Raw genomic sequence first — 121,896 nt, 5'->3', positions numbered from 1 at the left:
TACGATCATTTTAGAGGGATGGAGATTGTAGAAACCACACTGTAAAAGAAGAAATGACTACTGTAGTAGTCATGAAGGCGGTACACAAATATGTTTCTCACTGTCCCATCACTTTGAAGTCAGCCTTGGCCACATGACTTGCTGTGGCCAGTGAAATGTGGGCAGAGGTGGCACGTCTCGTACCCAGGCAGAAGTTAGACAAATTATCTCGTTTTCTGTTTTCAACTGTTCAATGTCCCCAGTGCCTGCCTCCACTCTACATGAACAAATAGAGGAAATGAAAAGAAAGAAATTCCTGGTGTTTGAAACCTCTTCAATGTAGAGGTTACTACAGAATACTTTAAATGACTAAAACAACAACAGAATACCCTAGTCTCCCTAGATTAGTACAACCAGTAAGAAACAGTAGTGTAAGCCACGATTTTGATGTGTTTTTTAAATTAACTTCATTGAGGTATAAATTATGTACAGTAAAATGTATCGATTTTATGTGTACTGTTCAATGAGTTTTAATGAACATACACACCTCCTTAACCACTATACTAATTGAGATATAGAACATTTCCATCACCTGAAAAACACTTCCTCATGCCTTCTGGTAGTCTAATATTTTCCCTCATTTCTCCCAGCCCCCAATCCAACCTCTTTCTGTTAATGCCGGCTAGTTTTGCCTGTTCTTGAATTTCATATAAATGAAATCATGTAATATGTATTCATTTTGTGCCCTCTGAGAAGTTTTTAAACTATAAATTGCCTGTATAATTCAACATACCTTTTCACTCGGAAAAAATGAAGTTTAATTCAGTCTAACTAAGGTAATTAATCTGTACCTCATTGAATTATTTTTTCATTTCAAAAAGATACACTGTATTTTCTCATACTAATTATACTTTAACATTACAATAGAGTTTACATGCATCATAGCAAAACTATTCTTTTCTACTTAGTTGAGAATTTTACAAGACTTTAAGCTCCATGAAACATCCTATTTTGTTGACCATGTATATACTCAATGCCTACAGTGCCGCCTGGCACGTAAATACTCGATTAATAAACATCTGTGGGCTGAACGGATGTATTTCCCTTGAATTGCCTTTATATAAGTCTGTGTTAAATTAGGGGATTTAAAATCAGTATGTTAAGTATTTTTAAAAGCAGGGATGCTTTAAAATCAGAATTTTAATTACCAAGCTCTTCTAGAGGAAACCGCGTCTTAAGTGCGTCTGTTTCACCTTAGGTGAAGAAACAGCCTGGAGATTAAGGCTGGAGGAAGCCTGTCCACAAGTACTAACTGTCCATTACGTGTATTTCTATACATCGTGGAACATCATAACTGTATTTGTAGTTTGGTTGCATTAAAACATTGACCAAAAAAAGAAAATAAAATTTCACCAGCATTGTGTCCGAATATCTTTGATCACTCATTCTCTATTTTACAGTATTCATGTCATATCGCTAGAAGCGCCGCAGCCAAATTCTTAGTGTTTGGTTCTAAAACTGGATTTGTCATAAACGAATTGTATGACCCTTGACATTCACCAGTAAAATAGAAACTCTAATCTCCTAACCTCTGAGCAGCGTGATGAAAATCAAGTGGGAGGAAAAGTGAGCAAAGAACTTCAGAAAACATCGAGGAACTGGAAGCGGTAGTACTTATTTGACTGATTACCACCCCTCAGCCTGACCTGTCCGCAGGGGAGGCGGCTGCCCGGGACTGCGCAGGCGCCCCCGTAGGCCCCGCCCACACAGTCGGTCCCGCCCACCTTCGGCCCCGCCCAGCCGGCGCCCTGCGCGCGCACGCCGCCTGGCGTCCTCGCTCCCGGGGCGTCGCCCCGCGTGCGCTGGAGTCACCGAGGCCACCCTTGGCACCGGAAGTGACCCTGGCGGGTCTGCCTTCAAAGTCTGGGCTACTGGAAGCAGCATCTGGGGCTCGTGACGGTTGGACCAGGCAGTGCTGGGTCCGTGAGCAGAGAGCAGGGTGGTTGGGGTGGACAGGGGAGGGCCCTCCTTCTTCGCTGCTCGGAACCCCGCTCGGCTCCCCCACTCCGCCCGGCCGTGGGCGGTTTCCCGAGAGCCTCTGCTTCGCAGGTGAGTGTCGCGGGGATCCCGGACCCCCGTGATCAGGGCTTGGAGGGACTCGGGAGCCTGTGATGCGATCCCGCTGCGCATTCTGCTTGTGAGCCTGCCGTTGCCTGCGCCGAGATTCTAGGTCCTCGCTGTTGTCGCTGACACCTGTGGCTTGGGTGGCGGTCCTCCTACCTGAGGAATCCTGTCTGGCCGGAGACTTTTGGGGGCCCCTGCCGATCCCATTCTAGGCCTGTGTCGTTAGAGACGTCTCCGGTCGATGAACCTGTTTTTATTTCTTCGCTTTTTTGACACATTCCCCGCCCGAAACCCTCTCCCCTGTGGGGGGGGAAAAAAGCAAAAGCCTTGACTTTGGGGATTACGTTTTGTTAGGTAGCTGTGATATTGTTAAGGATGTTGTTTCGTACTTATTTTGGAGCTGGGCATCCTACAGGAGGCTAACGACTCTGTTTGTTTCAAGTTGGTACCTTTTAGAAAAAAGTATCCCTCGAAACTTTGTTTCATATTGTATATTACGTGGTGATAAAGTTAGAGATGGACGTGGATCCTTAATGCCTTGTGGGGGATAGACTCAAGCCCTCATTTACTCAAAAATAATTTTCTCTTTTAAGTACCAAGTGCCATTTTTATATCAGTTACTAACTTATGATAACACACTGCTGCACCTCTCTCTTTTGCAAGCACTCATGTATGTCTTCCTCTTTGAAATCAGAGCCTTAGGTACTGCTGAGGACATTCTTAATATTTAGAATATCTTTGCCACATAGTCACAATGCTAGAACGCCAAGGTATCAAGAAGGATTCTTGTGATGTTCATACAGGCCAAAATATCTCAGTGTGCAGTCCTGTTTTCTTTTCTAAAGGAGATGGTTTTTGTAATCAGTGAGTTCTTACACAAAGAAACAGTGGCAAACTCTTTGTATTAACACTTGTATTAATACAAGTATTAACTTGTGACTTGTTTCATGCCTTAAAAAAAAAATAAAGAAGTAGTGCCAATCAGCGTGTTTTTTTAATTCATGTTTTCCTTTACTTATTTTTCTTTCAATGACAGTCAACTTTCCAACATTCTTAGACTATGAAAAGCTATATAAAGGTCCTTTATGGCATTATTCAAGTTGCTTTTACATTTTAAAGATTCAGTGCTAGGTCCATAGTCTACAATGGATTCTGCATCTTATTTTGAAACTGGTATCACAGTTCTGACAAATACTAAGGATAAATTTTGGTTTATAACAATGGTTTGGGCTTGTTTGCTTTTTAGCTGCTTGACTGGTTTAAAAGATAGTGTGTCAAATCAGTATGGTCAATATTGATAACATGCTAAATAGGTTCTGCCTGTGGTGTTTATTGATATGGCTTGAATATGGCTTTTAAGTTACATTTTGTTATATTCACTGATTTGTTTTGTTCGAGGTAAACTGAAAGTTTACCAAATACATATATATGTTTTTGTTTCCTTGACCAGGTCTCTCTTGATGCTTTTTTTGTAGTGATAACTTTCTTGTGCTTCTTGAGTATTTATCATATGATGATTATAAAGGTATGAAGGTATGCCATGCTATAATTGGTCATTGGTCACTATTTATTGTGCTTATTTGTAATCATCAGTGACTGATTGTAAATTAGCATTATGGTTGCTTTCATATTCCAGAGATGAACATTCTGAAAATTGCTTCACAGTGTATTGTCACTGCTGAAGTTACACACACTCAGCTTACTGAAATGCATGAGGGAAAATGCATAATTGAGCCTCATCTGTTTTTAATTTAGGACATTAGTTTTGCAGATAAATATTTTTTAACATTGATACTGATTTTTTAGCCTGTGCTTAATAATGTTCTGCGCTTGTTTCCTCCTACTTAGCAAAGAAAAAAACACTGAGGATAAATAAAATGATATCCCACTAAACTTCAAGGATTTCAAGGTCTGTCTTATTTTTGTATTCAGTGCAATTCCTTGTACCTCAGTATGTGTTCCGTAACATTTCTTGAATGAATGACCTTTGCACATTACAGTAAAAACTGTAGTGAGAGTGGAACCCTGTCTAAGATTCCTTTAAAAATTAAGTGGGCATGGTATCCTGTTTAGGTGTGAAATTGGGAAGGTCCGGTATTTGTTCTGGGCAGAGAACAGAAATCTTGGAACTCAGATATTTGCATCTGTAACCTTTTTCAGTCTCTTTGAATGCTTCTTTCCCTAATCCTGGAGGAGTAAAGATACTTTGTCTCTTTAGAGAGATACTACGGAGAAGGAAATGGCAACCCACTGCAGTATTCTGAGAATTCTGTGGACAGAGGAGCCCGGTGGGCTGCTGTCCATGGGGTCGCACAGAGTTGAACACGACTGAAGCAGCTTAGCAGTAGCAATACTACACAGCATTGCATCAAGTTTGCTAGAAATTTTGTTGTAATACTGAGTTTTTAGTGTTTAAAATAATTTGACTCTGTTGTTCAGTTGCTAAGTTGTGTCTGACTCTTTGTGACTCCATGGACTACAGCATGTCAGGCTTCCCTTTCCTTCACTATCTCCCAGAGTTTGCTCAGACTCATGTCTGTTAAGTCGATGATGCCATCCAATCATCTAATCCTCTGTCGACCCTTCTCCTCAGTTGAGTTCAGTTCAATCTCTCAGTCGTGTCTGACTCTTTGCAACCTCATGGACTGCTGCATGCCAGGCTTTCCTGTCCATCACCAACTCCAGGATCCTACTCAAACTCATGTCCATTGCATCGGTGATGCCATCCAGCCATCTCATCCTCTGTCGTCCCCTTCTCCCACCTTCACTCTTTCCCAGCATCAGGGTCTTTTCCAGTGAGTCGGTTTTTCACATCAGGTGGCCAAAGTATTGGAGTTTCAGCTTCAGCATCTCTCCTTCCAATTGATTTCCTTTAGGATTAACTGGTTTGATCTCTGTGCTGTCCTAGAGACTCTCAAGAGTCTTCTCCAACACCACAGTTCAAAAGCCTCAATTCTTCAGAACTTAGCCTTCTTTATGATCCAAAACTCACATTCATACAGAAAGACTGGAAAAACCATAGCTTTGACTATGCAGACTACGGCAAACTAATGACTTTGCTTTTTAATATGCTGTCTAGGTTTGTCATGGCTTTTCTTCTAAGGAGCAAGTGCCTTTTAATTTCGTGGCTTCAGTCACAGTTTGCAGTGATATTGGAGCCCAAGAAAAAATCTGTCACTGTTTCTACTTTTCCCATCTATTTGCCGTGAAGTGAATGGGACCAGATGCCATGATCTTAGTTTTCTGAATGTTGAATTAAAGCCAGCTTTTTCACTCTCCTCTTTCACCCTCATCAGGAGGCTCTGTTACTTGAATTAAAATTTCATGTTGCATCTTACTTAGGTTAAATGAATGAATTTCGTCATAAACTAAAATAAATACTCAGGACATTTAAGGAAAAGGGTGGTTCTTACAGGATCATATAAAGGAAAAACTTACATTTTTTATCCAGGTAAAGTACGTATAACCTATACTTATGGTTATTTTTCTTTTTAATAATCGCTCTTTAAAAACCAGCAGTGTGTTTTTGGACAGTCTCATTTTTATAATTTTACGATTTCATTTTCTATTAATTGAATCAATAGGTAGCATTTTCAGTTCATTGTGGTTAAAATTTGGTCTGAAGGCTTTTCTTCATATATATTCATTTCTTCAAGTATTGCCAGATACTGTGTCAGGTAGACCCAAATTCTGTCTTCCTGAAGTGTAATTTTGGCAGTGATAAGGATATATTGTTGTTTATTGGCGAAGTCATATTCGACTCTTTGTGACCCCATGGACTGTAGCCCGCCAGGCTCCTCTGTCCATGGGATTTCCCAGGCAAGAATGCTGGCGTGGGTTGCCATTTCCTCCTCCAGGGGATCTTTTTGACCCAGGGATCAAACTTGCATCTCCTGCATTGACAGGTGGATAGGATTCTTTACCACTGAGCCACCAGGGCTTCCCAGGTGGCTCAGTGGTAAGGAATCGGCCTGCCAGTGTGGGGTCGGACATGACTGAGAATGCAGGCACTGGCTAAGGGTATATATTTGGAAATTGAAGATTCCTGTAAACTTACAATGTTGACATTCATTTGAGAAGAGTGTCTTAGAGATGCTAAAAGAATTGGAAAATTTATTTTTTGTCTGACATTTAGATTTTGAGTGGTATTTTAATACATTTTCAGTAAACCCATCATTTCTTTGATAACCAAGAATTTTTAGGTCATTTTTAATGTGGCCTTGGGTTGACTTGACATTTGTTTGTTAGGAAATACCCATTCATTAACTCCTTAGGAATTTTATCTGAGTAGAAAGAAGTATCCATAACACAGAACCTTCAAAGAAGGCCTGGAGTGACTTCTGTGAGTATTGGGACAGTGAACCCTGGCCCTCAGAAAAACAAAAGGGCAATAATTTAGATTTTTTTTTTTTAAGTGGGGGTGGAGTGGGGTGGGGAGGATGAAAGAGCCAGAGTCTGTTTGCTGTCTGTGCTTATCCAGATCAAGGATGTTCTGCCAGCAGGACGTCTTCTGACAGCTTCTAACAGGCCCCAGCTGTGCTCTTCTAACATTGTTGCCCAGACTGGGTGTCGCTCTAGGGCATATGTAGCTTCAGAGCCAAGCAGTGCCACAGCTGCGGTAGGGATGGGTTGAGGATCAGGGAATGTGAGAGAGCTGAGGCTAAGAAACTGGACAAAGGTAAGACATCTCAGTAGTGAGACAGAACCTGGCAGCACTCATTCATTCAGAGATTTCCCGAGTGGCTGCTGTGTGCGAGGCCGCGTGGTGCTGGGGATATATCTATAAAATAACAGAGAGCCGTGTCCCTGACCCAGAGCTTTTATTCAGGTGGAAATTATCTGTGTCATGACTCCAGAAAGTCATGGGATTTGTTTGTTGTTTTTTTTTTCCTTTTCTTCTGGACCGCAGATGATCAGTCTTGAATTACTTATAGAGTCAGTTCATAGCTGTATTGCTTCATAACAAATTACCCAAAAACTAAATGGCTTAAAGCAGTAAGCATTTATTATCTCACAGTTTCTTTGGTTAGGCTCTGGGCATAACTTAGTTGGGTGCTTCTGATTCAGAGTCTTTCACAGGCTGTAGTCAAGGTACCAGTCAAGGCTGCAGTTATCTCAAGGGTCGGTTTAGGGAAGATCCACTTCCCCGCTCCCTCACGGCATCGTTGGCAGGATTCGGTGTCTCTGGACCATTGGACTGAGGGCCTCAGTTCCTCTGTTGCCCTTGGGCTTCCGTCAGATCTTTGCCTCATGAGGCTATGCATGGTCAACTCGAAGCAGGTTAGCTTCCTTTGGAGTGATCCAGCCAGAGAGCAGAAGATGGTGAGCAAGGCAGATGTCACAGTGTAATCTCAGAAATGACACTTCGTTATTTTTGTGTATTCTGTTTGTTACAGGCTCAGGTTCAGGGGGAGATGATTACACAGGGGTATGGACACCTGGAGGCAGAGGTCGTTGAGAGCCGTCTTACAGGCTGTCTGTGATTAGTGAGAGGCATAAGGCACTTCTTTTGTTGTAGTTATTTAACCCTAACCCTACCCTTCATCCTCTTTATCCACTCATATTTCCCTATCTTACCCTCCATAGACACTGTAATATATTTATTTTCTTGGATGTGTATGTGTCCTTTGAAAAAGTGTTTTATATACCACATATAAACATAGCATATTTTTAAGTCTATAAAATGGTATTGGGGATTTAGACCTTGTTCTGTGTCTAAGTTGTTTTGTTTTGTTTTTTTCACCCAAACCTGTATTTTTTGTTTGTTTTTCGGCCGAGCAGCTTGTGGGATCCTAGTTCCCTGACTAGGAACTGACTCCCCAGGCCCTTGGCAGTAAGTGTCAAGTCCTAACCACTGGAGTGCCAGGAAATTCCCTTAACACTGTATTTTGATAATATATCCATGTTACTATTTGTACATTTTCTTCATTGCTTCTGTCTGCTACATAGTATTTGTTAGTGCATGCAACATACTTCCTTATCTTTTCCCTAGCAGGAAATAGATTACCTCCAACTACTGGATATCTCAAACAGTTTTGTCATTAACATCCGAAAACAAGTTCGTTGGTGGGTCTCTGTGAAACTTCGCCTGGAATATTTATTGAAAAGTAGGGTGGCAGCATCATAGGACAGCTGCGTACATAATTTTTCTTAAGTACTACCTGATCGCTCTCCAAAATGATTGTAGGAGTTTATGCCCACAAATTGTATATGAGGGGATGTCTTTTTCCCCAAATTCTTGCCAGTACTAATTTTTTTTTTTAATCTAGTAAATGTAAAAGAGGTCTCTCACACTTTATTTGCATTCTTCTATTACTGGTATCTGTACGTGTTAACCATTTGGGTTTCCCCTTCATAAATTGCCGTTTATGTGCTACTCTTTTTTGTATGAAGTTCTTTTGTCCGTTAGTGTGAGGAATTATAAGGTAGATTTTCTGATCTTAGGTTATCCTCGCATTCCTGGGATAAACCTTCTTGATCATGGAGTATATGTGTGTGTGTTGTGCACGTGCATGCGTGTCCTTGTTGATACATTGTTAATTAGCTAATGTTTTATTTAAAATTACCACATCATGGTCTTAAGTGAAATAGGCTCTGTATTGTTCTTAATTAGTTTTCAAAATTGAGGTGGTGGCTTCCTGGTGGCTCAGCTGGTAAAGAATCCACCTGCAATGCAGGAGACACAGGAGATGTGGGTTCGATCCCTAGGTCAAGAAGATCCTCTGGAGAAGTGAATGGCAACCCACTCCAGTATTCTTGCCTGGAGAATTCCATGAACAGAGGAGCCTGGCGGGCTACAGTCCATGGGGTCACAAAGAGTCGGTCACAACTGAGCGACTAACACTTTCACTTTCTACCTCATAAAAAGTTGACCAGTTTTCCCTTATTTTCTGGACCAATTTTTATGTCATTGAAGTTATCTGCTGTCTGGAGGGTAAGTAAAAACCCACCTATGAAAACCCTGTATCCATATATCCACACGCTACTAAGTACAAAGACTATGCTTGGTTTTTGCATCTGGAAAGTTTCAGGGAAGGTGCAGTTAGCATTTACTGAAGACCTACTCTTTGCCAAGTAGTGTGCTGGCTACTTTAAATAGTCATTTATTCCTCATAGTGCAACTCTTGGAAGTATGGTTACTCAGGAAGTCCCTGGCAGTCCAGAGGTTAGGACTCCACATTTTCACCACTGAGAGCCTAGATTCAATCCCTGTTGGAGGAACTAAGATCCCACAAGTTGTGTGGTGTGGTTAAAAACAAAAAAGAAGTAGTAACAATCCCAATTTACAGATTTAAAAACTAAGGCTCAGAAAAGATAAAGGGCTTGACAAAGGTGGCAGGATTACAGTTCTACCAAGAGTCTTCTAACATCAAAACGTGTTTTCTCTGTTTCACACTGCTTTCCAAAAACAGCACCTAACATTCTACATTTGTTCTGCAGATACTCCATAAGACTTGTATTTCATGCACTGAAGTTACCAACTCAGATCTTTTCCTGCTCTCAGAGATTCAAGGTGGACAAGTGCCTTGAGATGAAGGTCCCCAGTCACGTACCGGGGGACTTTAGAAGGGGGAGGGATATTCTGAACTGACAAGTTTGGAAGGTAGACATACTGGGAAAATTGGTACTGATCTGAGTGGGACTTTGACACATAGGTAGGGTTTGACTGTGGGAACTAAGAAATTTCTCTGAAGGAGTGGATATTATCATAAGCAAATGTACAGAGATAGAAAATATAGTGTGTGTGAAAGCAAGCTTCTTCAGGGATCCTTGGAAAGCATGCTTTTAAAAAACTCTTTGTAGTACTTATTTTTAAAAGACTTAATATGAAATGTTTCTTTCTTTTTTAGCTTGTAGTTGAGCATGAGTCTTCTTATGATTAGTGAGAATGTGAAGTTGGCCCGTGAATATGCATTGCTGGGAAATTACGACTCTGCAATGGTCTATTATCAGGGAGTTCTTGACCAAATGAACAAGTATCTGTACTCAGTCAAAGATACATACCTCCAGCAGAAATGGCAACAGGTAAGATTCGTGACTGCTGTTTGTTTCAGTGGTTTAAAATACTCAGATTTAAATAGATAGTGCTTTGCAGCTATGCATAAAGACTGTATAATTTATTATATGGATTTGTATATAATGTTACTTAAAACAGTGTGTCATATTCACCATCATCAGTATGATAGGTTCTACTCAATTATTCTAATTTTTGGAATCTAATAGGAATGGTTTTGAAATTTTTTTCTAGATCACATTTTGACCTGGTAAAATTAGAATTGACTTTATTAAGCCATTGTTGAAACTGCAAATGACACCTGAATCTCACATGTACCATATTCCCTATAGAACATCATAAATCAGACCATACTTGAATCCCATGTGAGGAATTTTAGCCACTGAGGAGCAGTAGAAATTTATGTGCTTGCTAAGTTGCTTCAGTTATGTCTGACTCTTTGTGACCCCATGGACTGTAGCTCACCAGGCTTCTCTGTCCATGGAATTCTCCAGGCAGGAATACTGAAGTGGGTTGCCATGCCCTCCCCCAGGGGATCTTCCCGACCTAGGGATGGAACCCAAGTCTCCTGCGGCTCCTACATTGCAGGCAAATTCTTTATCACTGAGCCATGAAGGAAGAAATTTATAGGTAGAAACTATAGAACTTACACGTCCAGTTGGATGTGTCATTTATAATAAGGTTCAACAATGTCCCAGGAGAGAAATGTTATAGAAATTAATAGTCTTTTTGAGCTGATCTTCTAGATAGAATATTACCTTCAAGTTCTGCTAAACTGCCTTTTTAATAATATTCCATATTTGTCCTTAATTTCTTTAACAGAAAAATAGTCTACCTCTTTGAACTTAACCTCATTCCTTAAATCTGCCTCTTCATATTTTACGTTAGAAGGGGAAAATATTTTGTAAAGTGTCTTAAATTTGCCAGTGAAAGACTTTTAAGACCTTTTGTTCTTAGGCCAGCAACTTTTACTTAAGAAGTCTAAAGTTTTTTATGAGAATATTTAAATTGGAAATTCCCTAGCTGTCCAGTAGTTAATATTCCACATTTCCACTGTAGGGGACACAAGTTTAATCCCTGTTGTGGGAACCTGCAAGGTACGTGCTATGGCCAAAAATAAATATAAATAAAAGATTGAGTGTGTTTTTTAAAATCTTTATTGAATTTGTTACAACATTGCTTCCGTTTTATGTTTTGATTTTTTGGCCCCAAAGCGTGTAGGATCTTAACTCCCCAAATAGGGACTGAACCTGCATTCCTGCACCCCCTGCATTGGAAGGGGAAGTCTTAACCACTGGACCACTGGGGAAATGCCAAGATTAAATGTGTTTTTAAAAGAAAAAGCAGAGAGAAAGAAAGGATACTTAAATCATTTAGTTTTAAAACCAAACATTGCTAGCTTCATTTCTTTCACGTGTATATATGTATATATATGTATGTATATATATATATATGAAATATATATCATTTTAAAGTTGTCAAGGCAGCTTTTAAGAATATATATATAGGTTGTATGTAAATTGAGCCATTTGTCTTCTGAAGCTTTATTTTTCAACCTGTGGGATGCATTCCATTAGTGAATTGTGAAATTAGTCAATTCTGATGAGCGTTTTTAAAGTCAGTTAAGTAGCATAAGAACCATCAAAGCACAACTTGCAGAAGTAATATTTTTACCAGACTTTAAAGGTACAGCTAACTTTTAAATTTGTTGTGCACTTTGACTTACAATGCACGTCGTCACAAGTCAGTGACAATGGCCTAATTAGCCAGAACACTTCATTCATTGTATCAGAATTAATTTTGTAATTAAAAATAAAGAATTTATGAGCCATTATTAAAATTTCAACAAAACATTTTGGTATGGTTTCCTGGATACCTGATGTCAAAATGGAGGCTTCTAGCATTCTTAATAAATGGCCCAACTTAATTTGGCAGTGATTTATTAGTTATAGAAATGTGAAGAACCATATTCTCCTTTGAAATTAGGTTTGGCAGGAAATAAATGTGGAAGCGAAACACGTTAAGGATATCATGAAAACACTCGAGAGCTTTAAACTAGACAGCACTCCATTAAAAGCCGCACAACACGAGCTCCCAGCGTCTGAGGGAGAAGTCTGGTCCTTGCCCGTTCCTGCCGAACGAAGGTAAGTGGAGACCCTTTAAGAAACAAACTGACACAGAACGGATCCGCATCGGTCCTGTCCAGGAGGAGGACTGAGGGGCTGAGACGGGAATGGGCAAGGGTTTGTTTTTTTAAATACCGTTTGTAACTTAAATTGTGAATTGTGTGATTCTGTGACCCATTTCAGTAAATGAAATTTAGGTAGACATATTCTTTTGTGAACGAGCTCAAAGGAGTAGAGATCCACCTTATGGAAGGAACATGGGGATGGAGACTGAAATATCTGGGCTGTGAGTCTGTCTTTGCCACTCTCTGTAGCTTTGGAAAAGCGTATAACCATTCTAGACCTCAGATTTTGTTACGTAAAGTGAGGAAATTAGACTGAAACGGTAGTTCTCAAAAAACTGTCACAGAACACTGCTGTTTATCAAGCTACACTGCTGCTAAAATTGAAAAGTGGGCTTTTTAGTTAACAGGAAAAAAAGATAAAATGTTCTCAATTATAGGTTTTATTCTGACATTTTTATTTCCAGATTGCTATTACCTGGTGCCAGCAAATGAACAATTAGTGAAAGTTTCTATTTACTGAAATGCTCAAAAGAGCCAATTATGCTTAGTTCCACTGCATATTTTTTTTAACTGACAGGAGTGCAAGTGGATGTCATTTATCTGTTTTACTCACACAATAGATTTCCTAGTTTGTATTGTGTGTTTAAATATATTAGTGTATAATAGCGGAGAAGGCAATGGCAACCCACTCCAGTACTCTTGCCTGGAAAATCCCAGGGACAGGGGAGCCTGGTGGGTTGCAGTCCACGGAGTTGGACACGACTGAAGCGTCTTAGCAGCAGCAGCAGCAGTGTACAATAGCATTCTACAAAGAACAGTGACTTTCATTTTCTTTGCCCCTTAACCAGTTTGAGAGCCTTGCATTAAAACATTGCTCAGGTGCTTTTTAGATGTTTAACATTCTATCATTGCAACTGTTACTCCTTGACTACATTTTATGACAGGTGCTAGGTATTGAGTACTCATGTGGTTCTGAGCAGTAATACAGAATACACATGTTATCGTATTTATTTTTCACAATAAGCCTTCCAAATAATTAGTTATATTTTCTCTGTGTTTCAGGTAAAATAGTTGAGATACAGTGAAGTTAGGTAACTTTTCCCCATTATCACAAAACTAGTAGCTGGTGGAGTTAAGATTTGAACCCAGATGTGTGTGGTTACAAAGCTAGCACTCTCTGCCATATTGGTCATTCTCAAACTCTAGCATACATAAAGATCTCTTGGTGAACTCATTCAGAATGTGGATTCTGGGGTTTCAATCCCAGAGAGTCGGGTATAATAGCAGGGGAGCCCAGGAGTCTGCAGGCGATTCTAATCCAAGTGGTTGGTGGATCACACTTTAAAAAGTACTGTACCGAAGTGTATCTTCTCCAGTTTAGGATTGACTAATGGGCATTGATTGTTTTTAGCCACTTTCATTTTTTTCAGCTCCAGATACAAGTACTACTATTCTGTTATTGACGGTGATACCTTCTGAATATTTACTACGTTTTACCCTTACTCTTAAGTACTTTTATATATGTGTGTCTGTGTGTGTGTGTGTATATTGTTTTATTTTAGAATTCACTAAAAAAAAAAAACCCTCAAAACTACAGCAGTAGGCTCATTAAAGAAAAACAGGAAAATTCATAAAAGTAGAGATGAAATGATACAGTCATCCTAGTGCAACTTCTAGTCCTTTATACATTGTTTATTTTCATGGTTGTAGTTGTGCTATACCCATAATATATAACTTTGTATCATTTTTTTTAATCCTAATAGTAGACAGTTGCTGTACATTTACTGTGTTGCCAAGTACCATGTCAGTTGTTTTACATATATTATTTAATCCTCAAAACTGACTTAGAAGGTAGGTACTAAACTGTTAGCCCCAACTTCTGATGAGAAAACTTAAGCTTAGATAGGTAAAGTACCTTGCTCTTTATAGTTACCTAAACATAGGTGATTTATAAGCCATCTTAGACCCTATTCTTTGCTGTTTTTAAAGGGTTGTTTGCTGCACTTTTAAGGAATATAACCTACACTGGTTAACCCCTTTTATCTTATTATAAATAAATTGAAAATTTTTCCACATCTATGTTTACTTTTTCTTAATTTCCAAAGTAGAACTAATAAAAGATGAGTGAAGTTGTGTTTTTATTTTATCTTGCCTATAAATATGTTTTACTCCTGCTTAACTTTCTTTTTGTCCCTCCTTCTGCAGAATCATCATTTTCCCCTTGTATTGGTCACTCTGGCTGCCGTAACAAAATCCCACAGACTGGGTGACTTAAACAACAGAAACTTATTTCTCACAGTTCTAAATCTATAGAAAGTCCAAGCTTAAGGTATGAGCCAGTTTGGTTTCTGGTGAGGAGTCTTCTTGAGTAGCTGACCTCCTCTCTGCATCCTCACATGGCAGGGGAAATAGCAAGCTCTCTGGTGTCTCTTAATAAGGACACTAATTCTTAGATCAGGACCCCACCCTTATGACCTTATTTAACTTGAATTACTTCCTTACTCCAAATGATTACACTGGGGTTTAGGAATTCAGCATAATGAGTTTGGGAGGAATACAAAAATTCAGTCTGTAACAGCACCATAACCCCTTTCTCAGTTACTGGTAAGAACTTTCCAGTGAATAGATGTGCCCAGTGATTATTCAGGTGATTTCAGATTTAATGAACTGTTTGATTGCTGCAATCTTAACAAGAGGAGGCAGGAGGTTTCTCTCTTTGGGGTAGTAGAAAGTTGTTAAGTGAGCTTTTCATCTTGAAAAGTCTATAATGATGAGCTGTAGGGTCCCTCCTTATTGCTTCTGGCTTTCTTCCATATTTTGTTCTGTCTCTGATTTTAAACGCCCTGGATAGCTATTAGCTACAAAGTCCTCCTCTTTGACTTTATTTGCTACACCTTTCTGTTTCTTCCTGTAATTTATTTAACTTGGCTTCCTCAGCTGAATATCCCTCAAAACTCTTTATTTTTCTGTTAGTCTTAATCTGTACTCATGCTTGCTGCTGCTAAGTCACTTCAGTCGTGTCCAACTCTGTGCGACGCCATAGATGGCAGCCCACCAGGCTCCCCCGTCCCTGGGATTCTCCAGGCAAGAGCACTGGAGTGGGCATTTCCTTCTCCAATGCATGAAAGTGAAAAGTGAAAGTGAAGTCTGTCAGTCCTGTCCAACCCTCAGCAGCCCCATGGACTGCAGCCTTCCAGGCTCCTCTGTCTGTGGGATTTTCCAGGCAAAAGTACTGGAGAAAGCTTATTCTTTCAACTCTGTTGGGGATTGTAACCATGACATCGCCTAAATTTTAATCCCATTTTAGGAACAGAGTCAGTCGATCCTGCATTCTCTTCTAGTGCTGTGTACAAACATGTCTGTACAAGGAGTTTCATTGAAGGCTTTCAGAGGGACGATTAAAAATAGTGTAAAGCCATTAGGTATAATTCTTTTAAACTGTCTTTTAAAAGTCAGCTGAAGTCCCTCAAACATCTTCTCACCTCACTGGATAAAACCCAGTTTTCAGCATGTCCCTCAGCGCCACCCCGTGAGCCCCTGTCCCACCACCTCTGTGGCCTCACTGCTTGCAGTTCTGCCTTCTTGAATGAGTCAGATGCAAGCACCTCAGTTCTCTGCACTCAGCTTTCCTTCAGCTCAGGTGTCTGATGGCTTGTTCTCGAATTTCTTTGAAGTCTCAACTTAAATGTTGCCTCAGTAAGGCCTTCTCTGATCAGCCTGCCAGTATCATTCCATATCGCCTACCCTTCTTTGTTATACTTTCTTAGATGGCACTTAGCATCATCTGATGTACTGTTTATTTCTTCATTGAAACCCCATCTGCCCCCCATACACACTGCTGTGTAAACTTGTGAGAGTAAAGGCTTTTATTAAAGTTTTTTTTTTTTTTTTTTAATTTTTATCTTGAATTCAGAGTGGTGCCTGTCAGTAGTAATAGTTCAGTAAATTATTTCTCGGGTGAATGAACAGCAGTAAGAAGTGGATAAAGGGACTTTCCTGGTGTTCCAGTGATTTGGACTCTGCTTCCACTGTAGGTGGCACAGGTTCGATCCCTGGTCAGGGAATTAAGATTCTGCAAGCCATGTGGTTTTGCCCCCCAAAAAGTAGATTAAGTGTGGTACATTTTCTGTGACTGACTGCCATCTAGCCGTTAAAAGTCATGTGTGAGGTAATGATGGAAAGGATACTAAAAATGCTTCATGATACAATGAGTAGAGAAAAATAAGAGCATTTGTATGTATGTGTGTGTTAGGCACTTAGTCGTGTCTGACTCTTTGTGACCCCATGGGTGGTAGCCCACCAGGCTCCTCTGTCCCTGGGATTCTCAGGCAAGAATACTGGAGTGGGTTGCCATTTCCTCCTCCAGGGAGTATGTATGTGTAATGGTTCCAGTTTTGTTTAAATGAAAGGCAACTATAAGAAAATAAACTAATATGTTAAGTGGTTAACTCTGGATAGTGGGGATACAGGTGACTTTTACCATTTGAGCTACTCAAAAACGATGAGAATCTGCCTGCGATGCAGGAGACCAGGGTTCTAACCCTTGTTGGGAAGTTCCTCTGGAGAAGGGAATGGCAATTCACTCCGGGATTCTCGCCTGGAGAATCCCCATGGACAGAGGATCCTAGCGGGTCTAGTCCATGGGATCGCAGAGTCAGACACAACTAAGTGACTGACACACACACACACACACACACACACACACACACGTGACTTTTTCAAATTCTTTATTACTTAAATATATTTCAGTGTCTATTTTTTTTAAAGGGAAAAAATATATATTTTAAAACAGTATCCCTACTTGGCTACCCAAGTTTCTAAATTCAAAATTGAACCCCCATCATTCCTTTCATAAAAATCAGTACATTGGTTTGGCTTTATCATCCTCCCAAATTCTCATTTCTCAATATGAAAGATATCTAGGGGTCTCTTTTTTCACAGTGTGTCTTTTATACTTTTATCATCACTCCATAAGCTAGGCTCTCATCTTATGCCTTGATAATGCCTCCCTGCTTTTTGTGATTCTTTCATCAGTGTATCTTATTCATTATGAGACTGGTCTTTCTAAAACCTTTTCAATGACAGTCAGCTAACAGCCAAGCCTCTTGAACTGGTGATATTTAGATCTACTTACTGAACCAGCTTATCTGTTCAGTATCATCTTTTTTTTGTTTGTTTTTAGTTCATTTTTCATTTATCAAAAAACATTTATTTGTTTGGCTGCACGGGGTCTTCGTTGCGGTGCGAGGGCTTTCTCTAGCTGTGGCAGGTGGGGGCTATTCTTCATGGTGGTGAGCAGGCTTCTCTTTGCAGTGGCTTCTGTTGTTGCAGAGCACAGGCTCAGTTGCTCCGTGTCATGTGGAATCTTCTGGGACCAGGAATTGAGCCTGTGTCCCTGCATTGGCGGGCAGATTCTTAACCACTGGACCACCAGGGAAGCTCCAGTATCGTCCTTTAGTGTTTATCGTTGTATCTTTATAGTTTGTCTTTATGACCTTTATGTAGATTAAGCTTGTCTTGCTTTCTTGCTTTTCCTCATTCATTTTCTTATCTGCAGTTGTACCATCTTATTTAGGTCAACTCCTAAAGTAGAAGGGTGTTTCCAGATCCAGTTTGCTTTGTGTCTTCAAGAGGCCATTCCCATTGCCACAGCACTAGGTCTCTTTCACATTTTCTGGTATATTTGCCTAGTCTTGTGTATCTTCTTTCTTAACTCTACCTGAGGTATTTGAGTACAGGACTCCCCTACCATTTTTATTGCTCGTCTTACCCCAATCAAGTCTAGAAGCATAATAGTAGGAGCCTAATAAGTATTTGAGAGATCTCAATTCTGCCACAAAAATAAAGGTGAAGTGATCTACATAAAGGCAAAGCACCATACATGAGTTCTTGTAACTATCCATAGCCAGTGCTTGTATCGGGTTTTTTTAATGGAAAAATGATTCGGATCAGATCAGTCGCTCAGTCGTGTCCGACTCTTTGCGACCCCATGAATCACAGCACGCCAGGCCTCCCTGTCCATCACCAACTCCCGGAGTTCACTCAGACTCACGTCCATCCAGTCAGTGATGCCATCCAGCCGTCTCATCCTCTGTCGTCCCCTTCTCTTCCTGCCCCCAATCCCTCCCAGCATCAGAGTCTTTTCCAATGAGTCAACTCTTCGCATGAAGTGGCCAAAGCAGTGGAGTTTCAGCTTTAGCATCATTCCTTCCAAAGAAATCCCAGGGCTGATCTCCTTCAGAATGGACTGGTTGGATCTCCTTGCAGTCCAAGGGACTCTCAAGAGTCTTCCTCAACACCACAGTTCAAAAGCATCAATTCTTCGGTGCTCAGCTTTCTTCACAGTCCAACTCTCACATCCATACATGACCACAGGAAAAACCATAGCCTTGGCTAGACGAACCTTTGTTGGCAAAGTAATGTCTCTGCTTTTGAATATGCTATCTAGGTTGGTCATAACCTTCCTTCCAAGGAGTAAGCGTCTTTTAATTTCATGGCTGCAGTCACCATCTGCAGTGATTTTGGAGCCCCCAAAAATAAAGTCTGACACTGTTTCCACTGTTTCCCCATCTATTTCCCATGAAGTGATGGGACCAGATGCCATGATCTTCATTTTCTGAATGTTGAGCTTTAAGCCAACTTTTTCACTCTCCACTTTCACCTTCATAAAGAGGCTTTTTAGTTCCTCTTCACTTTCTGCCATAAGGGTGGTGTCATCTGCATATCTGAGGTTATTGATATTTCTCCCAGCAATCTTGATTCCAGCTTGTGTTTAAAATGATTTAAAAAAATGATTAATGAAAAATGATTAAATTTTATTAATTAAAACATGAGAACTATGATATATTCTAAATAAAATGGTACCAAGCTGTGTGTATGTTAGTACATAAATGTGATTTCTACACCTTGCTTTGTTCTTTTTCGTTTGATAAAACTCCCTTCTCTGATTATTTTGCTCTCTTTTCAGTTTTCAAGAATCAAGCTATTTTTTCATTTATCCTTGCTATACAACAGGTGTTTCGTTTCAAAAGCGAGGTGGTAATCACTTGCCTTCCTTTGTTTCTGCCATGTAACCATACTGCACCACAGACATGTCCAGTTTCAGTGCTGGATCTTAGCTTTCAGTGACCTGCAGTTCTGTCTTGTGTTCAGTTATTGCCATTGCTTCAAGTCATAGATTGATTTACACACTGTGTGTGTTCCTCTATATTTGTACCAACTCCAAGAGTTGATTATGAGTTTCATGATCTTGTCTTTGATTAGACCATCACCAGGACCTAGAAAGCGCCAGTCTTCTCAGTACAGTGACCCTAAACCACAGGGTAACCGTCCAAGTACAGCTGTCAGAGTTCACCGTCCATCCACACACAATCTTCACAATGACAGAGGGAAAGCTGTTCGTAGTCGGGAAAAGAAAGAACAGAATAAAGGAAGAGAAGAAAAGGTAAATGTTACTGATTTTTATAAGTTAAAAAGTTATTTATTAACCTTAAAAGTGAAGACTGTACAAATATTAATAATTTTTAGGAATTAAATCTGCTACTGTAATAAAACCATAGTCACACTGCACCTGGGGTAGGATTTTTCCTACTCAGTATTCAACAAATATTTTTGGTTGCTTTTTGTAACTTTCTATCTTGGTAATAAAGAAACATATTCTTTACCCATTTTTACCGTTTATTAATATTTTACCCTTTTTGCTTTATCATTTACTCTCTGTATACTTGATCTTTCCTGAAGCATTGAGGGTAGGTAAGTGTAGGAATCATGCCTTTTTACCCTTAAATATTTTAGTGTTGGTTTTCTAAATACTGGGACATTTTTTTCATACAAACACAAAGCAGTGATCAAAAATCATTAATTTTGCATTGATACAGTACTGTTATCTAATCCACAGACTTCTGTAAAATTTTGCCACTCTAATAATGTCATTTATAGCCCCCCCCCCCCCCCCCCCCCCCCCCCCCCCCCCCCCCCCCCCGCCTGCCAGGACCCAATATAGAAGCATATGTTGCATTTGGTTGTCACGTTTCTTTAGCGTCTTTTAATGTGAACATTTCCTCAGCCTTTATCTTTTTTGGCCTTTTTAAAGAGTTATTTTGTAGAATGTTCCTCGGTTTGGGTTCACCTCATGTTTCCTTGTGATTAGATTAAGGTTGTGCGTTCTTGGCAGGAGTGCCACTGAAGTGAAGTTTTGTTCTCCTCAGCGTATCATATAAGGAGGCACACAGGGTGTTTATTGCTCTGTTACTTGTGATAAATTGGATCACTTGGTTAGGGTGGCGTCTGCCAAGTCTCTCCACTATAAAGTTACTCTTTTTCCCTTTATAGTCATTTGTGGGGAGACACTTTTGAGATTATATAAATATCCTGTTTCTCATCAAAATTTTATTTGTTTCAGCATCCACGAGTTCTTGCCTGAATCATTTACTCCTCTGACAATTGAAAAATCATTTTCTAATGCTATTATCTCTTCTTTAATTAATTGACTTTGAATTGTAAGAAAAAGCTCTATCTCTTCCCCTTTATTTAATTTTATCTATATGGACTCATGGATTCTTATTTTATTCAGTGAATTAAAATTTGTTACTATCTTTCTGATGCTTAAATTGTCCAGGATTTGAGGAGCGGGAGACCCTTGAAGCTGGATCTTAAGTCTTTTTAACATGTACTCACCATTCTCTGACAAAATAGTGTGTTCCAGGCTCCTCCTGTATTTACCCTTGCTTCTCCAGGAAACAAGGTTCCTGTTAGTTCCTGTTAGTTCCCTGGTTCCTGTTAGTGAGGAATGAGCTTTATAAAGCGGGATTTCAGTGCAATGCTTACGCTCCCTTGCAGTAAGAAGCAGATAGGACTCTAAGAATTTAGTTTCAATCCTCTCTCTTCCACCTCCCCACTCCCTTGACTGAGGCACATACCTAGCCTGTGAAATGGTAAAGCACCGGATCATTTGTTTGGCTCGTTGTACCAAAAGGCCCCTCCACACCACCTGGGCAAAGTAAAAACTGGGTTATAGCAAATGTAAAGTCCCCAGTGCTGTTCTTCTCAACCATCTAACAGTCTATGCTGAGTTAGTCTACTCTTCTAAACAGTCGCTGTACAAGCTGACTTAAGAAAAGGAAATAAGAGCACAGAACCAAGACTCTTCAGAGAAATGTCTCTTCTATAATGGGCAGGTCTGTTGCCCATTATACAAATGACTTTTTTTGGTTACTGTTGAGTTTTAAGAGTTTTTAATATATTCTAGAGATTAGTTCTTTGTCAGATATATATTTTGCAGATTTTTTTTAAGTGTGTAGTTTGTCTTTTCATTGTTTTAGCAGGATCTTTCACAAGGCAAATGATTTTAATTTTGGTAAAGTGCAGTATTTCCTTTTATAGAATGTATTCTTGTTGTCAAGTTCTTAACCCTTTGCCTATCCCTAGATCCCAATTTTTAAAAATTTTTTTCTTAAAAGTTTTATAATTTTATGTTTTACATATAAGTCCATGATGTATTTTGAGTTGATTTTTATGTAACGTGTGAGGCTTAGCTCAAGGTTCATTTTTTGCCCATACATATTCAGTTGCTCCAACACCATTTGTTGAAAAGGATTGTTGAAAAGCTCAGGGAATTATATTCAGTATCCTGTGATAAATTATAATGGAAAAGAATATGAAAAATAATATATATATGTATAACTGAGTCACTAGGCTGTGCAGCAGAAATTAATACATTATAAATAATATATATTTCAATAAGATTTTTATACCATTCTCAAAAATTTGGGGGGAATATTCGTGTGGACCTGTTTATGGGCTCTCTATTAGGTTTCATTGAGCTGGCAGTCCACCCAGTGTTCAAATAGATGTTTTTGTGTTTCTCTCAAAAGTTTGAGATATCCTGCAGTGTCCTGTAAGTTTGTCATTGTGCCTTGGAGTGCTTTAGCATGCAGCTTTGTGGCCCTAATGACTGACATCACAGAGGATGGGAGGAAATCTCTTCTAAGGGATGAGGTGTCTCTTGGGGGAATATGGGAATAATCAAAAAGTGTTTTTGGAGCATCAGTAGGAACTGAGTAGGTGTTAAAGATTGACCTATTATCTTACCTAAAGAAACCATCTGTCCTTAACCTTATCTCTTCTAAAGCTTTGAGATAAATATACATATCTAATATTCACTAGTGACCACAATTTATCTCAATATTAATTTTTTCTGTTGTCAGTTCATATGCATAATATTTTTGTTTAACACGATTGTCATACTTTTTACATAAAAATAAAAATTCAGTATGAAACTCTGATGTTGATGTAGAATGATGACTTAACAGTCTTTGATTCTGTCCTTATTACTTGTACTGTTACATTAACTTTTATAAAAATGTCACTTGAGTCCAGTCTTTCTTTCTGATTCATAGAAATGAAATACAGTGTTTGAGTTAATCTTAAGCTCATGTTTTTTTCCTCTGTTTGTGTAGAACAAATCACCTGCTGCAGCTACAGAACCAGAGACAAATAAATTTGATAGTACTGGGTATGATAAGGACTTAGTAGAAGCTTTGGAAAGGGATATAATTTCTCAGAATCCCAATGTTCGATGGTAAGTTATAGCACAGCAAAACAACTGGATGTTGCTTTTTGGAACAGAAATGGGCATGCGCTGAAGATCAGTCTTTGAGGATAGAACCAGAAGACACATAATGAAAGACTTCACTTTGATTCAGGCTGTACCAGTTTTTGTTTAAATTTTTTAATTTAATGAAATAAATAATGAAACTTTTATTAAATTTAAAAATCCTATGTACAGAATGTCAACAAGATCACAAAAATTTCATCTTCTTTTGGGGACATTCTTTAAAGGTAAAACGGCAGTCACTCGTATGCGTATGTATTGCTGGTTATCTTTAGGTTTATACAATACATATTGCTCCTATATCCTCTTACTTAGGGCAGTGGTTCTCAACTTTATTAATATAAAATTAGAAGTTTGGGATTAACATATTACACACTGATATATATGAAATACATAATCAACAAGGATCTACTATATAGCACAGGGAACCATACTCAATATTTTGTACTAATCTATAAGGGGAAAGAATAAAAAAAAAAAAAAGATGCTCTATGTATATTTAACTGGATCACCCTCCTGTACACCTGAAACTAACATAACATTGTAAATCAACTATACTTCATAAATTATTAAAAAATAGATACTATATCTAATTGAACTAAAATTTATCACAAGTTCTAAAGTTCCATTTCCCACAAAGTTAGGCACATTCAGTTATATATTTTTTGTTAAAACTTTATTTTTAGGTGCAGTTTTGGGGATATTTTAAAATATATTATCACGTCATGTATCGTAATATATTATCACGCCATGTGTACTCGTAGTTGCAGTAGTGGTGGTCTTGTGGTTGATGATGATTTTGTGGCAATTTCTACTAACCTTGCTGTCCACCTCTTGGTAGAGTAGGGGGCGAAGCAGCTGAATTACAACCTGTGTCTGCTTTCTGCTATGTTTATTCTTATGTTTGTTTTTTAGTGGGCTCATTATTTCTAAACTATGGAATTTATGGAATGAGCATTTTAAGAACAGAAATTTATAATAAGATGGCATAATAATAAAGAGTAGGCCTATAGACCTGTGTTCTCATTCACCAAGCTGAAAATCATCAGTGCCAAGACTTGAAGATGCAGATTGTGCCCTGTGTGTGTACTGGCCGGTGTGGCAGGAGCTCGTCACAGTGTGTTAGTTCACGCGCGCCTAGGACGAGGCTTCACGTTCTGTCGGCAACATAAAACCATGTGCTTTCAGTGACTCTCAAGAATGACTGCACTGAACTAAATATGTGGTCTATTTTAATCAAATATCTTCTCTTTCAGGGATGATATTGCTGATTTAGTAGAAGCTAAAAAGTTGCTTAAGGAAGCTGTGGTGTTACCAATGTGGATGCCAGAATTCTTTAAAGGCATTAGGAGACCATGGAAAGTAAGTTTCTTACTGTTAACAACATTGTCAAAGCAAACGGCAAATGCGTTGTGTAGAGAGCCAATATTTACCTGTGTTGAGGGAAGGGGGAGTAGAACGTAGAGCAGGTACAGAAAAATTTAAATATGTTGTGTTATTCAGACGAAAAACTATTGCAAGGTTTCCAGAATAGGAAACAGATGCAGTGTGATCTTTGAAAAGATATACACATAGCAGATTTATAATGAACTTAGCAAATATGAACAAGTTGCCTAAATACAAAAATACTCCATTTTACATGTTGTGTTGCAGAACTTGTATCTGTATTTCTTGGAATTGTTCTTAAGAAATTAATAAGACGTATCTGCATCTAATGAGTACTCCTTTTTTAAAAAGTTTATTTATATATGGCTTCACTGGGTCTTCATTTCTGCACGTGGGCTCTCTCAAGATGAAGCAAGCTGGGGGCTGCTCTAGTTGCGGTGCCTGGGCTTCTCATTGCGGTGCTTTCTCTTGTTGCAGAGCACGTGCTCTAGGAAGGTTCTTAGGCTTCAGTAGCTGCAGCCCGCAGGCTCGGTTGTTGCGACTCCCGGGCTCTGGGGCACAGGCTTGGTAGTTGTGGTGCCTGGGCTTAGCTGTCCTGTAGCATGTGGGATTTTTCTAGAGCAGGGATTGAATCTGTGTCCCCTGCTTTGGGAGGCAGATTCTTTACAACTGAACCACCAAGGAAACCTTAATGAGTACTTCATAAAAGTCACACGCTGATCTGAAAAGTATCCAAATAACTCCTGGATTTGGGAAATGTGCTAATGGCTCGCTCTGTACTTGTTTTTTGGAATTCTTCAAATGCTAAGTAATAAGCAAGATACAAAATTCTAGACATACCTTGAGTTACAACCATGTAAAAAAAAAAATCAACTAATTTGTTTGAGCAAAAGGACTAGCAGGAAATATATCTAGATCCTAATGGTACGTGTGTTAGGGTATGATATCAGTACTATAATATTGATTATATTTTTTCTCATCTCTTAGTTCCAAATTTTTAATAATGTGTAATTACCTTACTTTTGTAATGCAAAAAATAAATTTGTGATAAAATATCCTTCTGTTTATCTTTGTCTTTAACTTACCTCAGTATTACGTGTAAGTTGGTTGAAGACTGATTCTTAATAATGGAATTCTTGTGAATTAGAACAACGACATACAAACCTTTGCTGACACTGTTATATTCCCAACAGGGAGTGTTAATGGTGGGCCCACCTGGCACAGGAAAGACCCTCCTTGCTAAAGCAGTAGCAACAGAATGTAAGACAACATTCTTCAATGTCTCTTCATCAACTCTGACTTCCAAATACAGAGGAGAGTCTGAGAAGCTTGTTCGTCTTCTGTTCGAAATGGTGAATGCTTGAGACAACTCTAATGATTCTTTACTTCTAGAAGGGAAGAAAATTAATTGTAACTAACTCCATGGTGTAGAATCACCAGGCAGGATGCGCTTGTGCCCAGGGTATGGTTCCTGTGCCCTTGAAAGAAAGTGAAAAAGAAAAAGTGAAGTTGCTCAGTCGTGTCCGACTCTTTGCGACCCCATGGACTGTAGCCTGCCAGGCTCCTCCATCCTTAGAAACTTTTTACTAACATGGATTACTTGTGTTTCTCTTTGACTCCTTTTCTCTGGAGGAATGGCTGTTAGCTTACAGACATGCTTATGCTATGGGATCTGCGTTACTGATCTGCTGCTATAGGAATGTGAAATTATTATGTTTTTTAAGCCAGGCTTTGTTTTAATATAGTAAATTCAGTATTGGTAAATAATGGGGAAAGGTGAAAATCACAAGTAAATATGGAACTGAGATTACCTCTGATCTATTCACTGTATCAAATACCTGGAATTTAATGACATAATCTTTGAATTCAGTTCTTTGCTTCTTCGAGTTTCTTTTTCTTTCTTCCACTGCCATTCATCTGAGTATCAGTAGACAAAATATAATTCAACAAGTTCTGACTGAGTGGGTTGAATTCAGTAGCTTTTAGACTTTGGACTTTAAGTTTCACTTAACTGTTTCCATCTTACCTCATTTAAGAAATTGTTTAGTTATATGCATGAACACAGAGTTGCATTTATTATATAAATAGTGACAAAGATGTACATTCTTAGTCATGGTGGCCAAAATCTCAGATGATCATGCTAACATTATACTACATCTTCCTTCCTAGGCTCAGAATAAGACAAAACAAAAACCCTTAAAATTTAACGTTATCCATTTTCTGTAAAGGCTTCTTCCTGTTTCAGTTCCCATTTTTTTCTCCTTCAACTGTGATAATTCATAAGGCAGGATGTAAATTCTGACAGGTTCTTATGGATTATTAATAGTCCATCCCACAGTAGGTGTCTGATAGAGAACCTCTTAAATAATTTTGAAAAATTCTCTTCAGGGGAAAAAATTACCAGTATTCCAGAATAACTTGGTGTTTAAAAATGTAAGCTCAGTAGAATGAATGGCTAAGTATGGGGTCATTAGAGTCAGATGGCCTGGTTTAGATCCCACTTCCGTCACTTTCCCAGCTAGCTACCTGTGGGAGAATTCCTCTCCTATTGCTCAGTTGTTTTATCTATAAGAGGAGGACAGTAATTTAGGACCTACCTCTAATGTTTATGCTCAAGCTGGAATAAACATTGCCGGGAGAAATAACAATAACCTCAGATATGCACATAACACCACCCTTATGGCAGAAAGTGAAGAGGAACTAAAGAGCCTCTTGATGAAAGTGAAAGAGGAGAGTGAAAAAGCTGGCTTAAAGCTCAACATTAAAAAAACTAAGATCATGGCATCTGGTCCCATCACTTTGTGGCAAATAGATGGGGAAAGAATGGGAACAGTGACAGGCTTGATTTTCTTGGGCTCCAAACTCACTGCAGATGGTGACTGCAGCCATGAAATTAAAAGACGCTTACTCCTTGGAAGAAAAGCTATGACCAACCTAGACAGCATATTAAAAAGCAGAGACATGACTTTGCCAACAGAGGTCTGTCTTGTTAAAGTTACAGTTTTTCCAGTAGTCATCTATGGATGTGAGAGTTGGACTATAAAGAAAGCTGAGTGCCAAAGAATTGATGCTTTTAAACTGTGATGTTGGAGAAGACTCTTGAGAGTCCCTTGGACAGCAAGGAGATCAAACCAATCAGTCCTAAAGGAAATCAACCCTGAATATTCATTGGAAGGACTGATGCTGAAGCTGAAACTCTTAATACTTTGGCCACCTGATGTGAAGAAATGACTTACTGGAAAAGACCCTGATGCTGGGAAAGATTGAAGGCAGGAGGAGAAGGGGACAACAGAGGATGAGATGGTTGGATGGCATCACTGACTCAACAGACATAAGTTTGAGCATGCTCTGGGAGTTCGAGATGGACAGGGAAGCCTGGCGTGCTGCAGTCCATGGGGGTCGCAGAGTCAGACACAACTGAGCGACTAAACTGAACTGACCTCTAATGTTTGGAGGGTGGATTCAGCCAGTGCACTTCAGCTGCTTAATATAGACCGTGACTCATAAGAACTCATTAGTATTTACTATTACTGTTTAAGAATTATTTGATTATTTTTTTAATGTAGGGAGTTTATTTTTTACTGTATTTTTTTAATTTATTTTTTTAAATTGGAGGATAATTACTTTATAATACTGTGTTGACCTCTGCCATACATCAGTATGAATCAGCCATAGGTATATAAGGTAGGGTTTTGTATTGAGGAAAAAGGACTGTTTTCTTCTATGAGGGAAGGCCTCTTACAAAGTGCTAATTTGTAGTATTTCTTTTTATAGTGCAGTTTATAAAATGTATCAAACAACTTATTTTTTACTGGCTTCCCTGGTATTGCCTAGGAAAATCTTAACCATCTTTAAATCTTATCCGGAGGGTGCTACCTTGAGCTGCTCACTTGATCAGAGGTTCAATCACAAACCAGTGCCTCCAGTTTAGAGCTCCTGCCTCTCTGAATTTTGTTTATGGCTCCCTTGAAACCAGCTTGATTTTCTCCTTTTCATCATGTGGACTCTCTCAAGGAGTAAAATTGTACTGCCTCTTATGTCTTGGTTTTGACTGCTCTGCAGATGACTGCCTCTCTCTTATGTGCCCTGCCCCACCAGAATCTCTCAGAGTGAGCATGGCTCAAGGCCTCTATTTTGAATAAGCCCACTTAAATATTATCATTACTATTTTTAATTAATTTATTTTTAACTGAAGGATGATTGCGTTATGGTATTGTGTTGATTTCTTCCATACATGGACAAATACTGTTTTTTAAATGATTTATTTTCAGTTGCACTGGGTCCTTTTTGCTGTCCAGGCTTTCTGTGTGCTGTGAGGGCTACTCTCCAGTTGCATTGTGCAGGCTTCTGGTTTCAGTGGCTTCTCTTGCTGTGGAGCACAGGCTCTGAGGCTTGGTAGTTGTGACTTCCAGGCTTAGTTGCTCCATGACCATGTGGAACCTTCCCAGACCAGGGATCAAACCACTGTCCCCTACAGATTCTCGCAGGCAGATTCTTATCCACTGTAGCACTAGGGTAGTCCCACTTAAATATTAAAATCTGTCCAGGGTTTTTCACATGAGTTGGTACAGACACTTAAAAACTTAACTGTATATTGTTTTGTTATATTGTCAAGAACTTTCATTTTCAAGTGTCAGAAATCTAATCCCGGGTGATCCAGTGGTTAAGATTCTGCACTTCTAATGCAGGGGTCATGGGTTCCATCCCTGGTTGGGGACTGTGAGCCCACATGCTGCAGGTGCAGCTGATAAAGGGGAAAAAAAAGTAATCAAATCAATTTAAACAATAAGAATAGTATGTTGGGTGACATAACTGGGAATTATCAGGTTACGTTTTAGATTTTTAGGTCTAGCAGGATCCAGCAGTTCAGATGTCCTTGGGAATTATTTTTGTCTAAACATTTGGCTCTTTTTACCGCTGGGTTGACTTTGACATTAGCAGATCCATATGGTGACTAAGATCACCGTTAGAGGTTTAAATCTTATTTTTGTTGTCCTAATGGTAATCCCTGAGAATTAGTCCTCATTTCTCAGTTGTTCCAGCAAAACTCCGGTGATTAATGTTTGGCCTTGCTTGAGTCACACGCTTGTGCCTAGACTCTCCTGGGACTCCAGCAGAGGTTGGCCTTACTTGAAGTAGTGGAGTAAGAATGAGAAAGAGATGATTTATGTACAAATGAAAAGGAGAGCTTCTCTTATCATAAGAAGGGGTGCTGCGCAGGCAGAAGAAACAGTTGGTGTCCTCTTCCACATCTCTCTATGATATTTTCCCAGGTCATCCAAACCCAATTTTAAGTGTGCCACATAGCCTCTGCTTTAATTTAGACCTTTCTATGTACCCTTAGTATGGGGGAAAACTCAAATCTAGTAGTTTTTGCTTGAAATTTGATTTTGTCATTGGTTCTGATGGTTGCTAGCTAAAATTTCAGTTACAAATTTTCTTGCATGTTTGCTTTTTTCTTTCCCTCCATCCAGTTTATCTTCCCCCTCTGTTTCTTGAAAAGAAAGTACCAAATTGTTTGTACATAGTGCCTAAAAATCCAAGTAAAAAGATACCTTAATTTAAAATGGTATTATCCTTTTGGAGCGAATCAGTTCAGTTCAGTCACTCAGTCGTGTCTGACTCTTTGCGACCCCATGAGTTGTAGCACGCCAGGCCTCCCTGTCCATCACCAACTCTCGGAGTACACTCAGACTCATGTCCATCGAGTCAGTGATGCCATCCAGCCATCTCATCCTCTGTCGTCCCCTTCTCCTCCTGCCCCCAATCCCTCCCAGCATCAGAGTCTTTTCCTATGAGTCAACTCTTCGCATAAGGGGGCCAAAGTACTGGAGTTTCAGCTTTAGCATCATTCCTTCCAAAGAAATCCCAGGGCTGATCTCCTTCAGAATGGACTGGTTGGATCTCCTTGCAGTCCAAGGGACTCTCAAGCGTCTTCCTCAACACCACAGTTCAAAAGCATCAATTCTTCGGCACTCAGCTTTCTTCACAGTCCAACTCTCACATCCATACATGACCACAGGAAAAACCATAGCCTTGACTAGACGAACCTTTGTTGGCAAAATAATGTCTCTGCTTTTGAATATGCTATCTAGGTTGGTCATAACTTTCCTTCCAAGGAGTAAGCGTCTTTTAATTTCATGGCTGCAGTCACCATCTGCAGTGACTTTGGAGCCCAGAAAAATAAAGTCTGACACTGTTTCCACTGTTTCCCCATCTATTTCCCATGAAGTGATGGGACCAGATGCCATGATCTTCATTTTCTGAATGTTGAGCTTTAAGCCAGCTTTTTCACTCTCGTCTTTCACCTTCATCAAGAGGCTCTTTAGTTCCTCTTCACTTTCTGCCATAAGGGTGGTGTCATCTGCCTATCTGAGGTTATTGATATTTCTCCCGGCAATCTTGATTCCAGCTTGTGCTCCTTCCAGCCCAGCGTTTCTCATGATGTACTCTGCATAGAAGTTAAATAAGCAGGGTGACAATATACAGCCTTGACGTACTCCTTTTCCTATTTGGAACCAGTCTGTTGTTCCATGTCCAATTCTAACTGTTGCTTCCTTACCTGCATACAGGTTTCTCAAATGGCAGGTCAGGTGGTCTGGTATTTGGAGCGAATAGATGACTGAAAATTCAAGTTTTTAACTAGGAAAGAAACTGAGATTTTAATATTAGGATTTTCCAAGTGAACAAACTAAAAGTAAATCTGTACTTTGGAGGCATTATCTTTCAGCACAGTGCCTGTTCAAGGGTACTGTATTGTAACCTCATGGTCAGAAGAGTTGATGGACCCAGTACAATTGCATGGTCAAGTCTGTTGTGTTCATTTGCCATTGTGGACTTCTGTTTTTAAAATGCTGTTTGTTCACTTAACGCTCTGTTTTGAGAAATCCTTGCCATCATTTAGTTTCAAGCTTTCTTGTGTGGTGATTCTGTAAGTGTGGATATTTCATTTAAAAAATGATTAACAGTAAATATTAGTTACTATAATAATATGCTTCTTATCAACTATACTCCAATAAAAAAATAAAGTCTACTAAAAACAAAAAAAACCCACAAAAATAAATAGATAAAATGCTGCTTCTGTCTCCTTTAAGAAAAGGGTGATACTACTGAATCTTATACAGCTGTTTATTAGGTTAATACTTGACCAGTGGATCAATCTCCCCTGTCCTTTGATTTGAGGAAAAAGAAATGCATTTAAGGTACAAAAATAAACTTGGGGGATATTATTCAGCCATTAAAGAGAATGAAGTACCGTACATGCTATAACACAAATAAACACTGAAAACATGCTGAGTGGAAGAAGGCAGACACAAAGGCCGCATGTTGTATGATCCCATTAATTTGAAGTGTTCAGAAGAGGCAAATGCACAGGGACAGAAAATAGATCAGTGGTCACCAGGGGCTGGGGAAGAGCAGTGGGGGTTATTGGGCGGGGGAGGCACTGAAATCTTCTGGAATTGACAGTGATGATGGTTGCATAATAGTATTAATATGCTGATTACTGAATTGTGTACTTTAAAATGGTTTAAATGATGAATTTTTTGTTATATGAATTTTATCTTAGAAAAAAAAAGGCCATTTTTATTGACTCTTCTAATTGACCCTTGGAGAATGTGAAGATTAATCTGCATGTAACTTATAGTTAGCTCTCTGTATCCACAATTCCTCTACACCCTCAGATTCAACCAGCCTAGGTAGTAATATAGTATTTACTACTGAAAAATATCTACATGTAAGTAGACCCATGCAGTTCATACCTGAATTGTTCAGGGGTCAGCTGTACTTGTATTAGTCAAATGAAAAATGGCAATTTACTTAGAATTCCTTAGAGAGAATTTATATTTATAAAAATTTAAATTTAAATATATTTATACATTATATATATAATACTGTATATATTTACATTAAAATAAATTTACATATAAACAAAATATTAAAATTTAAATATATTTTAAATATTTTTAAAAATCTATGTGATATTATTAATATAGAAGGTAGTGGTTCTCTTTAACAAAATTTTTCTTCAATTTTAGAACACTTGTCAGTATCTATAAATGTCTTCCCACTATTGTTATCCGTATCATTGTAATGTACAGGATAATCCTGTATTTATATGACATATATAGCCAATTAGAGTATTGAATAGTATAGAAATTGCCGTATAATATTTAAGTATACAATAAGTCTGTATTAGAAGCTGTATTTTAGCTCTTCCAATTCTCTCCTCTCTCCTCAGTATTAGGACAAGAGGGAGAGATGCACAGTGTGGGAGGCTCCTCCACTCTTTTTTAAGCGCTTAACTGTAGATTACTTTTAAATGGAATTAAAAACCTGGTGTTGCCTGGTTTCTTCCTGCAGGCTCGATTTTACTCTCCAGCTACTATATTTATTGATGAGATAGACTCCATTTGCAGCCGCAGAGGGACTTCTGAAGAGCACGAGGCAAGCAGAAGGGTGAAGGCCGAGCTGCTGGTTCAGATGGATGGTATGCGTGTGTACAAGCATGATAAGCTCCACGCACAGTGCTGACCCCCAGCTCCAGTGGCCAGGGGCTGGTGAGGAGGCCCTGGAGATCGACAGCAGTGAACTGGGCATGCTGACAGTGGGGACACGCCGGAAATAACGGCCGTTCTTCACTGAGCACCTTTTGTCACACACGCTGACCTCATTCTTAGCCACGAAACTGAAACAAATGCAGATAAATTGGCCTTAGAGGGGGATATGTATGGTTTTGAAGAATTTTTTAAATTATTACATTGTTTTGCTGAACTAGTCTTTTTATTAAATCTGTTTTTGAGTCATATTTTCTGCATGCTGCAAAAACTCATTTTTCTTGAACTGCAAACTCACACATGTAACCAGTTTGCTTTGTAAGTCTTAAGGAGGCTTGATGATTACATTGCTTTTAACGTTGTGCTAAATATTTGAGGATCTTTAAGTATTTGAGCTTTGCTTTGCTTTGCTTTTTTTTTTTTTTACTATGTTCTTACCCTTCCTCAAGGTGTTGGAGGTGCTTCTGAAAATGATGACCCTTCCAAAATGGTTATGGTTCTGGCAGCTACTAATTTTCCCTGGGATATTGATGAGGCTTTAAGACGACGTCTTGAGAAAAGAATCTATATTCCATTACCATCAGGTATCTTCATTTGAGTCAGGAAGCTCATGTTAACTTTTATTTTTTTAATATTTTTTTATTTTATTTATTTACTCAGCTGAACCAGGTCTTAGTTGCAGCATGCGAACTGTTAGTTGCAGTCATGTGGGATCTAGTTTCCTGACCAGGATTTGAACCCAGGCTGCTTGAATTGGGAGTGAGAGTCTTAGCCACTGGACCACCAGGAAAGTCCTTCATGCTGACTCTTCAGTAGTTTTGCTAAATTTTGAAGTTTGGTATTACTTTAAAAGACAAACCAGTTCAATTAAAAACATAAAAACTAAAAAAATTTCAATTAAAAAAAGTTTTTTCAATTAAAAATTTAAATTTAAAAATAAACTAAATTCAGTGAGGAATAGCTGTTAAATTTTTTAAGCAAATGAGCTCTAAGAATTGAAAAACAAAAAGTAGACTGGAGAAAAATAGAACATTGTTTATGTTGATATTTATGTTTATATTGATTTATATTTCTGTATATGTTTATATATTTTTATATATTATGTTTATATATATTCATTTATATTTTGTTTTTCCCAATAGCAAAAGGCAGGGAGGAACTGTTACGAATAAGTCTCCGTGAGCTGGAATTGGCTGATGACGTTGACCTTGCGAGTATAGCAGAAAACATGGAGGGTTATTCAGGTGCGGACATTACCAACGTGTGCAGGTATGAATTATTTTCAAAGTATAGGTTTTTGTTTCTGGTTCTGGTTTTGTTTTTAGGAAGCATAGATTTTTGTCAGTGTAAACTTCTGTTATGAAGTTTTAATGCTAAATTTAGATGAATAAAGACCCACATTATATAACCTAGTCAGAGACACACGTTTTGGCATTAAGCTAGTGTTAGCTGGTGCTAGTTATCTTGTTTGGTTATCTTGTATGTCACTGAAGACTGTGGTTCATTTAAAAGCTACACGTTCAAGAAGGTAGTGTTAAAACAACTGATATAAAATAGATAACCAGTAATTGTCTTGGATTAGAAAAAAAAGTTTTAGGTTTTAACACTTTTTATTTGCATACTTTAAAAAGTGTACATTCTAGTAATTAAAATCATTTGAACAAAAGAAAATGTTATACTGGTTACACTGCATTTTAACAGCCCATGGGACACCTTGGACCAGTTGCTTTTTACTCTAGATTTCACTGCCACCCCTCCCAGCTTCCTCCTTCACCAGCATGTAAACTGGTTTTCTTCCCCACTGGCCAGACAGGCAGATGGGAGAGGCAGGAGTGGCCTTCAGCCCTCCTGTAAGTAGTTCTCCTTTCTTTGACATGAAAAGGGCAGCACAGTCATTTAAATTTGATCCACACTCTGCATCTTACAAAATTAAAACAGCTAAAAGTAAAATAAGAAGGCAGAGCTTGTGGAATGTATGGTGCTTATTGGCGGCACACACCTTATTAAAACTTGCCTGCTTACTTCTGTTGTCATTTCTTTTGAAAGCAGTGGATTTTCCTCTTCCATTTATTTCTGTCTTCAATTTTGACTTACCAAATTTTATAATCTCAGCCATATCAGGTATGTCAGACATGGTCGCAGAGGAAGCAGAGCGAGGCATGACTGAGCAGAGTCCAGTCTGCACGGTGACTGCTGCAAGTGCCTGGGTTAGAAAAATTAACATTGGTGCATTCATTCAGTATATTGTTCCATAGGAGACGTAGTCCAGTATAGATTGATTTGGCACATCAGAGGGGAGTACAGTCTCATTTTCAGTGAAGTGTCATAAATGTGATAGGAGTATCAGTAACAAGAAAAGATGGTCTCTACTTCAAAACGTTATTGAAGTAGCTTTGGACCTAATCTTAGTATTAGCTTGGACATTATTAGGAAGGTACTTGACTGCACTGGTTTACTCACCTCCAAAGTAAACATTCTATGCAGGGCTGATGTGAGGATTAGCAATAATGTGTGTATGAAACCCTTTGTAGCTGTCGCTTTGCACATGTGGTGGCTGCTGTTAAGGATCAAACTGGGTGAAAGCAAGGAGGTAGTTGAATCTGAAGTTTCTCCTTAAAAAAAAAATAGCACTAATACAGAGGAGGGGAAAGGAGAGACCACTTGACTGTTTAGTTTTTCTTACACATGCAGTAGAAAATATTTAATTTTCCAGCCAACAAGTTCTCTCCTGTCCCTGTGATGCTTATTCTTTATGGTACACCTTTAATTAAATTCAGTTGCCCTCATGTTATATCCTTCTACTACTTCTTGGGCTTTTTGCTCAGATTTAACTGCTAACAAAACAGCTCAAAAACAGGCCTAATTGTCCAATACTAGATTCTGTGCAGTACTATTATGTATATATAATAATTACAGAATAACACATGCACTGAAAAAAATCTTCTGTTCACAGTTTTGTATTTGCCTAGCACATCATTTTATGGTTTTTGTCTTTTTAATTTAAAACCTAGGGATGCATCCTTGATGGCAATGAGAAGGCGTATTGAAGGTTTGACCCCGGAAGAAATCAGAAATCTTTCAAGAGAAGAAATGCATATGCCTACAACTATGGAGGATTTTGAAATGGCTTTAAAAAAGGTTTCAAAGTCAGTATCTGCTGCAGACATTGAAAGATATGAGAAATGGATATTTGAGTTTGGATCATGCTAAATTCTCACATGTAAACTGTGAGCAACCTTGCATTAAGTGTTTGAATAATTAAATGTAGTATTTCATTGCACCAAGCGCTATATTTTTTTAAACTTTCGTTATGGTAAGAGTGAAAAAAAAGTATGATTCTGAATAAAGGCAATTTTTTCAAGTTACAAGCAAACTTGTTTTACTTTCGCATTACTGTGTTTCTCTTTCACTGACAAGTGTACCAAAAGTGCTGTTACTTAGCTTGCAAAACTGTCTGTATGCGCACCGTGCGAGTGTATCCTCTTCCCCTGCCTGTGGCTGCTGTTGCTTCTGAAGAATAAGACTGGCTCTAGCTCTGTAGGTGCCAGGGGATAACTCAAAGTCCCTGAACATTTTTACACAAGTAGCCGGGCGGACCACACCCAGTGTACTTTCCTTCCTGCCTGGTGTTATGGCCAGTTTACCTCCTCATTCTGAGAGAGCTTTAAAGGCCCCTTCATTTTACTGTGCAATTTAAAAGGAAAAAAAAAAAAAAAATATATATATATATATATATATATATATACACACACATCTGTACAGTCTTGCCTGCCTGACTGTATTCTGCCCACATGTAAAAGGCTGCACTGTAGGCAAGAAGCTACCTTTATGTTTGTGCTGCTCACTGTACTCTTAAAAGTCACTAACCCATTACTCATGGATGCAAAGTTAAATAAAATAATAATTAACAGTACAAATATAAATGAAATAAAGAGTAATGGTATAAAACTTTAGGTAAGATTTCTATTTATAATTTCTTGTAAAGTAATACTTTCTGTATCACCCCAACCATAGAAAACAGAGCCTCAGGAAGCCCGCATGATTTGCCACGGTCTCAAGTATCACGGGTAAGGAGAGAAGGCAGGCTGGGAACTGCTGACCGCAGCGCCTGTGCCCTCCGGTGAAAGCCTCCTACGTTGTTCTCCTCACAAGAGGCTACAAGCTTATGCTTAAAGGATGAAATAAGACCCTGTCATTGTTGAAAGTTAGAACTGGTGATTTCTAGCAACTTAGTGAAGAAGGATATAAAAAAATAAACTGTTAATTGCTGGGTGACTTTAGGATCAAATTGTAAACTATATTATTTGTCTAGAAGATGGACATAGTACATTACACAGGGCTGTTATTCCTTATTAAAAACAGCTAGGCAAAATGAATGACTCCTTTACTAACTACCATTCTTCCACTACACATACCTATTTATAGCCAAAATTGAAGGTGGTTTTAAAATCGAGTCATTTCCTTCTAAAGTGTTTTAAATGATGCTTGCTAAATCACTTCAGTCATGGCCCAACTCTTTGCAACCCTATGGACTGTAGCCTGCCAGGCTCCTCTGTCCCTGGAATTCTCCAAGCAGGAATACTGGAGTGGGTTGCCATTCCCTTCTCCATCTTTCCAACCCAGGGATCGAACCCGTGTTTCCTGCGGCTCCTGCATTGCAGGTGGATCCTATACCACTGAGCCACTGAATAAGCCATTTAAATGATGGGTTACAATTATAAAAAAACTTAAAAAAAAGAATTTTAATAGAACAGAAAGTAAAACATGGAGTAAAGGTAAGAACTATATATCCTAGATCATATTGTAAAATATACGTCAATATGGGTGATGGTTAAAAAAAGACCAAACATTATTGTAGGGGAAACAGGACTATACTTAGAACCACAAGAGCAAAGCACATTCTAATTTGGCAACATTGGTGGACTTACTAACTGATGTGACCCTTGGTTTCAGCCAGTGTTATGAAAGGAGCTCTTAGAAGTAACTCACATGGGCAAAGATTTTATTGCAAAAACATTGTACTTTTATCTTCAAAAAAAAAAGTTTATTTTTAGAGTGAGAACATGTCACTATTTTAAAATCCTGGTTCATTCAAGGTAAGTAGTTTTGGTACAGGATACAATCAAATCATGATATACACACTTCAGTGATTTTTATACTGAGTCACATACTTAATATTAAGGCACATTTTACTGAATAAAAAAATAAGTGTTAAGTTCTTGAGCTTTTAAATTAGAATTTCATAAAGTGCTTTTCAAAAGTCTTATATATTATAGTAATTAAGTGTATATAATTTCCTTAACAAAGGCACTTTGAAAAGGATTGGCACGTTGGCATTTTGTCTTGCCCTTTTTTTTTCTTTTTGGTAGTTTCAAAGTTTATTCACATGTCTTCTGTTCCATTGCATTTAAATTTTTTTTTAATTCACCACCAGAACAGGCAGCCTTATTATAGAATAAGGTGAACTTTAACTGTCACTTTAAAGATCAAGTTTTAGACAGCTTTAGGAGTTTAGCAATTTCTCTAGTGTACAAACCGATTCTTAATGGCTTAAAGAAAATTATATTTAAGTGGCAAATTTGAACCATTAGGCTAAGTCAGAGTCCATGATTTGAGATGGTGTTCTAAACACACGTTTTATCTCCAGGGTTTTCTGCTGTTTTCTCAGGTCCATCTGGATATAAGTTGACAGCTGTGAGAGGTATAACATTGACTTTATCCAACTGCAGAATTCCTCTGAAATATAAAAATTAAAACTAAAGTAAGACAGGGCTACTTTGAGGTTATAATTAAATGTATACCTGGGATTAGGTATTTTTGCTTGATTTTATTTATGATGGTTAGTTCACTTTAACCAAACTAATTGGTTTGGAGGAGTAAGAGGAAGATCCTTAGCTGGTACTGTAGGAGATGACAGGGTAAATTATAGATCTCCATGGCATACATAGTCCTAGATTTCACAAAGTGGGCAAGAGGACTAGGCCCAAGTAGCTTTCTAATTAGTACTCCACTGGCATGCAACCATGGATCTTTAAACAGCATTTCTCCTGTTACTCAGCTCAGTTGGTAAAGAATCCGCCTGCAAAATTCTCTGGAGAAGGAATAGGCTACCCACTCCAGTATTCTTGGGCTTCCCTTGTGGCTCAGCTGGTAAAGAATTCACCTGCAATGCAGGAGACCTGGGTTTGATCCCTGGGTTGGGAAGATCCCCTAGCGAAGGGAAAGGCTACCCACTGCAGTATTCTGGCCAGGAGAATTCTATAGTCCATGGGATCCCAAAGAGTTGGACAGGACTGAGCGACCTTCACTTTTACTTTCTTTCACTTTCTCCTGTTACTAAAATACCTTGCTGGTCTTCAAAAATTTACTGCATTTTAAATTGATAGTTTGCAGTTGAAAATACATAGTGAAGCCCTCTTGTTTCATTTCTTTCTTATTATACACAATGCATTTTCCATTACAGACACTTGTTCCCTTTCTCTCCAATACACTAAGGTCTTACAGAGCAGAGTTTGTCCTAGCCACGTGTGAATTCCTAAGACAAGTGTCTTGACCATATAAGTAGCCAATAAAAGTCTTTTAATTTTGCTAAAGCTGAAAGATGGGCTAGAAAAAAAGAGATATATTATTTTTCCCCCCACTTGTCTTACTCTTCCTAATTTTTCTATTTTCTACGCTATAGTAAATACAACTACTTTTTAATCATTAAGAATACTAAAGTTGATCAAAAATGAGAAATACTTACTTGTATTCACAAACTGGGAAAAGCACCTTTAAGATGGTTATTACTATAACTGCTCCTATAATTCCAACCACCATGACATTCAAAAACATAAAGAATATCGGGAAGATACTGCTCCAGAACCTGCATAGATCTTTTCTGAACTTTTCCATCCACTGACACATCACCTAAAGAAAAAAGTTTTTATTAGATACGCAAGTTTCATTTGAGCTCAAGAAACTCTAGTTTTAGGTGATGGTAACACTCATACATCTTGACTGTAAGGTGGTAACATGTCAAAACTTATCGAACTGTACATTTTAAATGGGTACATCTTATTTTTTTAATGTACCTCAAAGTTATTCACAATTTAAAAAATTATTTTCTAGCAAAAGGGGCATAAGTGTTTGTTACATGTTACTATCCTTTACAATTTATACGTGTTGTCTAACTATAAAGGGCTTCCCAGGTGGCACTAGTGGTAAAGGATCCACCTGCCAGTGCAGGAGATGTAAGAGACATGGGTTTGATCCCTAAGTCAGGAAGATCCCCTGTAGAGGAAATGGCAACCCACTCCACTATTCTTGCCGGACTGGCGGGCTACAGTCCCTGGGGTCCCAAAGAGTCAGACATGACTAAGTATCAGCATGCATGACAAGAAGGCTAGTCCACTTACGCAGAATGGACCTGTCAACTATGTGTTTCCAGTATTTGGAAGACAACAGAAGGAAAGAGTGACAGACATATTCGTAGCTTTTGGAACCCTATAGGGAGTTCAGTTCATTTGGTCAGTCGTGTCTGACTCTTTACGACCCCATGGACTGCAGCACGCCAGGCTTCCCTGTCCATCAACAACTCGTGGAGCTTGCTCAAACTCATGTCCATAAAGTCGGTGATGCCCATTGGTGATGGGGAGTTCACTGCGTACTTCAACAGTGATAGAAGAAACTTGGGCAAGGACTGAAGAGTCTGTTCTTCCTTGCTCTGAGAGAGATGGAGTAAGATTAGTAAGGGCACCAGAGTTCAGGCATTCAAAAAGTGACAGAGGTTTCTCCAGTAACCCAAAGCAAGCAATCCTAACCTAACCTTCAGCGAGAACCTCTTCAAAGAATCATCTCTGGAATCTTTTGTTACTAAACACAGATCCTGCTCATTTAAATGTAAATTATTTTGAGTAAGGGGCCTAGCTAATAAAGAGATTTCACCATACTCTCTGAACCCTGTCTCCCCGGTCAGCAGTATACTATTATTATCATATGTGAGTACTTAACAGGTGCCAATGTATATTTACATTTGCACCCATCATATTTAAACGCTTACAACAACCTCATAGAAAAGGCATCACTTTATGGACTTTGCTGTACACGTAAAGAAAAAGGTTAGAGAGGCTAGGAACTTGTCCCAGCTGACACAACTAGTCAGTGGCAGAACCAGGATTCAAACCTAAGCAGTCTGATTTCAGAAAGTACACACAACCAAGTGTGCTGAGTCACCGTACAAAGTCTTGAGGGGACTGTGCGTGTGTGTACATGTGTGCATGCATGAAGTCACAGAATAAACAGACCAATGGGGATATGAGAAAGACCCCCAAACAAACTGAAATCTAACGCCTTTACCATCATCATCTGACTACATTACTAAGAAGGAAAACAGGAATACCTAAAAATGTCACATTAAAACCGTGATGAGTTCATTATTAACAATGTCCCATGGATCCAATTCTCATGGTTTCCACCTCAGTTTAAACACTAGCACTTACTTTCTTTACCATAACCATAAATGCTTGTAACACATATAAAGATAATCCCATATACCTGATTTACCTTATATGAAGATGGAGGCTCAGCTCTGAGAGGAGTTTCAGGTAATTTGCCAGGCAGAGCTTCATTTACAGTGGTTTCCACATTCCTGATAAGATACTGGCTGGTGGTCTGCAATGAACTAACGCTTTCTCCTGAGAAGGAAGACCCAAGTTACCAAAATGCCAAGAACGTGCTGGTGACTCTCCCACTAGTTCTAGGATTTTACACCAGTGACATTTAAGATGGTGAGAACATCCACTTTTTTGATAGGAGAAAAAGAAACATTTGATTGTTTAGATTTAAATGCCAGAAAGGAACCTCAAATTAAGACAGTAAAAAAAAAAAAAAAAATTAAGACAGTAAGAAGGGAGCTATAGCAGTTATGATTCTGTCACACAGAAAGTCAAATTTTTTAAGTTCTGTGTTTCAATGGAAAAAATGATATTTCCTCTTCTAAATGAACTTAAGTGAATGAAATTCTTATTATGTATTTTTAGACGATTTCAGCAAAATGTCCCTCTGTCATCAGCACAGACCACATCTTACAAAATGGATACATAAAGCAATTCATGTTATAAAGCATTTTTAAAAGAAGCTTACTTCCAAACATTAACTATGATGAAAAAGTTACCAATTAAAGAAATCATTTCCTTAATACTTTAAATAATGGTCTTTGAAGTACCTTTCTTGGAGAGGTTGGGAAGGGTGAATAGAATGTCACTGTCTCGGGAAATCGAGTAGAGCATGCTTTCTTCTAAAGGCAGGGTGTAGTTTGAACGTCTGACTATTCCCTGATTCTTAACTAAAATATCAATTTCAGTAACGTCCTTTTGTTGAGCCTATGAAAAAGTAGAAGCAATTCTCTTTATTTTGAATAGTGACACAACCTGGCAAGAGTCTAAAACTGAATTTTCTTCCCTGATTTCTGAAACTAACAAACTTGTGCTATTCACAGAATTCCTCTTTAAGACAATTAATTTGCAACTTTAATCACACACAGTGTGCTTTAGCGCTCACTATGAGAGGTTTCCTCTCAGTTTCATTTCACTGACTTAAGAGAGACTTGGCCAGAAGAAATGGCAGCAGAGCTACGAACCAAATTCAATCTCTTCACTTACTTGCTCTATTTAATAATGATCATAATTTTAAGACATACAAACATGTATGAATATGATCTTTTTTCAAATTAAGATTTTAAATTCTAAACAGGTAAATGCTAAAACAAGTAAGACAATTCTAAATGATTAGATACAGGCAACATTAGTGTAGCTTCTTTCCTTATCAAGTCAGAAATAAATAACTGAATGTGTGCATAACACTGAACACAAATCTTTACAATTAATTCCCAGATGGCAAGCACACTATCTTACCTGTTTTCCATCTATCTCTACTACTTCTTCTTGAATGACAATCAGTTGCAAACTGGAACCAGATGTCATTGGCCACTCATGAACTAAAATCCTTACACTGACAATTCCAAAATACTCTTTTTCCTCCAAGTTTTCCAGATTTTCATTCTTCACTGTTCAAAAAAAAATAGTGATAGCTTTGAACAAAAAATGCCACCAAATCAGTTACTCAATTTGATCATTTTGTTGACATTTACATGGAACAAGACAGGTGTACACCATTATCTTTGCCTTTATTTCTGACCTCACTGATGTTTCAGATCTATGGCAACAAAGACAACTTGACAAACCCCTACAATTCTTATACTCATTTAAAGGGAAAAATGCCTGATGACTTTCAGATTTTGTATGGAACTTCACACTTGCCACACCTTTCCTATTCTTTTACATAGATTAGCTACGAGGAACCAGTAAGGTGTAACTGTTTACACAACAGGGTTAATGGGGAGGGCGGGAATGGGGGTGAGGGAGGGAAAGCCCCGTAATTACTCCCCACTTACAAAGGATGGAGTGGGATAGGCTACTGGCCCTGTTGTCCTGGCTGAGAAACCCCACCCCCATCCCAGCAGCAATGGAGGGTGGCAGTTGCAATTGGTTTATAAACCTGAGGAGTGCTATAGAAAAAGATACTAGAAACCAACAAACCTGCTGCAAAAGCAGCATTTTGTTTCTGTTCCTCCAATGTTATTGGCTAGGAATAATCCGCCAAAAAGGAACCCTGACGGATATCCTGCATGCAGGCCCAGCCGTTTAAGCCGACGCTGTGCCTTTACAGAGCTGTTCCCTTGATCCAGCATGCTCTCCGTTACTCACTCTCCTCCCTTAGGTTTTTAAATTTTATTATTTTTTGATGTGGACCATTTTCAAAGTCTTTATTGAATTTGTTACAATATTGCTTCTGTTTTGTGTTCTGGTTTTTTGGCTGTGAGGCATGTGGGATCTTAGCCCCACCTAGAGATTGAACCTGTACCCCCTTTATTGGAAGGTAAAGTCTTTAACGACTGGATCTCCAGAGAAGTCCCCTCCCATACATTTTTAATTAACACCTACTTAATAGTTCTAGATACCATATCCTTAAAATGCTGACTTCATGCCTTTTTATAAAAAAAATTTGAAGCACTAACAGTGTAGTTCTTAGTTTATAAACCTGTCTCAACCGGGCCGAGTTCCTTGCGAGGACGAATTAAGTTCTTATTCTATAGCCTATGTGAAGTAGTAATTCCACCCAGAATTATAAATACATAATTTAAAACAAATACCTGGTCTAGTGGTTCTAAACCCTAACTATATATCAGAATCAACTGGGAACAGCACAGATGCTAAAGCCTCACTCTAGTCTTAAAATTTCAGGGGGTACAGGCTAGCATTTATAATTTTTAAACAGGTACCTACATTTTTATTGAGAAACAAGTGGCCTAACCCCTGGTCTCAATCTAAGTTCACAAACCTGTTCCTCCTTGACTTCTCTGTTTCTGTTAATAAACCCCTCCGCCTTCTCCAAACTACCAAAGACAAGAATGACTAGGTTGCCTCCGACTTGTTCACTCTCATCCTCTATCCAGTCAGTTGTTCCCTTTGGACCATTCCAGATCCAAAGTACCTCTTCTGTGTGTCCTTTCCAGCTCCACCTACCTCCCCACCCAACACCTAGTTCATTAGCCTCTTACTCTTGAGGTATTTACCTAACTATTCTCCCCTTCTGTAATCCCTCCCTCTTCAACCATTCACAGGATGGTGCCGGATTAATCTCACCATCACATGGTTTTGATTACACAGTGTCCTTGTCAGTGCCTTCAGCGGCACCCTATGACCTCGCTGGTGGTTCTCTGCCTGGTCCTCCTCCTTCAGGCTCATTACGGTGCCCTCTCTCTCATCTGCCTAACCTCCCTCACATCCTCTGAGCTTCTATCTGGAAAGCTTCCCCTCTCTTGTGGTCCATTTCAATGTTTTCCTGTTTACCCAGCAGTCTCCCTCAGGGAAGGGTAGGCTGCTCGTCAACCTACTCGTATGCCCAAAGGCCAGTCACCAGAACAGAGACTCAAGAGATGAGAAAAGGCAGTCATGTCAATACATCAAAGCGTACTGATGCATATGACTCTTCCTCCAAATCTGTAATGGCTGCTACAGAATAAAACTAGTAACAACAAGAGCCCTCTATATTCTGACTTTTTGCACTGAGGGAGACGGCTTTCCAAAATGGCTCTCAATGACTCTTGCCCCTCCAGCCTTCCTGCCCCTTTGTAACTGCCTTCCATAAAGTGCGAGCTGGACCTAGACACTTGTTTCGAACAAAGAGAATACAGTGAACGTGCTGGAATGTCACGTGTGTGATTAGATTATACGGACTGTGACTGGTGTCTTGCTGGTGTGCTCTCCCTGACAGTCTCTCTTGTTCTGTGATAAAGCCAGCTGCTATGTTGTGAGATGCTCTACAGAGAGGCCCACGTGGCAAGAACATGAAGGAGGGACTCCAGCTAACATCCTGTGAGGAACAATTCACAAGGAAATGAACCCTGTCAAGAACCACGAGTGCTAGGAAGCAGACCTTTCCCAGCTGAGCCAGAGTCAGAGGACCCAGCTAAGCCAAGCTCACATTTATGACCTACAGGAACTAGGAGATAATAGTGTCACAGGCTACGACGTTTGGGTTAAACCGTTAAAACAGCAATATAACTAATACATCTACAAAGAAGAATTTTTTTAAGAATTAAGGATAGAAGACTCTTGCTGTAGTTGCATTTAATGTTTTAAAGATTCCTGTGAAATGATAAGACAGGCTTTTACTTCAGCTTTCAAGGAAATATACTCAATGCAACTGGGATGACTAGAAAGATGACTATAATAAATAAAGCAAGCAGACTGCACCCCACATCAAACTCCTAATACATACAACATCAGTGGAATGTTATTCAAGCCAGTAATGGCACTTCTTTTCCTTGCTATGATGGATTAACTTGCAGTACACCAACTCTCTCACTGAGAACTATAGAAAACATGTGAGACATGAACGCGCACATGGACACTGAAATCTGCACTGAAAAAATGCTGAGCAGAATTCTTTAGGTAGAGGGGAAATAACTCCAGAGGGGAACACAGATATTTAGGAAGGAATGAAAAGCAAAAGAAAGAGTAACTGTGAGGGTAAGCACAAAAGAACATCGGCCTACAGGAGAACACTAAGAACGACTTATGGTGCTCAGGGTTAGGAATCCAAAGAGTTACAATTCATGAAAATAGCAACACAAAAGCAGCAAGGGGAGGAATTCCCGGGTGGTCTGGTGGTTAGGACCTGGGGCTTTCAATGCCATGGCCCAGATTCAATCCCTGGTCAGAGAACTAAGATCCCTCAAGGCACAAGGCTAAAAAAAAAAAAAAAAAATTAAACTGAATTAAAAATTTTAAAAGCAGAAGAGAATAAATGGAGTTTAAGTGTTCTAAGATTCCTGCAGTGGTTGGGAAATGATAAAAGTACGAGTTTACTCATCTCAAGGGTAACCATTAAAACAGTAAAATAATATAAAAACCAACAAGATAGAGGGGGACAATGAAACAAAAAGTAAATAACCCAGAAGAGGAGAAAAGGAGAAAAAAGGAAAAAAAAGAAACAGAACAGATAAGACACAGATAGAAAACAAATAATTAATATAGACTATCTAAATCTAAACGTATCACTTATTACATTAATATAAGTAAATTAAAATTCCAATTAAAGACAGAATGATAGCCTGAATAAAAAAAAAAGAAAGAAACCACAAGTATATGCTGCTTGTAAGACATTCACCTTAATTATAAGGACCCAGGAAGACTGAAAAAAAATGGAAACATACCACAAAACAATCCACCACCCTCCTCCACGCCCAGCCAAAAAACAGTGACTGGTAAAATAATATATTTAGATAAAGCTGATTTTAAGGCAAGAATATCACTAGAGATAAATAAGGACATATTATAATGACAGAAGAGTGGATTCACCAGAAGACATAACAGCTCTAAATCTGCATGGATTTAGTAATGCTGTATGGCAAAATATACAAAGCAAAAACTGACAAAACTCAAAGAACAGACAAGTGTTCGTGGTGCAGATTTTAACATACCATTCTCAGTAATTCACAGGGCAAACAAAAAAATCAGTACATCCATAAAAGACTGAACGTGATTAACAAATTTGACCTGACAGATACAGAACATCATATCCAACTAATTATATGATTAACTTTCTTTTCAGATACAAATGGAAAGCAACATTTATGAAAACTGACCATATGTTAAGCTATACAGCAAGTGTCTAAATTCAAAAGGTTAAAAGTATACAGCTACATCTCTGATGATAGAGATGGAATCAGTAAAAAAGAAAAAAAATCCCTCAGTGTTTGAGAATTAAGCAATATACTTCACAATGACTCCTAGGACAAGGAACTATCACAATAAATACCTGGAAAACATGAATGGAATGATAATAAAGACACAAAATGAATTAAATATAGGACACAAGTGCTCAGAGAAATATTTACTGCCTTAAATCTGTATATTAAAATAGGTAACAGGAATACTATACAAATTTCTCATATTCTTTATGTCATTCAAACAATGGGTATATTCCAATGTAACATGTTTGCTTGTCTTTAAACAACTCAAGGTTTTAAAAGGTTAAAAAGGAAAATGTAATACAGACATAAAGGTAGAAGAAGCAGAAAGACAATTCACTTTTCTCTTTGCTTTTTACAAATGTGAAGAGATTTTGCCTTGCTTCTAAATCCCTATTTACTACCTCGAGACACATTCTTACATTGTCATTAACCTACCAGACATGCCGTTCCGAGCAATATCAATGCCATGATAGAGAATATATGAAAATGCCAGAAATAACCAATATTAAGTAGGAAGAGAGTTTAAAATCCATTAGTGTTATCATATACTCTAGTAATGATGTATATTATTAATTTAAAATGGAAATAAATAACGTCAAAGAATTGTGTTTCACTAATTTAGTGTTATTAAAAACACAGAACAATTATGGAAATAATTTAGCAGTACTCACCTATCAAAGTCTGACAGCTTATTCGGGTTACACCACTATTTACAGGGAAGTCATTTACATATACCTGTCCACTCTCATAGGTTATGTTAAGAACAACCTTAAAATAAAGCAGCATATACATTAATTCCAATGGTTTACAAATGATGACAAACTCTTCATGTCAAAAATACTTTATCTAACTAAATGAGGTGTACAGATAAAAAAATAAAATAGTCTGCATGATATTTAGCTAAATGATATAATGAAAGCATAACAAAGACACACCTGTTCTTTAGACACCTCCCCATCCTCCAGGGTAGTTACATTAATTCTGATGCTGTCCTGTAAAATAAATACACAAATCAGGTAGGTATGCATTTGCTGAACTAAGAGTAACTCAGTTCATTCTCTTCTCCCTCAATTATACTTACTGTATGATTGCATATGACTACATTAAACGAACACTGTTAAAAAACTCATCAGGGAAAAAGAAAAAAAAACACAATTCATCAGGTTCATTTTTACAGCTCTTTTGTGTGGTGGGGGGGGGGAGGGGGCGTGGCTTTCAGGATCTTAGTTCCCCAACCAGGGATGGAACCCAGGACCCCAGCAGTGAAAACATTGAATCTTAACTGCTAGACCACCAGGGAATTCCCTTTACAGCCTTTTAAATGCCATTATTCACAATTTTTCATAATCTATACACTTATCCATTTAATATGAAATATATCATGTATCTGAGCATGTAATATGCAAATATAAAGTTTAAAAGAAAAGATAAACACTCATGTATCTCCTGCTGCTGCTGCTAAATTGCTTCAGTCGTGTCCGATTCTGTGTGACCCCAGAGACGGCAGCCCACCAGGTTCCCCTGTCCCTGGGATTCTCCAGGCAAGAACACTGGAGTGGGTTGCCATTTCCTTCTCCAATGCATGAAAGTGAAAAGTGAAAGTGAAGTCCCTCAGTCATGTCTGACTCTTAGCGACCCCATGGACTGCAGCCCACCAGGCTCTTCCATCCATGGGATTTTCCAGGCAAGAGTGCTGGAGTGGGGTGCCATTGCCTTCTCCCATGTATCTCCTACCCAGGAGCAAAACTAAAATGTCATTCATAGCTTCTAAGTCCCCTGCATGATCCTTTCTGTCACATTTCCCACTGCCCCTCAGAAGGAATCCCTATCCTGTCTTCCATGTTAACATATCTTGCTTTCCTTTACAGTTTAACTCCCTGTGTTCTCTTTCTCTAAACAACCTATTGTTTAGTTTTATCTGTTCCTGAACTTTATAAGTGGAATGATATTGCATGTATTTTTCTGGACCTTCTTTAATTTAAAACAGTTATGTGGGCAGATGTAGACACTTTTTTTTTTAAACAGCATTGTGTAATATACCATCAATTTATTTATCTGTTCCATGAGCGTGGACATCAAATGTTTCCAACTTTATTGTTTCACGTACAAACTTGCTCTTATCCTTCTTAAAGGTGTCTTCTAATGCCCATGGACAAGGATTTGGGATGCACAGTTTCACTGCCTCTCATGGTATGCTCAAAGACAGTCTACTCAAATATTTAAGTTTATTCATGAGATGCTTACTACACAGAAGAAAGCACTATTTTAAGTATTCAGGGTCACAGGAACTATAATTTGTTATCTGTAAATGAAATTCTTTCCTAAGTGTATTCACAGACATTGTTATCCTAGAATAAAAAGAAGACTCCTCTTAATGCCTTTTGGCGGGGGGTGGGGTTCTTAATTTTCAAAGAGAAAAATTATTCATAAACATGAAACTAACCTACCAGTGTATTTCTTGGCACCATGAGCAACCCCAATACTTTATATATTTCTAACAAATGAGAGACTAAGACAGTGATTTTATGGGCTGAGTTTATTGATTCCTGGGACAACCTGATAAACAGGATACTAACATGTAAGTCCATACCATCTATTCAGGATGGCTTTGGTCCACTTCCCAACTCTCAGAGGAGCCCAGGAAGCTTTAGGACTAGTGATTCCTCAGCTCCAGTCCACTTTTCTCCTGGCCCATCCTTATGTAGAATTAAGTGTGGGTTAGAACAAGTGAACTCATCTCTTAGAACAAACTAACATTCAATAAACCATTAAGTTGCTGGCTGTATTGTTTTATGCCCAAATTTCCATCAAGAGTTCATTCTTTCCAAGCTAGACGATCTGTTTTAAAACTATAGAGTACTGTTCTTCTAACAGTCTGGAGATAAGCCTCCAGTGATGCTCTTCTGAGAAACCTTTTTATAGCTTCTGCCTTTCAGTAGAGAATATACCCTATATTGTGAGTAATTTACTGCACTTACATACATCACCTGCCCAGTAGAACTGGGCCCGTTGTCTTTGGAAAAGACAATGAACAGACACGAGCACACTGTATTTTCCAGAGGGCCAACTCCAAATACATTCTTTTGGATCCTCTTGAATGATTTCACATCAGGAGAAACTCTCATCCCTTCCTGCCTCCTAAACCAAAGTTCAGAGCCAGGTCATATTTCTTGTTCTTTCCAAGAGCCTCTGACAGAACTGGAAGTACAGGCTTGTCACCCAGGGCAGTGTACACTTAGAAAAGGGTGGCAGAACTAAAGTCTCCCCTACTCATTTTCAATTCTCCTCTGATTCCGTCACTCACAATTGCCCACCTGGGACAAAATGGCTTCCTAAGAACAAAAGTAATAGATACCTGGTTTAAAGTAAGTCTGAGGGAAATAAATGAAATAAATATTTACACATATAAGAAATATATATTTACACATATAAGAAAAGAAGCGTCCTCTGGCTGCCTCCCTCTCCTTGGTGACCAAGTCATTTTAATAACAGAAGGATGAACTGTAAAAAAATTTTTATTACTTCACAATCTGTATAACCTCAACATCTGACAACTTACATATGTAAACAAAACAGAAAAATGCTTATAATCCAATAAACCTGAGTGACTGAAGACATACACAGAGAATTTTCCTGATTTCAACCAATTTTCTTACATTTAGGTCAGGCGGGATACGAAGCTAAACAAATGAAAACGTGTGTGATAAAGCAAGTATAGTAAAATACAAATGGTCGGCTGAGTTGGCATTATGTTGTGCATTATGTTATGAGTTGGCATATTGTATCCACTAACCAAATGTGACTATTTACATTTAATTAAAACTAAACAACATGTTAAAAGCTCAGTTCCTCAATCACACTGGCAACATTTCAAATAATAACCACAGTAGTCCAGTGGTTACCATGATGCGGAGAGTTCAAACACACCATTGCTACATAAAAGTCAACAGAAAAACTCCTATCAAATATGCACAACCACTCTAAAACTCTTTCAAACGTTCTGTATCTTTGAAAATTTTCACAATACAACTTTGAAAAATGTTTAGATTCAGAGGCCTCAGCTTCGCACATACACCTTCCAAGGAATGAGATTCTCCTCCTAGTTGCAGAGCATTCATTTAACCAACGAAATGAGTGTAGATCTGGACTTTCCAAAAGCAGACAGAAGTCATAAGGAGAACTGAAATGAACAGCTCACTAAGAACCCACAGTATGGTGTATTATCAGCCTGCAGTCTAAAGGCAAGCATGTAACAGGAATAGACTCAAAGGTCTTTGGGATTCATAAATAACTATGATAAATCTCTAAAATCTGGAAAAGGGATAACCAATTTCCTAATTCCAGGACTCTAGGAATTACTTCATTTTAATTTGGTCTCGATCTCATATTTTTGAACAGCTGCAACTGTGGTCCACTTCGTATATAAGTGGTTCTTAGAGCTTGGGACGGTGCGGCTTCTTGGAATGTCCCAAGAGAACTGAAACCAAGGTACGCTATTATTTTTGTAGCCAGGAAGGGTAACGCCGTAACTCTTAAAACAGTGAAGGTAAAACAGTGACATTTATGGTGTCAGTCACCCCTGACTGCTGGGTATTCATTCAGGTCTTGATTAGTAAGAAAAGGTGCACCTATGTCGTTTAATCGCATTGCCAAGTCTTCAGACTTTCCGCCTATCACACATTCAACGGCTGAGTGGCAAATACTGGTTAAGGGCAACGACAGTCCCCCCTACCCGAGCAAAAGCAGTAAGAACCAGTCAGTCACCCTTCAGTACAAGCACGCGGTGATGCGCAAACTTCAGCCCACCTCGGGGTCACCTGGATGGAGAGCTTGCTGGAACACTCTGCTGGGTCCTCACCCTGGAGCTTTTGATTGGAGCGTTTCTACCAGGTTCCCAGGGGATGCTGGCGCGCCTGGCCCCACCGCGCTCAGAGACAGGCTCCTCTAACACCGCCCGCTAAAGGCAGGCCGGCAGGGTCGGCGCTGGGTCTTCCGTCTCTCTGCCTCTGAGGCCCCCAGGCACCCGGCTTGCACGCACCCGGAGCCCCACGCGCCGGTGGCAGGCATTCCTTCCCGCCGCCCGCCGGAGCAGACAGGTGGCCTGGAAACGCCCTCGCTCTCTCCCGTTGAGCAACTTCCACGTTTCCCTAGCACATAAACACTGCCTCGCCCCAGAGCCCGGCTCTACCCCAAGAAGGCGCCATTACAAAAGGCTGTGATCGGTGACTTTCGACGGCAAACGCCCGTCAGGACGGCAACAGCCCAGACGACGGCAACAGCCGAGACTACCGCAACAAGCAGTTCCGCTGCGCCGGGCTTAACCACACGTTAAAGATTCCCTTTCACTCTGTCGCCTCCCTCGTCCCCGCCGCCCCCGTTTCCTTGGGTGCTTCTTCCCACCATTCCCAGCCCTTTGGGAGCCCTACCCCCAGTCCACGGCCTGCCCGCGGGGAGGTGGAAGGTGTCGATGCGGACGCTGCCGTCCCAAGTCCCCGGCCCGGGCTTCTCCCCGAGGATCCCGGCCGACTCGCGTCCGCCTAGCCCTACCTTCGGGGCTGGCGGCAGGAGCGGCGGCTCAAGGGTGCCGGTCGTCAGCCACCCGGTGGCTGGCAGGGCCGCGAAGAAGAGCAGCCGGAGAGCGAGGGGCGCCCGCGGAGCGCCCTCCATCTTGGACAGGCCGGGGGCGGGCGGCGGGCGTGGGCCTGCGGGCGGGAGGCCGAGGCCTAGCGGGCCTGAGGGGCGGGGCCTTTGGTGGGGCGGGGGCCTTTGTGGGGGCCGGGCGGGGCGGGGCGAGGGCGGGGCGGGACCCGGAAGTCTCCGAGAGCAGCTGCGGGTTTATAGTTCTAGGCCGCCGCACCACGTTCGGGGGCGGGGTCAAGTCATAGAAGGTCCGATTTCGTCATTAGATCGGCTCTCTGATTTGAGGAGAATTTCCTCACCTGAATGAGTGTAAACATTCTCGTTGCCTTTGTTTTTGATTTAGTACATACTGTTTGTGTACATCAATATGTCTCTATGTGTATATATTTACATATATCTACAAAGTGAAAATAATGGTAATGTATCAGAACACTGTTGAACGTATCATATTTGGATAATCAATCCTAAAGGAAATCAATCCTGAATATTCATTGGAAGGACTGATGTTGAAGCTGAAACTCCAATACTTTGACCACCTGATGCGAAGAACTGACTCATCAGAAAAGACCCTGATGCTGGGAAAGATTGAAGGCGGGAGGAGAAGGGGATGACAAAGGCTGAGATGGTTGGATGGCATCACCGACTGGATGGATGTGAGTTTGAGTAAGCTCTGGGAGTTGGTAATGGACAGGGAGGCCTGGCGTGCTGCAGTCCATGGGATCGCAAAGAGTCGGACACGACTGAGCGACTGAACTGAATATCACAGTTGGGTGATATCACCTAGCGTGCCCTGCTAGGTCGCTTCACTCCTGTCCGACTCTCTGCGACCCTATGGCCTATATGTAGCCCGCCAGGATCCTTCTTCCATGAGGGTTCTCCAAGCAAGAATACTGGAGTGGGTTCCCATGCCCTCCTCCAGGTGATCTTCTCAACTGAGGGATCCAACCCCTTTCTCTTCTGTCTCCGGCACTGGCAGGCGAGTTCTTCACCACTTGCGTCACCTGGGGAAGCCCTCATGTTTGGAGGAGGGGTTTATTACTTCTCACCTTAGTTTGCACTTGGGAATTGTCTGAGCACTTTTAAAAACTGCTGTTTCTGGGGTCTTCCTGGGAACCTGAGTTTCTGATTTAATAAGTCTGGGCAGCAGCTTGGGTATTGATAGTTTTTAAAGTTTCCCAGGGATTTATTGGAGAAGGCAATGGCAACCCACTCCGGTACTCTCGCCTGGAAAATGCCATGGATGGAGGAGCCTGGTAGGCTGCAGTCCATGGGGTCGCTGAGAGGCAGACACGACTGAGCGACTTCACTTTCACTTTTCCTTTCATGCATTGGAGAAGGAAATGGCAACCCATTCCAGTGTTCTTGCCTGGAGAATCCCAGCGACAGGGGAGCCTGGTGGGCTGCCGTCTATGGGGTCACACAGAGTCGAACACGACTGAAGCGACTTAGCAGCAGGGATTTATTGTGCCAAGGCCAAGGAACAACCGCGCATTAAGTTCAACATTCATTGGATCACTGGAGAGGCAGGGAGCAGCACTCTGCTGGAAGCCAGGTCACCTGGGTTCTCAGGGCTTTTCTAGTCAGTTTCTTAACCTATAAATTGACAATGTCAGATTTTTCTTCCCCACTTCAGGTTAAAAAAAACTTTTGGTGAAACCCTCTAAAGCAAATGTGAAAATAAATTAGTGAAACCCCTTTTAAAATAAAGTCCGGGATGCAGTGGGAGGGGGGAAGTGGATGAAGGCAGTTAAAAGGTACAAACATCCAGTTATAAGATAAATACTAGGATGTAACCGAAAACACGATAAATACAAGCAACACTGATGTATGTTATATTATGTAATATATGAAAGTTGTTAAGAAAGTAAATCCTAAAAGTTCTCATCACAAGAAAATTTTTTTTCTATTTTCTTAATTTCGTATACATATGAGATGATGGATATTCACTAAACTTATTGTAATAATAACTTCATTATGTTGTATACCTTAAAGTGAACTGAAGTGAAAGTTGCTCAGTCATGTCCAACTCTTTGAGACCCCATGGACTATAGAGTCCATGGAACTCTTCAGGCCAGAATACTGGAGTGGGTAGCCTTTCCCTTCTCCAGAGGATCTTCTCAACCCAGGGATCAAACCCAGGTCTCCGGCATTTCGGGCAGATTCTTTACCAGCTGAGCCACAAGGGAAGCTCTGTATACCTTAAACATATACATAAACTTATATACCAATTATATCTCAATAAAACTGGAAGAAAAATTAATAAAAATAAAAGCTTTTAAAAAGCAAATAAGTTAAAAAAAAAAGTAGGGACTTCTCCAGCGGCCCAGTGGTTAAGACTCCAAGCTTCCATCGCAGGGGGCTCAGAGTTCATCATGGTTGGGAACTATGATCCCACATGCCACCCAGAACAACCAAAAACATAACCAAAAAAAACCTTAAAAAAATAAAATAAAATGACGGATGTCTGGAAGCCCCGAAGGGGGAGCTCTCATGCCTTATCATTCCCTGTGCTGTAGAACCCCAAAACAAGAAGAGAGAGGTACCATGCATTTCCAAAAGGAAGAGGCTTACTGTGTACTGCTCCAGCATAAGGAAGGTTTTCTCCTTACCCAGCAATAGCCTGCCAATGAGAAACTACCACATTCGGTCAATGAGAAGTTTGAACTCAGGCTCTCTCCCCAGAGGTTTCTGGTGACTCAGATGGTAAAGAGTCTGCCTGCAATGCAGGAGATTCAGGTTCAGTCCCTGAATCCCCTGGAGAAGGGAATGGCAACCCACTGCCGTATTCTTGCCTAGAGAATTTCATGGACAGCGGAGCCTGAAAGGCTACAGTCCATGGAGTTGCAACGAGTCGGACACGACTGGGCAACTAACACTTTCACACTTCTCTTCCAATGGATTTCTACTCAAAACCGACCCTCCCAATAATGCCCTTTTCTCTATAAAAGTATGTCCTTCTGCTTTGGTCTCCAGCTAGTTTCAGTTCAGTTTCAGTTCACCTAGTTTCAGTTCAGTTCAGTTCAGTCGCTCAGTGGTGTCCAACTCTTTGTGACCCCCTGGACTGCAGCATGCCAGGCTTCCCTGTCCATCATCAACTCCTAGAGCTTACTCAAACTCATGTCCATCAAATCGGTGATGCCATCCAACCATCTCATCCTCTGTCATCCCCTTCTCCTCCCGCCTTCAATCTTTCCCAGCATCAGGGTCTTTTCCAAGGAGTCATTTCTTCACATCAGGTGGCCAAACTATTGCAGCTTCAGCATCAGTCCTTCTAATGAATATTCAGGACTGATTTCCTTTAGGATGGACTGGTTGGATCTCCTTGCAGTCCAAGGGGCTCTCAAGAGTCTTCTCCAACACCACAGTTTAAAACCATTTGTTCTTCGGCGCTCAGCTTTCCTTATGGTCCTACTCTCACATTCATACATGACTGCTGGAAAAACCATAGCTTTGACTAGATGGACTTTTATCAGCAAAGCAATATCTCTGCTTTAAATATGCTATCTAGGTTTGTCATAGCTTTTCTTCCAAGGAGCAAGTGTCTTTTAATTTCATGGCTGCAGTCACCATCTGCAGTGACTTTGGAACCCCCCAAAATAGTCTGTCACTGTTTCTATTGTTTCCCCATCTATTAGCCATGAAGTGATGGGATCGGATGCCATGATCTTTGTTTTCTGAATGCTGAGTTTTAAGCCAACTTTTTCACTCACCTCTTTCACTTTCATCAAGAGTCTCTTTAGTTCTTTGCTTTCTGCCATAAGAGTGGGGCCATGTGCATAGCTGAGGTTATCGATATTTCTCCTGGCAATCTTGATTCCAGCCTCTGCTTCACTGAGCCCAGCATTTCTCATGATGTACTCTGCATATAAGTTAAATAAGCAGGGTGACAATATACAGCTTTGATGTACTCCTTTCCTGATTTGGAACCAGTCTGTTGTTCCATGTCCAGTTCTAACTGTTGCTTCTTGACCCACATACAGATTTCTCAGGAGGGAGGTCAGGTGGTCTGGTATTCCTATCTCTTTAAGAATTTTCTACAGTTTGTTGTGATCCACACAGTCAAAGGGTTTGGTGTAGTCAATAAAGCAAAAGTAGATGTTTTTTTGGAACTCTCTTGCTCTTTTGATGATCCAATGGATGTTGGCAATTTGATCTCTGGTTCCTATAAAGCATTTTCTAAATCCAGCATGAACATCTGGAAGTTCACGGTTCACTTACTGCTGAAGCCTGGCTTGGAGAATTTTGAGCATTACTTTACTAGCGTGTGAGATGAGTGCAATTGTGCAGTAGTTTGAGCATTCTTTGGCATTGCCTTTCTTTGGGATTGGAATGAAAACTGACCTTTTCCAGTCCTGGGGCCACTACTGAGTTTTCCAGATTTGCTGGCATATTGACCGCAGCACTTTCACAACATCATCTTTCAGGATTTGAAATAGCTCAACTCGAATTCCATCACCTCCACTAGCTTTGTTCATAGTGATGCTTCCTAAGGCCTACTCAACTTCACCAGGATGTCTGGCTCTAGGTGAGTGATCACACCATCGTGGTTATCTGGGTCATGAAGATCTTTTTGGTATAGTTCTGTGTATTCTTGCCACCTCTTCTTAATATCTTCTGCTTCTGTTAGGTCCATACCATTTCTGTACTTTATTGTGCCCATCTTTACATGAAATGTTTCCTGGTATCTCTAATTTTCTTAAAGAGATCTCTAGTCTTTCCCATTCTATTGTTTTCTTCTATTTCTTCGCGTTGATCACTTATGAAGGCTTTCTTATCTCTCCTTTCTATTTTTTGGAACTCTGCATTCAGGTGGATATATCTTTTCTTTTCTTCTTTGCCTTTCATTTCTTTTGTCAGCTATTTGTAAGGCCTCCTCAGACAACCATTTTTCCTTTTTGGATTTCTTTTTCTTGGGGATGTTCTTGATCCCTGCCTCCTGTACAGTGTCACGAATCTCCATCCATAGTTCTTCAGGCACTCTATCAGATCTAATCCCTTGAATCTATTTGTCACTTCCACTGTATGATCATAAGGAATTTGATTTAGGTCATACCTGAATGATCTAGTGGTTTTCCCTACTTTCTTCAACTTAAGTCTGAATTTAGCAATAAGGAGTTCATGATCTGAGCCACAGTCACCTCCCAGTCTTGTTTTTGCTGACTGTATAGAGCTTCTCCATCTTTGGCTGGAAAGAATATAATCAGTCTGATTTCGGTATTGACCATCTGGTGATGTCCATGTGAACAGTCTTCTCTTGTGTTGTTGGAAGAGGGTGTTTGCTATGACTAGCGCGTTCTCTTGGCAAAACTCTGTTAGCATGTCCCTTATTGCAGTTCCTCTGTTATTCCTAAACAAACTCATTCTGCTGGTAAAATAACTGGCTGTTTTATTTTTTAAGGTTGACACAGAAATGCTAAGAAATTCAGGTCTTTCAGGTTAACAGGACTGCTTATTGATTAAGAAGAACTTGGAGGTGTTGCCATTCAGGCAGGGTAAAAAAGTCTTTTTTTTTTTTTAAATAAAACTTTTAACACAAAAAAGAAATAGGTTTCTCTCTTAGCTCCTCTTCTTCTTTTATCAATCCTTCCCCCCATTCCTGTGTTTTTAGCCAGGATAAACTACAAAATCTTTGGCCAAAATTGTTGTATAGTAAACTAGTCATTCAACTAATTCCTTGCCTACTATGAGATACCCAACAACAATATTAACTGGCACGTGGTTTCTGCAGTGATATCTCACCCACTGGAGGGATCCAATGGCAACCATTGGCCTTTTCACGTTGTTTCAGACTACTGAGATTAAAAACAAATCAAATCTAATGATCAGAACATAGGATATATGTCAGATCAGATCAGATCAGTCTCTCAGTCGTGCCCGACTCTTTGCGACCCCATGAATCACAGCACGCCAGGCCTCCCTGTCCATCACCAACTCCCAGAGTTCACTCAGACTCACGTCCATCGAGTCAGTGATGCCATCCAGCCATCTCATCCTCTGTCGTCCCCTTCTCCTCTTGCCCCCAATCCCTCCCAGCATCAGAGTCTTTTCCAATGAGTCACCTCTTCGCATAAGGTAGCCAAAGTACTGGAGTTTCAGCTTTAGCATCATTCCTTCCAAAGAAATCCGAGGGCTGATCTCCTTAAGAATAGACTGGTTGGATCTCCTTGCAGTCCAAGGGACTCTCAAGAGTCTTCTCCAACACCACAGTTCAAAAGCATCAATTCTTCGGCACTCAGCCTTCTTCACAGTCCAACTCTCACATCCATACATGGCCACAGGAAAAACCATAGCCTTGACTAGACGAACCTTTGTTGGCAAAGTAATGTCTCTGCTTTTGAATATGCTATCTAGGTTGGTCATAACTTTCCTTCCAAGGAGGAAGCGTCTTTTAATTTCATGGCTGCAGTCACCATCTGCAGTGATTTTGGAGCCCCCAAAAATAAAGTCTGACACTGTTTCCACTGTTTCCCCATCTATTTCCCATGAAGTGATGGGACCGGATGCCATGATCTTCGTTTTCTGAACGTTGAGCTTTAAGCCAACTTTTTCACTCTCCACTTTCACCTTCATAAAGAGGCTTTTTAGTTCCTCCTCACTTTCTGCCATAAGGGTGTGTCATCTGCATATCTGAGGTTATTGATATTTCTTCCGGCAATCTTGATTCCAGCTTGTGTTTCTTCCAGTCTAGCGCTTCTCATGATGTACTCTGCATATAAGTTAAATAAACATGGTGACAATATACAGCCTTGACAAACTCCTTTTCCTATTTGGAACCAGTCTGTTGTTCCATGTCCAGTTCTAACTGTTGCTTCCTGACCTGCATACAAATTTCTCAAGAGGCAGATCAGGTGGTCTGGTATTCCCATCTCTTTCAGAATTTTCCACAGTTTATTGTGATCCACACAGTCAAAGGCTTTGGCAGAGTCAATAAAGCAGAAATAGATGTTTTTCTGGAACTCTCTTGCTTTTTCCATGACCCAGCAGATGTTGGCAATTTGATCTCTGGTTCCTCTGCCTTTTCTAAAACCAGCTTGAACATCAGGAAGTTCATGGTTCACATATTGCTGAAGCCTAGCTTGGAGAATTTTAAGCATTACTTTACTAGCATGTGAGATGAGTGGAATTGTGCAGTAGTTTGAGCATTCTTTGGCATTGCCTTTCTTTGGGATTGGAATGAAAACTGACCTTTTCCAGTCCTGTGGCCACTGCTGAGTTTTCCACATTTGCTGGCATATTGAGTGCAGCACTTTCACAGCATCATCTTTCAGGATTTGGAATAGCTCCACTGGAATTCCATCACCTCCACTAGCTTTGTTCGTAGTGATGCTTTCTAAGGCCCACTTGACTTCACATTCCAGGATGTCTGGCTCTAGGTCAGTGATCACACCATCGTGATTATCTGAGTCGTGAAGATCTTTTTTGTACAGTTCTTCTGTGTATTCTTGCCATCTCTTCTTAATATCTTCTGTTTCTGTTAGGTCCATACCATTTCTGTCCTTTATCGAGCCCATCTTTGCATGAAATGTTCCTTTGGTATCTCTGATTTTCTTGAAGAGATCCCTAGTCTTTCCCATTCTGTTGTTCTCCTCTATTTCTTTGCATTGATCGCTGAAGAAGGCTTTCTTATCTCTTCTTGCTGTTCTTTGGAACTCTGCATTCAGATGTTTATATCTTTCCTTTTCTCCTTTGCTTTTCGCTTCTCTTCTTTTCACAGCTATTTGTAAGGCCTCCCCAGATAGCCATTTTGCTTTTTTGCATTTCTTTTCCATGGGGATGGTCTTGATCCCTGTCTCCTGTATAATGTCACGAACCTCATTCCATAGTTCATCAGGCACTCTTATCTATCAGATCTAGGCCCTTAAATCTATTTCTCACTTCCACTGTATAATCATAAGGGATTTGATTTAGGTCATACCTGAATGGTCTAGTGGTTTTCCCTACTTTCTTCAATTTAAGTCTGAATTTGGCAATAAGGAGTTCATGGTCTGAGCCACAGTCAGGCTCAGATATATGTACAGGATGGATATATGTAGGTTTGTGTAATTTGAATTAGTAATATGAGTTTCCAAAATACATTTGAAAGAAAAAGTAGTTGGGGAAGGTGAGCAACGTAGTCTGTATTTCCCAACAGAGCCCACCCCATTTCCTGACCAGACATTATTCTTTCACTTGTTTGTCTCCAAAGGAGTTAAATTTGCCTATAGAAACCCCTTGTATTTCTGTGCACATTAGACACTTTATGTTCCTTGAAGATAATCCTTTATATAGCTGAAGATAGTCTTGAAAAAATTTAATACAGGGACTTCCCTGGTGACCCAGTGGCTACGACTCTGCCCTCCCAATATAGGGGGACAGGGTTCAATCTCTGGATCAGGGAACTAGGCCCCGCATGTTGTAACTAACAAGAGTTCGCATATGGCAAATAAGAGTTTCCGTGTCTCAACTCAACTAAGAGTTCACATGTTGCACCTAACGATCCCGCATGTCACAACTAAAGATCCCACATGCCACAACTAAGACCCAAGCAGCCAAGTAAATAAAAAAGTTAATACATAGAAAACAAAGTATATATGAGGTATAAAAAAATACATCTTTGTTCTCATGCAAGATAGTACTCTTTGACTCCAAACTTTAATAAGTTTTCTTTTCCAACAACTGATCCCATTATTTTTATTTGTCTCCCAATCAGAACTTGAATTCCACTTTTTCTGTAATCCAAAAGCAGTCTTGGCACCAAAGGGAAGTCTGGGACATAATCTATGTCTGTTTCCAATTTCTGGGAGACAGTGAGTCACTACATTTCTATTGCAACACAGTTCCACTCCATTATTTTCCAGAGTTACACAACTACACATTTTCGAACTTCTTGAAGACCCCCAGGAGATGATAAGAAAGAAAGAGAGAAAGATATTCCTTTTACGTCTCCAAAACCATTCACACATTTTACCTTATTTTTCCCCTAAGATGTTTTAAAACTGCTTTTACAGTATCATCCTTTTCTGTGTATAGAGATGAAGCTTTTTGCCATGAGTTACAGGATAATAAGGGCTTCCCAGGTGGCATACTGGTAAAGAATCTGCCTGCCAATGCAGAAAATGCAGGCAAACTAGGTTTGATCCCTGGGTCGGGAAGATCCTCTAGGTGTAGGGCATGGCAACCCACTCCAGTATTCTTGCCTGAAGAATCCCATGGACAGAGGAGCCTGGTAGGCTCAGTCCATAGGGTTGCAAAGAGTCAGACTGAAGTGGTTTAGCATGAATGCACAGGATAGTAAGTGATGGAGCTGTGGTTTTTAACCTTGATGTACTGACTTAATACATTCTGAAGTGAAGTGAAGTGAAAGTCGCTCAGTCGTGTCCAACTCTTTGCGACCCCATGGCCTATACAGTCCATGGAATACTCCAGGCCAGAATACTGAAGTGAGTTCCCATTTCCTTCTCCAGGGGAAATAGAGCAGAATACATTCTATTGGGTCATAAAATATTTTAAACAAAGTCATACTTTAACTTGTTTTTGTATGTTTATAGAGATGATTACAAAATGTTCTGTTCAACCAACTTTCTAAGGACATGAGCTGGGTTGAGAGAAATGAAAAAACAGGAAAGTGTGGGAAATCTTTGCCTCCTTCTCCACCATAACTATAGTCAGAGGGGCCCCAGAATCAAGAGACTGGCTCTGCTGTCTGCTCCCCAAGCTAACTGATTTCAGAAACCTGAACACATGCAGAGACATCTGTGTCCAAGGATGTTAAATGAGATGTAAATGAGTGTTTGATTGGTACTCTGACAAAAAACATGGAAAAAGAACATTAAAAAAACATCCAAAACATTTAAAAATACTATCCTATTTTGAAACTAGGACATCTGTGACAAATATTGCAAGAAAAATTCAATGGTGGAGGTAGAAATCTTTTTGAGTCTATTTAGGGATGATTTCACATTTTGTAACACAGATAAGTGGGTACTGTTTTGCTGTAAGGCCCCATTTTTACTTGTCTTGTTACCCTTTTAAGACTATTTTTAGGAAACGAAGGGGTCTCCATGTGGAAGCAGAAGCCAGATTGCAGAATTTCTTTGCTCTGCCTTCATTGGGCTTCCAGTATTTGGGAATGGGTTTTCTTCTTTTGAGTCAAGCTTTACTTTATTTGATTCACTAGAACACAGCCTCACTTTCTCATCCTCTACCTCATTTGATGCCAAAATGATGGGCAACTTCATAATCTCTATGTATCAACTATATTTTCTCATTTTCAATATGTTCTGTTGTCTGGGGCCTGGCTGACCCTAGAGAGACTTCCAGGGCTGAGCTAATTTGTGTTGCTGTTATTGTTTAGTTCCCAAGTCTGACTCTTTACCATTGAGCCACCAGGGAAGCTTAGAGCTAATTTCTAGAGTTAGTAAACTTCTCCTCTGTGAGCCTGCCTTTTATATGTAAACCAACCAATCCAGAGGCTGTATAAATCACCTCTTCAGTTCAGTTCAGTCACTCAGTTGTGTCTGACTCTTTGCGACCCCATGAACTGCAGCACGCCAAGCCTCCCTGTCCATCACCAACTCCTGGAGTTTATACTCAAACTTATGTCCATTAAGTTGGTGATGCCATCTAACCATTTCATCCTCTGTCGTCCCCTTCTCCTCCTGCCCTTAATCTTTCCCAGCATCAGGGTCTTTTCAAATGAATCAGCTCTTCGCATCAGGTGGCCAAAGTATTGGAGTTTCAGCTTCAACATCAGTCCTTCCAATGAACACCCAGGACTGATCTCCCTTAGGATGGACTGGTTGGATCTCCTTGCAGTCCAAGGGACTCTCAAGAGTATTCTCCAACACCACAGTTCAAAAGCATCAATTCTTCGGCACTCAGCTTTCTTTATAGTCCAACTCTCACATCCATACATGACTACTGGAAAAACCGTAGCCTTGACTAGACGGACCTTTGTTGACAAAGTAATGTCTCTACTTTTTAATATGCTGTCTAGGTTAGTCACTATCAGGCTTTTAAGGCTTCCCTGATGGCTCAGTGGTAACAAATCCACCTTCAATGCAAGGGACATGGGTTTGATCCCTGGGTCGGGAAGATCCCCTGGAAGAGGAAATGGCAGCCCACGCCAGTATTCTTGCCTGGGGAAGTCCCATAGACAGAGAAGCCTGGCGGGCTACAGTCCATGGTATTACAAAATGGTTGGACATGACTTAGTGACTAAACAACAACATCAGGCTTTTACTAAACTCCAACAGGCAGTATTTCTCTGCCCTAATCATCCTAGGGCAGGCACCAGACAACTAGAGATAGCCTCTGTACCACAGAGCCCACTGAAATTATTCAAAGCAGCCAATGCTAGACCTACTTCTGTCTCACCCATCTCCATAGAAACCACAGTAAAGACTTCTGCCTGAGGACTTCCCTAGGGATCCAGTGATTAAGAATCCATCTTGCAATGAAGGGGACTTGGGTTCAATTCTTGGTGGGGGAACTAAGATCCCGCATGCTGCAGAGCCACTAACATAAGACTGTGCCACATTCAGAGTCTCTGCACAGCAAAGAAAGATCCCATATGACCCTGTGTGCCACAATTAAGATGGGATGCAACCAAATAATAGATATTTATAGGTACAGATGGGCTTCCCAGGTGGTGCTAGTGGTAAAGAACCTGCCTGTCAATGCAGGAGACATAAGACATACAAGTTCAATCCCTGGATTGGGAAGATTCCCTGGAGGAGGGCATGGCAACCCACTCCAGTATTCTTGCCTGGAGAATCCCAAGGACGGAGGAGCCTGGTGGGCTACAGTCCATAGCGTTGCAAAGAGCTGGACATGACTGAAGTGACTTAGCATGCATGCATAGGTATAGGTATTATAGGAGTTGGCTCGTGTGGTTATAGAAGCTAAGAAGTCTTGTGATCGTCTGTCTGTGGGAACCAAGAAAGCCTCTGGAGTAAGTTAGTCCAAATCTGAAGCCCTGAGAACCGGAAGGCCAATGATGTCTGAAGTCTTGGTCTGAGTCTGAAAGCCAAAGAACCAGCTGTGCTGATGGTCCATGGGCAGAAGATGAATATCCTAGGTCAAGCAGAGAGGTCGAATGTGCCCCTTTTCTGCCTGTTCTATTCTAGTCCTCAAGGAGTTCAATGATGCCCAAATAAAATGGTGATTGTAATCTTCTTTATTCAGTATGCTGGTTAAAATGCCAGTCTCTTCCAGAAATAGCTTCACAGACACACCAAAAACAATGCCTTACTATCTGGGTATCCTTTAGCCCAGTCAAGTGGACATAAGATTAACCATCGCAGATATCTTTGGCAAAACATCATTCAGTATAATGTAGCAAAGCACTAGATTTTGGAAAGAAAAAAATAAATGAAACCTCTTTTATTTTAAAGATTCTGCTACACTAAGGTTAAGATTTTTATGTGAGTGAGGTTGGAGAGGAGTGGAAGGTTACTAACTCAGGGGACTCCATATTTAGAGGTAATTATGGAAAATATAACCATAAAGCCATAGACTATGTTAAGCGCTATATATGTAAAATTTCATATTTAGGACTGTTTATCTTCTGAATCACTTAAGGTAAAAGATGAAAAATTGTAAATCTTTTTTCTGTATACACACATTTTTAGAGCAATTTAAGGTTTAAAGTTAAGTTGAATGGAAAGTACAAGGAGTTCCTATACACCAGGGGTCCCCAACCTTTTTGCCACTAGGGACAGGTTTTGTGGAAGAAAAATTTTCCATGGACCCGAGGGGTGTGGGATGGTTTCAGGATGATTCAAACGCATTAGCTTTTCTGTGCATTTTATTTCTATTATTACTATATCAGCTGCACCTCAGAGCATCAGACATTAGATCCCAGAGGCTGGGATCTCTCCACCCTCTCCCAGTTTCCCCTATTATTAACCTATTGAATTAGTCTGGTGCATATATTACAACTGATGAACCAATACTGGTACACTATTATGAACTAAAGTTCATAGTTTATGTTAGGGCTCACTTTTTGTGTCCTAGTTTTTTAGAGTTCTGCAAATATTGATACATAATGTCATGTATCCACTAATATGCTGCTGTTAAGTTGATTCAGTCATTCCAAGTCTTTGGGACCCTAGGGACTGCAGCCCACCAGGCTCCTCCAGGCAAGAATACTGGAGTGGGTTGCCAAGTCTTCCTTCAGGGGATCTTCCTGATCCAGGAATCAAACCTGCATCTTTTAAGTCTCCTGCATTGGCAGGCGGGTTCTTTACCACTAGTGCCACCTGGGAACCCACCAATACAGATAGCATCATACTCTGATGAGGCATAAGAGACATGGGTTTGATCCCTGGGTCAGGAAGATCCCCTGGAGAGGGGCATGGCAATCCACTCCAGTATTCTCTGGGGCTTCCCTGGTGGCTCAGATGGCAAAGAATCTGTCTGCAATGCAGGAGACCTGGGTTCAATCCCTGGGTTGTGAAGATCCTCTGGAGAAGGGAAAGGCTACCCACTTTAGTATTCTGGCCTGAAGAATTCCACGGACTGTATAGTCCATGGGGCCGCAAAGAGTCGGACATGACAAAGCGACTTTCATTTTTGCTTGCCCCACCAGCTGTAGTGCAGTGGATAATTGTATGGGCTCCATAATCAGCTCTCACAGGTTCAAATGTCAGCCATGCCCCTACTGGTACTTGTGTTGTGGATGGTGCTTGTTTAGAGCAGACACAGTGAGAGCAGAAGCCCCATCAATTCAGTTCAGTCACTCAGTCATATCCGACTCTTTGCGACTCCATGAATCACAGCATGCCAGGCCTCCCTGTCCATCACCAACTCCCGGAGTTCACTCAGACTCACGTCCATCGAGTCAGTGATGCCATCCAGCCATCTCATCCTCTGTTGTCCCCTTCTCCTCCTGCCCTCAATCGCTCCCAGCATCAGAGTCTTTTCCAATGAGTCAACTCTTCGCATGAGGTGGCCAAAGTACTGGAGTTTCAGCTTTAGCATCATTCCTTCCAAAGAAATCCCAGGGCTAATCTCCTTTAGAATGGACTGGTTGGATCTCCTTGCAGTCCAAGGGACTCTCAGGAGTCTTCTCCAACACCACAGTTCAAAAGCATCAATTCTTCGGAGCTCAGCCTTCTTCACAGTCCAACTTTCACATCCATACATGACCACTGGAAAAACCATAGCCTTGACTAGACAGACCTTTGTTGGCAAAGTAATGTCTCTGCTTTTCAATATGCTATCTAGGTTGGTCATAACTTTTCTTCCAAGGAGTAAGCGTCTTTTAATTTCATGGCTGCAGTCACCATCTGCAGTGATTTTGTAGCCCCCCAAAATGAAGTCTGACACTGTTTCCAATGAAGTGATGGGACCAGATGCCATGATCCCCATATGTGGTAATAAACATAACCATAGGGGCTTCCCTGATAGGTCAGTTGGTAAAGAATTTGCCTGCAATGCAGGAGACCCTGGTTCGATTCCTGGGTTGGGAAGATCCGCTGGAGAAGGGAACAGCTACTCACTCCAGTATTCAGGCTGGAGAATTACATGGACTGTGTAGTCCATGCAGTCACAAAGAGTCAGACACGGACTGAGCTACTTTCATTTTCACTCATACAAAGTAGTTTCTCTGCCCTAAAAATCCCTGTGCTTCAACTATTCATTTCTCCCTCAATGTGCCCGAAAATTGGCAACTACCGATCTTTCTACCATCTACATAATTTCCCTTTATCAAAGTTATATGGTCGAAATTACGCAGTATGTAGCCTTTTCAGTCTGGCTTCTTTCACTTCCCTATATGTGTTTAAGGTCTGCCATATCTTTTCATGGCCTGCTAGCTCATTTCTCTTGATCTTTAAATAATATTTCATTATATGGATGTTTATCACAGTTTGTTAAACCAGTTTGTATATTCATTCACCTATTTATAACATCTCAGTTGCTTCTAAATTTTGGCAAATATGAATTAAGCTGCTATAAACATTTGTGCACAGGTTTTTGTTTTAAAAGATTTATTTATTTATTGGATGTGCCAGGTCTTAGTTGCACAGGGATCCTTAGTTTCCTGACCAGGGATCAAACCCAGGCCCCCTGCTTTGGGAGCGCTGTCTTAGCCACCGGAACACCAGGAATGTCCCTTGTATGCTGGTTTTTATGTGGACCTGTCTCAGCTTCTTTAGGTAAATACCTAACTGTTGTGATTTCTTGATATGAAGATAATATTATATTTAGCTTTGATCAAGTAAGAAACTGCCAATCTGTCTTCCAAAGTGACTGTATTATTTTACTTTCCCATTAACAATTTCATTATTTTAATTTGCATTTCTTTAATTAATTGCCAATATTCATTCATTCAACAAATAAGTATTCACTTATTATGTGGCAGGCTGTCGGGCACTAGGGATACAGCAGTAAACAAAACAGACAAAATTGGCTTTCCCTCTGGAACTGACATTCTGGAAACAACATACAAATTTCCTAAATAGCATGTTAGATTGTAAAAAGTACTATGAAGAAAAATAGAAGTGTATGCATGTGGGGTTAACTTTAACTGTCGTGGTCAGGGAAGGTCTCACTGAGAGGTGACTATGAGGAAGAGACCTAAACGAGGTGAAAGAGAATCATATGATAACTGGAAAAGAAGAGTTCCAACATGACAGGATGGCCCTGCGGCAGAACCCTTCCTCCACAAGTAGTGTTTAAAGAACAGCAAAAGTCTAGTGTGACTTTTGGTCTAGTAGCCCAAATCTCTCGGAGAAGGCAATGGCACCCCACTCCAGTACTCTTGCCTGGAGAATCCCATGGATGGAGGAGCCTGGTGGGCTGAGGTCCATGGGGTCCCTAAGAGTCGGTCACGACTGAGCGACTTCACTTTCACTTTTCACTTTCATGCATTGGAGAAGGAAATGGCAACCCACTCCAGTGTTCTTGCCTGGAGAATCCCAGGGACGGGGGAGCCTGATGGTCTGCCGTCTGTGGGGTCACAGAGAGTCGGACAGGACTGAAGCGACTTAGCAGCAGCAGCAGCAGCAGCAGCCCAAATCTCTAGACTGCCTGTCTTACTAGTCTGTTATGGTTCAGGAAATGGTTCCCTCTTGTTGCTGCTTCTCATAGCTAGAGTTATTCCATTATAATCACTGACCTTATAGCAGTATATATTTGGTCAATCACTTCAAGTTGACTAGTCATCATAATTTTTATTGATGGCTCTGTCATATTTGGTAATACAAGGGGCAATAATCTTGTAAAATAAGCAGAACACAAGTAATACAGCTGGAGAAGGAAAAGGCTGCCCGCTCCAGTATTCTGGCCTGGAGAATTCCATGAACTGTATAGTCCATGGGGTCGCAAAGAGTCGGACACGACTGAGTGACTTTTACTTCGCTTCACTTGACAATTAGCCAGGAACCATCTTTCTGATTAGTAAATCCTACCTTTAAGGGCTAAAATTTCTGATTCGGGGCGATAAGAGACCGACTAGGGAACTCGGCGTAGTTGTCCCAACCCGGCGGGGGAAAGTGGCGCCCCACAGTGGCCTTCGAACGACGAAACAGAGGGCCTACGGCGCATTAAAGAAAGGTCCGCGTCATTTTTGAGATGGACACAAAATGGAGCACAAACCCTTCACAGAAGGCACTTTGAGTGACAGCCTTCCGGCCCAGTCCCCAGGGCCTTTGGAAGATTTTTCAAAAGGGCCGCGAAAAGGCCGGGAACCCACAGAGGGTTTGGCTTGCCACGGACCAGACCCTCCCAAGGAGCCTCCCAGAGGGGGCGGTGTCGCCGGAGGGATGACGTAAAAAGGCGTCGCGTTGAGGGTGACGCGTGGCGTAGATGACGTAGGGCTGCGCCTGTCACCCCCGGGGCTTGTTGCGAGGAGGAGCGGGCGCCATGGCGGTTCTGCTGGAGACCACTTTGGGCGACGTCGTCATCGACCTGTACACAGAGGAGCGGCCGCGCGGTGAGGCCCCGGCCCTGCTCACCTCTCGGCGGGCCGCGCTCTTTTTTTCCCCCGCGCTTTTCCTTTTCTTCCCAGTCCCCGGCGTGGACTGGCTGGAGCTTCTGGGCTGATGGTACCCGCGACCGCGCAGTTTATCAGCGGGCCCTGGTTGAAAAGTTTGTTTCTGAGGAGCAACCTTTCTCCGCCTCTGGTGCTGGCCAGTCGGGTGGCAGGTGCTTGTAGTTATTAAATCCGTGTGTGTGTGTGTGTGTGTGTGTGTGTGTGTGTGTGTGTGTGTGTGTGTGTGTGTGTGTGTGTGTGTGTGTGTGTGTGTGTGTGTGTGTGTGTGTGTGTGTGTGTGTGTGTGTGTGTGTGTGCTGTGTGTGTGTGTGTGTGTGTGTGTGTGTGTGTGTGTGTGTGTGCAGGCTGCATATTCAGTGCCCTTAGCTTTTGTGGCTTACTAGTCAGGAACATAGCGAGTATTCCTTGGTGTGTAATCAGTAAGTCTTGATGAAAGCAGGGACGAAGGGCTTGGAGCAGTGAGTGTGGGCATCCCTCCTAGGTAGAGGGAGGGCTGTCCGGAGGTGTGCACCCAGTCTTAGCAAACACTCGTTGATCGCCCACTACGCGAGACTTGGCTGTCCGGAGGTGTGCACCCAGTCTTAGCAAACACTCGTTGATCGCCCACTACGCGAGACTTTGTGCCAAGCCGTGGGATGGGCGTCTTGCCCTCAAAGGTCTAATTTTCCATTGGGGGAAATAGGCGCCGCAAACCATTTCATTTCTTAAGCGATGTAGTGGAAGAATGTGTAAGTTGCCTTGGAAACCAGAGGAGGGAGTAATTCTTCCTGGCTGGGGGTGGGGAGAAGCAGAGCTAAAGAAGAATGCAGAGCACTTGAACTCGCTCTTTTAAAAATGGGAGTGAGGGTGTTCTTGTTTGCTTGGAATTTTCTGGAAACGGCAAGTAGATCGGCGTGGCTTGACAGTGTAATGGCAGACCGTGAGTCTGGTCATACACGTTTTGTAGGTTAGGTTTGGTCCTGAATAGCCTTGTGTGCCCTACTGAAAACCACAGTCTTTGAAGGGTTTGAAAGCAGGATTGAGAGAGGCGTAACAAACTTGTTTTAGGATAATAGGCAACAATATGGAGAATGTTTCAGAGTGGGGAGAAACTGGAGAAACTGTAACTAAACAGGAGAGTTTAGTTACAATCAGGGTCCTGCCCCCAAGGAATGCAGTTTGTCAAAGAAGATGAAACAAACTATACAATATGGTACCATGAGTGCCTGCTGAGGTGCTGCGCTTTTTTCCGCACTGAGTTATCACCCCCACCCCAGCAACTCTCAACATACATCTATTCCTTTCTTATACTGATGCCTGTGCCCCACATTTCTCCCCACTGTTGTCCTTTTGGCAAACTTCCTGTTTATTAATCAGTTCTCAGGTCAAGCATGATCTGTTCTGTGAAGCTCCCTGTGTCCCTGAGCCGAGTTAAGATTGGTTTCTTTTGCTCTGCCTCAGGTCTTTTATAAATCACATAGTACGTATTTTGTTATACATTTTCCTGTTAGCCTGGGATTATTTTCAAGTCTTGGTCTCCTCTCAAGATGTAAACTTTAAGAGAGCAGGGACTATTCCTTGATTATCTCTGTATCTTGAGCACCTAGTGCAGTGCCTGACACTTTGAAGGTGCACACACCGAAGTGATGGATAATATGTGTTGTATTCAGACTGTTTGTTCAGATCAGATTAGATCAAATCAGTCGCTAAGTCGTGTCCGACTCTTTGCGACCCCATGAGTTGCAGCACGCCAGGCCTCCCTGTCCATCACCAACTCCTGGAGTTCACTCAGACTCACATCCATCGAGTCAGTGATGCCATCCAGCCATCTCATCCTCTGTTGTCCCCTTCTCCTCCTGCCCCCAGTCCCTCCCAGCATCAGAGTCTTTTCCAATGAGTCAACTCTTCGCATGAGGTGGCCAAAGTACTGGAGTTTCAGCTTTAGCATCATTCCTTCCAAAGAAATGCCAGGGCTGATCTCCTTCAGAATGGACCGGTTGGATCTCCTTGCAGTCCAAGGGACTCTCAAGAGTCTTCTCCAACACCACAGTTCAAAAGCATCAATTCTTCAGCGCTCAGCCTTCTTCACAGTCCAACTCTCACATCCATACATGACCACAAGAAAAATCATAGCCTTGACTAGACGAACCTTTGTTGGCAAAGTAATGTCTCTGCTTTTGAATATGCTATCTAGGTTGGTCATAACTTTCCTTCCAAGGAGTAAGTGTCTTTTAATTTCATGGCTGCAGTCACCATCTGCAGTGATTTTGGAGCCCCCCAAAATAAAGTCTGACACTGTTTCCACTGTTTCCCCATCTATTTCCCATGAAGTGATGGGACCAGATGCCATGATCTTCGTTTTCTGAATGTTGAGCTTTAAGCCAACTTTTTCACTCTCCACTTTCACCTTCATCAAGAGCCTTTTTAGTTCCTCTTCACTTTCTGCCATAAGGGTGGTGTCATCTGCATATCTGAGGTTATTGATATTTCTTCCGGCAATCTTGATTCCAGCTTGTGCTTCTTCCAGACCAGCGTTTCTCATGATGTACTCTGCATAGAAGTAAAATAAACAGGGTGACAGTATACAGCCTTGATGTACTCCTTTTCCTATTTGGAACCAGTCTGTTGTTCCATGTCCAGTTCTAACTGTTGCTTCCTGACCTGCATACAGATTTCTCAAGAGGCAGATCAGGTGGTCTGGTATTCCCATCTCTTGAAGAATTTTCCACAGTTTATTGTGATCCACACAGTCAAAGGCTTTGGCATAGTCAGTAAAGCAGAAATAGATGTTTTTCTGGAACTCTCTTGCTTTTTCCATGATCCAGCAGATGTTGGCAATTTGATCTCTGGTTCCTCTGCCTTTTCTAAAACCAGCTTGAACATCAGGAAGTTCATGGTTCACATATTGACTGTTTGTTCAAGTGATAGAAACTCAACTGAAACTACCTTAAAGAAAATAATGGATTGCCTTATGTTATTGGTGTAAGCTTTGAGCTTCCCTCATAGCTCAGTTGGTAAAGAATCCGCCTGCAGTGCAGGAGACTGATTCAATTCCTAGGTTGGGAAGATCTGCTGGAGAAGGGATAGGCTACCCACTCCAGTATTCTTGGGCTTCTCTTGTGGCTCAGCTGGTAAAGAATCTGCCTGCAATGCGGCAGACCTGGGTTTGATCCCTGGTTTGGGAAGATTCCCTGGAGAAAGGAAAGACAACCCACTCCAGTATTCTGGGCTGGAAAATTCCATGGGCATGTATAGTCCATGGGGGTCCCAGAGTCGGAAAGGACTGACTTTCACTTTCACTGGGGTAAGCTTTAAGGATGACAGCATCCAGGGCTTCACAGAGTCTTATAGAGAATTGTATTTTTCACCTTTCGGTTTTGTTTTTGAGTTTGACACGTTCCATGTGGAGCAGCATTTGGCAAGGAATGGGCCTTTTCCCCTAGAATTATGAGAAATGAAAGGGAGGTAGGATTATCCCACCGAATTAACAGAATGTTTTTTGTGTGTGATTTTGCAGTGTTTCTGGAATGATAGCTTGGAACACTTAAAACATAAATCCATGCTCTTTGTATATATTTGTAATGTGTATGTAGTTGTGATTGGATATCTACTTATATGTGTAACTACTTATCAATCTGTAATAAATATATTCAGACTTATTTTTCTTTTTTCCTCACTTCTTCTCTCCCTTTTCCTTTTTATAAAAACTTTTTATTATATAAAACTTTAAGCATATACAAAAGTAGAATCATGTAAATGAACTCTCCGGTGTTGATCATCAGCTTCATTTAACAGTTGTTAATGTGTGTTTCATTTATATTGCCACATCTGCTGAATTTTTTGTTTGTTTTTGGCTGCGCCATGCAGCCTGTGGGATCTTACTTCTCTGACCAAGGGTTGAACCTCAGGCCGTGGCAGTGAAAGTGCTGAGTCCTAACCACTGCACTGACAGGGAATTCCTTTACATGACATTAAAGGGCTTCCCTGGTGGCTCAGATGGTAAAGAATCCACCTGCAATGCTGGAGACCTGGGTTCGATCCCTGGGTTGGGAAGAGCCCCTGGAGAAGGAAATGGCAACCCACTCCAGTATTCTTGCGTGGAGAAATTCCATGGACAGAGGAACCTGGCAGGCTACAATCCACGGGGTGGCAAAGAGTCGGACATGACTGAGTCACTAACACATGACATTTATTTAATCTGTAATTAATTAAAAGGTGCTTGCTCCTTGGAAGAAAAGCTATGACAAACCTAGGCATCATATTAAAAAGCAGAGACATTACTTTGTTGACAAAGGTCTGTATAGTCAAAGCTATGGTTTTTCCAGCAGTCACGTATGGATGTGAGAGTTGGACCATAAGGAATGCTGAGCCATGAAGAATTGATGCTTTTGAACTGTAGTGTTGGAAAAGACTCTTGAGAGTCCCTTGGACTACAAGGAGATCCAACCAGTCCATCCTAAAGGAAATCAACTCTGTATACTCATTGGAAGGACTGATGCTGAAGCTGAAGCTCCAGTACTTTGGCCAGCTGATGTGAAGAGCCGACCCTGATGCTAGAAAAGATTGAAGGCAGGAGGAGAAGGGAATGACAGAGGATGAGATGGTTGGATGGCATCACTAACTCAATGGACATGAGTTTGAGCAAGTTCTGGGAGATGGTGAAGGATAGGGAAGCCTGGCATGCTGCAGTCCATGGGGTCTCAAAGTTGAACACGACTAAGTGACTGAACAACAAAAGATATTTTTTAAAAAAGATAACCACAAGCCATGGTCACGTCTAGAGAAATAAGCAATAATTTCTCTTTGTTGTTTAGTTGCTCAGTCCTGTCTGACTCTTTTGTGACCCAATGGGTTGTAAGCCTGCCAGGCTCCTCTGTCCATGGGATTTACCAGGCACGAAGTGGGTTGCCATTTCCTTCTCCAGGATATCCTCCCAATCCAAAGATTGAACCTGTGTCTTCTACATTTGCAGGAAGATTCTTTACCACTGAGCCACCAGGGGAGCCCCAGTAATTCCTTAGTAACATTCATGTTTATCTGTTGTCTCATAAACATTTAAAAGAATATTTCATCATTTGAAATGGGATTCAAACAAAGACCATGTATTGTGTTGGTTGATATAGCTCTTAAATGGGGCTTCCCAGGTGGCGTAGTGGTAAAGAATCTGCCCGAAATGCATGATACTCAAGAGACACAGGTTCAATTTCTGGGTCTGGAAGATCCTCTGGAGGACGGTAGGCCGTTTCACAATGTCTTCCCACCTTGAAATGGCCCCTCTCTACTCTCTGCCAGTCCAGTTTTTTTAATGTTCAGTTTCAGCCTCCAAGAGGTCTTCTCTTTTCCCCAGCCAGAAACAGTCTCTCTTTTCAACTCTTGTGGCATATTTATTAACAAAATTGTACTATTTAAGTGCACCAATGGTATTATCAGGTATGCTCAGTATTATAACTGAGTTCAGGTGTAAGGACCCTCATTTAGTATAAGCTCCTTGAGGGGTAGGGATCCTTCATGTATCTTTCTGTCTGTCTGTTTTCTAGCTTAGTGCCTTGAGAACTTGCTAGAATGTTTCTCTACACCGAGGCTACGAACTTGTTAACAGCAGAGATTTACTGGCATTTGACCTAACAGAGTGCCAAATGCCTAGAGGATACTCAGGGTTTATTGGATAAATGAGTGAATTTATTTTAAAAAGGTGGTACATGTTTAGTGTATGGATATTTGTGAAGGGAATGGCTACCCCCTCCAGTATTCTTGGGGCTTCCCTGGTGGCTCCGACGGTAAAGAATATACTTGCAGTACAGGAGACCTGGATTCAATCCAGGGTTTGGAAGATCCCCTGGCGTAGGGTAACAATTCCCTTCTCCAGAGGTACATGGTGAGTGTATGGATCTTCGGGAAGGGCTGTTGAATCATTGTGAAACAGTTGATCCTGGATACTTTGTTTTCTCTAGTGTAAATACGCTGCACCCATTTTCAGATGCTCTGCTAGATCCTTTCCCGTCACAGTGTCCTCTTTAATTTTTTTTTTCTCTTAACAAAATCAATTCATCAATAGATGATTGCTGATGACTCAGAGAGCTCAAACTGGTGCTCTGTGACAACCTAGAGGGGTGGGTTGGGAAGGGAGGTGGGAGGGAGTTTCAAGAGGGAGGGGATATATGTACACCTATGGCTGATTCATGCTGATATATGGCAGAAACCAACATAATATTGTAAAGCAATTATCCTTCAATTAAAAATAAATTACAAAATAGAAAAAAAATAGATGATTGCTTATCCCAGATAAGTTTTAATTTCCTGTATAGCTCAGATGCCCAAAAAATCCAAAGAAAAAGAGAATAAAAGATAACTTAAAATATATTGCATTTTTCTAGGCTTGGTGGTGGTTTAGTTGCTAAGTGGTGTCTGACTCTTGCGATCTCATGGACTGTAGTCTGCCAACCTCCTCTGTCCATGGGATTCTCCAGGCAAGAATAGGGGAATGGGTTGCCATTTCCTTTGCCAGGGGATCTTCCTGACCCAGGAGTCAAACCCCAGTCTCCTGCATTGCAGGCAGATTCTTTACCGACTAAGCTATGAGGGAAGCTTACTTATATTTTTTAAATGGCTTTGGACATTTGACCATTTGGGGAGGTTTTTATATGGTGGCTTAGAAATTAAATTATACTAACTGTGCCTTTACTTGATTGAAAATGTGTTTGTGAACTGCTGTGGTAAATTTAGTATTTACTTTTTTTCAGCTTGCTTGAATTTCCTGAAGTTGTGCAAAATAAAATATTACAATTATTGCCTTATTCACAATGTCCAGGTGAGTTGGTAGATATTAGTCATGTTCTTTGTTACTGGAACCATCTAACAAACTCTGAATTAATGAAGTCTCCTATATATTACAGAGGGATTTTATCATACAGACTGGTGATCCTACAGGGACTGGACGTGGAGGAGAATCAGTTTTTGGGTAAGTTTCTTTATTTTCAAATGGATAAAAAATAGAAATTCTTCTTAAAAATGTTAAGTAGTATATTTTAATCTGCATTTTAAAATATGGTTCAAATATAGATTTTTTCCAAGTTCCATAAATGTCTATAGCAAAAAAAAGGAGTATTTTTGAATACTGGTACCATTTCTATAAAGAAATGGTAACCTTATATGCTAACTCTAGTGCCCTATATATATAATCTTAGTATGTCTGTATTTCATGTTGAGTGTACTTATATTTTATAACCTTATTATATGTATTTTTAGTCAACTGTATGGTGATCAAGCAAGCTTCTTCGAGGCTGAAAAAGTGCCAAGAATTAAGCACAAGAAGAAGGGCACTGTGTCCATGGTGAACAATGGCAGTGATCAGCATGGATCTCAGGTTAGGAAGTGCATGAGGAGATGAGTTTTGCTGGAAGGCACCCACGAAATTATCTTTTTGAACTATCTAGTAAGGAAAGAATTTCAACCAAAGATATTTGTTAGAATTAAAAAATGACACTGTTTTCTCCTGTGTTAAAAAAGATCCTTATTATTTTGTTCTTTTGAATGTAAGGCATATCCTTTGGGAGAAATTTAGAAAATACAGGAAAGTACAAAGAAGAAAATAACATTACCTATAATCCCACAATTCATAGATCATCACTGTTCAGAGACAGAAAGGCCTGTCCTTGCAGTATTTATTCCTTCTTTCAAAACAGGTCATGTTGAGTACGTTTCATTCACTGTCACAACATTCCCATTGGAGTAGATGCTTTTTTTCCTCAGAGTTTACATGTGAAAAAACTTGAGATTTGGTTTGTTCAAGTATTTTAAACAATTAAGCATCTGTGTATTTATTGATATTTTATGTATAAACTTTGTGCCTTTCGTTTAGTAGTAGTAACAGGTGGGTGAGAAATACCAGTAACAAGTACTAAATGCAGTTAATGTAGAGTCTCTTGTAACTAACAGTAGTTTGATTTATATATATATATACACACACACACGTATATATTTGTATTTATTAAATGTCTTTTTTATATAGTTTCTTATTACAACAGGAGAGAATCTGGATTACCTTGATGGTGTTCATACAGTGTTTGGTGAGGTGACAGAAGGCATGGACATAATTAAGAAAATTAACGAGACCTTTGTTGATAAGGACTTTGTACCATATCAAGATATCAGGTATGGTTACTATTTATTATTAGAATGTACTACAGTGTTTTAATATGTGATGTTTGCCAGATAATGGGGATGGCATACATAGGACTGGTTTTTGGATAATTCTAAAATGTGAATTAATTGGAGACTGCGTGGGCACAGGAGGGCCTAGAGGAGCTATCCCACGTTGAAGGTCAGGAAGGGTGGCAGTGAGGAGATACCCCTCATCCAAGGTAAGAAGCATTGGCTGTGCTTTGCTGGAGCAGCCGTGAAGAGATACCCCACGCCCAAGGTAAGAGAAACCCAAGTAAGATGGTAGGTGTTGCAAGAGGGCATCAGAGGGCAGACACATTGAAACCATACTCACAGAAAACTAGTCAATCTAATCACACGAGGACCACAGCCTTGTCTAACTCAATGAAACTAAGCCATGCCCGGGGGGCAACCAAGATGGGCGGGTCATGATGGAGAGATCTGACAGAATGTGGTCCACTGGAAAAGGGAATGGCAAACCACTTCAGTATTCTTGCCTTGAGAACCCCATGAACAGTATGAAAAGGCAAAATGATAGGATACTGAAAGAGGAACTCCCCAGGTCAGTAGGTGCCCAGTACGCTACTGGAGATCAGTGGAGAAATAACTCCAGAAAGAATGAAGGGATGGAGCCAAAGCAAAAACAATACCCAGCTGTGGATGTGACTGGTGATAGAAGCAAGGTCCGATGCTGTAAAGAGCAATATTTCATAGGAACCTGGAATGCCAGGTCCATAAATCAAGGCAAATTGAAAGTGGTCAAACAAGAGATGGCAAGAGTGAATGTCAACATTCTAGGAATCAGCGAACTGAAATGGACTGGAATGGGTGAATTTAACTCAGATGACCATTATATCTGCTACTGTGGGCAGGAATCCCTCAGAAGAAATGGAGTAGCCATCATGGTCAACAAAAGAGTCCAAAATGCAGTACTGGGATGCAATCTCAAAAAGGACAGAATGATCTCTGTTCGTTTCCAAGGCAAACCATTCAATATCACAATAATCCAAGTCTGCCCCAACCAGTAACGCTGAAGAAGCTGAAGTTGAACGGTTCTATGAAGACCTACAAGATCTTTTAGAACTAACACCCAAAAAAGATGTCCTTTTCATTATAGGGGACTGGAATGCAAAAGTAGTAAGTCAAGATATACCTGGAATAACAGGCAAATTTGGCCTCGGAGTACAGATTGAAGCAGGGCAAAGGCTAATAGGAGCTGACTGTGGCTCAGACCATGAACTCCTTATTGCCAAATTCAGACTTAAATTGAAGAAAGTAGGGAAAACCACTAGACCATTCAGGTATGACCTAAATCAAATCCCTTATGATTATACAGTGGAAGTGAGAAATAGATTTAAGGGCCTAGATCTGATAGATAAGAGTGCCTGATGAACTATGGAATGAGGTTCGTGACATTGTACAGGAGACAGGGATCAAGACCATCCCCATGGAAAAGAAATGCAAAAAGGCAAAATGGCTGTCTGGGGAGGCCTTACAAATAGCTATGAAAAGAAGAGAAGGGAAAAGCAAAGGAGAAAAGGAAAGATATAAACATCTGAATGCAGAGTTCCAAAGAATAGCAAGAAGAGATAAGAAAGCCTTCTTCAGTGATCAATGCAAAGAAATGGAGGAGAACAACAGAATGGGAAAGACTAGGGATCTCTTCAAGAAAATCAGAGATACCAAAGGAATATTTCATGCAAAGATGGGCTCGATAAAGGACAGAAATGGTATGGACCTAACAGAAGCAGAAGATATTAAGAAGAGATGGCAAGAATACACAGAAGAACTGTACAAAAAAGATCTTCACGACCCAGATAATCACGATGGTGTGATCACTGACCTAGAGCCAGACATCCTGGAATGTGAAGTCAAGTGGGCCTTAGAAAGCATCACTACGAACAAAGCTAGTGGAGGTGATGGAATTCCAGTGGAGCTATTCCAAATCCTGAAAGATGATGCTGTGAAAGTGCTGCACTCAATATGCCAGCAAATGTGGAAAACTCAGCAGTGGCCACAGGACTGGAAAAGGTCAGTTTGCATTCCAATCCCAAAGAAAGGCAATGCCAAAGAATGCTCAAACTACCACACAATTGCACTCATCTCGCACGCTAGTGGAGTAATGCTCAAAATTCTCCAAGCCAGGCTTCAGCAATATGTGAACCGTGAACTTCCTGATGTTCAAGCTGGTTTTAGAAAAGGCAGAGGAACCAGAGATCAAATTGCCAACATCCACTGGATCATGGAAAAAGCAAGAGAGTTCCAGAAAAACATCTATTTTTGCTTTATTGACTATGCCAAAGCCTTTAACTGTGTGGATCAGAATAAACTGTGGAAAATTCTGAAAGAGATGGGAATACCAGACCACCTGATCTGCATCTTGAGAAATCTGTATGCAGGTCAGGAAGCAACAGTTAGAACTGGACATGGAACAACAGACTGGTTCCAAATAGGAAAAGGAGTCCGTCAAGGCTGTATATTGTCACCCTGCTTATTTAACTTCTATGCAGAGTACATCATGAGAAACGCTGGACTGGAAGAAACACAAGCTGGAATCAAGATTGCCGGAAGAAATATCAATAATCTCAGATATGCAGATGACACCACCCTTATGGCAGAAAGTGAAGAGGAACTAAAAAGCCTCTTGATGAAGGTGAAAGAAGAGAGTGAAAAAGTTGGCTTAAAGCTCAACATTCAGAAAACGAAGATCATGGCATCTGGTCCCATCACTTCATGGGAAATAGATGGGGAAACAGTGTCAGACTTTATTTTGGGGGGCTCCAAAATCACTGCAGATGGTGACTGCAGCCATGAAATTAAAAGACGCTTACTCCTTGGAAGGAAAGTTATGACCAACCTAGATAGCATATTGAAAAGCAGAGACATTACTTTGCCAACAAAGGTCCATCTAGTCAAGGCTATGGTTTTTCCTATGGTCATGTATGGATGTGAGAGTTGGACTGTGAAGAAGGCTGAGCGCTGAAGAATTGATGCTTTTGAACTGTGGTGTTGGAGAAGACTCTTGAGAGTCCCTTGGACTGCAAGGAGATCCAATCAGTCCATTCTGAAGGAGATCAGCCCTGGGATTTCTTTGGAAGGAATGATGCTAAAGCTGAAACTCCAGTACTTTGGCTACCTCATGCGAAGAGTTGACTCATTGGAAAAGACTCTGATGCTGGGAGGGACTGGGGGCAAGAGGAGAAGGGGATGACAGAGGATGAGATGGCTGGATGGCATCATTGACTCTATGGACGTGAGTCTGAGTGAACTCCAGGAGCTGGTGATGGACAGGGAGGCCTGGCGTGCTGCGATTCATGGGGTCACAAAGAGTTGGACACGACTGAGCGACTGATCTGATCTGATCTGAAGAATCTTTATAATAGAGAAGACCATTACCCTACTGATTATAATTGCTTATGTTGGGAGGAATTACTAATTCTTTAGGTTTTTAAAGAAATTCAGATTATTGAGAGAGATGACAAGATTACTAAGATATAGCTATTCATGTTATATCTTAGCATAATGCAGAGAATTAATATATAATATCAAGCAATCAAAAGCAATGACACTAACTGTCAAAGTATATCCTAGTAATACCCTTGTACAATAAAATTTAAGAGCTTGTGGATTTTTTTTTTTTGGCATTAGGGATACTTAAGATATTTGTTATAATTCTTATAAAAAGTGAAGCATGGATTCTGAAATAATATGAATGTAACATTTGACTTGGATTTATTTTGTAAGGATAAATCATACAGTGATTTTAGATGATCCATTTGATGATCCTCCTGATTTATTAATTCCTGATCGATCACCAGAACCTACAAGGGAACAACTAGATGTGAGTCGAGTCTTCTTATGATTGAATGTACATACGTATTAACGTTTTGCACGGATTTTGCTTTTTACCTTTTTAAAACTTATTTCTCCAGAATGATTATCTTGCTTGATCAGTAATACTAAGCAAAGTTTGCAGTTCTTTTTCTCTTCCATAGAGACACTCATTTTTCTACCTATCTTTTCCCTAATATTCTTTATTTAGTTTCTGTTCCACCAGAACAGTCTTGGCTCTGGATACAAATACCTTGGGGAAATAGTTTTCTTACCTCTTAACTCTAGATAGGAGTATAGCTTTAAGACTAAATTACATTGTCAGCTTGTGAGGGAACTTTTCAACTGGGGACACTTTTGAGCCAGGCTGGAATGCAGAAATTTCTGTGGCATAGTGGAGACTTCCCCTCAGATATTTTAAGGTGTAAATTTCTGCTTAATGAGACTTCCTCAAAGCTAAATTTATCTCTATAGTTAGGGTTTAATCCTTAATTTCTAAGATCATTTATCTTCTGTGTTGAGCATTTACTTGGGTACCAGATAGTTCTTATATAAATGTTTATTTTGATTTAAAAAAAATTAGAAGCCTAGTTTAGCCCATATTAATGAATTAGCTTAAATCAGTTTTCAGAGATTTATATGTTTGTTTCACATTTGTGAAACAAATCTTTTAACAAAGTTGATGGAACTAAGAATAAAGCATAATGTCTCATGTTTCTTAGATTTATATATATATATATATATATATATATATATATGAGTAACTTCTGCCTTACAGAGTGGTCGAATTGGAGCAGATGAAGAAATTGATGATTTCAAAGGGAGATCAGCTGAAGAAGTAGAAGAAATAAAGGCTGAAAAAGAGGCCAAAACTCAAGCTATTCTACTAGAAATGGTAAAGTAATTACTTTGTTCAAATAGTTATTCAGCAGGGTGTTCAATACATACTCATTGTGAGTTTATTCCTGATTTTTTGATAGTATTAAAATATTAGAAATTTAGCTCAGAGTTCTTTTCTGGGTTAAATTTGATAGGACATCATAACACATATGAAAGGAAACAATTTGGTTCTACTGTCAGTGTAGTGTCAAATGCATTTTAAACACATGGGAAATGGGTATCTAGTTTATATTAATTGGATTTCAGTTGCTTATACTTATCAGCCATGAAATTAAAAGACACTTACTCCTTGGAAGGAAAGTTATGACCAACCTAGATAGCATATTGAAAAGCAGAGACATTACTTTGCCAACAAAGGTCCATCTAGTCAAGGCTATGATTTTTCCAGTAGTCATGTATAGATGTGAGAGTTGGACTGTGAAGAAAGCTGAGCGCCAAAGAATTGATGGTTTTGAACTGTGGTGTTGGAGAAGACTCTTGAGAGTCCCTTGGACTGCAAGGAGATCCAACCAGTCCATTCTGAAGGAGATCAGCCCTGGGATTTCTTTGGAAAGAATGATGCTAAAGCTGAAACTCCAGTACTTTGGCTACCTCATGCGAAGAGTTGACTCATTGGAAAAGACTCTGATGCTGGGAGGGACTGGGGGCAGGAGGAAAAGGGGACGACAGAGGATGAGATGGCTGGATGGCATCACTGACTCGATGGACGTGAGTCTGAGTGAACTCCGGGAGTTGGTGATGGACAGGGAGGCCTGGCGTGCTGCGACTCATGGGGTCGCAAAGAGTCGGACACGACTGAGCGACTGAACTGATCTGAGTACTTATCTCAGTTTTAAAGTTTCTTGGACTGAATTTTAAGTATTATAAAGAATAATGCTTTGTATATCTCTAGTATTGAGATTAAATAATAAAATAGTAATTATAGGATAAAATAAACCTGGGCAGAAATTGAACACTCTAAAATGTACTCCTTTTCTCTTTTACTAGCAATGTGAAATCATTTGGGAACAGTTATTCAGTACATGATTATTTCACCTACTAGGCTTTTTTTCCCGTTTCTTATTTTTGTGGAATAGATACACCTTTCATGTAGTAGATCATCAATTTTGAAATGGATAGCTAATAATTACGTTTTTATTACTAACATCATTTTATGTAGTAGTGCTTTTCAGATTCCTTATCTGTTTTAAAATCTGTATTAGCATCACTAGTCTGAAGGAACAAATATTAAAGACTATAATTCAAGAAAACTTTACTGAATTAAAAAAGTTAAAAATGCACAGTTTAATGAACATACTGTGTTACCTGAGAATTCTGACCCAGAACAGTCAACACGGAGACAAACTCTAAGAAAATTATGGACTTAAAAGAAAAATCTTTTGAACACCTGGCAGCAAAAGTAAGTGATTTACAAGGGAAAGAACATTAGATTATCATTAGAGTTTGAACAACAAATAATAGAAAGTTTATGCCAGAATAAAAGGGTTTAACATATTCCATAAACTTGTTATTTTCAGAGAATTTCAAATTTACAGAAAAAAAAAAAAAATAATGCAGAGAACTTCTATGTACCTTTTACTCAGGTTCATCCTTTTTTTCTTTTTTTTTTTTGGCCACACCACATGGCAAGTGAAACTATGAGCCATGCCATGTAGGGCCAGCCAAAATGGACAGGTCGTGGTGGAGAGTTCTGACAAACCATGATCCAATGGAGAAGGGAATGGCAAACCACTTAAGTATTCTTACCTTGAGAATCCCATGAACAGTATGAAAAGGAAAAAAGATATGACACTGAAAGATGAACTCCTGAGGTCAGTAGGTACCCAGTATGCTTCTGGAGAAGAGCAGAAAAATAGCTCTAGAATGAAGAGGCTGAGCCAAAGCAAAAACAATGCCGAGTTGTGGATGTGACTGGTGATAGGAAGTCAAGTCAGATGCTGTAAAGAACAATATTGCTTAGGAATTTGGAATGTTAGGTGTATGAATCAAGGTAAATTGAAAGTGGTCAAACAGGATGGCAAGAATGAACATTGATATTTTAGAAATTAGTGAACTAAAATGGACGGGAATGGGTGAATTCAGTTTAGGTGAGTATTGTATCTACTACTGTGAGCAAGAATTTCTTAGAAGAAATAGAGTAGCCATCATATTCAACAAGAGTCCGAAATGTAGTACTTGGGTGTAATCTCAAAAATGACAGAATGATCTCTTGTTTCCAAGGCAAACCATTTTTACAGTAATGCAAGTCTATGCCCCAACCACTAATGCCGAAGAAGCTGAAGTTGAATGGTTCTATGAAGACCTACAAGACTTTCTACAACTAACATCAAAAAAAGATGTCCTTGTCATCATAAGGGACTGGAATGCAAAAGTAGGAGGTCAGGAGATACCTGGAGTAACAGGCAAGTTTGACCTTGGAGTAAAATATGAAGCACATCAAAGGCTAACAGAGTTTTGACAAGAGAACGCACTAGTCATAGCAGACACCCTCTTCTAACAACACAGGAGACAGCTCTACACATGGACATCACTAGATGGTCAATACTGAATCAGTTTGTTTGTTTCTTTGCAGCCAAAGATGGAGAAACTCTATAGAGTCAGCAAAAACAAGAGGGGGAACTGACTGTGGCTCAGATCATAAACTCCTTATTGCCAAATTCAGACTTAAATTGTCTGAGGAGGCCTTACAAATAACTGAGAAAAGAGAAATGAAAGGCAAAGTGAAAAGGAAAGATATATCTATTTGAAAGCAGAGTTCCAAAGAATAGCAAGGAGAAATAAGAAAGCCTTCCTCAATGATCCATGCAAAGAGATAGAGGAAAACAATAGAATGTGAAAGACTAGAGATCTCTTCTAGAAAATAGAGATACCAAGGGAACATTTCATGCAAAGATGGGCACAAGAAAGGACAGAAATAGCATGGACCTGACAGAAGCAGAAGATATTAAGAAGAGGTGACAAGAATACACAGAAGAACTGTACAAAAAAGATTTTCATGACCCATTTAACCATGATGGTGTGATCACTCACCTAGAGCCAGACATCCTAGAATGCAAAGTCAAGTGGGCCTTAGAAAGCATCACTACAAACAAAGCTAGTGGAGGTGATGGAATTCCAGTTGAGCTATTTCAAATCCTAAAAGATGATGCTGTGAAAGTGCTACACTAAATATGCCAGCAAATTTGGAAAACTCAGCAGTGGCACCTGGACTGGAAAAGATCAGTTTTCATTCCAATCCCAAAGAAAGGCAATGCCAAGAATATTCAAACTACCACATAATTGCACTCATTTCACACGCTAGCAGAGTAATGCTCAAAATTCTCTAAGCTAGGCTTCAGCAGCATGTGAACTGAGAACTTCCAGATCACGCTGGATTTAGAAAAGGCAGAGAAACCAGAGATCAAATTGCCAACATCAGTTGGATCATTGAAAAAGCAAGAGAGTTCCAGAAAAACATCTGGTTCATTGACTATGCTAAAGCCTTTGACTATGTGGATCACAACAAACTGTGGAAAATTCTTCAAGAGATAGGAATACGAGACCATCTGACCTGCCTCCTGAAAAATCTGTATGCAGGTCAGGAAACAACAGTTAGAACTGGACATGGAACAACAGACTGGTTCCAAATTGGGAAAGGAGTTCATCAAGGCTGTCTGTTGTCACCTTGCTTATTTAACTTATATTTAGAGTATGTCATGTGAAATGCCGGACTGGATGAAACACAAGCTGCAATCAATGATTGCTGGGAGAAATATCAATAACCTCAGATATGCAGATGACACCACCATTATGGCAGAAAGCGAAGAAGAACTGAAGAGGCTCTTGATGAAAGTGAAAGAGGAGAGTGAAAAAGCTGGCTTAAAACTCAACGTTCAAAAAATTAAGATTATGGCATCTGGTCCCATCACTTCATGGCAAATAGATGGAGAAACAATGGAAACAGTGAGAGACTTTATTTTCTTGGGCTCTAAAATCACTGTAGTTGGTGACTGTAGCCATGAAATTAAAAGATGCTTGTTCCTTGGAAGAAAATCTGTGACAAACCTAGATAGTGTATTAAAAAAGCAGAGACATTACTTTGCCAACTAAGTTTATCTAGTCAAAGCTATGGTTTTTCCAGTAGTCATGTACAGATGTGAGAGCTAGACTATAAAGAAAGCTGAGTGCCGAAGAATTGATGCTTTTGAACTGTGGTGTTGGAGAAGACTCTTGAAAATCCCTTGGGTTGCAAGGAGATCAAACCAGTCAGTCCTAAAGGAAATCAGTCCTGAATTGGAAGGACTGTTATTGAAGCTGCAATAGTTTGGCCACCTTATGTGAAGAACTGACTCATTGGAAAAGACCCTGATGCTGGGAAAAATTGGAGGCAAGAGGAGAAGGGGTTGACAGAGGATGAGTTGGTTGGCTGGCATCACCAGCTCAATGAACTTGAGTTTGAGCAAGCTCTAGGAGTTGGTGAAGGACAGGGAAGCCTGGCGTGCTGTAGTCCATGGGGTCATTAAGAGTCAGACACGACTGAGTAACTGAACTGAACTGAACACGGCAAGTGTCTTCCTTGACGAGGGTCAAACGTTTACCCACTGTGTTGGGAGCACAGTCTTAGCTACTGGACCATGAAGGAAGTCCTCCCCGCCCCCACCTTTTTAAAAATGTGTTTATTCACGAGGAGACACTTCACATGATAATCTTGCCTGAAATCATCTCTGAGAATTTTTTAATATATGTATGAAGGAATATTGTTTCCCCATCTAAAGGCTCATGGTAAATACAGTTTTCTCACAATGAAAATAACACCATCATTAAATCATGGTTTTATCTCACTGTCACCCTCTCGAGTTCTTCAGTAGAATGCGGTTTGCTTGGTTCATTGTGGTAGTTGACTATGAAGTTAACTTTGGTTTGCCTGAAATAGAAGATGATATGTGAGGTCAAAAAGCTCAAAACTGTATCCAGGAATTGGTGTTCCATACTGCACAATAATGTGGAAAAGAATTGAGCATTACTTACGTAAAAGGCTAGATTCAATATAACAGTATTTCAAAAGTTTAAAAACAAGCAAAACTAAATATATGTTAGGGATATATACCTGTGTGGTGAAACTAAATCTGTAAGAGAATGACCAAGAAGAAAAACCGAAGGCTCATTTGTGGTGAGAGAAGGATAATGGAATCAGGGAACATTTTACTGGTAGTTCTTAGGCTGGTTGGCACCATGGGGTCTTTTTATTTTCATGCTACTTAATTTAGATACACTTTTTGTAAATTCTTTAAAAAATAGATCAAGTACTTGAAAAAAGAAAAAATAGACATAAAACTGGGACTCTAAAGCCAGTAGACTTGGTAAATTTCACTTTGTGTGAATACCATGCTTGTTACTGTTACTGCCAGGAAGAGTGGAGTTTTGAATTTTGAAATATGTTTAGATCTCTTTCCCAGAGCCCACAGTTAATAATGTAAATTTAGATATTTTAGGGAATCAGCAATGTGGGCTAACTTCATGGTATTTATGATGGAAATGAAATAAAGGAGTTGATTTATATTCTTGTTTATTTATCATTTAGGTGGGAGACCTACCTGATGCAGATATTAAACCTCCAGAAAATGTGCTATTTGTTTGTAAATTGAATCCAGTGACCACAGATGAAGATCTGGAGATAATATTCTCAAGATTTGGGCCAATAAGAAGGTAGTTTTTAGAATTAGTGAAAGATTTAGAGAAACTAGGTATTGGTGGTTTTCTAATGACATTTTTGATGAGTCTGAACTATAGATGAAATTTATACTAGTGAGTTTTACATATGAATATGTTGGATAGTAGGGAAGAAAACACGTGTGTATGCGTATGTGTAGATATGTGTGTGTGTGTGTTATAAATTGAGTGATTTTCTTAGAACACATACATTTCAACTCTAAAACAGGAAGTGAATAAAACAGTGTAAGTGTAGTTCTATAGTATTTTCAAAAACCTTCTTTAATATTTTAAATGTTTATCTCATTTAAATTCTCCCTAGAATTTCCAGCAACTTATTCCAAAATTAATTTTAATCTAAATTTTCTAAAATTTTTCTTTTGGTTAATTTTGCCTGTGTTATTAATGCAAAAGTTTTGAAGCTAGTATTTCTTTGAGAAAGGGAAGTATTTTATAATTGATTAAAAGTATGTTTAGAATTTCTTTTTATTTCATGTTTTTTCTTCTGTGAAGCCATTCTTTATTATTCCTATTGAAAGAAAAATTTTTCTCTACAAGACTACCTGACTTTATTTTTCCACTCACTGATGGTAATCATCTTTATAAAAAATTCTTATGCTGTTACATCTTATTTTTATATTGGATGTTATATACTGATTTCCTGCTAAGGAATATGAGAATTAACCTCTGTTTCTATCCTACCCTGTTCATTCTCCCTGCCTGCTACTTTGGTTATGTCATAACTTTGGTTAAGTCTTTGTTCAATATTTACATTTTAATGTGGACTTAACATATTGCAACAGCTGAACCATGTGCTGTAATGTGATTGCTTTTCCTTTCACAATTTTTTTTTCCTCTCACAATGTTTTATATCCCTGTTTCATATCATGTTTTTAAAACGAGGCTTAAGATATATGAGCAAAAAGGGTTAAACCAATTGCGTTAAATTCCACCTTACTGGCTTTTCACTTGGTTATTAAGATGGATTGGTTCTATGTAATAGTTGTACTTATGGGATTAAATTTGAGCCTTGTTTATATTAAAATTAAAAAAAAAAACAAATCATAAGTTTACTAATAACATGCATATATATATAAATGTGTGTGCATTTTTCTGTAGTGACATTAGATAATCTATAATTCATTTGTATTTGACTAAAAATAAATTATGATTTAAAAGAATTTTTAGCAGTAATTTCCCTTTGCTAAAGAAAAATTAAATATTTTTATCTTGTTCTCCAGTGTTTTAGGAATTTAGGATTATAGGCCTGTATAGGGCATACATAGTAGAATCTAGAAAACTTAGTTACTAGACAGGTCAATTATTTTAGAAAATAATTATTATTTAAGATATTTGAAGGAATATAATTCTGTGAATTTAACTTTGCCTTTTAATAATTGGCTTATTTTGTTTTTTACTTTTGAGAAGTAAGAGTGAATGCTCTCTCTTTCTTTTTCCATACTTACTTTCAAGTTGTGAAGTTATCCGGGATTGGAAGACTGGAGAATCCCTGTGTTATGCTTTTATTGAATTTGAAAAAGTAAGTCATAGTATAGCTATCTTAAATTTGTATTTTTTGTTGTTGTTGTTCTATGGTGTTAAAAAGTGCGAAAATGTAGAGAACTTTTTCTGGTCTGTAAGATTAGGAAATTAGTTTGCTTTTTCTTTAGCAACTAAGAAAAATAACTTTAATTATATTTGAATAGAGAGTAAGTTTAATATCTGTTAATGTTAGTATATGTACTTTTACTTATTTTGGGTTCAATATCAACCTGTGTGAATGTATCTAAAACTTTTTTAAAGTTTTAGGTAAAGTCCTTCACATTCTATAAATAAGTTTTAAGTGATATTTAGGTAGATATAATAATTGAGTAGTAGAAAGAAAACTAGTTTGAGTGTTATTATGATCTAGATATTAATTTGAACTCTGTCATTGACCAACTGTTTTTTGATATTTGGCAGTTTATTTAGAATTCTTTTTTCTAGGCATTATTTTCCTTATAAATAAAATTTGAGATTTGGATTAGATAGTACTTTCGAGATCTATAATAGGAACGATAGCTTTTATTACTCAAGTAATTTTCTTTAAGCAAGTGTTATGCTCTCATTTAGGTCTCATAACTCTGAGACAGGCACTATCCTCCTTTTCTAAATAAGTAAACTGGGACACAGAGTGGTAACACGACTTGTTTGAAATGGTGCACCTAGTTAATGTCATAGCTTTCTGCTGTTTTATTTTCAAAGAAATAGTTAATAACTCAGTTAACACTCTTTGCTACAAGTATTAACTACCCATATTTGTAAAATTGTTCAGATTGAAAGCATTGTAAATACTCATATATTTAGTGTAATTCTTAAAAAATCATCAAATTTAAATGTGACTTATACAGTGGCTACAAATATTTGTATTCTAGTTCTTCTCTGCACTTTTCTTCATCTGATAAATAAATACCAAAACTGTTACTTACTCTTAGGATTTGAACTTAGATATGTCTGGTGCTGTTCCTACTACTTTGAGCCATTATGCTAGGCTATGTTATTTCTTTTTGTAACTTTGGACTGATGTATGTCCAATAGTAGCTCATCCTAAATTATAATTGTTCCAAAGTATTTGTCACATACCTTCTGTATTTCAGGTAATAGGTACTGCAACAGGCCCTTGGGGTTAAAATGTATACTGGAGGGTTGAGGAACACAGACACATAACAAATTATACCTAGACACTGTGTCAAGTGCACCAGAAGTAATATTTACAAGGTACATTGCTATCAGCAGAAAGGAGATCTCTCTACCTTTAGTTTGCTATGAATGTTTTTTTCTCATAGGGTTGTTATCAGAGTTAATTGAGGTAATAGATGCAAAGCATTTGGTGCATAAGTATTCAAAGTTTAGTTTTAGTAACAAGGAACTTTTTGTATTTTCAGTATTTATTCTGGCTGCAAACATCTTTTCCATAAAGATTTATGCTTGAGTTTTTATAATTACTCTCAGGAAGAAGATTGTGAGAAAGCATTCTTCAAAATGGACAATGTACTTATAGATGACAGAAGAATACATGTGGACTTCAGCCAGTCTGTTGCAAAGGTTAAATGGAAAGGAAAAGGTTTGTTGTTCATCTTTATTTGTTTTTGTTTTGCTTTGCATTCTTGTGTGTGTGTGTGTATCTCCTTTGACAGTGCTATTAATTAGAAATGTTCAGAGATGTAACTCCTGCTGTTTGATTTTATGTAGCTGCTTTCTAGTGTCTAAGGTGGGTAGAGTGGTGTGGGTGTTTGTATTTTAAACTAATGAGGAATATATTTACTACATTTGACTTTTTATAAATCACTTATAATTACCCATTGCAGACATGACATGTTTCCTAAGTAATTATTATGACTTTGGTGGCTTGATTCCTCTAGATGCAAAACTTTCTTTTGGCCACACCGTGCGGTGTGCAGGATCTTAGTTCCCTGACCAGGGATCGATCCTGTGCCCTCTGCAGTGCAAACAAGGTCTTAGTCACTGTACTGCCAAGGAAGTCCATGATGCAAAGGCTTAATTCTTCCTTCTAAAGTTTGTTTGCTTTAGTTGTTATATATATATAGCTCAGATGGTAAAGAATCTGCCTGCAATGCAGGAGACCCGGGTTTGGTCCCTGGGTTGGGAAGATCCCCTGGAGAAGGAAATGGCAATCCACTCCAGTATTCGTGCCTGTAGAATCCCATGGACAGAGGAGCCTGGTGGGCTACAGTCCATGGGGTCACAGAGAGTCGGACACAACTAAGTGACTAACACACACACACACACACACACACACACACACATACACACACACGGTACAAAATTGAAAAGATCAATGAAAAGGAGGTAGAACAAAGTTTCTTCCACTCCTGCCCTCACCCACCCAATTTCCCTTACCAGAGGTAACCACAGCTACCTGTTTCTTTTGTAACCTTCCACATATATTCTTTGAATATATCTAATTATACATATTTATATATATATATGCTGCTGCTAAGTCGCTTCAGTCATGTCCAACTCTGTGCGACCCCATGGACTGCAGCCTACCAGGCTTCTCCATCCATGGGATTCTGCAGGCAAGAACACTGGAGAGGGTTACTATTTCCTTCTCCAATGCATGAAAGTGGAAAGTGAAAGTGAAGTCACTCAGTCGTGTCTGACTCTTAGCGACCCCATGGACTACAGCCTACCAGGCTCCTCCATCCATGGGATTTTCCAGGCAAGAGTACTGGAGTGGGGTGCCATTGCCTTCTCCATATATATATACATGTAAAAAAAAGAAAGCATAACTGTTAGTCACTCAGTCATGTCTGACTCTTTGCTACCCCATGGACCATAGCCTGCCAGGCTCCTCTGTCCATGGAATTCTCCAGGCAGGAATACTGGATGGGTAGCCATTCTTGCCTGGAGAATCCCAGGGACAGAGAAGCCTGTAAGCTGCCGTCTGTGGGGTTGCGCAGAGTTGGACACGACTGAAGCAACTTAGCAGCAGCAACAGCATAAGCCATTCCTTTCTCCAGGGGATCTTCCCGACCCAGGGATTGAATCTGGGTCTCCTGCATTGCAGGCAGATTATTTACCGTCTGAGCCACTTATTTGATGTTTAGGATTTCATTTCATGTTTTCCCATTTATATAAAATATATTATATATGTGTGTATGTATATATATATATAATTGTCTCCTTTAAAAAAGAAACACACACATATGTATGTTTTCTCCTTTAGTAAAGGAAAACAAATGGCTGCATGCTATACATTAGTGTTTCCGTACCTTGCATTTTTCATTTAACAATATATCTAAGAGATAGTTTGTATCAGTATATAAAGGAACAGTTTATTCTTTTCAGTGGCTGTGTAGTATTTGATTGAATTGTGTATCATAATTTATTGAACCAGTCCTGTTAAAGTACAGTCAAGTTTCTAATCTTTTGTTCTTCTGTGTACTATGTGCTATTCCTATACATACTGACATTCCCCACAAATGCATATATATGTCAAATAAATTCCTCCTAGTAGTAGCATACAAAACTTAGGTAGAATCTGTGTATACTGAAATAATATGGGTTTTTGATCACTGATGCAGTGTGTTTAAAAGATTTCACTTTGGCAATTATTCACTATGTAATGCTAAATTTTACTAGGAATTCTAGGATTATTTTCTTTTTCTGTATAACACTCCATTTCTCATGGTTCTTATGAATGTTTTCCCCCACCCACATGTGATAATTGCAGCTTTGTGGTCAAAAGAATCAAATAATTGTGGTCAAAAGAATCAAATAAGTACATTCAGGAAACATAGACAAACACTGACCTAATGCATTATGGTTCTGGTCCCGAAGTACTGCCAAGTAGCTCTTCTGTGGAGCTGGTTTCCTGGAAAGCTAATTTAATTTTGTCATTTGGGATACATATGAAACAAATATAATTCTTCATTACAGAGAGGGAACTTGAAGCAGAATCTTGTGAAGTGATTTACCTAGGGTCAGGTTTACCCAGATTTAAACCAGTCCTGAATCTAAATTTCTCTCTCAATTTTCTTTTCTTCCTAACCCATCTACCCACTTTAGAAATAATACTGCCTTCCTAAGTAGGTTCAGTGTAGTTTATTTACAGTAAAATGTCATAGGAGACATGCTTCAGTTTCTTGTGTGCTGTCATAAACATGTAATTTGTTGTTAATCTCAGTTCATGTTGAGATAATTTTATGTATTATGTTTTCACATTTAAAAAATTGAGTGGTATCCTATGCCCTGGGCTTCCCAGGTGGCTTAGTGGTAAAGAATATGCCTACCATTGCAGGAGCTGCAGGAGACTTGGGTTTGATCCCTGCGTCAGGAAGATCCCCTGGAGGAGGAAATGGCAACCCACTCCAGTATTCTTGCCTGGAGAATCCCATGGACAGAGGAGCCTGGCCGAGTACAGTCCATGGGGTCACAAAGAGTTGGATATGACTGAGCGACTGAGCACACATCCTCTGTACCATTCACGGTGCTAAGTACTTTTACATAATAGCCTATGTGGTGATTCCAACAGCTCTGTGAAATGTTAATATTATTTTCAGTTCCTAAGTGAAGAGCATTTCAGAGAATTGAAGTTTCTTACCTACAACTTCTCACTGGAGTCAGAATTTGAATCCAGAATTTCTAACTTTAATCTGTTGCTCCAACTGTACTTCATCCATGGTGAGACTCCTAATGGCAAGCACATGGCAGATGCCTTTTCAGTGATGAAACCATGCCTATTTGTTACAGTTACCAGTATTTTAACTCTTTATGGTTGTTTGTTTCACATTTATATGAAACATTGTCTACTGGCTATTTCTGTTTCCAGAGCCTGAAATTGCCAAATAGGTTAATCTTGTCTTTGATGCTTACCCCTCTTTTTACTGTTTTTCTCTTTTGTTTAAATACCCTAGTGACAGTCAAGGAGTATATAGGTTTCTCAGTCAAAACACTTGCGTACCTCAAGTTGGCTTTATTTGCGCATGCAATCTTGGACCCTTCTGTAGCAGGCCTTCCCCTCTGGAGACATTTCCTCACAGTGGTTGAGGGGGTGGGTCAGGCAGGTTAGTCAGCAGGTCTAGGACATAGACAGGAGCTCGATCCGCATCTGATAGAGACTAGGTTTGAGAGTAGAGAGGCTACATGGAATGCTCTCTGCTTTCATGCCCTGCTGTGGTAGGCCAGTTAACAATCCTGTTTTTCTGAAGAAAGTGTTAATTTCATTTTTGGCCCTTGGAAACAGTAAAGGTGCTCTTAAGAATTTCAGGGCAGAAACAGTTTATCTTTGGTGCTCTCTTCAACCCTTTCCTCTCACATCTCTTTAGTGAAAATCTGTACATTTCCTGCTGTCCCCTATTTGTTTGGTGCTCTGTTGAGATTTTGAGCACCGTCTCTTGACAAATTAGAGATCTTTAAACTCTCACTTCTTCTAAACATATAAGTCTCTCAGATCTCAGGTACAAGTCCTAAGCCCTCAATTTCCTTTGGGCCTAATGTTCTCATAGACTTAATGGCTCTACTTAAACCCTGCATTATTTTCCAGTGGTTGTATTCTTTGTGTAATTTGGGATTTGAAAATTTGGTGTTGTAATATTCATATATATCATTAGGGGGCAGCATATCACTACCTAACTAAATGGATTTCTGATTTCAGTTAAAATACTGGTGAAGAATGAATTACCTTGGTTCTTTTGTTTTCTTCTCAGCCTTTTATATCCTCTGATATATGTGCTTAGTTGCTCAGTTGTGTCCAACTGTCTGCGACCCATGGACTGTAGCCCACCAGGCTTCTCTGTCCATGGGATTCTCTAGGCAAGAATACTGGAGTGGGAAGCCATTCCCTTCTCCAGAGGATATTCCCAACCCAGGGGTCGAACCCTGGGTCTCCTGCATTGCAGGCGGATACTTTACCGTCTGACCACCAGGGAAGCCCCCCCACCCCCGCCTTGATATATATGCCACTTATAAAATAGTTCTTATGTATACCTCTTATAATTGTTATTCTTGATTAATCAGGTGATTTTTCTAAGCTCTTTTTTCTTTTTTAAATAGGTGGGAAATACACCAAGAGTGATTTCAAGGAGTATGAAAAAGAACAGGATAAACCATCTAATTTGGTTCTGAAAGATAAAGTAAAGCCCAAACAGGAGTATCCTTCACAAGAACTAGTTGGTCCGTATGTGTTGACCTTCTACTCTGGAGAGTACAATGTGATACTATCTTATGAAAAGACGATAGAAAACATGGCACCTGAATCCAGATGCTCTGTGATGAAATCAGTTTCTCTCTTTTCACCATTTTATATATGTATACTTTGTTTTTCAATATATTCTTTGTTGTGGGGAGAAAGTTAGGGTTGAGAAATTTTAAGCCTAATTCTTTTACTTCCCTACACTTAGGTTAAGGTTACCACTTATTTTCAGAAGATCTGCAGGTAAGGGTTGTATTTTATATATATAATCTTAATGTTTTAAATTTCTCACAGAAATTTATTATAGCTAAGCTAAACCCTTTGTAGTGGTGGTGTTTAGTCACTAAGTCATGTCCGACTCTCTGTGACCCCGTGGACCGCAGTGTGCCAGGCTTCCCTGTCCCTCTTTCTGCAGGATACACTGTCAGTGTAGCAACACATATTTATTGCACTCCTACTGTGTGCAAGAGTTGACCTCTATAGGATTAAAAAGAAATCCAGAGACTTGACTCTTTATAGATTTGTCCAAGTTTTAGGTTGAGACAAGTAAGAAGCAATGAAACATACTTTTCATATGATGTCATTTTAATTTGTTCATTGATACTCTCATTATAAACCTATCACTCCACACGTGGTTATTTCTTTTGCAGTTCTTTCTGGTGAGTGGTTTCTTTGTTTCCTAGTTTCTATTGGTGTTTTAGGGATACTCTTTCCCCATACTGTGTAAACATTTTTTTCCCCAAGAATTCATCAAGGAAAGATGAATATCAGGTTGACCTGTTGTGTATTTATAATTTTTTATTGTATTGGCTGCCTGCAGTGCCGTCCAGAGTCGGACACGACTGAAGCGACTTAGCAGCAGCAGCAGCAGTACACAAAGCATTGTAAGGTGTTAGAGCTGGATAATGTCTGGAGTGTACTGACATAATCAGCACGAGAGAAGCTTTCATGTGCAAACAAACCAGACAGTAAACTAAGATTGGTCTGAAAAGATGAACATTTGAGGGCATGTGATTGAAATCTTAGAATCATAAAAGGTATGGATAGATACACCTGAGGTTTATTCACCAAATCTTCGAAATTAAATTGAGGCAAATCACTAGAAACTGCAGCTGAAAGAGGGGTGTGTGTAGGACAAATGAAAAGGAGTGTAAAGTAGAAGGAGCATATTCTGCTCATGGGTGTTCAGGCTGAGAAGGAAGGCTAGCTAGTATAAGAGTGTTTTACATTCAAGGTGATAGATTGCTAAGAGTTAAGAAAGAAACTAGGCATGTTTAAGAATCAGTACCTAGCCCAGTGCTGTCTAACGAGACTTCTGCAGTGATGGAAATGTGCTGTATCTCCCCTGTCCAGTGTGGCTACTAACTACATGTGGTTAGCGAGCGTCTGAAGTGGAATGAGGAACAGGATTTTATAGCTTGTTTGATTTTCATTAATCTGAATTTAAGCCACTTCCCATAGCAAGTATTGAACAGTGTTGCTTTAACCCTTTGAAGCTGATACAGAAGATAGGCATGTCCTGGTGCAAACCACGTGTTCAGAGACAGAATATTGAACAAGAGAAAGGAATTCATGAATCTGACCTAGTGGAATGATCTTTATGTTCTTGGTAATTGATAGGTTTCATTTTAGCAAGACATTTATTGTCTCAGGTATAGTAATAGAGGAACAGAACGTATGTTTTCATATATATTTTCACATATATTACTTTATTACTATGGGGAACAAGGGGGATTCTGAAGATTATCTAAATACTGATAGTCAGAAAGACATGGGCTGTACTTTATAGATCATGAGAGAGAAATTACTATAAAACTATTAATAAGATTCAAAAATAGAGGTAGAAGAGGGAACTAGACCTTGGGAAGTAATTGGAGAAAAGAGGTCAGGGGGATCACGAAGTAGGATTTTGGAGAGATTTGACATCTTCTAAGAGTCTTGATGGTAGTAGTGAGTAGAAGATAGTGGATGAGCTAGGAAAGAAGAGAATGAGTGTCTTAGTATTACAAGTAATTAGCCAATACTTATTTGGTTGTTACATGCCCAGAGAAGTTTAGCTATGAAACGTGCCCCCTGCCCACGTGGACCTTGTGTTGTATATTGGAGTTGGGGGGAAGAACAGACATTAAATAATCACCATTAATTAAATATGTCTAGAATGTTGCAAAGAAGTACATCTGTGGGATAGTTCAGTTCAGTTTAGTTCAGTCGCTCAGTCGCGTCTGACTCTCAGGGTCTTTTCCAGTGAGTCAGCTCTTCACATCAGGTGGCCAAAGTATTGAAGTTTTAGCTTCAACATCAGTCCTTCCAATGAACACACAGGACTGATCTCCTTTAGGATGGACTGGTTGGATCTCCTTGCAGTCCAAGGGACTCTCAAGAGTCTTCTCCAACACCACAGTTCAAAAGCATCAATTCTTCGGCGCTCAGCTTTCTTTATAGTCCAACTCTCACATCCATACATGACTACTGGAAAAACCATAGCCTTGACTAGACAGACCTTTGTTGACAAAGTAATGTCTCTGCTTTTTAATATTCTGTCTAGGTTGGTCATAGCTTTCCTTCCAAGGAGTAAACGTCTTTTAATTTCATGGCTGCAGTCACCATCTGCAGTGATTTTGGAGCCCCCCAAAATAAAGTCAACCAGTCCATCCTAAAGGAGGTCAGTCCTGGGTGTTCATTGGAAGGACTGATGTTGAAGCTGAAACTCCAATACTTTGGCCACCTGATGCAAAGAGCTGACTCATTGGAAAAGACCCTGATGCTGGGAAAGATTGAGGGCAGGAGAAGAAGGGGATGACAGAGGATGAGATGGTTGGATGGCATCACCAACTCAATGGACATGGGTTTGGGTGGACTCCGGGAGTTGGTGATGGACAGGGAGGCCTGGTGTGCGCAGTTCATGGGGTCGCAAAGAGTTGGACATGACTGAGTGACTGAACTGAACTGAACTGAACTGAAAAATAAAGTCAGCCCCTATTTCCACTGTTTCCCCATCTATTTGCCATGAAATGATGGAACCAGATGCCATGATCTTAGTTTTCTAAACATTGAGCTTTAAGCCAACTTTTTCACTCTGCTCTTTCACTTTTATCAAGAGGCTCTTTAGTTCTTCTTCACTTTCTGCCATATGGGTGGCGTCGTTTGCATATCTGAGGTTATTGATATTTTTCCCAGCAATCTTGATTCCAGCATGTGCTTCTTCCAGCCCAGTGTTTCTCATGAGGTATGGGACTTATAATAGAGGTGAGGGGTCAGAGGATCCTCAAATGATACTGTAAGTAGTGACATTAAAGCTACAACAAATATGGGGAGATGAGGGCTGAGGTGGGGTACTGTTTTCTTTAACTCTGGTCCATTATTTAAGGAATACAGTTTACATCTTCCCCCAGGACAGTCCAAGTATAATCATACACATACACGCAGAATTGAAAGACAAGTTTATAAAATACTATTTTTATTAGATTCCATGTACTCTGTTTTCTGGTCTATGTTATTTTAAAATGCTGGCTTTCAGTGACCCACTAAATGGATTTTATACCCTGTTGAGTAGCAATTAGAAATACTCAGGAACTCTGATGCACTTGGAACAGAGCAGCATGTGTAGAGCAAACACTGAGGTGAAATCATAGGCAAGGGCTATTGGATTTGTATTCGGAAAAGGAGACTATCCTTAAGGTACCGTGGAAACACTGTTACACGGACTAAAGGAAGAAAGAAGTTGGAGATAGTGGGGTAATGATAGAATGGTACAGGCTGGTTAGCTGTCGCCAGCCGTCTTGTGAGAAGCCAGAGGGTGCAGTGTTTTCCTACTCCCTGAGGGAGCATAGAGCTGTGGCCTGGTGAAAAGAGACGTGAAACTCCAGTCCTAAGGGAAGTGTGTTTGCTTTTACTCTAGTCCTACACGCCACTAAAATAGTTCTGTGTTTTGGGCTTCCTCCTAATCTTTTTTTGAAAACCACTATTCTAGTCTTGCCTGTTTTAGGGTTTAAGATTATTGTTAGAGAGGTCTTAATAGTTTTACATTTTTTCTCATTCTCAGATATTGTAGTTTATTAAACACATTTATAAATTAAAGCATACATTATTATAATTTTTATAATATATTTATGTGAAATTAAGAAAGATTCACTCATAGTTCTACCATTTAGGCAAATGATACGTTTTATTTTTCCTTGTTCCTTTCAAATCTTGATCTTTTACGAAGTTTCATAGTTATATACAATTTTTGCTTCAGGCTGTTTTAACTTATAATTTTTTATAGACACCGTGCCAGGTCATTTAACAGCATTCATTTGTCGTTGTTAATAACTCCCTTTATAATTCCACGTTGCAGTGCTCTGATGTGTTTATGTGTACCTTTATTACTAGGCGGCTTATTCTCAGTTTCTGTTATTTAAGATAGATCCTGTTATGTATGCAGTCGGGCCTCTGCATCTGCAGGTTCTGCATCCGTGGGTCTCCAACTGCAGATGGAAAATATTCAGTAAAAATATACCAGAAAGTCCCCAAAAGCAAAACTTCCATTTGCTGTGGAGGCAGCTAGTTATTTATGTAGCATTTACATTGTATTCACATCTATTTACATCACATTTACATTGCGGTAGGTTTTATAAGTAATCTAGAGATGATTTGGAGTGTAAGGGAGCATGTGTGTAGGTTATAGGCAAACACTATGCTTTTTATATAAGGGCCGTGAACATCTGTGGCGTTTGGTCTCCTTAGGAGGTCCTGGAACCAACCCCGGTGGACAGTGAGGGACAGCTGTGCCGTTATTCACTTGACTTACTGTCACTTCAGTTTTTTATGAATTCTTATTTGAATTTCAACATGATAACTGTTGATATGCCTTGCTAAATTTTCTCCTATAGGACTGAAATTACACTCGAAGAGTCACGTGAGTGTATTTTCATCTTACATAGCTTCTCTGGCATTGGGGTTTATAATGTCTTAATATTTTCAAGTTAAATATGTGCTTCATTTTCTAAGTTTAAATGTTTTCATTATTGACAAATAGGTTTCCTTGTTTTTTTAATGCTACTTATATTTTTCATTTATGAAATCAATTTTTCCCCTGTATTTTTTGCCCACTTACCCATTATAAACTGTTTATTTGAAACAAGAGTTCTTTCCATTTTTCCTGCCTGTGTAATGAAGTAAAATATGAATTAGTTTTGTTTTAGAAATATATTCTATGCTCTGAGATGCTTTTTGCTTTAAAAAGTTGTCTTTAGCCTCATGGCCTCCTTTGTTGACCAGATTCTCATGTTTTAATGTATTATCTGTGTCAGTTCTCACATTTGTCCTTAACTAGTTGCTCCAGTGCCAAATACGAACTTGTACTAGATGAGCAGGCAGAAGACTCAAAGGCAGGTCACTCACACACAAGTAAAAAGCACAAGAAGAAGACCCGCCACTGCTCTGAAGAAAAAGAAGATGAGGACTACATGCCAATCAAAAATACCAATCAGGTACGTACTGTTATTCAGACTCAGCTGTAGAGAAAGACATACGTCTTAATGATGTAATTTAGGAATAAAGGTATGCTTCTGAACAGGGATGGATGCGTTCTTAATTCTTAAGATGTAGAACGGTTTTACTCGGGTAATGAAACTTTAATTTCAAGAATATATATAACAGATTATAAAAGATTGTTTTCAGAATAACTTAACATGTCATATAGTTCCACATTGTGAAGCAAGAATGATTTTCATCCCTATTAACACTTACTCATTCCCATCAAAAACAAGTGTGGTTATTGTAAAAAAAAAAAAAAAATCCTTCTAATTTATCATGTTAATTTATTACCAGGTGTTATGTACAGCACTTATAGCTCTTGAGGTTTTAGAACCTGAAAAAAACATTTATGCCCTCCCATATGGTATATATGAAATAAAAGCCACATTAAATAGTTAGCTTGATCATCCCCAAAGCTTTCCTAAACAGTAAATTTTCTAAGACAATGATAATAAAAATTCCCCAAAGAAAGTAAATTATAAAGAGAAGAAATCATTTCCAACCTGCAGTTTGGCTCTGAGTTAATTGAAAAGCAGATTACATTACAATCCCTTGCTCTGGTTTTTACCACACGAGGACCTTTAAACTGGGCCTGGTAGATGAGGAAGCGTTCAGTTGGGGAGGTTGGGGGAGCTCACGGCAGTGGGCATGTCAAGCAAAGACACAGATGGAGAGATGCAGTGTGACTGGCAGAGTAAAGGATTTGTCTGTCAGAAGAGCTAGGTTTGGGTTCTTTACCAGCTGAGCCACAAGGGAAGCCCAGATTCCTACATTGCTGATCATTAATGTGACCTCATCACGTAATTTAAACTTTCTTGAGCCATGGTTTCCTCCTCTGTGAAATTGAGATAATATTTGTCTCAGGCACGTTGTTAAGATTAAGTGGAAACAAAAAGTGTGTGTGCAAACATTTTCTACATTGGCTGTAACTATTATTTTTACAGTCAGTATGTTTTAAATCACTTGGAATCATTTCTCTCTGTGGTAAGGCCATTAACTGGATTCACATTTCAGTTGTTCCTTTTGATGTTTACAGATCGCTTAAAATATTTTCTATTGTAGTTTGAAAAATTGTGTGCTTCCAAAGTGAAGTCTACAAAGTGGTACACATATGGCGCCTAGCTACTATCCCTGTCCTCTCCCCCTTTTCTTCTTTTCCCAAAGGTAACCATTTTATGTGTTTTATGGTTTTTTTCTTCATTTTAAAAAATGACAGCAAATGCATGTTTTATATGTATTAGCACCCTATTCTGTAGACAGCATATCCTCCTACTCCTTGCTGTCATCCAGCAAGGATCTACTTTCTCTTCTTTCAGTTGCCCTTTTGCTATTTAAAGATTCCCATCATTCATGCCCTACTCTCTGTTTTTAAGTTACACCCTTGTCAATCCCTCCAGTAATCCTCACATGAATCAGTGATAGTAATGTCTCTTGCGTCCTTGTAATGCGAGGTGGATGCTATTGTCTCTGTTCACAAGCAGGTGAAAGATAGAAAGGTTAAGCTACTTGCCAGTGTCTTAATGTAGCCAGTGAGTGGTGGAACCACAGTGTAAATCTGGACCTGGACCCCTACTGCTGTTCCTCTTACCTGGAATGTATTCCTGTCAAAATTCTTTCCTAAATCTCCTTCCCTGAAATATATTCCTGCCAGCAGTTTTCTTTGCTAAATCCAATTGTGAATTCTAATGTAGCTTGTCCCGTAGTATAATATTCCAGTGTCATCTAATAGGAACATCTCCCTATTAATTTTTTATACTCTTATTAATTTAGCCGCTGATCACCTCAACATCTTTTTTAATGGTAGCTATATCACATTTCTATGAATATTTAGCATGTTTTCCACTAAAACTCTATAATGATGCTAAGTCCCATGAGTTGCCACAGCTCCTCATCTTACACTTGTACATGGAATCCGTGATAAATTTAGGCCTGAAATACACGTTGATGTGTTTGAGATAATCAGCAGTCTTAAAAAAATCTGAAAATGGGCTGCATTTCAAGTCTGTGGTTCTCACGTTTGCACCCCTGCCTTTCTGTGAGTCTTTCTTTGTCTTGCTATTTGATTACTTAAGACTTTACAGTAACAGCAGCAAATGTCCTTCCCTTTTGGCAATAATATTCTAACTTTATCTCTTCCCTTGAAGTGTATTAAAGCAGTTGTTTTTGGTTTTATACTTTGATTTAATAATGTAGCTGCACTGATTTTCTTTTCCTTCTAATAAAATAGCATCCATATTTAAGATTTCAGTGGGCCCAATTTTTTCTGTTATTCTGCTTTTTATCCTTTCAAATTTAATCTCAAAAGTATTACGTAATCATTAAAGGAAATTTTCAGTGCTAGGTAATTTTCAGGTACAGCTCAAATTTTCCTATTTCTTGGTCTTTTTGCTTGGTGAGCTTAGTTTCCTAAGAATGCTTTATTTCTTCAAGTGCTTTGTTTTTTATTGACTGACAGCCTTACTGTTCAATTTGAAATCTGTTTATAATTTTTCCACCTCATGTCTTAAATCCAGAGATGGTTACTGTGTTCTTGAGGTTTGAGTTTTACTGGGGTTACAGGAAATGAGTACTCAGCCGTGGCTGCCTGGCTGAGAAGCATCAGATTGCTTGCCTGTCCTCCTCTGTGGCTTTCATAGGTGTTCAGTATTCTTATAATCTGTTTTTGTTATTTTAATAATTTAATATTATTTTAGTGATTTAGATGTGACTAAATCTCCAGTTTACTGCCAGAGACCTCAGCAAAGGTTGATTTTTTAATTTTTTGACTACTCTACAGGAAGTCATTGGCTCAGTTAAGTTGATTGCCTTAAACTGGCCTTTATGGTATTCTTTCTTTTTTTTTAGCTGCATGCTTGTTTAATCATCATGTCTTATTTCTTAAATCTATAAAATGAGTAGAATTTCTAAAAATCCATACTGGAGATGACTTAGAGCTCATCTCAGTCGTTTCCCTTACCTTAAATATGAAGATCCTGACCCCACAAGCCCATGGACTTATAGTTTAGTAGGAGGACTGAAACTTTAACATTTTTTAAAAATTCAGTCAGATACGGTATTTTTTTTCCATTACTGCCCCTTTTTAAGTTTTATATGTAAAGTTACTGATCAGTTAAATAACTTTCTCCAATGTATGTCCATCTCTAGAGTCTCAGTTTCCTTATATCTAGAATGAGGATAACATTGTGAGCACTGAGCACTGTGCAGACACATACTTGGATCTGTTCTAATATGGCTTCATCTAAACTTTTCTCCTTCATGCATACAGTGCTCAGTCTTACTTGCTTTCAGTTTTCACATACACTTCTTGCATTAGCCTTCTTGCAGCCAATCCAAGCCCTAACTCACTCATCCTTTGAGGCTCATCTCAAGTCCTTTTTAGCTTCTCTCTAAACCTTCACTGATAAATCTAACCTCAAGAGGATTTGTTTGACACCTTTCCTAAATGGCAAAGACCATTCGAACCTAGAACTGCCTGACTTCAGAGCTTGTGTAGCTTTGAAAACTAAGCCAAGTAGGAGAGGCTTTAAGATTTCAGTCCATTTCAGATTTTCAGCTTCCTCAATTTTTTTCAAAAAGAATTAAGTACTGTGTAATCTCTTTCTTATTTTAAACACTCAAAGCATTTAAGTGCCTGTTGGTATAATAATGTGCTGAAGACTTTATATCCATCAGTTAAAACAGTCTCTCCATTTAAGAAGTTTAAGAAGTTTATTGCCTCAACCAGCGCTTGCTGTACAGTCAGAATAGTACATACATATTTACATTTTGTGTATGTTACAGGAAGAACAAAAAAAGTCTTTTTCCTAGGGAGGTCACATTTTGCTCAAAAATAATTGGTAAAAGTTTAAGCTGAAACGCCTACTCATTTTCTACCTCGGGGACTCTTAACAGAATGATAGGAACTATTAGCATTGTGGGAAATCGTGAATCAGTTTATAGGAGGTCTTCCACAAATGCTTTGGCATGTGACAGTCTTGTTAGGTCTGTTTTGCCATACTGCAGTCCCTGTAATAAGCATAATGTTTAGTATCTGGACATTATATGGAATAATTGTGAATCATTTCCTTAAAACCCAGTCCATAACCATAGGTATTCATCACTTGGATTTTAAACCTTGACATTTGCATCTACTGTAATAATGTCTAAGGTAATAGAATTGGGCACTTGGGAGTTCAGTCCTCAGAATTTCCCCTTTCTTTTGAGAAATCTTTTAAGAAAGTTGAATTTTATCAATTATTCTTGAAAGAGCATTGGCTCTGATATCTTTAGATTTCAGCCACTTGCTGAGATACTCGTTTTGATCAAGGATAAAACATAAGCAGAGATAGAGTTGTTGTGCTGTAACTAGCCCTTTTCTGTATGGAAAAGTTACTGTTGCTACTTGAGAGGCTTCTCTGGTGGCTCAGATGGTAAAGACGGTTAAGAATCCACCTGCAGTCCTGGAGACCTGGGTTCAGTCCCTGGGTCAGGAAGATCTGCTGGAGAAGGGGATGGCACCCACTCCAGTATTCTTGGCTGGAGAATTCCATGGACCACTGCTATTTAGTTATTGAAAATAGAAGTAAATGTACCCACTTTGTCATCTTTGGGGCAGTGAATTCTTTTTTAAAGAACTGTGTCAATAATGATTTTAATAAAACATTTATCGGCTATGTTAATAATGATTTTGTTAAAAAACATTTAGTCTAAACAAGAAACTTTATTTAAAGATTTAGAGAGAAGCTGTTATAAAAAATACTTTAAAAACAATTGCTCAGACCCAAGTATTCAGAATCTGTTTTCTCTCCTCTTTAGACTGATTGACCTGTCTAAAATCTCTTTTGGATATGTTATTTAAATGATGTCTTCTTTATAGCTTTCTTAATGGGGATTTTCGTAGTTTCATTGTAGATCAGTGATGGAACCGCATTTTGGGGGAGGGGGGAAGGAGGGAGTGGAACGATGGCTGTGCATAACCAGAATTCTTGGTATTGCAATTTTGCCCAAAGACTTATTTCAACTGGGCTATTTCAGTTCCTTGTTTTTAGATGTGATCTTTCAGTTCAGCTGAAATAGTAGATACAAAGCAGTGAGATCAATGAGAAAATGGTTAACTCTTTTTCTGAATTATTTTTGCTTTTTAATTTACAGGATTCTTGGCATTAGTGGTAGTGTTCAAATTTGACCTGTTAAAACTGCTTGCTAATGGGAGACATGTCTTAAGTTTTGTGAATTGATAGTACCTACAAAATGATTATTTTACTGTTTCACTTATACCTCTCTATTTCTTTGATAGGATATCTACAGGGAAATGGGCTTTGGTCACTATGAAGAAGAAGAAAGTTGTTGGGAGAAGCAAAAGAGTGAAAAGAGGGACCGACCTCAGAATCGAAGTCGTAGCCGATCTCGAGAAAGGGACGGCCACTATAGTAACAGTCACAAATCCAAATACCAGGCAGATCCCTATGAAAGAGAAAGGAGTAAAAAGAGAGACCGAAGCAGGAGTCCCAGGAAATCCAAAGATAAAGAAAAATCCAAGTACAGATGAAAGTCGAAGAATCAGACATGAGTGCTAACGTATTTACTCTTGTATAACTTGGAGTACCAGATGTTCAGATTTTGTATGAGAGCAGTTAAAGACTCTGCTTGTTATTTTTTTTCATAGTAGGATTATGGCCCTTTTAGATTAATACTGATTGTGTAGGGCGCTAAAAGACATAAAGAACATTTTCTTTGTATACTTTTTTACACTAATTTTATTGTTATACATAAATCAGTAGTTTTCATTTTTAAAGTCTTTCATATTTTCAGTCTTTAATGAAGTATTTCATACCTGCAAAAATACACAATCATGTATATATAAGGTATAAAGAATAATAAATGTCCATGTACCAATCAGCCAACTTAGGAAATGAATATTGCTGGCATTTTAAAAGTGCCCTCTCCTCAAATAATTATTATTTTGAACGTTGTGTTTGTCATTCTCTTGCTTATTACAGTTCTACAACATATGTAAATATCCCTAAATGAAGTACTAAGTTTTGTATTTTTTTGAATTTTATATAAATGGTATAATGTGTGTTTACTTCTGTGACTGGCTTTTTTCAACTTAGTGTCTTCTAAAAGTCATTCATTTTTATTGCTATACTGTATTATATGACAAGTCCGTAATTTATCCATTCTTCCGTTGATGGATGTTTGGGGTTTTGGTGTTTTGTTTTTTTTTTGCTGTTGTACACAATGCTGCTATAAACATTCTTTATCTAGGAATAATTTGCTTGGTCATGTGATATGGATATTTTCATCTTTATAAGATAATGCCAAATTATATTCTGCAGTGGCTGTACCAGTTCATACCCCTAGGCACTATTTGAATTACCTTTGTTTCACATGGTAATATTTCACATCATGTATCATGTCTAGTACTTGCTAATTTCAGACTTTTTAATTTTGCCAATCCAGTGGCTGTTAAGTAGTATATTATTGTAGTTTCCAGCAAGAACACTACTATTATTCTTACATTTGTTCTTCTGTATAAAGCTTTTTTTAAATTCTTTTTCTCTGGTTGCTTTAAAGGTTTCTCTTGATCACTGCTGTTAAGCACTTTGATTATGATGTGCTTGGTATAGTTTTTGTTTGTTTGTTTTCCCCTTCATGTTTCTTCTGCTGGAACTGTTTATCTGTAGGTTTATGGTTTTCACCAAATCTGGAATTTGGGGGGCTTTTTCATTTTGGGGGTTTTTTTGGTCTCTGTCCTTCATTTCTTTCCCTCTGGGACTGTTAATTGTGTGTTAGACCACCTGACACTGTCTCGCAGCAAGCACTTTTGTGCTCTGTTTTTGTTTTTACTTTGTCTTTTTTTTCCTCTGTCTTCCAGATTGGTTTCAGTCGCTATGTCCTCAAGTTCATTAGCCTTTTCTCCTGAAGTATCTAATTTCTTATTAATCCTATCCAGTGTATTTTTCACCTCATACATTATATTTTTAATCTTCAGAAGTTCCATTTGGGTCTTTCTTAATATCTTCCGTGTCTCTCCTTCCAGACTCCTGCTTTCCTCTTTTTTTTTTTTGTTTGTTTGTGTTTTGTTTTGGACATCTGACATGTTATTTGTAATTACTATTTTGACCATTCTATCATCTACCATTTCTTGTCTGTTTCTATTGATTTTTTTACCCTGTCATTATTAGGTTGTAATTTTCTTCTTTGCATGCCTGATAATTTTTGGATTTTACATTGTTGGATGCTGGAGCTTATTCCTTTAAATATGTTGAGCTTTGTTCTGAGAGATAGTTACTTAGAAGCAGTTTGATCCTTTCATAGCTTGCTTTTACACTTAATGATCTAGGACCAGAACAACCTTTAATCTAGAGCTGGTTTTGCTCACTACTGAGGTAATAACCCTTCTGAATAAGCCTCCTTCTTGCCTGGTTTATAATGAGTTTTCTCCACTCTGGCTATGGAGAATGAGAACTGTCCTGAGCCCTGCATGAACTTGAATTTTACCACTTATTCCTTTCTGGTGGTTCTTCCCCACCTTTGGGTGGTTTTCTTAAGTGTATACACTGTTTAGCTGAAGCCTCAGGGGAACTCTGCAGATCTGGAATTCTCCCTTTGTAGCTCCCTCCTCTCTCCAGCACTCTGTGTATGTATTAGTCACTTAGTCGTGTCCAACTCTGTGACCCCATGGACTGGGGCCTGCCAGGCTTCCCTGTCCATGGGATTTCCCAGGCAAGAATACTGGAGTGGGTTGCCGTTTTCAGTAGTCTGCCCCACAGATTTTACCTTGGTGTCCTAAACGCCCCACCAGGGGAACGCCCGGGCTCTCCCTGCGGTCAGTTCGGGCAGTGGTAGGGCTTTCCCTGTTTGTTCTCCTCTCAAGAGTCACTGTCCTGCACAGTTGTCCAGTGTCTGAAAAAGTCTGTTGTATATGTTTTGTACAGGTGTCGCATTGGTTAATGTGGAGAAGGGAAATCTTGCCCCTGTTGCTCCATTTTGGCCAGAGCGGAAGTCTCATTTGAATGTGCATTTCCTAAATGCTAACAAGGTTGAGCGAGCTTCTTTTCATGTATATTCATTTCCTGAATGCTCTCAGTGAAAAGCTTATTTCTTGTCTTTTGTGCATTTTATGTTATTGCCTTTTTATGTTTCCTTAAGGAATTAGATTGTGGATACTAGTCCTTTTTTACTACTAAATGCTGTAAACATTTCTCGCCGTTCGTGGTTACATTTTCACCTGTTGATGCCTTTGGAAGAGCACAAGTTGTAAATTGCGCCTCCCCCACCTTTCTCCCCAAACTTTTTAATAGGGGTTTCATACATGTGTAGAAACACAAAAACATAACAAACCTCCATATATATTCCATCCAGATTAAACAGTAACATTTTGTGGTTGAATAATTTTAAAGTAAATTGAAAACATGATATTTCACCTTTCAGTATTTCACCATGCATTTTCTACAAAGTGTCCTCTGTAACCACAATAGTATTGTCACACTGAAAACAAACAACAATCTCATATTATGTAACACATACTCAGATTTCTCCCACTGTCCCAGGGATGTCATTTTTTGGTGTTGATTTGTTTTTAAACCCAGGCTCAACCATGCTTCATGTAGGGCTTGTTATTGTCATTTTATTCTCTTGGTCTAAAAGAGTTTCCTGCTATCCTTCCACCCCAACCACTTTTTTTTTAAATGAGATTGAAGAGTTCAGGCCAGTTGCTTTGTAGAATATTCCATATTCTGAAATTATTTGATGATATCTTCATGGTGTCCTCCCATCCTTTCTACTTTTTATAAGCTGTGAGTTAAGTCTAGATATTTGATTAAAATTAGGTTATGCATTTTAGACAAATTTTTAAGTTTAATGTCAAATTTATTAACCTTTCCCTATATGTTTTGTGCTTTTTGTATTTTGTTGAAGAAATCCTTAATAAAGATATTCTGCTATATTCCAAAAGTATAAAGTTTTGTTTTTTACATTCAGTCCACATTGAATTGTTGGTGTGTATGTGTGGTGTGATAATAGGGATTTAAATTCACTTTCCCCCCACAACATATGGCTCTAATCAGTTGTCCAAAATCTATTATGAACTGAAAGTAGCTCAGTTGTATATGACTGTTTGTGACCCCATGGACTATACAGTCCATGGAATTCTCCAGGCCAGAATACTGGAGTGGGTAGCTGTTCCCTTTTCCAGGGGATCTTCCCAACCTAGGAATTGAACCAAGGTCTCCCACATTGCAGGCAGGTTCTTTACCAGCTGAGTGAGCCACAAGGGAAATAATGCTTTTTAAAAACCTGTTAGGAATAGTTCATCTATTTCCCATTGATCTGTCATAAGTTTCTATAGATTTGTGTATGGGTTTTGTTTCATGGGTTCTGTATTCCGTTGGTTTATTGTTTATTCCAACACAAAAACCAAGTATCTACACTTCTATAGCTTTAAAGAAGTCTTGATATTTAAGCAACAGCCCCCCACCACCTGCCCACATCTGCTGCTCACCCACCTGCCATCTGTTTCATTAGCAATTTTTTCTGTATATTTGGAACCAACTTGTTCGTTTTCCCAGAGGATTCTGTTGCTACTTCAACTGTATTTATATTCAAACAGTAAATCACTTTGTGGCAACAATATCTTCATATATCTTCCTATTCAGACAGGCTGCATGTGTGTGTGTGTGTGTGTGTGTGTGTGTGTGTGTGTGCGCGTGTGCGTGTGTATGCAAGCATGTGCTCAGTTGTGTCCAACTCTTTGTGATCCCATGTACTGTAGCCCACCAGGCTCCTCCGTCTATGGGATTTCCCAGGCAAGAATAGTATTCTTGGAGTGAGTTGCCATTTCCTTTTCCAGGGAATCTTCCCCATCCAGGGATCAAACCTGAGTCTCTGGCATCTCCTGCATCGGCAGGCAGATTCTTTACCACTGCACCACTGAGAGGCCCAAAGATAGCAAACCCCTCCATTTAATTCTTAGAATTTTCTTTTGAAAGCTTTTGAACATCTTTTGTTAGATTTACTGCTAATCATTTATGTTCTAATATAAATGATATATTACAAATGATTTTTTTCTGTTTCTTGACCAAAGAAGTTATATTTTTTATTAAATATCCCTGAAATATCCAGCCATTTTGCTATAAGTCTTATATTTAAAATTTGTATGGTTTTCTTGGGTCTTTAATGTGGACAATAAGTGTCAGCGGTATTCGTATAGTGCTTGCTGGCTAAAATTTCTAGTACTGTGATAAAACTTTGCTATAATCTTCCTTTTCTGTTTTATTCTTAACCGGATTTGATGTCCATATTATACAATAAGTTTGTGACTGTTCCTTTTTTTCTATTAAATAGAAGAGAAGGATTGAAATAGCTCTTCCTTGAATGTTGGATAGAGGGTGCCTACAAAATTGACCTTCGCACTTCTTTCGTGAGAAAATTTAATGATTAGATTTCAGTGATTATAGAATTCTTAGCTTTTCTGTTACTCTCAAAGAGTTTATTCGTTTTTGTTACTTTGTCTTTCTGTAAATGTTTTGTTTTCATTGATGTTTTCAATTTATGTGAAGATACTTGCAGTACACCTAGTTGATTTTTTTTACTGCCCTTTTAATTTTGTCTTACTTGGTCCTAATGTTTTAGTGTCTCAGAAACAGCACATAGCAAAATGCGTTGTTTGATTGTAACTAATGAGTTTAGTCCTGATTATTTACTAATGTATTTGGATTGATTCATATCACCTTATTTTGTGCTTTTTTGGGTTTTTTCCCTTCGTTTTCTTTTGGATTAATTTAAAACATTAAAAAATATTCTGCCCTCTTCCCCCTCATCTTCTTTGTCCTGGGGAATTGCCTTTGAATTTCCCATCCATACTTAAAATGTAAGGTGATATTTTGAAGATATTAGACACCTTTAAAGTTAAAATCACCGCTTTTCTAATTCTGTGCTCTAATCCTCCAGTGTTTTAGTCTAGCTTGTGATTTAGTCTGTATTGTTATTACCGTTTTTATACAGGTAACTGTTAGATTTACCCATGTGTTAATCATTTCTTTTACCCTCCATTCTTCTTGCATCTCAGATCTTCCACATAGTATCATTTTCCATTTTTCTGAAGCACAACCTTTGATATTTCCTTGCATGTGCATACTAAGTCGCCTCACTCATGTTTGATTCTTTGCAGCCCTATGGACTGTAGCCTGCCAGGCTCCTTTGTCCATGGGATTTCCCAGGCAAGAATGCTGGAGTGGGTTGCCATTTCCTTCTCCAGGGGAACTTCCTGACCCACAGCTAAAAACTTGCCTCTCTTATATCTCCTGCACTGGCAGGCAGGTTCTTTACCACCAGTGCCACCTGGGAAACTGGCCATAAAAACAAATTAACTGCTGATACACAGCTTCCCATTTAAATTTTTTGAGAATTTGAATCTTTAGTTTTTTTCTGCTAACTTATGTATAGTGGCTTCTTTTTTACGTGTTTCTGATTTTTTTTTAAATGTAATTTGGGACTCTTAAGGTATCTAAACTGAGGATGCTTTTCTCTAAAGAAGATTTACATTTGTTTTTTAGGCTTCAGGTGATGCTGTCACCTAGGGCCACTTTAATTTCTTGGCTTACAATTTCCATGTGCATACATAGTGTAATTTTAAACCATAAAACATAGAGTATACAAAATATCAAGGGAAATAAATCTGTTAGTATTATCCATCTCCATATCCACCCTTGCAAAGCTGGGAAGATGCTTGCAGATCCCTCCCCCGCCCCCACCACCCCCAGCCTAGTCCTTCTCTGATGGAGAGCCCTTCTATTCTCCTGGCTTCATGTGAAAATCTTAGATTCCGTTTTCCAACTTTCTGTCAAGACTAAAGACTAGTCTTCATTAACGTCTTTCAACACTGTGGCCTGAGGCCCTTAGTCCCCAAAGCTCTACATTCATGGCTGGTGGTTAACTTATCATTTTGTTCATATATTTTCGGTCTTGAGGAAATTCCCCAACTGTCTTACAGTCTCATCAGTGCACTTAAAGTGTGATTGCTGTAACTTATCTTGATTTATCTGGCATGTGGATGTTTTACAGAGAGTAGCAAGAGGGGAATGGAGGTGTTACAGTTCAGAATATCCAGGCAACTATACTGCCTGGAAACTCCCATGGACAGAGGAGCCTGGTAGGCTGCAGTCCATGGGGTCACTAAGAGTCAGACACGACTGAGCGACTTCACTTTTACTTTTCACTTTCATGCATTGGAGAAGGAAACGGCAACCCACTCCAGTGTTCTTGCCTGGAGAATCCCAAGGATGGTGGAGCCTGGTAGGCTGCCGTCTACGGGGTCACACAGACTCGGACACAACTGAAGCGACTTAGCAGCAGCAGCAGCATACTGCTAAGAGCAGGTGTCTCTCTGGTTGCATATGTAGTTCTTAGGCATCAATAGAAGAAAGCTGTATAGATATTGCATAAAAAACTATCATCCTGAATACAGAAAGGTAAGATTCTAAATTACAGAAGATAAATACAGAAGATTCTAAATTTGTTCTGAAAGAATGAATGAGCAAGGAAGAAATGATGATTGACTGTGATAGGAGTCTTGAGAAGCAGTAACTTACTGACAACTGAAATTTGAATTCAGTAGGTTCAGTGGGAAAAATAAAAGTAGTAAAATTTTCTGAACCTATTGTTTCAAGGAAAAGCTATCCTTAATTGCCACAGATGGTATTTTAGGTATGAAAGACTCTAGTTTTAGCAAAGATGTGTGTTTGGAAACACTAAGTCCTATTAATCAGAAACTGTTTTTAATGGAGGTGACCTCTAAATATAATGTCCATCAAGTCTCCTTGACTAGATACAAGGCTATCGTGGTGCTATGTTACTACGACTAACATCTAGGGTAAAGTGACTGTGTTTCCTGCTTCTGTTTTGCTTCTCTAGGTATTAGGTGAACTCTTAAAGTCAGGCTCCAGTAATATCTTACTTTTCTTTAAAAAAGTAGCTATAGGTATATATTTTTATCTTTCAGAGGGAAAAAATAGCCATTATGAGACTAAAATTGCTCATTACTTATAACTTTGCTGTCAAGTTTCAGATTTGATCTCCCTTACCAGTTGAATTTTCAAAGATTTTGAATAGAACTATTAAAGGCTAAAAGAAGAGAAACTTTAAGTAGGTCCACACTTTCACAAATGTCTCTTAATGTATTAGTTGCTTTTTAGTTCCTGAAGATATATTTCATACCTATGTTTTCCACTCATCGTAAAGAGTTTTCAGTCTCAAGTTTGACATTTCTTACTTGCATCAAGACTGAGTCACAAAGAATATATTACAGATAGTAAAATCGAAATCACAGAAGACTTACCTTTCAGTGGCTGTTGCTATGAAACCATGTTTTGATGGGAAATTTTAGAGAAGTTTGTGCTTCCTGTTGTTAAATGATAGAATATGGAGATCCCCTTAATTTTCAAAATTGCCCTTTTTTAAAAGCAAGTAACCTCAATTATTCTAATAGGACAGACATTCTTTCTTCTTACCCTATCTTACTTACCCAGAACTGCTAATTAGGTTTAATTTTATCTTTGCTTCCTCTCCTTGCACATTGAAGGGGCAGCTGGGCAGAGTTTTGGAGAGATGTTTTATGTGCAATTACAAGGTTGTATTGCTATTATTTATTTTTACCTAGGACACCGGGATGCTCAAAACACCTGAAAGATCGAAAATATGGTAACTTATGAGCAAGAGAGCTTGGATGAAATGAGAAGTTAAAAAGTGCTGTTTTGTTGTTGTGAATCTAGAACAAGATCACAATGACCTCTTCCTAAAAGAGAGAAAAATTTTTGTTTAATTTTGTTTCCTCCAGGCAGTGTGATCTGCAGAAGGGAACTTTAGGATTTCAAGTCAGAAAATGACTCAAAAAGCAAGAGGGGGACTTCCCTGGTGGTCCAGTAGCTAAGACTCTGCACCGGCAAAGCAGGGGCCCCGGGTCAGGGGACTAGATCCCACGTGCCACGGCTAAAGGTTCCGCATGCCACGACTAAGAACTGCCGCAGCCAAAAAAGTAAACAAAACAGAAAGGCAAGCGGGAGAGGAATACGGTGGTCTGGCTGAAGCAGAGGACCACAAGTAGAGAGCATGGACAGGCGAGAGGAGTGAGCTGAATGCAAAACTGAGACTTGATTTTCCAGACAGAGGAAAAGCAGAATATACGTCTAACAAAGGCAGTTGAAAAAGTCAACTGGACTTTTGAAAAAGTCACTCTGGCAGTTGTGTATAGTTACCCAAGGGTTGGCACCAAGTTCCTCGGATGGCCTTGCACGCGACTCATTTGCCATCTATTGACACACAGCCCCCAGTCCAGATTTACATCAAAGCGGGCTTCCCAGAGGAGACGATGAATAACGTGACACCTTCTGTGTTTGTCATCCGGGTTGGTGCAGTGGTAGAACGTGGAGTGGGCCACACAGTAATAATTGTAAAAGTCATACTATCTTAGTGACATAATCACTCACTGGATATTACAGAACACACTTCAAGTATCTTTGGAATGGTGGGAGCTCGACATGCTTTGAATGAAACTTTGATCTGGTGTAGGGTTGGAATGGAGACTGCCCCCTGCCCCCGCTGCCCCGGTTTTGGGGTGCTCACTTTGTACTGCGTTGGTAGGATGTGTGCAGAGGGCTAGCCTGGAATTGTCCAGATTTGTCTTTGCACATCGGACACACAGGGGAGTGCCTCACCTCAGGAGGAGACCGGCCCCACAGATTCTGCCATCTCAGCTGATGGCAATATGTATTTGTAACTTTATCGTTAAGCAGTGTTTCATTATTATGTTGATAATTATCTACTACTCATTCTCTGAAAATAAACCAAAGACATACACTCGTGGCCTTTCCCCCCGAGCGTATGCTTATGGGAAAGGATGTCACGGGCTTCTGTGCTTGATCTTCGGGCTTCTCTCAGCTGTCTTCTCGCGGCACACCCCGGGCGTGTGTAGGAGCAGGCCAGGCAGAAGTACGTGCAGACAGCCGCTCCTCGGCGCTCCCAGCCCCTGGGCCCAGGGCCTTACGCTGGCCCCTTCTTATCTTCCCGCTGCACAGGAGCAGTGAGCTTAGCGGAGTCCATGGTGACCTCGGCTGAAGGCTCTGAGGGAAGGTGTTGCGGGGGTTACTCATTTCCTAGGGCTGCCATCACATGGTATCACCAGCTGGGTGGCTTAAAACAAGTCATTCTTCCTTCAGTTAAAATAAATAATTACAAAAAAAAAAAAAAACCCACACCCAAACAACAGGCATTGATTCTTACAGATCTGGAGACCCGAAGTCCAGAGGCAAAGGATCAGCAGGGCTGTGTTCCCTCTGAAGGCTGTAGGGAAGAATCTTAGCTCATCTATTCCTAGCTTCAGGTATGGACCTGACTCACAGCTGCATCGCGCCTTTCTCTGCTGCTGTTCACCTGGCCTTCTTCCTTTTGGCTCTTCTGCGTCTCTCGATCCAAACCTTTTCTCTTATAAAGACACTAGTCATGGGATGCCATGGCCACCCTCATCCAGTCTGATAGCAAATCAGCTTGATTACATCTGCAGAGACCCTACGTCCAAATAAAGTCATGTTCACAGGTATTGGAGTTTAGGACATTTGAACATTATCTTTTTGGAACATATCATTTCAACCCACTGCAAGGGGTGAGGTATTTACCACATTCAAGAAAATCCTCTGCAGCACTTAGGCCAGAGGCCAGCAAAGATGCTGTTGGCAAGGATACAGAGCTGAGCCCTAGAGAGCAAGTTTCTAGATGTAGAATGTGTTGCAAGTGTTCAAATGTGAACACTTATAATCTGCTGTCATTAGCCCTGGAGAAATACCTGATCTTAACACAGCTATCATTACTCCTTCTGTGCCCTTAACCTGGGTTTCTCTACCTGTTTCCCACTAACTTCACACCTGTTGGTTCATGATCTCTCTTCCTCACAACGACGAGTGTGTGAGACCATCTCATAATTCCTTCAAGGCTTTTTGTGAGAGAACTATGGACTCCAGAAAAAGTGGGTTCTCCAAAGTCAACTTCAACTGAAACTGTGGTTTCAGCAGATTTAGGGAACTTTTCAAAACACCAACTTATTTTAATTACATAGACACAGTCTCACAGTCTAAGTAGAGACAGTCTCCAGCCCTCAGTCAGCAACTCAGATACTAAACGATAGGACAGTGAATTCGGTAACAGAGGTTGGAGAAAGAACAGTCAGTCGGACAGCACCCTGGAAAATTTTTCCTTTTCTTACTGTTGGTTGGTAAGCAGGTCTGAGATGCTTCAAAGGCTAGACGACCTTTCAAAGGCCAGGCCCCTCTCTTGATAACCTTGAGCACTCTGAGACTCCATTTTCCCAACTTGGTGACTTCATGATACCCAGAAGTGGAAATCACAACAAAACTACCCACGTGTGAAAAACATATTAACAATTCAATTAATTGTTATTTTTAAAAAATGAAAATGCTTTCTAAACAAACAAACAAAGCTTGCTCAGTTCCTCCCGAGTTGAGTTGTTCTCCTGTGAACCTCAGCCACAGTGTCAGTCATGCTTCTTGGCCCTCTGAGCCTCTGCCTGGGTTTCCCTCTATCTGAAATGTTCCAAAGAACCCAGCCTTCTCCCAGGACACTTCAGACTCTCCTTCAAAGTCCACCAAGCCACCCTTTCCTCCGCAAGACCTCCTCTGCCCCTCATGCAGTCAGCACTTCCCCTTTGATGGGACCTCTGATCCAGCACTTCTGAATCAGGGGAGATTTTACCCCCAGGAACCATTTTGCAATGTCTGGGCACATTTTTAGCTGTCACCATGTGGAGGGTTTTGCCACTGATATGGAGTGGGTAGAGACTGGCTACCATCCTACACTGCACAGGGCAGCCTTCACAGCAAAGAACTCTCCAGCTTGAAACATCATTGGTAGTGAGGTTGCTTTCATCTAGGTCTGCTTCGGGCTTCCCTGGTGGCTCTGTGGTAAAGAATCCACCTGCAAAGCAGGAGCCATAGGATACATGGGTTCAATCCCTGGGTCAGGAAGATCGCCTGGAGGAGGGCCTGGTAACCCACTCCAGTGTTCTTCCCTGGAGAATCTCCATGGACAGAGGAGCCTGGCAGGCTACAGTCCATGGAGTGGCAAAGAGTCAGACACGACTGAAACAATTTAGCATGCACGCACGCAGGTCTGTTTCTCACTAACGTTTACAGTGACTGTCCCTCTTTGTTGAAAGTCATGTCCCTAAGGGGAGAAACTTTATTTGGTTGGTGTTTGCTTCTCAGGCTGGTGGGCAGTGTGAAATGAAATTGAAATGAATTTAGCAATGTTCTTATTGCCTTGATCCCTGCAGTTGTTTGTGGTAGCATCTCAGGTGGAACTCAGAGAAGGTAGATTTTAATAAACAAAAATGGTTTTAAACACACAACTGCTTTAAGTTAGATTGTTGTGCAAAGCCAATAATAACTGGTTAGATTATTGCCTAAGCAAAAAAACAATGAGAGCGGCTTTCCCACTTGCTTCTGCTGGGTTTGTGGGTGTGCACGTGACTGCTGAAGGTCCGGAACGTTGTTCTGCTTGTCTCTGTAGCCCTGGCAGTTTTGCGGTGTTCCCTGGGTCCTAAACTTTCCATTATAAGTTCTAGTTATCCTATCTTCATAAAAGTTAGTGCTCGTAATAATAACAGCTAACTATTAAGCACTTACTCAATGCCGAGCAGTGTTCCAAGCCCTCTATGTGCATTAATTAAATTCTCAGGATATCCTGATGAGATAGTTGTAATTAATTATTTTTAAAGCATTATTTATTATTGACCATTTTATTTTTATTTATTTATTTTTGGCCAGGCCACGTGACTTATGGGCTCTCAGTTCCCCGACCTGGGATTGAACCCAGGCCACTGCAGTGAGAACACAAAGTCCTAGCTGCTGGATCACCAGGGAATGCCCTAACCGTTTTCTTTATGATTACTATTTGTTTTTATTTTTCTTTATCTTTTGGCTGCACTGCATGGCACATGGGGTCCTAGATCCCTTACCAACCAACCTGCACCCCCTGCATTGGCAGTATAGAGTCTTAACCACCGGACCACCAGGGAAGTCCTGGGTGGGTATGGTTCTTTTCCCTATTTTACATATGAGGAAATGGAGGCACAGGGAGGTTAAATAATTTGCTCCAGGCTAATAATTGGCAGGGCAGTCTGACTTCAAGTTCATGACACCACACTGGCTATCCTGATAAGCTTAGATCTTTTCTCATACCATTTATGAAAAATTCCACATCATCATAAAATATCTGATCACAAAAAGGGGAAACTTACAAACTTTAGAGATAATATAGGAAAATATCTTTACAGTCTCAGGATAGGGGAGGACTTCTTAAACAAGATTCAGAAATCACAAGTGAAAAAGGAAAAAACAAGTTTTGACTCCATGAAAGGAAAGACATCCACAGGTCCCAAAACATCATAAACAAAGCTAAAAAGACAACCATTTGACTGGGAGCTGAAAGTTACCAAGGATACACATATATAAAAGAGAAAGGATTGGTATGAAGAATACCTGAAGATCAATACCAACTAATAAGAAAAAGACTACAGGGTAGGCGAATGGTCAAGAGAGGAAAAAAAGAAGAAAACTGGATCCTCCGTAAGCATGTGAAAAGATCCTCCAATTTACTGCTCCTGAAGGTGCTCAGTCATGTCCAATTCTTTGCCACCATTTAGACTATAGCCTGCCAGGCTCCTCTGTCCATGGGATTTCCCAGGCAGGAATATTGGAGCGGGTTGCCATTTCCTTTTCCAGGGGATCTTCCTGACCCAGGGACAGAACCCACGTCTCCTGTGTCTCCTGCATTGCTGGTGGATTATTTACCGCTGTAATAAGGGTAGTAAAAGTTAAAACAACCATGAGAAATGACTTACCATGTCTCACACATCAGGCTGGTAAAAAGCGAAAAGAATCACAGGCTCAAAATTTCGTGGGGTGACAGAGAAAAAAGAACTCCCCCACACACTGCCAGTGGAGGAATCGATGGGAGGAAGCTGCTGACAACCATCAGAGCAACAAATGCCTACACCCTGTTTTAGTTCATCGAGAAAACAGATCATACAATCCAGACTGTTTTTGGTGCTCACCCATGCTGTTCGTACAGGGGAGTAGACAAGCCAAGAATTCTGCCCTGGGTCGGTGAACCACTGAAACAGCCCACACCATCTGCCCACGTGTTCCTCCCTGCAAAGGGTCCATACCCCACATTTAGGAGCCACTGTCTCAGCACCTCCAGGCTGCTTCCTGAAAGCACAGACTTCTGTCTCTCAACGCAAAGGGCCAGAGTGGAGGAAAAATAGCCTTGGGGCAGACTCAATGCCCATCTTCAGCACAGCAGAAGAGGGAAGTGTGCCACGCTCGTGGTCCCACTGTTCTCTAAGTCTAATAGCTTTTTTTTTTTCTTTTTAGCCACCCAGCATGTGGGATCTTAGTTCCCCAACCAAGGGTGGAACCTATGGCCCCTCCACTGGAAGCACGGAGTCTTAACCACTGGATTGCCAGAGAACTCCCCTAATAGCTTCTGGAGACATGTAAACATGGGCCCAAGTTACTGCTGCAAGTGGAAAGTTGCTGTTCTTTTTTCACTGTCTCCTGGGCAGAGTCTAGTTTGGGGTCAATGATGCAGTAACTAAAACTGTAACCTCTCAGTTCAGTTTAGTTGCTCAGTTGTGTCCGACTCTTTGTGACCCCATGAACTCCAGCACACCAAGCCTCCCTGTCCATCACAAACTCCCGGAGTTTACTCAAACTCATGTCCATTGAGTCGGTGATGCCATCCAACCATCTCATCCTCTGTCATCCCCTTCTCTTCCCACCTTCAATCTTTCCCAGCATCACGGTCTTTTCAAATGAGTCACTTCTTTGCATCAGGTGGCCAAAGTATTGGAGTTTCAGCTTCAGCATCAGTCCTTCCAATGAATATTCAGGACTGATTTTCTTAAGGATGGACTGGTTGGATCTTCTTGCAGTACAGGGGACTCTCAAGAGTCTTCTCCAACACCACAGTTTAAAAGCATCAATTCTTTGGTGCTCAGCTTTCTTTATAGTCCAACTGTCACATCCATACATGACTACTGGAAAAACCATAGCTTTGACTAGACGGACCTTTGTTGGCAAAGTAATGTCTCTGCTTTTTAATATGCTGTCTAGGTTGTTCATAACTTTTCTTCCAAGGAGTAAGCGTCTTTTAATTTCATGGCTGCAGTCACCACCTGCAGTGATTTTGGAGCCCAAGAAAATAAAATCTGTCACTGTTTCCATTGTTTCCCCATCTATTTGCCATGAAGTGATGGGACCAGATGCCATGATCTTCGTTTTCTGAATGTTGAACT

At 39.7% G+C, this 121,896-nt stretch overlaps 3 protein-coding genes across 5 annotated transcripts; 2 read left to right on the top strand and 1 right to left on the bottom strand.

The window, feature by feature from the left end:
* Nucleotides 1-1,803: 1,803 nt before the first annotated feature.
* Nucleotides 1,804-36,141, top strand: KATNA1 (katanin catalytic subunit A1). 3 transcript variants are annotated; one of them, XM_070796334.1, is made up of 12 exons: nucleotides 1,804-2,088; nucleotides 8,812-9,037; nucleotides 9,954-10,128; nucleotides 12,104-12,261; nucleotides 19,572-19,752; nucleotides 22,766-22,887; nucleotides 24,177-24,282; nucleotides 25,500-25,658; nucleotides 32,668-32,794; nucleotides 33,311-33,445; nucleotides 34,004-34,130; nucleotides 35,873-36,141. In XM_070796334.1, the coding sequence occupies exons 3-12, from the start codon at nucleotides 9,967-9,969 to the stop codon at nucleotides 36,069-36,071; spliced, it is 1,476 nt and encodes a 491-aa protein (XP_070652435.1). In that variant the 5' UTR covers nucleotides 1,804-2,088; nucleotides 8,812-9,037; nucleotides 9,954-9,966; the 3' UTR covers nucleotides 36,072-36,141. The 3 variants fall into 3 exon arrangements, with proteins under 3 accessions (XP_070652435.1, XP_070652436.1, XP_019823131.1); XM_070796335.1 differs by lacking the exon at nucleotides 8,812-9,037 and having other exon boundaries at nucleotides 1,804-1,958; XM_019967572.2 differs by lacking the exon at nucleotides 8,812-9,037 and having other exon boundaries at nucleotides 1,805-2,088.
* A 1,705-nt stretch (nucleotides 36,142-37,846) lies between these two features.
* GINM1 (glycosylated integral membrane protein 1) lies at nucleotides 37,847-52,888 on the bottom strand. Its single transcript, XM_019967571.2, has 8 exons — nucleotides 52,708-52,888; nucleotides 48,096-48,152; nucleotides 47,832-47,928; nucleotides 42,755-42,906; nucleotides 42,067-42,223; nucleotides 41,406-41,536; nucleotides 39,607-39,770; nucleotides 37,847-38,597 (listed from the first exon to the last, which is right to left on the bottom strand). The coding sequence occupies exons 1-8, from the start codon at nucleotides 52,825-52,827 to the stop codon at nucleotides 38,486-38,488; spliced, it is 990 nt and encodes a 329-aa protein (XP_019823130.2). The 5' UTR covers nucleotides 52,828-52,888; the 3' UTR covers nucleotides 37,847-38,485.
* A 16,686-nt stretch (nucleotides 52,889-69,574) lies between these two features.
* On the top strand, nucleotides 69,575-110,478 carry PPIL4 (peptidylprolyl isomerase like 4). Its single transcript, XM_019967570.2, has 13 exons — nucleotides 69,575-69,718; nucleotides 76,498-76,565; nucleotides 76,651-76,715; nucleotides 77,003-77,120; nucleotides 77,766-77,908; nucleotides 81,662-81,758; nucleotides 82,527-82,643; nucleotides 88,209-88,333; nucleotides 89,810-89,876; nucleotides 91,328-91,439; nucleotides 95,894-95,990; nucleotides 101,356-101,503; nucleotides 106,825-110,478. Exons 1-13 carry the CDS (start codon nucleotides 69,649-69,651, stop codon nucleotides 107,074-107,076), a joined length of 1,479 nt encoding a protein of 492 aa, XP_019823129.2. The 5' UTR covers nucleotides 69,575-69,648; the 3' UTR covers nucleotides 107,077-110,478.
* The last annotated feature ends 11,418 nt before the right edge of the window (nucleotides 110,479-121,896 follow it).

The sequence above is a fragment of the Bos indicus genome, chromosome 9 (assembly GCF_029378745.1).
Source record: "Bos indicus isolate NIAB-ARS_2022 breed Sahiwal x Tharparkar chromosome 9, NIAB-ARS_B.indTharparkar_mat_pri_1.0, whole genome shotgun sequence".
In the NCBI taxonomy this organism is placed as follows: Eukaryota; Metazoa; Chordata; class Mammalia; order Artiodactyla; family Bovidae; genus Bos; species Bos indicus.
Note: the sequence above shows the minus strand (reverse complement) of the source record. Positions and strands in the feature narration are given on the sequence as shown.

Bases quoted from the DNA above. Each gene is read 5' to 3' on its own strand.
- KATNA1 (XM_070796335.1), top strand. From the start codon at position 9,967: ATGAGTCTTCTTATGATTAGTGAGAATGTGAAGTTGGCCCGTGAATAT. The intron at 12,262-19,571 runs GTAAGTGGAGAC...GTCTTTGATTAG, and splicing joins CCCGTTCCTGCCGAACGAAG to ACCATCACCAGGACCTAGAA. The intron at 24,283-25,499 runs GTAAGTTTCTTA...TATTCCCAACAG, and splicing joins GCATTAGGAGACCATGGAAA to GGAGTGTTAATGGTGGGCCC.
- PPIL4 (XM_019967570.2), top strand. From the start codon at position 69,649: ATGGCGGTTCTGCTGGAGACCACTTTGGGCGACGTCGTCATCGACCTG. The intron at 76,716-77,002 runs GTAAGTTTCTTT...ATGTATTTTTAG, and splicing joins GGAGGAGAATCAGTTTTTGG to TCAACTGTATGGTGATCAAG. The intron at 77,909-81,661 runs GTATGGTTACTA...TTATTTTGTAAG, and splicing joins GTACCATATCAAGATATCAG to GATAAATCATACAGTGATTT.
- GINM1 (XM_019967571.2), bottom strand. From the start codon at position 52,827: ATGGAGGGCGCTCCGCGGGCGCCCCTCGCTCTCCGGCTGCTCTTCTTC. The intron at 42,907-47,831 runs GTGAGTACTGCT...TTTTTTGAACAG, and splicing joins AAGCTGTCAGACTTTGATAG to TGAAGAATGAAAATCTGGAA. The intron at 39,771-41,405 runs GTAAATCAGGTA...TTTTTTCTTTAG, and splicing joins AGCCTCCATCTTCATATAAG to GTGATGTGTCAGTGGATGGA.